Source organism: Pyrus communis, chromosome 6, assembly GCF_963583255.1.
Source record: "Pyrus communis chromosome 6, drPyrComm1.1, whole genome shotgun sequence".
Classification (NCBI taxonomy): domain Eukaryota; kingdom Viridiplantae; phylum Streptophyta; class Magnoliopsida; order Rosales; family Rosaceae; genus Pyrus; species Pyrus communis.
This window is the reverse complement of record NC_084808.1, coordinates 14,211,454-14,355,632: the sequence shown is the minus strand read 5'-3', so window position 1 is coordinate 14,355,632 and position 144,179 is coordinate 14,211,454. Positions and strand designations below refer to the sequence as shown.

General features: G+C 35.5%; 8 protein-coding genes, 1 non-coding gene and 2 pseudogenes across 11 annotated transcripts; 7 read left to right on the top strand and 4 right to left on the bottom strand.

The window, feature by feature from the left end:
• Window positions 1-14,597: 14,597 nt before the first annotated feature.
• Window positions 14,598-15,515, top strand: LOC137737484 (uncharacterized; annotated as a pseudogene).
• A 20,622-nt stretch (window positions 15,516-36,137) lies between these two features.
• On the top strand, window positions 36,138-48,185 carry LOC137737483 (DNA mismatch repair protein MSH1, mitochondrial). Its single transcript, XM_068476977.1, has 22 exons — window positions 36,138-36,289; window positions 37,040-37,175; window positions 37,302-37,399; window positions 38,459-38,534; window positions 38,717-38,836; window positions 39,369-39,416; window positions 39,785-39,849; window positions 40,354-40,439; window positions 40,682-40,846; window positions 41,269-41,378; window positions 41,469-41,574; window positions 41,827-41,902; window positions 42,195-42,253; window positions 42,830-42,897; window positions 43,416-43,589; window positions 44,230-44,436; window positions 44,598-44,854; window positions 44,993-45,136; window positions 45,807-45,864; window positions 45,975-46,274; window positions 46,801-47,520; window positions 47,724-48,185. The coding sequence occupies exons 1-22, from the start codon at window positions 36,171-36,173 to the stop codon at window positions 47,952-47,954; spliced, it is 3,423 nt and encodes a 1,140-aa protein (XP_068333078.1). The 5' UTR covers window positions 36,138-36,170; the 3' UTR covers window positions 47,955-48,185.
• Window positions 48,186-48,719: 534 nt separating this feature from the next.
• Window positions 48,720-49,665, bottom strand: LOC137736089 (uncharacterized). Its single transcript, XM_068475424.1, has 2 exons — window positions 49,247-49,665; window positions 48,720-48,885 (listed from the first exon to the last, which is right to left on the bottom strand). Exons 1-2 carry the CDS (start codon window positions 49,663-49,665, stop codon window positions 48,720-48,722), a joined length of 585 nt encoding a protein of 194 aa, XP_068331525.1.
• A 13,421-nt stretch (window positions 49,666-63,086) lies between these two features.
• Window positions 63,087-67,890, bottom strand: LOC137738449 (glutamyl-tRNA(Gln) amidotransferase subunit B, chloroplastic/mitochondrial-like; annotated as a pseudogene).
• Window positions 67,891-68,787: 897 nt separating this feature from the next.
• TRNAS-AGA (transfer RNA serine (anticodon AGA)) lies at window positions 68,788-68,869 on the top strand. The gene has a single exon. It is a non-coding gene; the product is annotated as a tRNA-Ser (tRNA).
• Window positions 68,870-71,714: 2,845 nt separating this feature from the next.
• Window positions 71,715-74,150, top strand: LOC137738067 (uncharacterized). The gene is made up of 4 exons (XM_068477670.1): window positions 71,715-72,014; window positions 73,057-73,127; window positions 73,399-73,534; window positions 73,927-74,150. Exons 1-4 carry the CDS (start codon window positions 71,858-71,860, stop codon window positions 74,010-74,012), a joined length of 450 nt encoding a protein of 149 aa, XP_068333771.1. The 5' UTR covers window positions 71,715-71,857; the 3' UTR covers window positions 74,013-74,150.
• Window positions 74,151-75,653: 1,503 nt separating this feature from the next.
• On the bottom strand, window positions 75,654-82,430 carry LOC137737505 (histone-lysine N-methyltransferase family member SUVH9-like). 3 transcript variants are annotated; one of them, XM_068477009.1, is made up of 2 exons: window positions 80,038-82,429; window positions 75,654-76,105 (listed from the first exon to the last, which is right to left on the bottom strand). In XM_068477009.1, the coding sequence occupies exon 1, from the start codon at window positions 82,137-82,139 to the stop codon at window positions 80,097-80,099; it is 2,043 nt and encodes a 680-aa protein (XP_068333110.1). In that variant the 5' UTR covers window positions 82,140-82,429; the 3' UTR covers window positions 75,654-76,105; window positions 80,038-80,096. The 3 variants fall into 3 exon arrangements, with proteins under 3 accessions (XP_068333110.1, XP_068333111.1, XP_068333112.1); XM_068477010.1 differs by lacking the exon at window positions 75,654-76,105 and adding an exon at window positions 76,124-76,721 and having other exon boundaries at window positions 80,038-82,430; XM_068477011.1 differs by lacking the exon at window positions 75,654-76,105 and adding an exon at window positions 76,730-79,937 and having other exon boundaries at window positions 80,038-82,430.
• Window positions 82,431-97,881: 15,451 nt separating this feature from the next.
• Window positions 97,882-99,140, top strand: LOC137738432 (membrane protein PM19L-like). The gene is made up of 3 exons (XM_068478067.1): window positions 97,882-98,106; window positions 98,344-98,521; window positions 98,635-99,140. The coding sequence occupies exons 1-3, from the start codon at window positions 97,977-97,979 to the stop codon at window positions 98,867-98,869; spliced, it is 543 nt and encodes a 180-aa protein (XP_068334168.1). The 5' UTR covers window positions 97,882-97,976; the 3' UTR covers window positions 98,870-99,140.
• Window positions 99,141-100,447: 1,307 nt separating this feature from the next.
• LOC137737560 (ribosomal RNA-processing protein 14-C-like) lies at window positions 100,448-102,536 on the bottom strand. The gene is made up of 2 exons (XM_068477081.1): window positions 102,492-102,536; window positions 100,448-101,745 (listed from the first exon to the last, which is right to left on the bottom strand). Exon 2 carries the CDS (start codon window positions 101,743-101,745, stop codon window positions 100,669-100,671), a length of 1,077 nt encoding a protein of 358 aa, XP_068333182.1. The 5' UTR covers window positions 102,492-102,536; the 3' UTR covers window positions 100,448-100,668.
• A 25,753-nt stretch (window positions 102,537-128,289) lies between these two features.
• LOC137736088 (MYB-like transcription factor EOBII) lies at window positions 128,290-129,537 on the top strand. The gene is made up of 3 exons (XM_068475423.1): window positions 128,290-128,449; window positions 128,793-128,922; window positions 129,015-129,537. The coding sequence occupies exons 1-3, from the start codon at window positions 128,290-128,292 to the stop codon at window positions 129,535-129,537; spliced, it is 813 nt and encodes a 270-aa protein (XP_068331524.1).
• A 2,055-nt stretch (window positions 129,538-131,592) lies between these two features.
• On the top strand, window positions 131,593-136,285 carry LOC137737708 (uncharacterized). The gene is made up of 4 exons (XM_068477251.1): window positions 131,593-131,878; window positions 133,584-134,326; window positions 134,801-134,964; window positions 135,128-136,285. The coding sequence occupies exons 2-4, from the start codon at window positions 133,720-133,722 to the stop codon at window positions 136,181-136,183; spliced, it is 1,827 nt and encodes a 608-aa protein (XP_068333352.1). The 5' UTR covers window positions 131,593-131,878; window positions 133,584-133,719; the 3' UTR covers window positions 136,184-136,285.
• The last annotated feature ends 7,894 nt before the right edge of the window (window positions 136,286-144,179 follow it).

Below are 144,179 nucleotides of genomic sequence, written 5' to 3'. Positions count from 1 at the left end.
GGAAAATGTCTTTAACATCATTCTACTGTTTGCGTGTGGGCGCATTGCTGTATCTAACCAAAAGATTAACAACGAAGGAGATGTCGGGTCTAGTGCATTAAGCTAAGTACAATAAAGCCCCAATTGCACTTAGGTATAGAACTTCAGGCTGCAAAATCTCTTTCTCATCCTCCCAAAAGGGATCTCGTTTAGCATTTAGAGTCTGAACGACCATATAAGTACTCAAAGGCTTCGCTTTATCCTCATTAAAACTTTGCAACACTTTTTATGTGTAGTTCGATTGATGTACTAGGATTCCATCCGAACAATGCTCGATTTCCAGGCTGAGATAATATCGAGTTTTCTCAAGATCTTTCTTCTTAAATTCTGATTTCAAGGGATCGACAATTTTCTTAAGCTCTGCAGGAGTTCCGATAAGGTTCATGTCATCGACATAAACTGCAGCAATCGGAAATCCGAAATGTGACTTCTTTTTTAACACACACGGGCAAAATTCGTTGTTCACATAACCCTGACTTGTCAAATATTCACTCAGAAGGTTATACCACATCCACCCAGATTATTTCAATCTGTAAAGTGATCTCCTTAATCTAATAGAGAAAGTGTTTTGTGGTCTAGAACTATTTGAATCAGTCAATAGACGTCCTTCTGGAACTTTCATGTATATTTTCGTATCTAGATCCCTATAGAGATACGTAGTTACCATGTCCATAAGTTGAATACTCAGTTTTTTGGAAACTACCAAACTGATAAAGTAGCGGAACATTATAACGTCCATTACGGGGGAATATGTCTCCTCGTAATCAATCCCAGGGCGCTAAGAGAAGCCTTGCGCTATGAGGCGTGCTGTGTATCGCACTATTTCATTCTTCTCATTACGCTTCCTTACAAAAACCTAGCCATCGGCTTCACATGTGGTGGAGTAGAAGCTATACGTCCAAACACCTTACGTTTTACAAGCGAATCGAGTTCGACCTGGATTGCTTGTTTCTAGCTTGACAATCCATTCTACATCGGCATTCATCAACGAAACGTGGTTCAATGTCATTACGAAGCATGATGTCAGTAGTTACTGTGTACGCAAATGTATCTTCGACGATCATCTCATTTTGATTCCAAATCTCATCCAGTACTACATAGTGGACTATAATCTTACGATTCTCGAGAGGTCGGGTTGTCTTATCTAAGACATCACCATAGTCTAATTACCTCATGTATTAGAACAGATGAGTGAGCACTGGTCAGATTCAATCTAGGGTTACTAGTTTGTGCCGTTTTCCTCTTCTGGGGTTATGAATCCTTTGAACTAAGGGGTTTACCACGCTTCAGGGTAGGAGCAGATGATTGGCTAGCTGCCACTATACTGAGCCATGTGGAAGGTGCGACCTCCCCACCTTTGGGAACGATTCCGCCTTCCCAGGCAGTGTTACGGTATATGATGGGTACGTCTATCCTTGCAGGTGCGTTTGCAGTAGGTATATGTGATCTTGTTTCCTTAGCTAGATCAGTAAAAGCATCCGGTATGCTTTGAGCAATGTTATGAAGATCTATAATTCGTCACACCTCAATTTCAGATTAGGCAGTGCGGGGATCTAAATGAGACATAGTGGAAGCATACCACAATAATTCGCGGCGTTCTCCAAGAATGTTATCATGCTTATCTCTCTCTAACGACGAGAAGACTATCTCATCAAAGTGACAATCTGCAAAACGTGCAGTAAAAAGATCTTATGTCAAGGGCTCTAAATAGCGAATAATTGATGACAAAGTATAACCGACATAGATTCCCATTTTTCTCTGAGGATCCATTTTGGTATGTAGTGGTGGCGCTATTGGCACATAGACTGTGTACCCAAACACATGTAAATACGAGATGTCAGGCTCGTATCCAGTAACCAACTATAATGGTAAATGAGGTTGGGTAGCGATGGGCCTCAGGTGAACCAGCATAGCTGGGTGCAATATTGCATAACCCTAGGCAGATACACGTAGTTTGGTTATCATAACCAAAGTCCGAGCTATCAATTGAAAGAGCTTTATGAAAGCTTCTGCCAGTCCATTTTGGGTGTGAACATGGGGTACATGATGTTTGACTTCAATCCCAACTGACATGCAATAATCGTCAAAAGTCTGTGACATAAACTCTCCAGTGTTATTTAGCTGAATCAACTTGATCGGATAATTAGGGTGGTGAGCCCTTAGCTTAATAATTTGTGCTAGGAGTTTTGCAAATGTAGCGTTGCGTGTAGACAATAAGAAAACATGTGACCATCGTGTCAGTGCATCAACCAACACCATAAAGTATCTAAATGGTTTGCATGTTGGTTGGATAGGTTCACAAATATCCCCTGAATCCCCTGAATAAACTTATAAGGGTTGTGAATAATCTTTGTAATTCTGGGTTGAGTATTCAACTACCCTAAAGAACATGCTTTGCATGGCCGGAATCTAACGTAGGGTTGGATAGGTGCATTATGTCATGTCTGGGATATCTCATACGGTCATGCCAAAACAGCAAAGTGCTATGGAACTCAAGCATAGGGCCAGCCACATGGTGGGCTTTTATGCTGCGAATGGTTGTGATGTACAACTCACTTGGGAGACAATCCAACTTCTCGCGAATATGCTTCTGGTCATACTCGTAAGAAGTGATACACAGAAATTCATAACCATTCGCTTTAGTGGTTTCAATATGATATTGATCGTCTCGAATATCTCTAAAACTCGGCAATATTCTTTTGGAACGTGGAGAATAGAGGGCCTCTTTAATGGTTAAGATAGTACTATTAGACAACATGATACGGGCATTTCCGTATCCTTCAATCAGGTTGGATGAGCCTGAGAAAGTTGTCAGAGGTGCTTTCTTAGGTACGAAGTTAGTAAAATAGTGTCACTCACGCAATATGGTGTGCGTGGTACCACTATCAGCCAGACAACTAACTTCCCCACTAGACATACCTAGAAATAAATTGATTGAATTGGTCACATGCATAAATATAATTCCATTCATTCAATTTATCAATTCGAGAAATAATATCCATAATTCAAAATAAACCAAAACTAAACAAATTATTCCAAATACTTTGAAAAATTGTCCAAAAATTAAACCATAAACCTAAAAATTAGGGGAGGGGGTCCAACCATTCCTAGTGGGTTCGGCCACTAGGGTTAAAAACACCCTAAAAAGACATGTCTCGAAGAATAAAACCTATTCATCCATAAGAGCTGATGCCTCTTAAAAATCTGATATCTCCATGGATGTAGTAGCATATTCAGGATGTTTCATATGTGTAAAGTTAGACTCATGACGGGAATGATACTTGGCAATGGCCTTAGGGGTAGCTCTGCATATGCATGACCAATGATCCTTTAATCCATAGTGGTAGCATATGTCCATTTCAGTGGAAGCCGATTGAACAATAGTTTTTCCCTGGTTCTTGAAGTTTAAGGCCTTAGGGGCAAAAGGTTGGCGCTTCTAGGTCAAATTTCCTCCCTTGGGTAGGCTTTGGCTCTGTTGACCTTGGGCCCATGGTTGGGCTTGCCACCCATTACCATGGCCACGACAATTTTTTCGTCTTTTGTGGCTACTAGAATTGGTCGCATGGGCTTCAGGCGTGGCGTTCGAGCTAGTGGGTTGAGCTCGATGATTTTTCATCAAAAGCTGGTTCTGCTTTTCAACAAGAAGTAAAACAAAAATCAAATCCAAAAATTTGGTGAACTTCTGTGTCTTATATTGTTGCTGCAGGATAATATATGTGGCATGGAAGGTCTAATAGGTATTCTCTAAGAGATCTAATTCGATTAAGTCCACTTTATAGAACTTAAGCAGTGATTAGATTTTACAAACTTCAGAGTTGTATTCATTCACGGACTTAAAGTCTTGAAAGCGTAGATGTTGCTAGTCATGTCTTGCTTCAGGCAAGTAAATGTCTTTCTAGTGATCAAAACGGTCGGCTAGAGCAAGCTAGAGGGTGCGTGGGTCCTCTTCAGCGAGGTACTCGATCTGTAGTACATCATGGATGTGTCTTCGAATGAAGATCATTGCAGTAGCTTTCTAAGTTTCATAGACGGGTTTGTTGTCGGTAGGTGCCTTGATGATGGCTTTAATACCCTTTGCAGTAAGATGGAGCTTCATGTCTTGAACCCACTTCAGGTAGTTTCTTCCAGATACTTTCAGAGCGTTAAAATCGAGCTTGTTCAAGTTTGACATGTCCCTAAAACGGAGGGTACAACAAAGCATGATTAGTCATATGGTGATCTATAAACATGTATTGGTTTAATTTAAGCATGTAAGCTATAAGTTTCATGTGGTAAGTTTTGAATGAAAACTTCGGATTTCAAATGCACTAAATATGAAACTACAGGTTCAATTTACTTGTATAAACGATTAGTTCATAAAGGAGAGGTTCATGCAAGAACACTAAATGCAATATGCTGATTCAAGTGCAGTGGATTTGAGTTACATCAGGAACTCAAGTATGAGAGCTTCGGAACTACGAAAGGATGTCAACGGTTCAAGGTATAAAAATAAATTATTGAATTGTTAATGTCCAAAAGTGATCTTCAAGTCAATAATTTTGGATTAATTATCAGATTAATGGACTGCATGTCACTTTTAATTAATTCAATAGATCGGGACCAAATGGGGTCGATCATGGAAGCAAAATAATGACATACTGGTCATATTAGCTTTAGTTGGTGATAAACCAAGTGACAATTAAATTAGAAATATTTAGCGTAAACCAAGTACCCCAAAAATTATTTGGGTATGATTTATAACGCAGGGATGCCAAAATTGGCATTGGGTCAAAAAAAATAAAATAACGTGGCCCAGCCAAAAGTGGGCTGGCTGCAATGTGGGGACGGTCCTTGAAGCACGACTACAGGCCATAGGGACACGAGGAGGACTATAAGCCTCGGGCTGAGTGATCTGGGTGAGCCCAGCAGCAAAAGCTGCTGGTTTTGGGCCTAAAAACCATGCACAGGTGCAGGCCCATCATGTGCTGGCCTACGGGTTGGTGTGGGGAACCCCAGTCGAAGCTGGGTTTCAAGTCTTTAGGTCAGGGCAAGTCAAGCCCAGCAGCAGAAGGTTGCTGTTGAGTGGGTCGAAGGCTGGAACAAAGCCCAGCAAACAATAGGCTGATGCGGGCAGGCTTGTCATGGGTTAAGGGAAGCCCAGCAACTGGAGTTGGGCTAGAGACGCGCGAGACAAGGCCAAGAAAGTTGTAGGCTTCACAGTTTAGGTTGAGGGACTTCAAGCTTATGTAAACTTACCAGGCCAAAGGCCTGGCGCCTTTGTACGGAGCAGTAAGTCCCAAAGGGCTGCCACATTGTGGTTAAAGGTGTCAAAACGACATCGTTCCATGATTTGCTCCATGCGACTGAGCTGCAAGCCAGCGGTGTGATTCGGCAGTGGTGGTGCTGCCGTGCTGCAGAATCCCAGATTTTCCTTTTTGTCTTTCGACATCTCTAGGGTTTAAAAAAACCCTAAATTGCTTCTAATTTATTGATATGCTTTGACTCACAAATTCCACATAGCAAAATGCAAAATAATTGCGTAATGCATGAAACATATATATATTGACAAATATATGAAACATATACAATATATATATATATATATATATATATATATATATATATATATATATCAGAAGGAAAATATAAATATAGGAGGTTCATGCATCATGGAGAATGTTTTCATGCTTCATGGTCGTTTCAAATATCTTACTTTATTTTAAGCGTATCTGATTGGCAGAAAACAAATAAAAGCCTTTGAATTTTGTAAAAGAGAAACTCCTCCTACGATCCTTCAATTCCTTAGCTTTTGGAAAGAACATGTTAATAACATGTTGTAGGCTTATTTAACTGAACTATTCTAGGGGAATATAGAGAGGGAGGCCGGCGGCAATAAGAGAGAGAAGAGAGAAATTTAATTGTGAGGTGTGTGTTGTATCACCCCATTGTGCCTTTATTTATAGTAGTAGGATAGGTTAAATCCTTACCCTTTTAGGATTACAACTCTAATAGGATATTAACTACTAAAGGAAATATTCAAAGATATCCCTAAATACACTAGGATTTACACAATCACATTCCTATTCTAAATATGACTGCAACAAAATTTTATATTTCAATTTTAATTTTTCTATGCGAAGTGGCAAAGGTTTTCGATGAAAGTTGACTGTTCTATTTATAAAATGTGGGTGGAAGACTTAGGCGTTAGAGAAGGAATCTTGTCAAAGTCAAATGTAACTCTTAAGGATAGAAATTAATATTGTAATTTGCTTATGATTTGTACTTGTAGTGTAGGATGAGATTCTTACTTGTATATCAAGCATATACGTTGTATAAATATAAACCTTTGTGTTATGAATAAAATCATTCAAAATATATTTTCTTTATTAGGGGTTAGAGGAGTGTCAATTGGAAGAGAAATTCTAAGCCGGGTTGTTTTTTTTTTTGGTGAAGAAATTCAATGGAAGCTAACAATGCATTACAAGATAGTTGCGGTGTCATGCCTAAAGATATATAATTAAGGGCTAATCACACTGATTTTTTACATGCGTAATATACCATGGTTGATCTTCATGACCTCAGACATATGGTGACCTAAAATTTTTTACATAAGTACTATACCGCGTATATCTGATATGAAACTTCGCCAGTAGCAATTGGAACTTGTTTGTTTTGATAAGTTATAAGAACATTAATATAGTTTATTATGTAAAAAGATTTGATTGTCTACAAATTTTTAACCTTTTACGCTTTTAATTTTTAAATGTTGCACCCCCTTCCCCAACAATAATTTCTGGCTTTGCCACTAATGAAATTCATACTTATTAAAGACAATAACTGACACACCCCGACCGAAATCAAGGCGTGATGGCCGTCACGTGATGGTGACGTAGCTATGTACACAGTGCGGAAACAAAAGATAATAATAAAAGTACGAATAAATAAAAAACAAACTACTAAAAATCTAGTTAAGGTAACACACTAATGCGAGACTAAGTGTGATAAACATAATTAGAGCACAGAAAACCTAAGTGCAGTCCAGAAGAAGAATACTAATTACACAACATCCAAAGATGATCCTACATTTGTGATGTTCTGTCAGAACCACCGTTAAGTCATCGTGAACCACTAAAGCTTCTTCTAACTAGAACCTGGAAGGGCGCAAAACAGAAAGTGTGAGTGGGCACAAACAAAGTTTTTCAAAATCAGTTCATTAACAAAAGTTCTAACTCCTCGCCGTAAAACCTGTATAGTTTCCCAGAAAATAGAATATACACATATATCGAAAACATGTTCAAAAGTATGCCATGTCGAATGCCTCCACATAAACTGTAAGTAACCTAGGTAATGTCAATCAACGCAAGTAACATGTCAGCCGGAGTCACCTAACATGACCTGTACGGCTGAATCTAAAGCTCAAATCCCCAACACACTAACTATACCTACACACGAGTCAGAACCACATAAAGTGGTCTGTACCACAGGATTGGGTGTAAATAAATATGCTCAAGTGCTACGATCACGTGAAGACTGGGCGAATAATCGCGGGTCACCTATGAGTCGGAACCACCTAAAGTGGTCTGTACGACAGGACTGTGCACCTAACTTGGATCCAAGATGAGCGTGTGGTGCGGGAGGTGAAAATCACTTGAAGGACTGTGCCCTACTTTGGGCGGGACCACTAACACCATGGGTGCAGGTTATGAGCTCTCTATGCATCTGACATAACCACTAATTCACAATCATAAACATAAACTTACCTGGCACTTACTTGTGCGTCCGCAACACTAAACATACATATATGCAACTACTAATGAATAAATAAATAGGCAAACTACTAATGCACTAAACATACATACTGGAGCTCCAGGGTGAAGTACAAGGCTGAATAAAACCTTTATCCACTAATTCCTGCAATTGCATTTTCAATTCCCTCAACTCAGCAAGAGCCATTCGATAAGGAGTCAAGAATATAGGATTAGTACCTAGAAGCAAATCAATGGTAAACTCCACATCTCGGTCTGGCTGCAATCCACGCAAATCATCAGGGAAAACATCAGGAAAATGCCTGACTACCCTTACGTCATCCACGCTACTAGGAGCAACATCGTTCAACACTACATGAGCTAAGTATCCTTGGCAACCTTTTGATAACAATCTTTTTGCTCGCACAGCAGAAATAACGCCATGTCTCACCCCACTCTGCTCACCCACAAAAGTAACTACAGGTAATCCAGGACGATGGAAGATAACTGTTTTCCCGTAACAATCAATATTGGCACGATTAAAATGCAACCAATATGTGCCCAAAATCAACAATATCTAACGGGATAAGGTTAGCTGGCGTAACAACATCCTCCACCATCACTGGACATCCTGGATACACACAATCAACGTAGCATCTCTCCCCTCTAGGCATAGCAAACTCTAAATCATACCCTAGAGGTGTAGGGTGAGGTTGCGTTACTTGAGCAAATGTATGAGAAATAACAGAATGTGTCGCACCATAATCAATCAATACTTTAGCAAAATAACCAAGGATATTTAACGCACCCATGATCAAATCTGGATTATTCTGAGCATCCTGCAGAGAAATATTGTGGATGTGCTCATGGGTCTGCTGTCATCCACCACTACCTCTACTAGTCTGACCACCTCGACCCTGCACATTATGCCCCTTACTAGGCTGACCAGACTGCCTTAAAGATCCCGCACTACTAGTAGCAATCTCTCCCTGCTGAGGTTGTCCTCCCTAGTACCACTGAGATCCACCCGCTGGAATAGGAGGATACGGCATACAACCTCCGGAGTACTGAAGATACCCACTCTGAAAATAAGGATCTTGGGGATACAGATACTGTCCTGGAGCATAAGGAACGGCATCACCCTGATAATAGTAGGTACCACCGTGACCCATCTAACCATAACTACCAGGCCCTAAAACCTGCTAGATCAGCGCATGTGGTGGCAAGAAAGACTGTTGGGGCCTCTGTTGACTCTGGGGACAATTTGCAGCTCTATATCCCATCTGCCCACAAGTGAAACATCCATTGCTGCCTCTCCTGCACTCTCCAAAATGCCGATTGTTACATCTGCAGCACAACAGAGCTCTCTTCCTCTACCAGTATCGCCCTGTCTCTGGCCTCTAAGACCTCTAGAAAATCTACCACCTCTTCCCTGACCAGTGGCACTAAAACCTTCGCTGGAAGAACTGGAACTAGTCTCACCTCGCTTAAAACTCTCGGCCTTGCGAGGTCGTAGAGATGCCTGACCTTTGCCTTTATCGTCTCTCCTTTGATTATCATCTTTTTCTTCTTCCTCACTCTCGCTAGGCATATTCTCATAATCCTCAATCTTCAACAAAATCTCATTGAACTCCTGATAAGAGTCGCAAGGAGTAGTGGTAGCCATAGAATGCCACTTCTTCTTAGTACCCATTTGAAAACGATGAAGCATTTCACCCGGATTGGTAATAACCTCTAGATAATAACGAGATAAATCAGTGAACCTCCTATAATATTCATTCGCCGTCAACTTCCCTTGCCTCAACTTGGTAAATTCTTGCTTCTTACAATTAATGTACTCAAGAGGCACAAACCTTTTCCGAAACAAATGCTTAAACATTTCCCAGTCAGCCTTTTCCTCTGGGGCCAGATGACGGGCCTTCTGTTCCCACCAGGATGATGATTCCTTACCCAAGAACCATGAAGTCGTCTCTACCCACTTTTCAACAGGAAGATTCCCCTGATTATGCAACACTCGAAAAGTCTTTTCAATATGCTCAAGCCACCGCTCAGCTCCCTCAAAACCCTTGTGGCCCTCAAGCGTATCCAGCTTTAAATTATACATGGTCTCCAGAGGAGTCCTCTGGGGAGGGCGGAGCGCCGACTGAATAGCGGTAGCAATAGCTTCCCCCAATGGAGCTACATCGGGGAAACTAGGCTCAACAGAGCAACGTGGTTCCCTACGAGGTAGCATAGTTCTGACAGAAGACACCAAAACAATTAGAACACTCACAAAATATGCAGGACTGCCAAACCTATGCTTTGATACCAAATTGACACACTCCGATCGAAATCAAGGGGTGCTAGCCGTCACGTGAGGATGACATAGCCCTATGCACAGTGCAGAAGCAAAAGATAATAATAAAAGTACGAATAAATAAAAACCAAACTACTAAAAATCTAGTTAAGGTAACACGCTAATGCGAGACTAAGTGTGATAAACATAATCAGAGCATAGAAAACCTAAGTGCGGCCTAGAAGAAGAATACTAATTACACAACATCAAAAGGTGATCCTACATTTATGATATTCTGTCAGAACCTCCGTAAAGTCCTAGTGAACCAACAAAGCTGCTTTTAACTAGAACTTGGAGGGGTGCAAAATAGAAAGTGTGAGTCGGCAAAAACAAAGCTTTTCAAAATCATTTCATTAACAAAAGTTCTAACCCCTCGTTGTAAAACCTGTATAGTTTCCCAGAAAATAGAATATACACATATATTGAAAACATGTTCAAAAGTATGCCATGTCGAATGCCTCCACATAAACTGTAAGTAACCCAGGTAATGTCAATCAATGCAAGTAACATGTCAACCGAAGTCACCTAACGTGACCTGTACGGCTGAATCTAAAGCTCAAATCCCCAACTCACTAACTATACCTGCATACGAGTCAGAACCACCTAAAGTGGTCTGTACGATAAGACTGTGCACCTAACTTGGATCCAAGATGAGCGTGTGGTGCAGGAGGTGAACATCACGTGAAGGACTGTGCCCTACTCTGGGCGGAAGCACTAACACCTGGGGTGCAGGTTATGAGCTCTCTATGCATCTCACATAACCACTAATTCACAATCATAAATCATAAACTTACTTGGCATTTACCTGTGCGTCCGCAACACTAAACATACATATATGCAACTGCTAATGCATAAATAAATAGGCAAACGCTATGCATGGCATTTAAAACATATAAACATTCCATATCATTTTCTAGGAAAAACCACAAGTATATAGGTATATACAGAAAACCAAAAGCCCACTCACAGATATGTGGAAGGGTCGTAACCCCCTTGCCTCAAGTGACTGTGCTCGTCCTCAGGATGGGTCTCACCTATATGCGAAATAACTATAAAAACGTCAATTTAAAGCACATAACCAAAACTAGGTAATAACTTCTCATATAATGCTCAAATGGGGTGTGTGAATACACCAACGTGATCTACTCAACCTCACGAACATCTCAATATTTTTAAAATAATTTTTCCGATGCTCCACGTACTGGCAAGGGCACGGCCCTACGCACCCCCACACACGGCCACGTGCCAGGCACACTGACGGCGTCAGTTAACGCCGTCAAGAATATTCCATTAAACCCTAACGGATTTCGTTAAATCTGACTGACTACGTCAGAATATTTCGTCCAAACTAACGGAATATTCCGTCATCTTCTCCAGCAAGTCGCCGGTCGCCGGAAACCTGGAAAAACTTTAAACTTTTCGTTCTCACTCGTTTCTTCACCAAATTCTATGAAATTTGCACCAATGAAAAGCTGGAGATGAGTAGAACAATGTTATACCTGTTTGAAACCTCAAAAATCACAAGATCTCGCCGGAAAAATTCAAGAAAAATCGAGCAGACTTGCAACTCACGATCCCAACATCCAATTCCTTCCAACGAACCACCCCGAGCTTCCTAAAGACCTCACTAAGCTTCCTATAAGCCTCAAATTCCCTGAAAAACAATATTTCACATGTGCATGAACAGTGACCAATTCGGAGATTCCTGGTTCGACGTGAATCGAAGGATTCCTTACCTGAATTTGGTATGGTTGAACTCATATGATCCTCACGAACACAAAGGTACCATTTTCCACTTTGATATGCGATGTTTGCAAGGGATTTGGGTCTCGTCCGTACACGTGAGAAGGGGAGAGAGAGAGAGAGAGAGATAGAGAGTGTATGTTCGAGACAGAAGGTGGTGCACGGGAGAGGATGATGGGGATGAGGGTGTGTGTGTGGTCTAGATTCAATCAGCCAAACAAAACAAAACCACCCCAAAATAACAAATAACCACCAAGGGCAAAATCATCATTTCACACCTATGGTACGAATAATCTGGGACGAGTTGTCACAGTAATGACAATGTGTTAAATTTTGTGCATCTATATAGCATTACTAAAAAAATATTAATTAGGCTCGTATTTTAGATATCAAACAACTTGAAATTGTGATAGTTGAAAAATCTAAGAGCATCTCGAAGAGAAGATGTAAAATAGTAGGCAAACAAGATTTGCTTGAACCACATAGGCAAAAAACTATGCCAATGTCGAGAAGATTGGTTAAATAATTTCAACTCCCGTAAGGTCATGTGTATTTACAATGAATGAATTTGCAAGGAAGGAGTTTCATTCATTTTTATGTTTGGTTTTTTTTTTTTCCTGATGTAAATAACCAAAAGAATGAAAAAGTATGTGGATCTCGGGTTTAACTTTCAAAGCGACATGGCATTAAATGTTATGAGAATTAGATGGTATGGATTCACGGGACAAAAACAAAAGTAATAATTCAAACTAATTTAGGTCATCCAATACTTGTAACATTTAATGCTACATAGCATGGAAGAATTTTTCGTAAATCTCAAAGATTTTCAATGACAGACTTGAAAACTGAAGGGATGAGATAAACATAGGGGGTTTTTAATCCCCTTAGTGGGTATGGCATTTTAGTCTTGTTTGCCTCTCATTTTCCTAGTGCATTGGAAACACTATCACAGGGTATTATTATCCACCTAATATAGCATGTGTATTTACTTATTTATACGAATTTTTTTTTTTTGTATTAATATAGGAAAGTGTTATTGACATTTTAAAAATCTCATTTTACGATCCTTACAATTGTATTTTTCTTTCTAAATATAAAAAGTTTGGAGTATAGAATGTGAATTTTAGAATGCCAATAACAATTCCCTTAATATATTTTAAAAATCGGACATATCAATTATGTCCTCCATTTATATTGTAATACATTAAAGTATTCTCAGTACACACAAAAAAATTCTCATTTGATTAAATTACGGATTTAACCTATATAAACAATTTTACTTATTTAGTTTGCCTACACCGTAAGAGCAGCATATGCTTGATTAATCATACGTGAGAAACACAAGGAGTTGATTGGTAGAGCGTCTTTTACATTTTGGGGGTCTTGTGCTAATTTATTAAAAAGGTTCTTATTTAAAAAGGGTCTTGTGCTAATATGGAAGGATAAAAAATTTTGACACCTAGAAATTTAGAGCGTGTCTCATTGCCACACCCCAAACGCTACCACTGTTGACTGGATCTAGTTGACTAGATGCAATTCATGCACGTCGCCAACTTGCCATGAAACAGCTTAATTATTTAGTAGTGAATTTTGTTGTGCTTCCTTGCACTTTCGTTGTCCCTGACTCCCTACCAAAACGTTCCTCTGTATCGCGATTCGCGAACCGACGTACCTGCAGGACCAGGCCAGCTTATAAGTCTAGGTCTTTCTCCCGTAGACTTTGTCTTGGAGACGACCAAGAAGAATGACTCTGATTTGGTATATAATATACTAGTCTTTTTCGGTACATAATATAGACAATTTTAACGAAAAGTTTCATGTACTGTTCATTTTAACGAAAAATAATACTTTTACACTAAAAAATCAATTTTGATACTATTCACTTTACTCTTTATTTTGTCTTTATCGTTAAAACTCAAAGTTTTCAAACAATTTTTATTAATTTTTCTTATAATATACGTATCTTAAAGATGATCAACATACGTGTGTGACAATCGACACTTTTATTTTATTATTTATTTTTCTATTTGAAAAGAAACCAGAAAACAAAAAGGCAAAGCAATAAATAATTAACTTACTAACCGTAACCACTCAGTCTTTGGGTGTTTTCTTTTATTTTTGTAAATTTGTTTTTCTTTTGAAACCCTAATGGGAGAAGGGCTATTTTGGGTTTATGAAAGCTTCATCATTTTTGTCTTCTCGCTTTATATCTATAGATATAGAGTAGAGTTTAATTTACAATCTATTTGTATCATCTTTCTAATAAAGATAAGGTCTACCAACACATATGGATCTCATTTCTATTAGAAAATTAGTAAAAATGATGATAAAAATAAATGATAAGAACAACATTTTTGATATATATAGGATATTAATGCAACAGGTTGTTTATCTCCTTCTGCATCTCTCTGTCACATCGCATAACCCCCTTAAAACTTGTAGGTTCATCCTATATGCTCGAGTTTGAGCTTAAAGTGATATTTTTATTCGTACTCCAAATTTTCATCATGCACTTTGTACTTTATATATTTTGAAAGAATAATACACTTACGAGAACAAAATGAAAATTTTGAAGTACCAATAAAATAAAAAATAATAAAGCTGAGTAATTCTATTTGGACTTCACTTATCAATGTGATCAATAATTCTATGGAGGACTTGTTTGTATTAGATAGTTATCAATAATGTGATAAGTAAATGTGGCACAAACAGCAACACTCGTATATTAACAGTTACTTAGAATTAACGTCTACCAACAATCTGGCTTAATTTAAACATAAGACTCAGTCGGTACCACTAGTTTGAGTACTTATTGTATAACCAAAAAAGAAAAATATATACAAAGGAACCGAGAGCAATTAAGCAGCCCAGGTGTCCTGTTCTACATGGAAATTGAAGAACTACATGCAGCTGCTTTATCATACTATTGCCATGGCACTCCAAAACTTCAACAGCTCGCATGGTCCTTCTTCCAATCCGTGGACACAAACAACGGCCGAATCGGCTCGTCCGAATTTTACGAATTCTTCAGCAAAGCGGCTACAATTGGATTGTCAACGACCATAGCTTCTTCGAAAAACTGGATCGCAACCGCGAAGGCGGCCTGGATTTTCCGAAGTACTCGCCTTCTACTACATCATCAAGACAAGGAACATCTTGTGCCGAGGGTGTAGAGTTTACCTCTGCGGCTTGTATTTTACTTGTGTTGCCTGCCTTGATTTTGGACTTGATCATCTATGTGCCGCCTGTTATCCCAATAGTAATTTCTATCACCATACATACTTCTTGGATAACCATGTATTGCTACGCTCCAAACGAGGCCTTCCTCGTGCTCCACCAGATCTCAACCTGGTAAGTGTAGACTATTAATCTTATTATTTGTACCATATTCACTGACAAATCTTTGCTGATGGATTACATCTTTATTAAGGGTGAGACATAGCGTCATTTTTAGAGTCAGTAAATGTGATCCAAATAGTAATTTAGTTGCATTTTATTGTGATCCTGTTCTACCCTAGAGAAGAGGATGGTTTAAACCCCAGACCAGCAACGATGTTTAGACAAATTTAATTTATGGACCACCTTGTAGATCCTAGATAGATTAGGGTCATAAGAATGTTTTATAGATCTCATGTGTAGTAAAAACTAGTAATAGTGCCCGCACGGTGCTGCGGCGTTGTGTCTTGGTACTGTATAATTTTATTTACATTAAGTATAATGAGTGGTGTCAAGAACAAGTGAGATTTCATTAACGGCAACAATAAAAAAGGGTACCTGGTTTTAAAGATTAGAATTATAAAGTGATTCTCAGAGGATGATGTGGCCACGACTGTACAATTTTGTTAATTTGTAATTCAAACCTGCAACCAAAATGAAAAACAACAAGGACTGTTGTGGAATAGTACATGAGAGTCAAATATACAAAATTTTGATGCTCGTCTGCTTGTGTTGGCATTGGTTTGACTTTCAATCAGAGCAAATCGTAAGACAAATAGAGACATGGTCATTTTGATTTACGAAATTACCCAAATGGTTGATAAGACGTTCTCTGTAAGCTTAACCATACAATGAAGAAGGCGAATAGAGATTAGCTTTTTAAGCTGGTTGTTTTGTTTATAATTCTTATCTATATACATGAGCAAGAAAAGGGTAATGTATTCTAATATTAGCAGGTTAGAGAGCATAATAAGAAAAAGAAGCAGAACCTCTGTGGAGAGCGACGTAATCTGCGGTATACCTGCAGCTAGGTTGTGTAATCAATTTTAGCTGTGAATATTGGTAAATAGAACGTGGCACAGTTATCATAAAATTGGGTTAAGTGTTATGATATTTATCTAAACCTGTGGCGTAGAATTATGCATGAGAGGGTAAAATGATTGTGAAATTTCAAGTAAATCATTATTAAATGAGTACAACACGGTAAAAATGATTGGATTCAGATGGTTTAATTGAATCAAAGAACATGATAGGAACAGCAGAATTGTTTAATTTATCTAACTAATAATGAAATGCTACAAAGATTGATGTAACAATTGTTCGATTGTTTAAATGTTGTTTGGCTTAATTAAGGCATCTGGAATGGGTACATCTTCGGAGACAGTGTGTTCACCGGTGCTTTTAGATGCCCAGGTTAATTTATTAGTGGGGAAATTGGTAATTGGACATGCGTTTAGAGTAGATGAAATGAAGATAGTGCATGCATAAATTGGTAAAAGTCAATTCCCCTAAAGAAAAACATCAATGAAGATAGAATTTAAGCATAAAACATTAATGAAAATAAAGTAAAAATTTCTGAGTACTTTGACATACCATTGGTAGTTATATTGATGTATCCACAGAAGAAGCAGAGCAGATGATTGATTCAACCATTCTATATCACTGCGTATCATTTCTTTGTCAGTTCTTTTTTTTTTTTATTTTTTTTTTATCAATCAAATCTAAACCAATCTCAATGGAAAAAATACCAAACAACACTTATTATCTCTGTACATAATTTAATCAGTACGGTGCAATGACAAATCAAATGATCAAACAAAGCAAAAAAACTAAACTGATCACAGAATTTAATCAGCAGAGCAAAGTCAGTGACAGGAATTTTTAAATCACATGTGCTCACAGATAACCAATGATCTTGGTATTTGCAAATTGCGGATAAACTGATCTGGAAACCGAAGTTGTAGTATTAGTTTTGTAACCTGCAAGTGAACACCAATCTGTCAGGCCAATACTACTATGTTTTTGCATTAATCCACATAAACAAGACAGACTGAAATGCATAGGTTTAACAAATCAAACATACATCTAACCCACCTGAGATAAAACTCAAACATGTAAAATAAAATTTGTGTCTTTCAAGGTAGCCAATATATGGATTTATCCATTGACATTGAGTTTAAGACTGGAAGAGATTTTTGAACTCTGAAAAAGGATTAACACCAATCGATATGACAACCAACATAATCAGTGAACACAATAGTCGCACAAAATTCGCACAGCACTAAGTAACACACAAAAAAAAAAAAAAAAAAAAGACAACATAATGTACATAAGCAAGGGCCTCTTTAGCCGACTCACTTTGCAGCACACACATCCTAAGTTTAAGCATCTAAAACTGAAATTGCAATTTAACCGTTCTACATCACCGCCCATCGTTTTTTTTTTCTGAGTTTCTTTCAAATTACTTTAGTCTAAAGTAGGAGGGGAAATCGCACTATTCATATGAACAGTGTTTTGTAAGACATTTCAGTATATTTACAAGACTACCACTGGCTCTCTCTGCCGCTAATCTTGATGCATACGTGTTGATGATCGTGGGAAGGAAGAACGATGGTAAAGGCGGTCTTTTCCGTTTCCTTCTCAAAGCCTCCTTGCCTCTTCCGTCTCACAGACCCCACGAGAACGACACAGACGGTCTCGCATCCATCCTATCCTCCTCTCACAGCCGTCTGCCTTCCCTCACCTATGTCGTCTTACTCCATCGTTTGCATCATGGAGGCCCATGCGTGGCTTTTTGGGTGGGGATTTCAGATTTCAAGGGGGAGAGAGGCTGTGCTTCGTTTCGATCGGATCGAGCCTCTATGATTCGATTGAATCGAGGTGATGGGGACAACGCGAGAGGTTGAGGGAAGCCGACTCTAAGACTCTGCATCTCTCACTTTCTCATCTCTCAAACCATTTCTCTCTCTCCCATCTCTCCCACTGTCTCCGTCTCTCGGCTTTCTCGCTCACTCTATGTCCACTGAAATTTCAAGGTGATTTTCCAACCCTAAATTGATATATTCCATACCTTGATTTGATCTTAATTTATCTGGAATTGATCTGCATATGTGTAGTATAGATAATTTTATCTAATGTTATAGAATCCATGTCCTATTCGGAAATTCTGAAATTGCGATTCTACTATCTCAGCTATATGTAAAGACTTGATTTTTAATGTTAATGCATCTGAAAATGGTGTGATGTGTGTCGTTAAGCGAGTTAAGCTGCATGATTTTCAGTTATTGATGTCTGTTTGTATGTTGTTTGATTGGTTTTGAATTTTTTGTATCGTTGTTTATTGTTTTCTTTGCCCTGTTTGTTCTCGAACAGAAAGATTCAGGTGGAAAACGGGTGAAATTAGCAGGATCCAGTAATGAAAATGGCAGTTTGAAGGCTGAAGTCAAAGAAACTTCAGCTGCTGGTGACAACAAGCCAGCTGAAGAAAGCTCTAAACCTTCCGAGCCACCCAAGCAAGACTATATCCATGTGAGGGCAAGAAGGGTACAAGCTACATATAGCCACAGTCTAGCCGAGAGAGCAATGCACTTTTGGTCCTTTTAAATTTTCAATATAAGAGTCTAGAACATCAATTACGGTTGCATGTTCTTAGTCAAGCTCTGTAGTTCTTGATAGGGAATAGGTTTCTGTTTTATTCTTGGATTGCCAATTGAGGATATGGCTGCAATTCAAATTCAAACTGCTTTCCTTGCACATGTTGGTATGTATGTGTGCACTAAAATCTCCAAAATATAAATTTCCAGTTTCATTCTCTCCCTCAAGAACATTATTAGAAGAAATTAAAGATTATTTTTTGTTCTGAGTATGAGTGCTATTTGTGTTTCTTTCATTGCTAAAAAGTATGAGACATAATTCTGCAAAACTTATTGATGACCATATGAAAGCTATGAAAGAACTCTCCGAATAATTCTTTGAATCTGGTTCAGTTTTATCTTAGATATGTATACAATCATTATTTGTGAGATAATTGGTTGCAGGGCTGGCTTTTAGCTGTTTGTTTGTTGATAAATTACATATGGTTCTTAAGGAATTATATATGATTTGTGAGGTTTGAGGTCAACATCAATATCCATGGCCTGTCACGATCCCCCATTGTACCATATGGCCATACAATTTGGCAAAATTATGGTTCATTCAACTACTTCTTTTTGTCTTTGTTTGATCTTTGTTTCACTGTGTTTTGCAGCCCATGGAATACTCTTCCCAAACTTAAGACACTTAATCAGTAAGCAAGTGAACGACATAAGTTTCTAAATTACAGGTTAGTTATCCATTTTTGAAAATCCTGTGCAGAGGAGTTGATAGATGTTATGTTATTTGAAAGTTCATATTGTTGTCATTGTGTTGTGCTTGCTGTGATTTGCTTAGCTTAATTATAAATTATGGGTGGTTGTTTCAGTTTTATTCATCTTAGAGCCATTCACTGTAGTTAAACGGTTTCATTCTTTAGATAGACTAACCATTTTTGCCATTTTGCTGTTTGTGCAGAGAGGAGATATCTCATTGCAAGGAACTCTCTCCAACCGAACTCAGTCCAAAAGAACATTTGCTACTCTTAAAAGCATTATGTGGACTCCAAGCTCAAGTCAGTCCTTAATTTTCATGTATTTTTTATTTCTTTATGTCTAGGTGGTTTACATGGGTTTTAACCATGAAATCACCTAACTTTATGTTTGCAATTGTGTTGTTTCTGATTGTTGACATCAATTGAAACACTATCATTTAGGTTATTAGATTTTATGCTAACATATTCATTTTAGTAACTACCACTTGCTTTGATACATTGTAAATGCTATTTTTGTGACAAGAAAATAACCTTATTTCCCGTTTAATAAAACTGTTTGGTAATTGAAAAAACTGTTTGTTTAATGTGTTCAACATGTTGTAATATTTTAATGTTGGAAACCATTGGCTGTGAATCTTTTGGAAAAAATTAGCCCCATGAAGTAATAAAACAAGGTCATTTATGGAGGAATGAGATTGAATTGTTTGCTTTGCTCAAGCAATTATGTTTAGATTAGTGGATGTTAGAGTGCATTTTGAAACCTAAGTAAGTTATGGATTCATTTTCGTAGCGAATCCAAATAATCAGTGTGCGGAAAAATGATCTCTTAGTTTCAATTTAAATACTTATGGAAAGTTAGAGATCTGTTAAGCATGTTGGAAATTCAGAGTAGTAGCACTTTTGCATGCTACACACTACGACCTATAGTTCCTTTAATATTTTTGAACCAATGATATTACATTTGTTATATCTGTTTGGTTCCCTATTTCTATAGTTACAGATGTGATTAGTGTGCCTTTGGTTTTGCTTGGTTGGGGTATAGGTTTAGTTGAAATAGTATTGGGTTTTATTAGTGTTCTTTTCCCTTCCAGCAGTGCCCATTTCCACCCAAATTGAATCTCAAGTTCTTCTGCTTTCGAAGACGGCATGTTCGGCCAACCGTGTATTTTTCATCACGTTTTTATTCAGAAATAATGTAAGCTGTTTGATTAATTGAGTTTGTATTTTTGTTTTTGTAGATTTGACAAGATCATCAACTAGGAAATACCGAATAAGGTGGTTTTGAAGATGATAAGGTGCTCCCTACTGTGTTTCTTCTCAGTTTCAATTTCCTATTCATTTTTTAATTGAGCTTTACCAGTATTTACTGTTTTTTCCTTATGAATTTTGGATTTTTGAGTAATGGGTTTTGTTAATTAATTTTAGGAGTTAATTCTTAATCAATAATAAGTGAATTGAGAGTGGAGAGCTGGCATGGTTGGGATTAATTCTTAATCAATAATAGGTGAATTAATTCTTAATCAAACTAATCTCTAACCCATTCTTCATCTGTCGTACAAGAAGCAGCTGATGCTGATCTATCCCAGAGACAAAGGCAGATCTCTACTAAACAGCCCATATTGGCCGACGACAGAGATTTAGTATGTAAAGTCAGCGAAGCTGGTGAGGTTTCCAAGGACGTTACCAATTTCGTGAAGTTGCTGGAGAACAAATTGGAAAAGTTCAATGCTTTCTTTGTGGAGAAGGAGGAGTAGTACGTTAGTTGATGGAAGGTATAATTTATGCAGAAGAGCTCTCTATTAACCGGTAACAAATGAAATCGTTTGTTGTCGAGGTTCCCGTGCAGAAGAGCGAAAATGTTGCAAGTGGAGGATAGATAACAGCTTAAGACACATGGTATGAGGGTGCAGGTAAACTGTACATAAGCATATGGAAAAAGTAAAAAGTTAAGGCGGGTTAGCTGTAGCTTCTCCTTCTCGCCACAACAGAAAATACTTTTGAACTGCATTAAGCTGTTAATAAATTAAGCTTAAGCTATATTTTACTTATCAAGAATGGGTAAACTGTTTTAAATAGGAAAATTAAATGCTTATATCAGGTAAACTGTTAATTTTACAAAGTTTTCTGGTAAATTAGATATATAGTTTAATTCAAAAAGCTCTGTTGACCTTTACTTTTGTTAAATTATATAGTTTAATTGCGTCCCCTTTTTCCAATCCCTATATATCTGCTCAACTCTTGGGTCAATTATTTGTCAGTAGAAATGTTTAATTGCTTGATCAATGATGTCGATTCAATTTGAAGAAGAAATAGGACTTTTGTTCACTAGGGATTTGAAATAGGGATTGAGACTCACTTGAGTAAGATGTCCCAATTGTTCATTGATTCTTAGGTGCTGTGTCTTTTTAGTTGCTTTACGTGGAAACTATTCATGCCTGTTGCGACAAATACATTCAAGTCCCACAACAACGCGCAGGCATATTTTCTCGTCAATCCTAAAGCAGCCGAAACCAAAAAAAAAGTTTGAAACAGAGTTTACTATCTCTCTATGCAATTTAATCCATGCGAAGCAATGGCAAATCAAATAAGCAAACGAAATGAAAACACCAAACTAATTATAGAAATTTAATTAGCAGAAAAAACTCAGTGAGAATGTCAATTTATAAATCACATGTACCCACAGATAAATAACGATCTTGGTATTTGTGAATTAAGGATAAGCTGATTTGGAATCACAATTTGTAGCATTAGTCTTCAAACCTGTAAGTGACCAACAATCTGTCAGAGCAATACCATTTTGTTTTTCTACTAATCCACATGAATAAGACAGATGCAGATACACAGGTTTAGCAAACCAAACAGACATCTAACCCATATGAGATAAAACCCAAACATGTCAAAAAAATTTGTGCCCTTCAACGCAGTCAACACATGGATTTGTTCATGTTAAATCACAATCTAAACTAATGTTTCCTCTCCTCCTCTCTGTGTTTGTAACCCCTTGCAGCATAAAACCGAGAAAACACAAACCTTCACACAATCTCAACAACTCCTCCCATCTTTTTCCCAAACACTACGAATCCATTTAAATCCAATAATTATCAATCCATGTCCGAACCCAAAAAAAATAGAAGCACAAAAAATATACCCAAAAAATTACAGCAGCGTTGCAAATGCCAACAAATCCGAGATTTGCCAACCAAAGAACGAAAATGCAAAATTCTCTTTTAACAGGGAAAACCCAAGAGAGCACCACAACTGGCAATAAAAGGAAACGATTAAGGTTTCATTGAAACAAAGGAAAAACCAAAAATAAAAACCGAAAGAAAATGATTATAGGGGCTTTTAGATTCAGGTTAAAAAACATAGATGGTTTTTAGAAGTGAGTTCAATTACCTAATTATATGTATTTATTTTTTTAATGCTCATTTTATATTTTCTAAAAATATTAAAAATCAATTAAAATCTTCTAATATTATGAATTTTCAACCCCAAAAAATATAATTAATATCTTATAACAAAAAAATAATATATTGACATAAATCTATATGCAAATCATTCTATCCTAACTCAAGTAACAAATATATGAATGTAAATCATACCTATAAATAAGATATGAAACTTAACTAAAAGGTGGAAAAAACATAATGTATCTACAAGCAAGACATATGAATCTTACTTGATTATAAAAAAGAATCTGTCATATAGGTAGATAAATATAATTAACCTATGATATAGGTTGATTATAAAAATAAAAACTAAAATGTATAAATGGGGTTTAAAATGGGATAAAGAACAAGAAAGAACAAAATAAATAAATAATCAAAGAGATAATTAGGAAGAAATTTGATTTTTATAATAAATCTTATCATTTAAGAGATAATTATTGATAAATAAAATAATAAGATTTAAGGAATTGGACTTATTTTAATAAATTGGACTATTCCTACTATTGGCTCAAAAAATTGGACCTATATCAAGTTTTCCCATGATTATAATATATACATTGGCTAAATCACACTTGTTCCACAGCAGGGTGGAAAGACGCCAAAATCCTAGCCACAACCCAGAAATCCAAAACGGAAAAAAGGGGGCAAACAACAGGAATTCATTACCTTCGATCAGAGATGTCGAAACCCTCCGAACACAAAAAAACCCCAAGTCTAAATAGACGCATAACGGTCGGGCAACCACAAAAATCATCAACCCTTTCTGTGAAACAAAGAACGAAGACCACAGAGAAGCAGAGGATTGGAAGAAAGAACGAGCAAAACGAAAAGACCAAAGTCGAAATCAGGAAAGGCAACAAAAGAACAGAACCCTAACTCGTTAAGAAGACTCTCCAAGTCGAGAGAATAAGGATGACCGACGCGTGGAAAACAAGGGCAAAAATGTCTCTCCGGCGTAAGAACCAAGGGAGACAAATGGAAAGAAAACAGAGAAGCGAGGGCATTTCCATCCGAACACTGGTGATCTCAGTGCTGGAGGAAACTCACATTTAGTATATATGATGATATGGTCTTTAATGTATCTATTAGTATTACTAATTACTAATATTTATATTTGGAAGTTTTAAAGAAAAATTTCCCTTACGGTTCACTTTTAATGAAAATGACATTTTTACTGTAAAAAGTTACTCTTCGTACTATTCACTTCCAACACATTTTTATTCATTTGATTAGAACTGAAACTTTTCAAGTATTTTTTTATTAGTTTTCCTTTTATAGGAAGTTTTAACGAAACATTCCTGATACTGTTCACTTTTAACGAAAATAACATTTTTACTTTAAAAAGTCACTCCTAGTATAAACTAATTTTAGTTTTTGGGTGTTTTGTAGTAAAAATTCTTTAAAAATTAGTGTTGCCCATCTAAAGACCACTTTTAGTTTTTGAGGACTTGTTAGAAACTAATTTATTGTAACTGTCAAATTTATCAAACGGTTGGAACTCTTAATTCTAACTCATCTTACCGCCTTGCGAATGAAGAACAACTAGCCTTTTTGCACACGCTAAAGCGCGTGCATAAGACATTTTTTGAATCACGGAGTACAACGCGCGACTTACACATTTTAAATGTGTTTATATGCATAAATTGACAAAATGAAAGCCAAATATTTGAAGTAAATTAATAATCTTAGATTACGCTAGAACAAACCTCTCATAAACCAATTAAAACAGCTGAATCCACATAATAAAATCTGTCTCTATAGAATTTATGTTAAGAATAGAGAAAATAATATTTAATAACAACTGATTGAATCACATGATTGCTAGCCCATTGTAAGGCTAAGCCCATCATTTCCCTTTAGTGTAGATAATATCGTTTGTTAAAAAAAAAAAAAACAATCATTTAACAACTAATTTAATCATATTATTATTCGTGTGCGAAATACTTTTTTTATAACCGGCAGTACATGCCTCTTAAGATGTTTTGAACGTGTTTAAAAATAGAGAAAATAATATTTAATAAATAACTTATTGAATCATATTATTGCTAGCTCATTGTAAGGTTAAGCCCACTTCCTCCCCCTTAGTGTAGATAATATTGTTTGTTAAAAAAAAACAATCATTTGACAACTAATTTAATCACATTATTATCCGTGTGCAAAAGACCTTTTTTATAACCGGCATTACACGCCTCTTAAGATATTTTGAACGTGTTTTAAAATAGAGAAATTGAATCACATTATTGCTAACCTATTGTGAGGTACTGATTATAAAAAATAAAAATAAAAAGCACAAAAAAACTAATTAAAAATGACGAAGACATTTTTTGAATCACGGCGTGCTACGTGTGACTTCACGTTTTAAATGTATATGCGTAAATTGACAAAAGGAAAGTCAAATATTTGAAGTAAATGAATAATCTTAGATCATGCTAGAAGAAACTCCTCATAAATCAATTAAAATAGTCGAATTCACATAATAAAATCGGTTTCTATATAATTTACATTAAGAATAGAGAAAATAATATTTAATAAACAATTGATTGAATCACATTATTACTAGCCTATTGTGAAGCTAAACTGTAACATCCCACATCGCCCAGGAGAGTGATCCTTATATGTATATTCTCATCCCTACCTAGCACGAGGCATTTTGGGAGCTCACTGGCTTCAGGTTCCTTTGGAACTCCGAAGTTAAGCGAGTAGTGCGTGAGAGCACTCCCAAGATGAGTGACCCATCGAGAAGTTCTTGTGTGAGTTCCCAAAAACAAAACCGTGAGGGCATGGTTGGAGCCCAAAGCGGACAATATCGTGCTACTGTGGAGTCGGGCCCGGGAAGTGGTCCCGCCCGGGTCGGGATGTGACATAAACTCACCCCACTCCCTCTTAGTGTAGATAATATCGTTTGTTAAAAAAAATAATCATTTGACAACTAATTTAATCATATTATTATCCACGTGCGAAAAATCTTTTTTTTATAACTGGCATTACACACCTTTTAAGATGTTTTGAACGTGTTTAAAAATAGAGAAAATAATATTTGATAAACAACTGATTGAATCACATTATTGTTAGTCTATTGTGAGGCTACCCACCCCCTCCACCGTAGTGTAGGTAATATCGTTTGTAAAAAAAAAATATTTAACAAATAATTTAATGTAATTTAATCACATTTATTATCCGCAAGCGAAAAACCTTTTTTTATAACCGGCATTACACGCCTCTTAAGATGCTTTGAACATGTTTAAAAATTAAGAAAATAATATTTAATAAACAATTGATTGAATCACATTATTGCTAGCTCATTGTGAGGCTAAGCCCACCCACTCCTCCTTAGTGTAGATAACATTGTTTGTTAAAAAAAAAAAAAAAAAAAAGTCATCTGACAACTAATTTAATCACATTATTATCTGCGTGTGAAAGACTTTTTTTTTATAACCGGCATTACACACCTTTTAAGATGTTTTGAACGTGTTTAAAATAGAGAAAATAATACTTAATAAATAACTGATTGAATCACATTATTGTTAGCCTATTGTGAGACTAAACCCACTCCTCCCCCTTAGTGTAGATAATATAGTTTGTTAAAAAAAAAAAAAAAAAACCAATCATTTGACAACTAATTTAATCACATTATTATCCGCGTGCAAATGACATTTTTTATAATCGGCATTACACGCCTCTTAAGATGTTTTAAACGTGTTTAAAAATAGAGAAATTAAATCACATTATTGCTAGCCTATTGTGATGTGCTAATTTTTTTTTTTTTTAAATAAAGAAAATTAATAAAAAAAGACTTGAAAACTTTGAGTTTTAACGATAAAGACAAAATAAAGGGTAAAGTTAATAGTACCAGTATTGACTTTTTAGTGTAAAAATGTAGTTTTTTGTTAAAGTAAATAGTACCGAGAGCTTTTCGTTAAGGTTCCCTAAAAAAACCACAAAAAAATTAATTATTAAAAAAATACTATTAAAATGACGAAAATACCCTTACCTTATTTGATGCATTATTTTAGGATGCCTTTGAAATTTTTTGTCTTGGGGGCATTTTTGTTCAAACAAATTTTGTTGAAGCTTGGTGATACCAAAATTACTATTCACCTTTTCCATTGGCTTTATATATAGATAAACCCTTGAGTTCTTTTTAACGGCACATCTATCCCTTTGTCCCTCCCCACCTCTTTTCCCACTCTATAAGTTTCTAACACAGTAGTTAGATCGTCTTTAACAGAAGAAATTTTCAAGCGGATCGGGGAACCCTTTTTTCATTCGTGGAGTTTTTACAAAACACCGAGAGATTAAAGCACGAAGACCTAAAATTCAAAGCATGAAAGTTCGATTAGATCACTCCACGAGCACGATATTCCATGATTGCATTACTCCAAAATGGCACCTTAGGTCCTGCTACGAATCCAATTTAATGTTGGGCAAATATTAATCAACCGAAGATTTATGCTCTCTTGAACCAAAAAAAAAAAGTCCCAACAGTCAACCCCCATTGTTTATCTAACCATTTAATTTCTTAATGAAGCTTCCATTAAATTTATTTTAAGCATGATTTCAGTTCCCACACATAATATTTTAGAGAAAAACCCAGTAGACATTTAAATTGAAGAATGACCCCAAAGAAAATTTCATAATGAATCAATTAGAACATGACAAGTGGAAATATGAGGATTTTTTTCTCTCAGTGTTTATGTATAAACATATAGTTGTTGGAATGTTTTTTTTTTTTTTTAATTTATTGTACATTTTTTAACATATAATCGTAGAAGAGGTAGAGATTTTGGATAGTTAGAAAATGGAGCGATTTAATTACCATGTTATCATTGAATTTTAAATTGATTTTCTGGTAAGACAATTTGTTAATTTGTGTTGTTATATCACGGATGCAGGCAATGACTCCAGTTCCACCAAGTCCACTAGTGATTTGTAACAGTTACTACTTTCAAGCACCTGAAAGGGTGAGTAAATTTTTACATTTGTATTTATAATTCTATTTTTGGTTAATTCATACTTAATTTTCTTTGGATATAAAAAGTAAATTTTGTTTTGTTAATTTGTTCATTTTATTTCAGAGTAAATGGTACGAAGCATATCGCCTGTTTGAGATGGCCGTTGCTGCTGCAAGTTTGGCTGCTAATTGCACAATCATGTGATGTGTATGTACATGGATGTATTGGTTTCCCCACAAAATAAAATTCAAGTTATAATCACGATGAGACAAGTCTCATGTGGAAAGAAAGGACCAAACCATATGTTTTAGATTTTTAATATTTCCATTGGTGTATGTTGTATTAAAAAACATATGAAACGGTGATTTTAGAGAGAGGAAAATTATGGTTGAGCAACAAATATGTTGCTAGAAAAAGTAGCAAAAGCGTATTGTTGGAGTTTTCGGATTGTTTGAGTAATTTTCAAGAGAAGATTATAGAAAGCAAGATTTAGATTTAATTATTTTGGTATATTCTATATCTTTATATTGTCTATGTTTTTTATTTTATGGAGTTGTATTTAGCCTCATGGTTAGTGTTACTAAGTAAGATGAGTATTTCTTCGTTCGAAAGAGAAAATTCAAGATTGGTAAGGAGGTTTAAAATGATGGATTTAATTTTCTAAAATATTGTGGAGTACTGTGGCTATGGTGATGATGGGTGGCAGTGGCAATGTTGTCAACTTAGTCTTGCACAAAAATTAGTTCCTTTTACCTTCAAAGAAAATTTTCACATGTCACTTAGTACTACGCTCACGGCCGGTCTTCAGTTTTTTGGTGCTCGAGACGAACATTCAAAATGTGCCTTTTTCAATACACAAATATATATTAAAAAAAAAAGTATTTGAAATGGACAGGCTAGCCCCCTCACATGCATATTTTATTACTCAAGTGTAAGGGTAAACGTTTTTAATCATTACAAAATAGGCAAATCGAACGAACCGAGATATCGAGTTGATGCCCCAAGTCAATGCAGATTCATTTGAGTTTCGACTGCCGACTCATTTCGCCATGACTGCACGCTTAAGTTAGGCTTAAGAGTCGGGATTTGGTACCATCGAAGTTGGGTCAGCGATCAGCCGATGGATGATGGTGGTCATGTAGTGGTGTGACTGGTATCACGAAGAAGGAAGGGCCTGTTTACCCAAAAACAAAAGAGAAGAAAAAGGAAGGGCCCTGGTCTGGAACGAGATGTAGGCGAAGGTAGGTTTGTCTAGACTGTTGGGTGTGGGTGTGGGTGTGGGTGTAGAACTTATGGAGACATAGAGAAAGGCTTGGAACTTGGAAGAGGAGAAAGTCTTGGAATTTGGAAGGGTAAATTACATTTTACCCCCTCAAGTTTATGATCGATTTCAATTCCTTTAAAACATTTTAATTTCATACATTTACTTATCATTTTATTTCAATTTCATACATTCGTTGGAAAATTTGCTTAGTAAACCGTTAAGTGATAACATGGCAAATATGGGATCCATATTTGTGCTGCCTGGCTGCCAGATTTGTGCCACGTGGCAAAAATAATAATTTTTTATGCATTTAAAAATAATTAATTAAAGAAAATTTATTTTTTTTAAAAAAAAACTATCATTTTCTCAGCCACTAAACACAACCTAGAATCATTTGAACTTTGACACGACGACGACTTCAAACCCAACGCCTTCTTGACTCGGCTCACCACCGACAACGTCGACCTCTGAAGCGACGAAGGGAGCGAAATCAGAGCATTCTGGTTGGTATTCTCGGACTGTGGGATGTAGGTGAGCGGTTTGGGCCCAGAGATCCAACAGGATCTGACTAAGATCTCGTAGACGGTTTCCTAAAGCTTCAAGTATGAGAGAGAAAGGGGCTCGAAATTAAGGATTTGAAGAGTGCAATTTACCTTTAGTTGAGTGAGATTAGGTTTTTGTATAGAAGCACCGCAACTTCAATTAAAGTCCTGAGACGGTTTGGATTCCAAGTGTGAGATGAGAAAAGGGAGGTGTGGGAGAAGGGAGGGGAGGTGAAGAGAGTGGAAGAGTGGAAGAGACGGAGGTGGGTCAGGGGGGTTTCTAGGTGTGTTTGTTTGTTTTTTTTTTTTTTTTTTTTTTAATAATTATTTTAACTTTTCTTTAATTAATTATTTTTAAATGAATAAAATTTTATTTTTTTTGCCACGTGGCATAAATTTGACAACCACGTCAGCATAAATGTCGATCTCATATATGCCACATCATCACTTAACGGTTTACTTAAAAAATTCTCTAACGGATGCATGAAATTGAAATAAAATGATAAGTAAATGTATGAAATTGAAATGTTTTAAAGATGTTGTAAGGAATTGAAATCGATCCCAAACCTGAGAGGGTAAAATGTAATTTACCCAATTTGGAAGATGAAGAGAAGACCGAAGCGCCGAAGGCGAAGAGTTGAAGACGCAGTGGCAGGGGCATGGTAGCAATTTATTTTTTATTTTTTTAATATACCTGTATGTCTAAAACGGATTTGGATCCCATCCGGATTCAAATTGTGGGAATCCTAGGAATTCACACATCTTAGCCATTCATTGTGAATCGTGCGGTCAGAAATTATTTGACTTTTTTTATTTAAAATTAAACACAAATAGTACCTGACGAAAATTGACTGCGAGATGTACGATTAACGACTAGGACAAAGTGGATCTGAAGAGGATCCTCTTCCGTCTAAAACAATTTGGTGCCCTCAACAAATTTGGGCCCTGTTAGCATAAGGCTAGGGCTGGACCTGATTACGCTCTAGTGGTATTCCTCTTCACTTGTAAATGAGAGGTCTTAGGTTTGATTTTCGCAAAAAACTTATTTGAATCACATTATTGCTAGCCTATTATTAGACTTAGCACAGCCCCTCCTTTTAATGTAGATAATATCGTTTGTTCCAAAAAAAAAAAAAAATTAACGTCAATTTCTCTGACTGCAAATTTTAACAAAGAAATTGGCTATATCAAATTGGGAATTTATAATTTTGAGTAAATTACATTTTACCTCATCAGGTTTGTATTCAATTACAACCTCATTCAATATTTTAAAAATATTTCAATCCCATAAATTTACTTATGATTTCCTTCTTTCAATGTAATTTACCCTATAACCTTATTCAAATTTAAAATTTATTATGCTCATCCAAACGGCTGGTGAATTATTGAAGTTTTTTTTTTTTTTTTAAATTTTTTTTTTAAATAAAGCAATGCTATCATGGAAAAGTCTTTATGGGAAATTTCGGTCGGATCGGAACCAAATCATTCCGATGCTAACTCAAAAAAGTACTGGAATCAAATATTAGTTCCTATTTCAGAACTTTGGATCATCAAGAATTTCATAATATAATTCAGATCTTTTATGTTACGCAAGAGTTTGAAATTTTTCAAATTTTTATATATCTACCATTCAATATTTTTTCTGAATTTTTGTGATATTTTGTAGGCCGTTATTTGTGTATATGACATAAAAAACATATTTGACAATATAAAATAGGAAAATATCTTAAAATTGGACAATTTCTTAATCTTGGGACAAAAATAGGATAAATCGGCCATGCACACCATGCACAAAACCGAAATCACTAAAATACCTACATATAAATGAGTTATTTCCACCCATTTTCTGATTTCTCCATCTACTCTCTCTTTCTCTCCCTTCCTCTCTCTCTTCTTTCACTTTCTCATTCACGCACTTTCTCTCCCCTTCTCACTGAGCACACATGGTGCACTGTCATCCAACCAACACCATCCAAATCAAAGCCACCACCAATTTCATCTCGTCCTCACGAGTCCAAAACACCTAGCCTTGTCATGAATCCCATTCTCGATCGTTGGGATTGAAACTCAAGCAGGCCACGAGTTTTCCAGCCATTTTTCGACAACACAGTAAACAACCGAGGCTCGAGACGACCACCATTGGACTCGCACCGAGGGTGGGAACAAAGCCTAGTAATTAAATGCTGGTGTGTTTGTGGATGAATTTTTCAGGATTTGCTCATCATATGTACACGACATCACATGATATGCTTATGACATGCGACATCACCACCACATATACTATATGCACACCACATGCACATCATATGTACAGTACATGCACATCATATGTACACGACATCACATGATATGCTCATGACATGTGACATCACCACCATATACACTATATGCACACCACATGCACATCATATGTACAATACATGCACATGATATACACATAATTAGACATCGAGCAATGAGCTGCTTTCACATTAATAAGAAACTTTAATGGCAACCTATTGGCATAGTGGATACAATTAAAACATAATTGTTACGTATATAAGGTTACAGTGACAGTTTGGAAGGTCTTGTTACGTACATCAATCACCGCTTCACTGTGCACATGGAAAACATGATACTCGTTATTATTTCATGGACACACATGGTCATTAATGTCCTAGAAGCTTTTCCTTAATTTTTTTTTCGCCGAAGCCAACTAGGTTGTGGTCATACTCACTAAATTCTGGGGCACACCATATGCACATTACGGAAAAATTTTCACAAATTTTTGGGTTGAGCTCAGATCTTTGAGTATAACATGTGCAAGTCGTGTACATACAGTGCATAAGTGAGCTTAATATGAAGAGAGCGAACGAGAATGCGAAACAATCTAAAGAGTTTATGTTTTGCCGTGAGTCTTCACTTTCTTCTCTCGCTCTCCCACCTCTTTCCCTCTAGTTTAATCCTTGTTTGGCCTGCCTTTATCCACATTCCAAAATCTTGTGTGAGCATCGGTTTCCTACTCTCATCCCTTTTTTTATTGATTTCATGTAAATTTTTTATTCAAGTTTCACTAATTATGTCGAATTTGAATCTAACTGCAATTTTTTCCCGTGAGTTTTCACTTTTATAATGGAAAGCAACCAATAAAATATTCAAGCTCTTTAAAAGTAACTACATGAGTTGTCTGGCATTAAGGTTAAGAGAAGATAGTAAGGAAGGAGTTACTATCTATAAGCAACTGAAGAAGGTCATAAAATAGGGAACACAATTGAGTTTGTCTCTCATAATTCGATCCATATGGTTTCTTACTCTTGTAAAATGTTTGAAGCTAAGTACATACTGTGTCATCATGCTTTGAGGGTATTTGATTCGAGTCTGCATGTTTGTATTTAGAGAGAGGAGAAACAATGGGGGAAGAAGATGACAGGGAAATTTTGGGAAGAAAAAAGACAGAGGGGAGAAGAAGAAAAAAAATGAACAATTAGATTGATCTCAGGTTATATTAATTAGTAGAAAAAATAATTATGAGAATTATTATAAAAGAATGATAAATGATTATATTTAATAATTACCAAGTGGCAAGTTTTAAGTGAACTGTAGTGCCACTCAGCAAAGTATAGTGGCAAGCCAAGCCCCACACAAGTTTTTTTTTCCATCCAAATGGTTCGTAAATTATTGAGGCTTATTTATTTTATTTTATTTTTAAATAAAGCAATGTTATCATAGAAAAGTCTTAAATCGGAAATTTCCGTCGGATGGGAACCAAATCATTCCAATGCTAATTCATGGATCATTGAGAATTTCATAATATAATTCAAATCTCTTATGTTACGCTAGAGTTTGAAAATATATCTACCATTCAAATTCAGATCTCTTATATATCTACCATTCAATATTTTTTTTGAATTTTTGCGATATTTTGTAGGCCGTTATTTGTGTATATGACATAAAACATATCTGACAATATAAAATAGAAAAATACTTCAAACTGGGACAATTTCTTAATTTTGGGACAAAAATAGGACAAACCGCCTATACACAAGCCATACACACCATGCACAAAATCAAAATTACTAAAATACCCACATTTAAATGGGTTATTTCCTCCAATTTTTTGATTTCTCTCTCTCTACTCTCTCTCTCCCTCTCTCTCTCTCTTATCTCACTTTCTCCCTCATGCACTATTTCCCTTTCTCACTATGCACATATGGTGCACTGTCATCCGACCAACACCATCCAAATCAAAGCCACCACCAATTTCATCACGTCCTTATGAGTCCAAAACACCTAGCCTTGTCACAAATCCCATCCCTGATCATTGGAATTAAAACTCAAGCAGGCTGCAAGTTTTCCGGCCATTTTCCGGCAACACGTCAAACAATCGAGGCTCGAGACCACCACCACTGGACTCACATCGAGGGTGGGAACAAAGCCAGCCATTAAATGCTAGTGTTTTGTTGGATGAATTTTTTAGGATTTGCTCACTATATGTACACAACATCACATGATATGTTCACAGATCTGAGCCAATCCAAAAATCCAGAGCTCACAGCTCATTTTTTGAAATAAAAAAAAAATGACGTCATCACTTGTGACGTCACCACATGCATATGATATGTACAATACATGCACATGATATGCACAGAACTAAAGATCGAGCAACGAGCTGCTTTTCGCATTAATAAGAAACTTCAACGGCAATATATTGGTATAGTTAATACAATTAAAACGTAATTGTTACGTATACAAGGTTACAGTAGTAGTTTGAAAAGTCTTGTTACGTACATCAATCACCACTTAACCGTGCACGTGAAAAACATGATACTCGTTGTCGTTATTTCATAGACATGCATAATCCTTAACGTCCTCTAAGCTTTTTCTTAATTTTTTTTTTCGCCGAGGCCAACTAGGTTGTGGTCTTACTCGCTAAATTCCGAGGCACAACATACGTGCATCATAACTAGTGAATATTCCCGCTTCTCATATTAAGATGTAGCCGTGCACACCACATGCACATTAAGGAATTTTTTTTTCACAAATTGTTGGGTTGAGCTCAGATCTGTGAGCATAACATGTGCATGTCATGTATATAAAGTGTAGAACCAAGCTTAATACGAAGAGAGCGAACGAGAATGGGAAATAATTTCATACATATCCTTCTTTCTTCATTCTTTCCACTCTGATTTCACTTTTTTCCCTCAAATTTATCCCTTCTCCAAAAGGCAACTGACCTTTAATACGTTTTTTTTTATTTAATTGCAACAAAAGCCAAACCCTATTTTAGTGCTTATAAATTTGGATCGAGAGAGGGAGCAGAGGGAGGGAGAAGACATAAGGAATGAAAACCCACATATAAATCAAAGAAATGATAAAAAATAAAAAATAAATAAAAATTGAAGGATTTGGGGTCTCCTCCAAGAAACACCAAACCAATCACTTCAACTCCAAAAATCCATCAATCAAAAAGCAAAATTAAGCAAACTCAATTCACAAAACCTACAAATGAAAAGGTAAAAATTGAAGAAGATGGGTGGGTTAGAAAGAGAGCTCTTGTGCAGATTCGAAATGTAGAGAGAGGGGAAGAGAGAGAGAAAGAGAAAAAGCTTGGGTGAAGAAGATGGGTGGGTTAGAAAGAGAGCTCTTGGATGAAGAAGATGGGTGAGTTAGGGTTCTTCGAATTGGAATTGGGTGAGAGAGATTTTCTCTTTCTTGTCTAAGTTTCTCTGTCTCTACAAAATGAGAAATGAATGTTGGAATTTCTGGATAACCCATTTCTATGGGAGGACAATTTGGTCATTTCAAGGTGTAGGAAAAATCCTATTTCTGTCTGATTGTTGTGCATACTGTGTGCATATTTGAAATCTCCTATTTATATCCCAAGATTAAGAAATTGTCTCATTTTAAAGTATTTTCCTATAAAATATTAGGTAAGATTATACCCTTCATTTTTCACATATAAAAGTACGATTAAATATACAAAATACGAAATAAAAATATCTAAATATAATAACAAACATGATAAAATAAGAATATAAATGATTTTTTATAAATGTGATATTCACATACTTATTTTTATTTCTCAAACATCTTTATTAATTTTTTGTTGTTGATATTCTTCAATTTAATCGATCCGATGACCAAAAATTAAGAAAAATACGTGAAAAGTAAAAATAAATGTAATAGTGCTAAGTTTGAGACATTCCGAATTAAAGAGATACATTCTAATTGCCATCCAACTCTTTTGGGAAAATTTCAGAATCGAAAATGTTGATTCGGAAAAGAAATTACGGTTGGGAATGGAATCTCCAATCCAAAATACACCCGTACCTCTGTCCTTAGCCTCGGACAAGTGATCCACACGTTCCAACTCCATAGTCCACACCGCATCCAAACCCCATCACTTAAGACTGTCCTGCCCTTCCACATCCCAAAACAGACAAAAACATCCTCCAGTCTCTCCACTCCAGTGCTCCCAAAAGTAGCCCTTTTTAGCCTGTTGCTGTCTGGCGGGAAGTTCAGAAGAGGCAAAACGGGAAAACGAAAACCCTAACTTGGATACAGTTTCAGTGTTTCACCGCCATGTACTGGCTCGCTACTCGGAACGGCGTCGTCTCTTTCCCTCGCTGCTGCCATCTCGCTCTTCTTCTTCGCTCCCCTCCTCGTAAATGCAGCTCTTTCATTCCCTCTCCTCCGCTCATGTACTCTCTCTCTCTCCCTCTCTCTCTATGAAATAATTTTCTGTTTTATTAATTTATGCATGCTGATGTCTTTGTGTGTAACATTGTTGAATTATGAATTTATATTGTTGTATATGTTCTTGGGTCATTGAAATTTCAATGAAAGGAGAATCCTTTTGAAGCTTTAGAGACCTTGCCTTATCCACGAGATTTGAATTTCCATCGAATAAGATTTCGGAAATGCCAAGCTTGGTTCATCGATGAAGAGTAAGAAATGGTTTAATGGGTCTTTGTCAAAATTTCAATTTTGGAAAATACTCTTTCCGATATGTTTATGTAGAAATTATCGTAACTTAATTAAAATCAAGATACTTCAGTAGCAAAGAAACAAAATCGAAACTCCCCATAAGTGCATTGGTGTTTTTGGTAATGTGCAATGAACCAAAGCTATTACTCAACAACTTAATTCGTTTTATTGTAAACATACTTATGAAAATGTTTGAGGATGCCTTACAAAATGATAGTATCAATCAGCCTTGGTATAAAATTCAAATGTGGTCTGATGAGAATTCCCTTCATTTAATTAAAAGAAATAAAATAAATACTTGGAAACAGAACAACTATTCAAGAACTAGCCATACCCACTGGCGAAGTAGGTAATACTTTTTTGCCTTCTTTGTGTGTGTCTGTGTACCTTTAATATTCATCTTTAATTTTATTCTTTTACTTCAACTAGTACAATGAGATTATTTTTTTGTTCTGCATTAATAGTGGACAGTTTCGAAGGATTCGTTGTTTCAAAGATCAAAAAGTTTCAGGAGGAAGCAGAAAAGGGACCAAAAAACTTAATGCTTTGAATAATTTCCTGGATGAAAGAGCTCTTTCTAACATACTTTGGTGGAAGGAGGTTTGTTACTGCACACATTTTGCTGTTGTGAATAGACAAGTTCTCTTTTTTTGGCTTTCATTGGGAATATGATTTCTTGATATCTTCACTGAAGATCTTTCATCATCACACGTGTTTCATTTGCAGAGGATGGAGATGTGCAGGAAGCCTTCAACTGTCCAGCTGGTTAAAAGGCTTGACTATTCCAATTTGCTAGGCTTGGACGTTAACTTAAAAAATGGGAGGTGAGATCTTTTTATGATACTTTATCGATCTTATTGTTATTTCAATTGTGTGTTTATGGAAGAGAGAATGAGAAGAAAAAACTCATGTGTTATGTACCGTTCTTTTCTGCTCTTAGCGGTTGAGCTTGTTTTCCTTTTCTTGTAAAGTTTTATGTAAATATTCATATGACCTCTTTTTTGCATCCTTAGATGACATGAAGGACTAAACTGTAGGTTCCTCAAATTTAGCTCCCTGCTGTGGGTCATGGATAGGTTAAAGAAATGCCAATGATAGCCATCAAACCTACAAAGTGTCAGGTTACAGGTTTTGAAATGAGAAGACTTGGGTTGATTACTGTGCTCAACCATACGTTTCATCTCTATTTCATGCCAAAGTGAACCTAGAAAGAAGCTCGGTGTGTACTTAGAAGTTTGGTCCTTCGTGCCAAAGTTTAAATGTTTAGATGTAAAGACAACTGAGTTTGAAGAATCTTACATAGATTTATAGACCCTTTGAGTGCTGTATGAAACATGTAGGTCTGTTTGCACTACTCGCATTCATGATCAACAGGATTTTGTACTTTAACTTTCTTGAAAGATTAGAGGCAGAGAATGGATCAAATTTCTATGTGGACTAGAAGACAGTAAATTGTTAATAGTTAAGAGTTTTAGTATGGATTATTTATCTCTAGTATTTTGAATTTAAATATAAAAGGGTTGGAATTATAGCATCTTTGTAGTACACGTGAGTTGTAGCAGCTTGATGTTCTTTGTAATAGCACTACTCATCTATTATCCAAAGAAAGGTTGTTGCATCTCTGCGTTGGCATAAAGTCCCTTTACATGTTTTGTGCACATAAATTTCCCAAACATAAGGAATTGAATCCTGACAGAAATAATTAATTTACTCTTTTCTGAAAGATCTCCAAGAGTTTTTTTTTTCATAGTAAAAGAGTATTCTTTCAAACATGTACATGTTCATAGGTTTTGATAGAAAACTATTTGGTCATCTTTCTTGGAAGCTTCAAAAGATTGTTTCTTTCTTTGTAAAGCTCATTAAGTATACCTTGTTTGTTTTAGTCTAAAAGAAGGAACGCTCAACTCGGATATCTTGCAGTTCAAGTCAAAATTTCCACGTGAAGTTTTGCTCTGCAGAGTATGTAACTACTTGTATATCAGCCCTTTTGGTATTAGGAAGCTTTTAATGCTAAATTTTTTCATGCGATCTTTTCTACTTCATAATTGGTCTGCCTTGTTGAAATCTCTTAAAATTCGTAATATGTTTATATATAGTTTATTAATAGGTGCAACAATTGTTTTATTTTATTTATTTTTCAGGTTGGTGACTTTTATGAAGCCCTTGGAATAGATGCTTGTATTTTGGTTGAATATGCAGGTTTAAATCCTTTTGGGGGTCTGCGCTCAGATAGTATTCCAAGAGCTGGTTGCCCGGTTGTGGTATAGATCATACTTTGTTTTCGTATGCATGTTATATTTGGATTCCTTGAACTTCAAATATTTCTAGACATGGAAGTTTTATTCTCTCACAATTCTTACTTTGTCATTTCTTTCCTAATTTTGGAGAAACTGTATATACTTAATAGTAAAAACCCTACTATGCATTTGTACAAGATTATCAAAAAATGGGGCCTTGTTAAAGTGTGAACTTTGTTCCTCTTGGTTTTCCCTGGGAACTATACCATGTTTAGCAAATTGAATATGCTTAAGAGGTCTTTCACATTTGTTATTAACTTATTATTTTGCATAGCTATAGGATGGTATGTTGGGAATCGTGCTAAATAATTAGTATGGCATAATTTCTACCCCATTTTTTTTGCTTCCTTCTTCCAAAGTTTATATAATTATGTTTTTCCAATTCAGCCCAATATAAAGAAATGTTTCTTGTCAATTTTTTTTCAATCAATTCCTTACACATATTATCATGTGTTTATTCTGTCGAGGACTCAGTGCAATTATATATGATTTGCAGAATCTTCGTCAAACTTTGGATGATCTGACACGGAATGGGTTTTCGGTGGTGAGTATAGCATTTATGATAACTATACTAATCATTTTATTGTATTCATAAATTATACTGGTGCATTGAAGTTTTAACTACTTTTTTATGTATTCACTTTACTGTTGTCCGTAATATGCAATTACGCCTTCAGGTCCTTATTGTTTTCTGCTCCATTAATGGATGATAGGTTTACTGCATAATTTGTATGTTTGCACCTATGAAACGCTGAGGCATGCTTCATACGGTGTTCATCTTGTACTTCTGTTGCCTTTAGTGGTGTATCATGCATCCATTGCCTTATATGGTCATTTTTTTGTCATCCAACTAGTTTGTTCAGTGTTCATCGTCTGATTGGTTGCTCAATGATCATGCTTTGGTCCTTGTAGTGCATTGTGGAAGAAGTTCAGGGCCCAACACAAGCTCGTTCCCGTAAAGGGCGTTTTATATCGGGGTAATTACATGTGGATAACTCATTCATTTATAGTTTGTCATTTTGTTATATAACATACCATTAAACAGATTTTTTTTGTTTCCTTTTTTGAATTGAGTGATAGAAATTGTTTTATTGTTTATTTTGAAGAAAGGGATAGATATCTAATCCTGAAACATGTTATTGTGTATTCTGAATTTCTGGTACAACACAGTTAGTACAGTTGTCATAAAAAATGTTCTCAATGAACAGTTATCTACGTCACAAATACACATGCTGCTTCTTGGAAACTTAATATACATGTGGTCTTTTATTTTGTTTTTATAAAAATTATTAGATTTTTATTGAAGATGAAACATTAAGCTTCTTATGGTTGTTCATATTTTGATGTCAGAAGTTTCATGTTATTTAGGGTGTGGAGCATGAAAATTTCCTGTATCCTTATATTGCTTCAGAAAATTTTATTTTTGAATTTGATGCCCAAAATTCTTGACATGCATATTTTTCTTCTGACTTGTATTTCAGGCATGCTCATCCTGGTAGTCCTTACGTCTTTGGACTTGTTGGGGTTGATCACGATCTTGATTTTCCAGAACCAATGCCTGTTGTTGGTAAGAATACAATATATTTTCTTACTTCAAAAAGTTAATTCACTAGATTTTCCCGTCCTTGATTGTTTAATGCTTCAAGTTAATTTTGCACTCCAATTTAGGCTAAAAATCGGTTCCTAAATTCATGTGTCTTTCTTAAGGCTGTAAGTTAGATTCTGTTGTTCACAGTCCTTAAAGGCAATACAGCTATCTTAGGTTGACTTGTGTAAGGTTCATTAATACTTGGAAAATATATGTGGCAGGAATATCTCGTTCCGCAAGAGGGTATTGCATCAATTTTGTCCTGGAGACCATGAAAACTTATTCGTCAGAGGATGGTTTGACTGAGGAGGCCTTGGTTACTAAGCTTCGTACATGTCGGTACCATCATTTATTTCTGCATACGTCTTTGAGGAGCAATTTCTCAGGTAGATATAACTTCTAAATTGATGTCAAAAATGGTTGGTGCATCCTTTATTGCCTGTGGGGTGCTTTTGTTAGGCCAAATTGTAAAATTGTGCAGAGGATATCTGATTTTGGTTGTGGCTTGCATTTTTCTCTGCAAGTGAGGCATAGACCGGTTGGAAGTTAAAGTTAATGCCTCCAGATTAAGTTTTTGTTATTAACTTATTCTACACCTTGAATTTTTTTTCCCCTAAATGTGCCTTGCAAATATTTTGAGAAACCTTCGTTTCCCATAATATAAGTTTTGGGTGATTATTTTTTCTTGCTCTTCAACCAAGAAAATAAAATTTCTTTTTCATAACTTTATATAGTTCTCTTATCGTTCTGCTATTCTTCCTTAAGTAGTTTATTTGATGCTTAATTATATCAAGAGTCTCCTTTACAGGAACTTGTCGTTGGGGAGAATTTGGTGAGGGAGGCTTACTGTGGGGAGAATGTAATGGTAGACATTTTGAATGGTTTGAAGGCAATCCTGTCACTGAGATTTTATCTAAGGTTAACATATCTAATGAATTTATTGTGTATTCCACTTTTTGTTCGCTGGCATATCGTATGAGATATCCATCTGTCTATCGAACGTCTCAGGTTAAGGATCTTTATGGTCTTGATGAAGAAGTTACATTCAGGAATGTGAGCGTGCCTTCAGAAAACAGACCCCACCCTTTAACCCTTGGAACAGCGACTCAAATTGGTTTGTCTATTTGCATCGACGATTTTACTTTAGGGTAGTGCTATTCACACACCCCTTTTTTTACCTCTTACATACCCATGTTAATTTTTGTCCATTGATCTTCTTCAATTCATTTGATCCGACGCCCGAAAGTTGAGAGGGGTGTGGGAGAGGTAAAAATGGGTGTTTGGATAGCACTACCCTTATTTGATTGTCATGATATGAAGTCATTGTCAAGTTAAAAGTGATTGATATGTTTCTGCACACTTCCAGGTGCCATACCGACTGAGGGCATACCTTGTTTGTTGAAGGTGTTGCTTCCTTCAAATTGCACAGGCCTCCCTTTATTGTGAGTATATTATGTATGCTTTTCCGTTGTAACAAACTGCATAGCCCTACGTTTTGTTGTGACCATATGCACGTTTTTTCTTTGGTGTGCCTGAACAAATACATCACCGCCATTTGATCACTGCTGAGTTTTTCTTTCATTCAAATGACAAATTCCTCCAGTTTCCCTTTTCAGTCAGTTCTGTTCGATGTACAATCTCACAATATGCTAATGTACGCGTACGGCTGTATGTCTGTGTGGGTACATGTTTTTGTACTTTGTTCCTTAGATTTGTTTGTTTCTGATTTCTCAGGTTTGTTAGGGATCTTCTTCTTAATCCTCCAGCTTATGATATATCATCCACAATTCAAGGTGAGCTGTGATGTAATTTTTGTACTGCTTCAGCATGAGATCATAGCATCTGAATTCTTTTCCCCAAACATATTGTTTCTTGTCCATTATCTTTTGGTGTGTTTTATACTAAGTCAATCCTGGTGCATTGTTCCATGACTTTGTACGGTTTCTGCTCAAACGTGTGCCACTACATTCATGTCCACTCGCACACCAACTAAGAGACAGATTAATTAATTTGTATGATATATAGAGGGTGGGTGGGGGCGAACTTAAAAAAGTAACAATTTTAATTGATAAGGGTTCACTTTTCCATATAGTAGGTGAGTTCCATGCAGAAAGGCTTCAAAGCGAGAAAACTCAAAATAATAAGAGCCACAAACCTGCGTGATTCAAAGTTTCAAATAAAATGTGTCCATAAGATTCTAGATTATCTAAATTTATCATAATGTACTAATTACAGTATTTTGTTCCTCTGAGATCCTGAACAATAGATTAGCATTTAACGTGTTATGTTTGACCTGCATGGCATGCCATCTCATTATTATGTTTTTCTAAATCCTCTGACAAGTGTTTTTTTATTTGTTATTAAATCAGCAACGTGCAGACTTATGAGCAGCATAACGTGCTCGATTCCTGAGTTTACTTGTGTTTCACCTGCAAAGGTTGTATCCGGACCATGTTATTGTGATTTAAACATAGCCGTGTTATTGTAATTTAAACATAGCTTGCTCTTGCTTTCGTTCTTTTCACTTTTATAAAATATCAAGACCTTAAAACAGTCTCTGTGTAAAACCTTTCGTCCGAGTGATATCCTTCTCCATAGTTGACATTGACCTTTCTATGACTCAAGTATGAATTTGAAGTATCTAAGTTAGCTGAGTAATTACTTCCCAGATTTCGGTCTTTTAATGTTTATGTTTTAGATTTTCGATGCAATGCTATGAAATTGAAAGGTGAGTATTTTAAGTATTTGCTTCTATTATATCTCTATTTAAAGAATTTTGCCCCGTGTCTTGACTATATTTAACTGTTGAATATAAATTTACTCAATAAATGGTTCTCACATAATACATGGATGTTTTAGTGAATATGCATACAGGGGAGTATTCATGTGTGTGCGCCTCCATATACGCATGCCTTTTTATACCCTGGTAAATAATCCTGGTTGTATGTTTCACAGCTGGTGAAGCTTCTTGAACTGAGGGAGGCCAATCATATTGAGTTCTGCAGAATTAAAAATGTTCTCGATGAAATATTGCACATGCAAAAAGCCCCTGAGCTATGTGAAATCCTGCAGTTGTTGATGGATCCTACATGGGTGGCAACTGGATTGAAAATTGACTTTGAGACATTAGTAAGTACAGCTGCTGAGTTGATTTTACTGTTTTTTCTGATCTTTTTCTTTTGGTTTTTAATGTCCTCTAGAGGAAAAGTTTTATAGTTGAATAGGTTAAGTGAAAAACCAACCTCCAAACTAGATGGCTAGATCCTTGTTCATGAAATTTGAAATATCTGGGTTCAAGACCCCTCCTGGAAATGAAACATTCACTTTACAATCTTCAATATGGAGCCCCCTATGTATATTCTTGTTGTCTTCTCTATGAAGGGCACTAGTGCTTAGCCTAACATAAATCTCATAAGTTCCCGCTCTATTTGATTCAAATACATTTAATCTTAGTTCTCAAAGACTTGCTATAAAGGATGTTACACAAATCTTTCAATATCCATGAAACATCCATTTTGAATTATAGGTATAAGTTTTTTAATAGTCGTAATAAGTTACTAGATTCTTTATAAAACATGCATCTTTTGGAAGGCATATGTATATCTTCTCTTTCTTTTGCAATTGAAAGCGCTCTGTTGGTTGGACGATTATAAATTTATTAGATTGCTGTGGATTGAGACGTATAAATCTTGCAGGTATTTGTATAGATCTTAAAGTGTCTATACTGTTTGTTTTCCATGCATATAATATTAGTCCCTTTTTTGGCCAGGTTAATGAATGCGAGTGCACTTCAGATAGTATTGGTGAAATGATCTCCCTGGATGGAGAACATGACCAAAAATTTAGTTCTTTTCTTGTTGTTCCTAATGATTTTTTTGAGGATATGGAGTCTTCATGGAAAGGTCGTATAAAGAGAATGCATATAGAGGCAGCGGTTGCAGAAGTGGAAAAGGCTGCTGAGGCGTTATCTCTAGCAGTAGGTCTCCAGCACTCAACTTTCGCTCACACGTTTACATGTCTCAAAATTAACTTTTAATTATATTGTCCTAGAAGGCACTCCATTAAGATTTCAACATTTTCTTTCCTAATTATAAGCATTTTAATGTACATATGTTCATAGCATTTAGAACTTTGCAGGTTACTGAAGATTTCCTGCCTATTATTTCTAGAATAAAGGCCACCACAGCTCCACTTGGAGGCCCAAAAGGAGAAATATTATATGCACGGGAGCACGAAGCTGTTTGGTTTAAGGGTAAACGGTTTGCACCTGCTGTTTGGGGTGGTACCCCTGGGGAAGAACAGATTAAACAGCTTAAACCTGCTCTAGATTCAAAAGGTAGAAAGGTTGGAGAAGAGTGGTTTACCACAGCGAAGGTGGAGGACGCTTTAACAAGGTGTGCTATTTTCCTTGATACGGAAGTTGCTTTCATTCTTCTTCAATTTGGCTAACCTACTCTTTATTTCTTCATTTAGTCCTCTACATTGAATAGAGTTACTTAACCTTTTATTTTCTTTTTCTTTTTCTGTTGTAGGTATCATGAGGCAGGTGCCAAGGCCAAAACAAGGGTATTGGAATTGTTGAGGGGACTTTCTTCTGATCTACAAGCGAAGATCAATATCCTTGTATTCTCCTCAATGCTTCTAGTTATTGCAAAGGCATTATTTGCTCATGTGAGGTTGGGTTTTATGACTTTAAAATGCCTTTAAACAGTACTCGTATTATCTGCAATTGTAATCAGCGATGTGATTTAATAGTTAGATGGTCAGCTAGAATAATTTGTAGGGATCGCTTTCAATGCGTAGTGTCTATCTGTACTATAATTTTATTCTGTGGACAGTATTTTCATTGGGTAGTCATAATAATTCGGTTGTTTTCTTCATGTAAGAACTTACTGAGACTATCAGAGTATCACTTGTATTAGTTTTTCACATTCTCTTTGATCATCTTAAGCATATGTTACACAGATCTTCAATCTGCTTTTATATATTACTTTTACTCCCTCGTTCAATGAGGGCAGTTTTGTTGTTTCACTAAACCTCAGGAGGTTGGTTTTCTTTGCTCATGTTAAAGGAATTAAATAAGTTGAAAGTTTTCATGGAGTTTTTATTTGATGCAATAGAATTTTAACGAAAACTCAGCCTTAGTGAAGCTTTGATCAAATCCTAAGCTGTTAGCTAACTGACTAACAATAAGAAGTAAGAACCATCATCCATGTTATTTTTTATTGTAGGTTTTATAACTATTCTTTGAAACCCACAAATTTGATCTCTTGGGAGGTTGCTTTATTATTCACATCTTTAGTGTGGTATCTATTGTATTCTGATTTTGTTGCCGGCATATTGCAGTGAAGGGAGAAGAAGGAAATGGGTATTTCCCACCCTTGGAGAGTCCTGTAGGTTGAAGGTAGTGTCAATAAATCACTCTTGTCCTTTTTGATTGCCAGCTCACATATCCATATCATGTCTCTTACATCCGTACTGTAACTGTTATATATATTTATTTGTTGGACGTAGGATGTAAAACCATTGAATGGAGGAAATGGGATGAAGATAGTTGGTTTATCGCCATACTGGTTGGATGTAGCAGAGGGTAGTGCTGTAAATAACACTGTTGATATGCAGTCATTGTTTCTTTTGACTGGACCAAACGGTGGTGGTAAATCAAGTTTGTTACGATCAATTTGTGCTGCCGCATTACTTGGAATATGTGGATTTATGGTGCCTGCAGAATCAGCCTCGATTCCTCATTTTGATTCGATTATGCTTCACATGAAATCTTATGACAGCCCTGCTGATGGGAAAAGTTCCTTTCAGGTATGATATCATTGTATGCTGTCTTAGTTGCCTATAGTCAGTAAGTAATGTAGTAATTAGTTTAGTTTCTCCTAAATTAGTTAAGCTCTTCATGCTCAGCTACATGTCCTTAATCTTTCCACTTCAAGCAGGGAGGACTTGAGCCCCTTAATTTCCTTTATGTCTTATTGCGGAATTTTATTATTAGACTGCCTATGTAAACAAGCCCTTCTGCAATTGGATTGCAGTTTTGTCATTGTTTGGGACTTAAGACCCAACTTTACTCTATCTTCGTCTCTCTTGCGCTGTAGTTTCTTCTCTCCCTCACCTTCTTCCCTATGGCTTACATGTTATATAGAACAATGTTTGGATCAAATCACAAATTAATCTAAAAGAAAAACTTGCCTTAGTGTTTTGTTTGACGTGATTTTCTGATTCCTCATACATATTTATAATCATCTGAATCCCATACAGACTGGAATCGGAACATCAACTTTTAATGGTTGCAGCCGTACACACTTCATGTTACCCAATTTCATTGTTTCAGGTGGAGATGTCAGAAATTCGGTCCATTGTTACTGGAGCCACTAAGAGAAGTCTCGTACTTGTAGATGAAATCTGCCGAGGAACAGAAACAGCAAAGGGTACATGTATTGCTGGTAGTATTGTTGAAACTCTTGATGCAGTAGGTTGTCTAGGTATCATATCTACCCACTTGCATGGGATATTTAGTTTGCCTCTTAATACAAAGAACACTGTAAACAAAGCAATGGGAACTGTATATGTGGATGGCCAAACAAAACCAACCTGGAAGTTGATGGATGGGATCTGTAGAGAAAGCTTAGCATTTGAAACGGCTAAGAGGGAAGGGATTCCTGAAACAATAATCGACAGAGCTGAAGACCTGTATCATTCAGTTTACGCAAATGAGGTACTTCTAGGAAAGAATGACACAAAAGTTGAACAGTTAAGTTCCACAGGTTTTAGCAATTCTGAGAGATCCCATCCCCCGTCAAGTAGTGCTAAAGTTGAAGCTGTGACAGGATCAACGAACAGAATGGAAGTCCTACAGAAGGAGGTTGAGAGTGCAATCACCTTGATTTGCCAAAAGATGCTGACTAAGCTCTATAAGAAGAAAAAAACATCAGAACTTACTGAGATACGCTGTGTTCTAATTGGTACAAGGGAACAGCCACCTCCATCAACCATTGGTCTGTCATGTGTATATGTGATTCTCAGGCCTGATACGCGACTGTATGTTGGGCAGGTAATTTTTTGTTAACAGAAATTCCTTTCAGTTATTTCTGGTTTTAAGAAAAAAGTAGTCATGATAGTCACTCTCAAGGTCGGTCTATGTCCTTGATAATTATTGGTCTCGGTCATTGGCTGAAAAAATGACGCTCATGTATTATAAAACTTTTTATTATGCTATGTGTTTCAATCTAATATGTCTACATATTGGTTTCATAGACGGATGATCTGGAGGGACGAGTCCGTGCACATCGTTCAAAGGAAGGACTGCAGAACGCCAATTTCCTTTATTTCACTGTCCCGGGAAAGAGCTTGGCTTGCCAATTAGAGACTCTTCTAATCAACCAGCTTCCTAATCAAGGATACCATCTGATCAATGTGGCTGATGGTAAGCATAGGAATTTTGGCACGTCCAATCTTTCCTTGGATGGTGTGGCGGTTTGTAGATAATTCCGCAGATATCTTTATGTACAAGGTTGCTTTTGTTAGGGAAAATGGAGAGATGGTTGACAATCCTTTAACCTATATATGTATGTATTTGTAGCAGTGGCTGCAACAATTTTGTTTTTGTTCCGTTGCTCCACTTAACGTGTTTGTCAGCCAAGTAGACGGATGTGAAGTTCTGCTGGTACTTGTAATATATTACAATTGTTATTTATCCGATTCTCCTTTTTCTACCCAATCCGCAGTACTTGACATATCATTGCTACATTACAGTTTTTGGTTTCATTGAGTGGAAGCATGACTCTTATGAGCTAAAATGGCAAGTTTTTGACGATGCAGATTATATAGTGGAAGTGTATGCACACCGATAAACAGTTCCTTTTTGTTTAGCCGGGTACAAACTTTGTTTTAGAATGAAATGACACTGCTATCTCGTTAATTTGGTTCTACTATCAACATTTTCATGTTGGTTTACAGGAGCCAATCATTGTTACATATGTACAAACCTATTTTTCTTCATTTGGAATTGAACAATTTCATACATATATGGCTCACTCCTTAACCAACCAAGATCAGCACAACAAATATAGTCTCATCGTCAAGCTCACTATGTCTAGACATCAACCGATTTAGCGAACTAAACTTCTTGTTTGATTTGATTCTACTGTCCCAACGATCAATGTATATCATTAATCGAATGCAGAAGACGAACAGCATAACAAAGCATCTAAGACGAAAAGGCAAGTGCTTCTCTGGGAATTCGAGTGCTTGTTAAGCCAGAAGCCAGAAGTTTTTGTGGGTCTTTGTATTGAGAAGGTAGCCTCCATTTTGTCCCTTTTTCTGCACTCCGACGCAGGTGCAGCTGCTTTTATCAATCAAATACTCTGCTGTGTCTATTGGTTTTGTCCCTCGCGTGGAACCTCCAGGCCTCCTGTATCTGTTTGAGGTACACAAAACAAAGAGATTAGCAAATATTCAAGTTGATCAATCTGTTTTCGCACACCAAATCTCAGTAATACTTTGACCCAAAACAAAAATTCCGACGGAAGTTCAAATATCAGCATTTTTGTAAGGCTTAGGAGATGAGAATTTGGATTATTTTTGTAAGAAGCACTGCTGCTCGTCAAAAAAGCGTTTTTTATGACCCAAAATGTCTTTAAGGTATTAAAAACAAATACTAAAAAAAGCTTTTGGTTGTTATAAAGCACTTTTAGATATTAAAAAACAGTACACAAAAAGTAAACTGATCAACGAGGTTCTTGTTGTAAAAGGCAATGAAAATGTATGAGCAAACTCACCCTAAGATAACTGTAGAAAGACTCCGTCGTTGACCTATAACAAGGACATCCACCCCAAGAACCTTGCTTTGATCTAGAATAATACTTGCTTTGTCCTTGCCTTCCATTATCGCCACCTTCTCTACCCGCACACGTACTTTTGGTTTTGCATGTTTGCATGCATTCTTCATTTCTTCAAGAAACTCCGTGTTCCCTAAGCCTCCTTCTACAGCTGCGGTGGCGGAGCCACCCCTAGGTCTTTTAAGGAACATCGTTATCGTGTATCGCCATGAATTAGGGTTTTCGACATGGAAGAGAATCAATTCATCGTTCTCGGAAACAGTTTTAGACAGTGCATATTGGAGTGCACCTGCTGACTCTTGGGTTGGATCTGCTACCACCATTATTCTCCGAGGCGACGCATTACGTCGAAAGTCCATGTCCCAAAGCTATCGATACACCACCATCAACCACAACCAGAAAACCCAAAGGGTTTTGCAATTAAGGGTAGGAAGTTTCTTGTTTGTGATTATTATTAGGGTGGGCTGTTACACCCATCCTCCGGACGCGGACAATTTCCAGCAAAGCTCTTGAGGAAAACTGTTTGAGATTGAACTGCTAGCTAAAAGTCTAACACAGAAATACTTATTTCTTCTTCCTTTTATTTCAGACAGAATAATATTCTTTTACTTATGTTAGTTGTTTTTCTTTTCTTGGCCTGTGCATGCATTCAGATTTAACGTAGCTTCGAACAACTAAAATTCAACTTTTTAAGGTTACAACTTGAAATATCTGTCACTTGCTAAAAATAAACTACTAACTCAACAGGATATATAAGTACTAACAAACAAAAACCACCAAACACCCGAAACAAACAAACAAAAAAAAAAAAAAAAAAAAAAAAAAAAGGGGAAAACTAAATCTTATGGCCCGTTTGATATATATTTTTTGTTTGTATTCTGGTATTACTGTATAACGAGGGGAAGTAGAAGAAAGGGAAAAATAGAATAAACTAGGTGAGAAAGAAAGAATAGGAGAATATATAAAATTAAATACTATTATAAGTTTTCTTTGCTTTTAACTACCAATCCGAACATATTTATATGCTATCCATGTAAGCGAAGTAGTTGTTGCAAAATGAAAAAAAAATGGTGGATGGAAGATTTGTGAAAAAAAAAATTACAGAAAAAATCTCATCAATTCACTTGTCATGCTCGAAATGATTTTTAGTTGTGAAATTTGTTTAATGTTACAAAATAAGTTGATTTCTCTAAAATATTAAGTTTGCAGTGTTTTCTATAAAAATATGATATTATCAACCACTTACTAGCAAAAAGTGCCTTGTTAATTTTATAACCTATTCATTTCACAATTTTCATTGCCTCCTCTCTTTTATAACCTATTCATTTCACAATTTTTATTGCCTCCTCTCTTCTTCATCTCTACGTCTTTTCTGTAATTTCCCCCACTTTTGTATTTCTTACTTTACAAATAACATGTTTGTGATCAACTCCACATGTTTCCTGCTTCCATGCTTATGTTATTTTTTTTTTTTAAATGAAATCCACAATTTTATTGTAAAGAATGAGAGCTTATAATATCAAAATGCGAAAGGGTATTACTCTTCACATTACAAACACACTAGAACTACTACTCAATAAGATTTAATCACCAAAAATACAAGGAAAAAAAAAAATCTGAAACCACTTTCTTGTGTAATTCAAGAAGTAATAGCTTTCGTTTTGACTTGCTATTTTGGTCCTGAAGTCGATTTCATAGAGAGCTAAAATGATAGATTTAGCCTGCTTAATGGATAATTAGCCAAAAAGCGAGAATTAACATAAAGATTGTGAGCGTGCCGTAGTGCTTATCGGGTATGACTAGGGTTCGAATCCTGCCGCTGCTCACCTTTTTTTTCATTTCTTCACAGCGTTACACATTTTTTCATAATTGAGAAGAATTTGTTGTTATTGGCTTTTTCTTTCCCTGTGTAAATACAAAACTTCCAAAAGAATCAATAGGCGATAAACTCTTTCTGAAGAAAACCGAGGTTATTTTGTCCATTCCTCACACGTGCCACAACCTCAACCAAAATATAAAAAATAAAAAAAAACCGTCAGCCAAATGAGACCGCTTCGGATTAATCTCCCAATAAAGTTTTTCTTACAGTCCTTAAAAATCTTCAATCCAATTATCTCCCATTACAGCCAAAGCAATAGAAGAAAACCAACATAAATAAGATCAGACTGAAATTAGATATCAAACAAAAAGCAAAGCATCATGTTACTGTTTCAAATACTCAATTGAATAACTATATAATAATTAAGTTCCACAATATAAAATCCAATAAGGAAGACAATTCATACCACTAAACTATAAAGAAAACAGGCATAGAAATGAAGGTAACTGCACCAAGTTTGATCCTTGAACCAGTACAATTCTTCAGCAACAAAACTGAGAAATGCTGCAAACTAATCCAACAAATCTGGGCTAAGTGAGAGTAAGAGATCGAGGTATGAGAGGGATGTGAATGATGGATGAGAGAGAGAGAGAGAGAGTTGTTTTTGTCTCAAAAGACGCATCTCCTTTGTGTTCTTCAAATAAAATGCGTTTTGTTGTATATAATTTTGAATCGGAAAATAAAAATTTAAAATATATAAAATGTGAGTTTAATTCATGAAGGAATACGTCTCTAGACTCTAACTCAATGAGGCACCATCGTGATCGAGTTACAGGATGCACCTCACCGTAGCCAAGGCAACGATTCCTTATACTCAGAGTCTCTCAGGGGATGCATTAATTTGTATGGCATTGCCATCGTTTCCAAATAGTTGTATCCCTACACAGTCAGACACCATGCACGTCATATATACACACCCCACTGCCACCACCATTTCTCATCATCCACCAACTGTACGTACTGGATCATTCTTAACTGTAAGAAAACAGAGTCATCATTTCAACAAGATGGATACTTGGTCGGTTTTGCTCTTTCTTGCTGTTGCGGCAGTCATCCTCTTTGCACCGCTGTTCATGGGGCCCGTGCACCCGCCAGCCCTCCCGCTGCTTCTTGCCTTTGCTATTATTCTTGGAGCCGTTTGGATTGCCCTTAAGCAGGGATCCAAATAATTAAATTATGTTATGTTCTTCTTTGTACTACTCCATGCATGAGTATACTGCATGAGAAATAATAATAATAATGAAATAATAAATATTATGTTACTGACTTAATTGGTTAATTGGTCCCTTAACTTCAGTTTCTGTAGTCTCTCGAGTTTGTGATCAAACTTGTCATGTTTTCCGTCTATTTTATTTCATGTTCCTCCAGTAGGCAAAAGTTTCCCAGGTTATGAATTGCGCTAACTCCGAGTGCAATCAAAACCCGTAGAAAATTTAAAATCAAAAGTCTCACTTCATATACAAATCTTCGTTGCATACTCTCTTCTATCCTTAATTTATATAGCGACGACTGTGACATATTTGCATCATCCATATTTTAACTTTCTTCTTCAATTTGCATACTGTGACTTTTGTCTATCTAGTTTAATTTAATGTCTCTCAACTCTAGATTAAGCTCAATAAAATCCTTAATTTGACTATTATGAAACTAGAGCAAAAAAGTTTCAAGAAATGTCACGTCAATCATTCAATTATTTTTCTTGTAAATTTGACGGAGTCGGATAACATGCGACATTATATAAGACGCAAAAATAGTTACAAATCTAATTAAGGAAAAGTCATATTTTAATCAAAACGCATCATATAAACAAAAGTTAACACGTTATTGAGCTCCTTAATATTGTTTGGAAATTAATTTCACGGTTGTAGACGAAACCCCCACCACGGGGCTAACTTTTGGTCTCCAATTAATGATGGATCCAATCCTCCCGGTGAGGAGAAATTTCTTATATGAGTAAATAAACCTATGACATGTCTGGAATTTCATAGCCAGCATCTGAAGAGAAAGACTTGAAAAAGGTAAAGATCTTGTTGTCGGTTTCTTTCGAATGACGGTGAGGGGAGAGATTTTTTAGTGTGACTGGCAGACGAGATGGTACACCACGTGTTACTATACAAATGATGGGATATGTGTGTTAAAAAGTTAATAACTTAAAAAAAGGGAGCGGCAACGCCAATAGTGCCGCCATATGATGGGAAAATTGGTAACCGGATCCCCTCTGGGCGCAATAAAACTGAGCCTACTGAGCAAGGGATCCGGCCCGTTGAAATTTGATCAAACGGCTACAAACAGGGGACCCTTCTAAAGTTATAATAATGGTAGCCGTTGGATCAAATTTCAAAGGCCCGGATCCCTTGCTTAACAGGCTCAGCTTTAATGGGTCCGAAGGGGATCCGGTTTTAGAAAATTGTAGTACATAGCAACAAATTGATGTGGCATCCTCCAAAACCTTGCATAGATAAATTATGAAGGGTAAAAATCTCGTTGTAAAAACTGTGGATTTAAATTAATATCTTAGTATTATTCCTCTTGAAGAAAGTTGGGGCTCTAACATAAAACTAATTGGCAATACGAGGGGTGACCTAGCCTCTTATAAACCCTTGCAAGGTTTCTCCTTTTACCAACATGGGACTCTTTTACCTTTACATCTCACACACTGCCTCACTTGTAGTGAATTTTCAAGCCAAACACGTGGACAACATGAATTGAGCGTCGTGGAACACGTGTGACCATTGTGCTTCACACGTAGGGTCAACCTAGCTTTGATACATGAAGAAAGTTAAGGTTCCACCATATAACCAATTGGCAATATAGGGAGTAGCCCGACCTGTTATAAGCAGGTTTTTTCTTTCACCAATGTGAAACTCTTTTACCTTCACCCAACGTTAAAGTTGAAGGAAAGGGATCCTTTCCGGATCCCTTTCTCCTAATCCACCAAGTCCGGGGATTCAGACCATTGAAATTTGATCCAACATCTACAAACATGGGCCCACTTTAGAAGTTATAATAACTTTAGCCGTTGGATCAAATTTCAATGGTTCGGATCCTCGAACTTGGTGGATTAGGAGTAAAGGATCCCCTGAGAGGATCCCTTTCCAAAGTTCAAAAACAATTATATGCAAAAGCTCATGAAGTTCCTTGAGAATCTGCAAAGACGACATTAATTATCATGTTCAGATTTTGATTTCGCGAAAACATTCGCATTTTATTTTTTTTCCCTTCTATTTCTATCCCCAGTCCCCCTTTTTCCACCAAACAATTGTTTAATTAAAGTACTGTTTATCTAAAAACTTAAGAGTAATGATAAGTAAAACAACTTTTTAGATCAAATTTGCAATTCATGTGTGTCAACAATTAAAAATACTGAAAATATGACTTTAACCTATCAAATTCAATTTCTTTTATATAAAACCCGACATAACCTCTTTATTCGAATAAAACTCAATGACCAGACTCCACATAACCACATTCATTAATTACGTTTGACTTTTCACATTTTAAATTTGCCCAATGTCTAAAATATCCTTTTTTGCATGTTTTAATGTGCACAATTAAACATATGCAAATTTTAAGGAGGATTAATGATTTTACAAAAATAAAAAAAGCACTAATATTCTAAATGCATTGCATGTTATATGAGAATTTAGGATTTCCACATTTTGTAATTATTTTGGTTGATTCATGTTTCTCTCATTCCATAAAATTTGCTTCTAATTTGATATAGGAATTAATTTGGAAAGATATCTTAATCTTAACAAAAAATTTCAATTTGAACATATTTTTGGGTAAATTACATTAAACCATCTCAACTTTAGGTCACATTACAATCTCATACCTCATATCTCATATTTTAAACATTGCAATGTCATACATCAACTCACGAATTCATTGCAATGTCAAACCTCCATTAAAAAATCTGTTAAGTAAGCAGTTCAATGATGATGTGGCAACAGTGAATCCCACATTTGTGCTGACATGTCACCCAACTAATGCCACATGGCCAAACAAGTAATAAAAAAATATTTTAATTATTAAAAATTATTCAATTCATTTAATAATTTTTTAAATAATTTAAATAAATAAATAAATAAAATTAAAAAAAACAACCCAGATCAACTTCCCTTTCACCTCTCTACCTGAGTTCCTACGGCACACCACCCACCTCATTCCTTCCCTTCACTTATCTCTCTCCCTTTCTCCTTCTTAGTCGTACCCATTTATCTCTCCTTAGCGACCTGCTTATCATGGAGCCTGGTGAGAGGTGGGAATTTAGTTAGGATGAAATTTGAATGGCTAGTGGGTGGCGTGGTGGTCCTCGATGGAATCGAATTCTCTGTAATTCATTAATTTGCAAAGGTTAGGGTTTTTGGAGGATGGGATTTGAATGGCATTTTGAGTTTCTGTGGTGGCAAAGATTAAAGTTGATTGAGAGGGTGGCGTCGACGAACTCGTGGTCGGGTCGGTCGCTAAGGGTTTTGAGGACGGAACAAGTTTGGAAGACATTGGAGATGTCGTGTTGAATGGAGGCGAAGACTTTGGGGTTGGAGAGGTAGGACATCTGGTTAAAGATGGGGGTGCTAATCAAAGGGATGGGCGCCGTTGCGGATTTTGCAGAGGTCAGGAGGGAAAGGAAAAACAAGGAGAAAGAAAAACTAAGGGAAAATGAAGGGATGAAAAAAAAGAGAAAAAATTATTTGAACGTCAGTCCACGTGTCAATCAGTAGGTCCTGCACTTGCCACGTCATCAGTTAATAGAGAAAATTGACAGAGAAATTGACGAGGTATGACATTGCAACGAATTCGTAAGATGAGGTATGACATTGCCATGTTCAAAAGACAAGTTATGAGATTGTGGTGCAACCCAAAGTTGAGATGATTTAGTGTAATTTACCCTATATTTTTTTAGTGAAATTGTCTATCTTTTAAAATATTTATCAATCAAATAATGTACCTATAATTTTATACCATAATCTATCGTATAAAATTTGTCGAATAATAATGTACCTATTATTTAATTTTTACAACACTAATGTATCTTCAAAAATAATTTACTTATTGTTTAGTTTTAGCAAAAATAATTTACCTGATGTACCTATTGTTTAATTTAAAAAAAAAATTAATGTATTTACAAAAATAATTTATCTATCGTAACGAATTCGTAAGATAAGGTATGACATTGCCATGTTCAAAAGACGAAGTATGAGAATGTGGTGCAACCCAAAGTTAAGATGATTTAGTGTAATTTACCCTATAATGTTTTAGTGAAATGGTCTATCTTTTGAAATATTTATCAATAGAATAATGTACCTATAATTTTATACCATAATCTATCGTATAAAATTTGTGGAATAATAATGTACCTATTATTTAATTTTTAACACTAATGTATCTTCAAAAATAATTTACTTAGTATTTAGTTTTAGCAAAAATAATTTACCTGATGTACCTATTGTTTAATTTTAAAAAAAAATTAATATATTTACAAAAATAATTTATCTATTGTTCAAATTTTAAGATAAAAATTTAAATGTTCTTATTTAACAACAATGTTTCCGCAATTTTATTTTTTGCTTTTTAATTTTATATGAAACTAATTTACCTATCGTGACAATAATGTATGTACAATTTTATATAAAAAAATTTACCATCTTTTTTTGTTTTTTTTACAACAATAATGTATCTACAATTTTATTTTTGTATGAATATAATTTAGGGAGCCTTACTTATAGAGACACAAATATATACTATATTTCACACAACTCCACACCTTTTAAAACATTACAAGGAGGGACAAAAAACCCAATAATAGAAAACCAAGCCCAACCCAAAAAGAAACGGACCGACTAAATTACAACCCATGCCACTCGATTATAATCACTAATAAACGGCCACGTTAACCACTACACGACAAAAATCATAAAAACTAACCGGTTCTTTTCTCTTTTCCATTCAATACCCGCGTTCCTCTTCCCCAAACATATCATTTCAAATTCCTATCACACAAAAGATACTTTTCCAGAAGAAAACCCTAAAATCTCCATAGTTTTCAACACTTTCAAGCCGGATTTTCAGTAAAGTGACTCACAAAGTTCAGCCGGATTTCCAAAAAGATCAGTGTTTCAAAGGTTTTCCTACTACTCAAAATTGTCCTTTTGCATGATTATATTTCAAAATCTGTAAAAAAACTAATGCATTATCAAATTTTTGGATGTATTATCAAGTATTTTTGCACTAGTTTTTGCAAAAGAAAACTGTAAAAAAACGCTTGCATTATCAAGTGCACTTGATTTTACAAAAAATTTAGTGTTCCAGTTCGTGAAAAAACAATTTTCAATGCTTTAGATGTTTCAGTTTCGCTTTTTTAGTTTATATGTATACTGATTCTTAAACATCTAAAAAAGAAAATGAATATACGTTTAAATTTTGTGAGTAAAAACATTAACCGTCTAGCTTCAATTCTGCACTTTGAACCGATGCTGGACTTTGTAAATTAATTCTGGTTCTACTTTCTGTTTGTAAATTGATTCTTAAACATCTGAAAAAGAAAATGAGTATGCGTCTAAATTTTGTGAGTAAAAACATTAACTGTCTAGCTTCGATGTTACACATTGAGCTGATGCTGCACTTTGAACTGATGTTGCACTTTGTGCGCTAAGTGATGCTGCATCTACTTGTTTGCTAAGTAATATTGCATGTAGCTTGTGCACTAAGTGATGTTGCATCTACTTGTTTGCTAAGTAATATTGCATGTAGCTTGTGCACTAAGTGATGTTGCATCTACTTGTGTGTTTAGTGATGTTGCATCTACTTGTTTGCTAAGTGATGCTGCATATAGCTTGCGTACAAGTGATGATGCATATAGCTTGTATGCTTTGTTCATGATCACCTACCAGAAGCCATATCTCAAGCATATCGATGAGCATAAGCCGTTTCCACTCAACTTCAAGATGCCCGCGTTCCCCACTTTTAGTGGAAAAAATGGCAATGTATCATCTAGAGATCACATGTTTGGGAACTCGTTGGTAGGTCTAGCATCTTATTGGTACTCTCTTCTGCCCCCTAATTCTATTTCTAACTAGGGGTAAATGGATATGGCTTTCCATTTACAGTTCTATAGGATGGAGCCCAAGATGTCTATCAATGACTTAGTAAAGGTGAAGCAATATGAACATAAGTCTACAGAGGACTTCATGATGAGGTTTATAATGACAAGAATGAGGTGCCAATTCCATATCAATCATGCCCAACTTATATCCATTGCTTAAAAGGCTTTGAGGCTGCCTTTAAGGAAAAAGTTTTATGATATATAATTCAATGAGTTGCAAGAGTTGGTGATTGCTGCCACAGAGTATGATAAGTTGTTGCTTGAAGAACAACAAGTGAAACACTCATCTAAGGTGCCCCATTTCTACAAAAGTAAAACCGCAATCCACCAAGTGGAGTTCAAAGAAGCAAAACCAGAAGAAAATGATGACCATGAGAAAAAAGGGATGTACATGTGTGCGGCAGAGATGACTACCCCCTTTAAACCTTTAATAGTGAAGGGGTTAGTTCAATTAGTCAAGGATCAGAAAGTGGTGATGAATGATGGTGGATTTGTCTCTATGAAGCCCCCTAAATACCAGAGTTACTCTTTCAATATAACCAAGGCCTCAGAGATCTATGAAGACTTGGTGCAGGTAAGAGTAATTGTGCCCGACAACACTAAAAAACTACCCAAGCCCAAAGAATTGAGAGGAAATAAATATTGCAAGCTGCACTACACCTTTAACCACTTTATAGCCAATTGTGTCCAGTTCAGGGATTGGATACAAGACCTCATAGTCAAGGGAAAGTTGTTGTTGGAGAAACCCCAGGCTAATATGATGATTGACACAAATCCCTTCCTAGAAGCCCTAATTAACATGATCAACTTGAGTTGGGCTGAAAAAGGGAAACGAAAAAGAGTTGGGCTGAAAAAGAGAAAGGGAAAGCTACCTGAGAAGTAAAGGCTGAAAGGTGACCAAATGATAGACCAACATAAGGAACTATCAAGTTGCATGAGATACCCAAAACAGCTATAGTTAAAGGGCTGGTGTTGTGTAGCAAGTGCCAATGTGAATGTGAGTTAGAGGTACCAGCATCAAGAGATATTATTGATCAAGAATTGATCAAAAAAAAAGAACGAGAAGCCCGTATAAGCATCATGCAGGCAACTGAGAAAGAGACATCCATAAATGTTTTCCAACGATTAGGATAAGATTCTCAACCAAAATGCTTGTTAGAGGTATTCAGAAATTATGAAGCCTCTGAAGAAGAGGAAGATAGAGAAGCCAAAATACCAAAATGGGTGGAGGTAAAGCCACCCCAGCCAAGCTATGTCGGTGGAGATGTCAGAATAAATGAGAGGATAGTGTATCCAATCATGAAGAAAAATCCTGACCAACTCGGGCGGAAATGGTACATGGTTGGAAAAGATGGAAAGCCCGTCAAAGAAATAAGAGCCTCTATGATCAAGAGAGTTCAGAGGCAGCACAAAGCCCACATGAACTCACTAAAAGTCTATGCAGCCTAAGAAACCTTTGAGAACGTGAAGTTTGAGAAAGTACCTCATGGGGGAAAAATCAACTTCATTGGAGAACCAAAAAAGAGGTAGAAAAGGCAAATAGCAAAACAGAGGGGGAAGGAGATCATGTGCCAAAAAACCCTCATCCTGGGAAGTATAAAATCTTGAGGAGAGCTCAGGAAGACATGGTAATGATGTTAACACCAAGATGAAGCCTAAAGCCAATCTGTTTTGGAACTATCTTGCCTGAAAGAAGAATGCTTTCACCATTGTTGGTTGATACTCTTTGTGAAGTTCCAGGACAAATGCCAAACTTTGGCATAACTCAGGAGAAAGCGCTACCCGAACTAATGTTACCCAAAAAGGCACAGGCCTGGTTAGATGAATTCATCGACCACATTGGAGGCAAGAAGAATGACTTACTTGAACCTAGCAAATTCCACGTAAACATGACAAATGTTTTATCTGCCATGTTTTGCGCCGAGCTGGATCAACCTGCCATAATGAAGGGTGATTACTTGGCAACATAACCTATGATGGCACATGTTAGTGTTGAAGAAGCGGGAAAAAAAGAGTCGGGCAGCATAGGTTTGCCCGAGCCCACAAAGAAAGAGCCCGAGAAAGTGCACACAAACAGAATAGTATTCATTCGACTGACCTTGGCTCTAGCTAACCATCTCAAGCCTATATATGTAACTGCTCATCTGGAGGGGGTACCCTTCAAGAGGGTTTTGATTGATGGAAGAGCTGCGGTCAATGTGTTACCATATAAGCAGATGAAAATGGTGTATAGAAGTGAGGAGGATCTTATCCCCACAAATCTAACAGTTTCCAGTTTATTTGGAGCCATCACCAAAACTCATAGGATATTGGCCCTGGAGGTTGACTTGGGCTCCAAGCAAATCATGCTAGCCTTCTTTGTTATGGATAGTACTTCCATCTATGGAGCTTTACTAGGCCGAGATTGGATTCATCAGAGCTTCTCTGTGCCTTCCACCCTGCACCAACAAGTAGCAATTTACCATGAAGAATGAGCCATGAGACCAGGATTTTGGGAGATGGTGGAGGCCGAGTCACGACCATTCTTTCCCACAGTCAATGTGGCAAAAGCCAACTTTTATAATCCTAGTTTTGGGATTCTCCAGTGCTTCGGAGCTAATGAGAACAATCGCCCGACTAAGGTGACAACCCAAAAGCTTATAGAACAAGGGTTATTCCTCACCAAGGAAGAATGGGATAGGCCCCACATTGTCTCGACTCCCCAACACCAGTAATGTCAGAACAAAGAATAAAGGACTAAGTAGTTGCAGTCAGGTCCTTAATCAAAAGACTGTTGGTGTATGGAAAAGAGAGAAATTCAAGAAGGGGAGAGAGTTATTGCCCGAGTATACAATAAAAAGGTGAGGTTGAAAAACTTCAAGGAATGAGAATTAGTTTGGAAAGCAATTTTGCCTTTAGAAGCTCAAGTAAAAGGCTTTGGGAAATGGAGTCCTACTTGGGAAAGTCCTTTTATTATTCACCAAGCACTAGATAAAGGCGGATATTACTTGATAGATTTGGAGGGAAACTTGCAAAAACATCCAGTTAGTGCTAAGTTTTTAAAGAAATATCATCCGGCCTTATGGGATGTGAGAGATTGTTATATTGAGGAAGCCTAAGCAAGTTGAGAAGGGTTGGAGTTAAATTAGTATTGGTGAAACTTCAATGAGAAGCAAGTTCGAGCAATGATGCTACTGATAGGGTTGGGAGCATCTCTTCAGTAATAAGAGGAGGGATAGTTCCAATTGACGGAGGAGGAAGAATCTCAAGAGCAGAAGCAGTAATGGGAGCAGCAGCAACTTTGACCTTCTTCTTAGGATGAGGAATGGGAATCCCCTCCACCCCAGATGCCAGGGGAGTCCTTGGAAGATCTGCCTTGCCCACCAAAGGTGGAGAATATCCGTCCGAGCCTTCTCCAAAACCCTGTCACAAGCCAAGAAAAACAAAGTAAGGAGGTGGCCCTCGAACCAAAGTTAAAAAGAAAACAAAAGATGAGGAAAGTAGTTTACCTGAGTAGAGCCTGAAGCCTTAAAAGAAGGAGGAGGAGTAAGGACACTTGGTTATTAAGAATGATCATCTTTGCTTATGGGAGAAGGAGGGATAATACCCGAACCCTCACCAGAACCCTATAGGCATCAAAAACGACAAGTGTCAGGAAAATAGTTTACAAAAAAGAAAAAAAAAAAGCAAAAGTTTAAATAATAATATACCTGAGGTTGAGAGATGGGCACTTCAAAAGCAACAACTACATCAGGAGAAGATGCCCAAGAAACCCGCAGGCTAGTCACCTCTGAGACCACGGGGATCTCAAGGACTATGGGCTCCCCGAAGGTTGTTGCTGTTGGTTGGCGAGACTCTTGTGTTGGGGTGGACTGGGAGAAGCAAGGGAGAATAAGTATGAAAAGAGAAGACTTTAAACATACAAGTGTCAAAATCAAAATGCTCACCGAATTACTGTTGTCTTCCACAAAGTACAGCATCTCCCCAGTTGACTGGTCAAATTGAGAAGTAGGAGTCACCACTAAGAGAGGAGAGGTTGAAAGAATAGAAGAAGAATCATGCCCAACCTGAGAAGCTGACTCTCCAACCTTAGCCTACAAAAGTGAAAGACAAGTGTTAAAACTCCAAGATTGGCAAAGATACAAGTCTGAAGAATGAAAAAGAGATATACCTTTGAAGACTTAGCCCGAGGAGGAGAATCTTGTACTATTCGGGCTGGAGGTAAAAAGGCCTTAGGCGGAGAGATCCTTTCTTCCCTTATGGCCTATTTTAGAAATCGGGCAAAGAGTCAAGAAGAGAGTAAAAAAAATGAAGGGAAAACTCAAAAGAGTAAACTTTAGAGGTAAGCCATACCTCCAGAGCTTCAAGAGTGGAATCTTGCAGATCCTTGGCCTTTTGATACATCTCGGCCCCCAGAGGATCCTCCCTTGAAACAACGGTCGGCTTTTTGGTTGCTTGAGGTCCTAGATTCAAGGAAAATAAGGTTGTTAGCTCTTAAACACAAAATGCAAGTAAGAAGGGAAGGTTGAAACAAAATCCACTTACTAGAAGCCTTTTGTTTCTTCCTACCTACGCCCGCCTCAGTTACAGAAGCGGAAGACATGGAGAATTTTGAAGCCACTATGATTATGGTGGTCACGATGTGGGAGTATACAACATAGCTAACAAAGTTGTGAAGCCAATTTATGAATTTCGGAAGTGGAGAGTTGATCCGCCACCCTTTTGAATGGTTCCTAATCCATGGTGAGCGGTAGATAGTACACAAAATGTATGTGTTATGTAATTGATCTCATTTCTTTTATGTACAAATGAATCTTTGAACACCAAAATTAAGAGCTTGAATTCTGGAAAATGAATTATGTACCGGAAGAAGCTGAGGTTATAATTCAATATCTCTCCATCCAGCTTTTTAGCTTGTAGAGCAATCAAACTGCAGCAGGAAGTATAAAATTAGAGGCAAATCGTTTCTTCAAGCTCCAGATACTCTTGATCCATACTTCAGATATGGCAGGTCAAATCTCAAACAGCTGCTGAATGCTGGTTCAGAACTCAGAAGTGACCACAAACACGTCAAAGTCAAGATATGCTTCTACTGCAGGCAAGACATAATTCAAGCAACAAATGTCGAAATGCTTTCAGTATTCAGCAATGCTGGTTTGCCATTGGTGGCCACAATATTGCATCATCTAGACCTTTATCAGCTTTTGGCGTTTAATTTCTCTAAAAGAATCTTGTTCAGGAGCCCTGGATTTGCTTTTCCTTTTGATAGTTTCATTACCTGCAAAGAGTTAAAATGTTCAAAACCATATCACTCAACTTATGAAACATTATCAATAGCTTAATCATGAATAGAAAACTGAGCATATGGATTACAGTTTGATAAAATTTTACCTGCCCGGCAAAATAATCCTGCAGTTTAGTTTTTCCACCATGATATTGTTCCAGCTGCTTTGGATTCTCTGACACCACCTTTTCTACCATTTGTTCAATCTCAGCAGGATCTACGATCTGTTACAAACCCAAGTCATTAGAGAACTTTTAATTTGTTACAAAATTCTATACGATATTATCATCATAAGATGATTTTATTTCCCTGTTATTGGCTGCAGCAGTGCATAAATTCTATATGAAATCATCTAACGTATTTACTCTAATTGGAAACTTAGACAAATTAGTAGGATCAATCGACAAACTAGTAATAACTCGCATAAAGTAGGGGGCACATAAAGAAATCAAAATAATGTCTTTGACTTCTGAAACTATATAACATCTGCGAAACATCCAAAAATAAGATACACCACCACCAATTTTACCAATTTGGTAAGCGGGAAATAATCCAGAGTCCAGACGACACTGTTAATTTTAGAATCATTGTGGTGATAGGTATTGAATTTGACACAAAAAAGGAATGAATGCTATATTAGGCCAAGGCACAAGATACTTGAGAAGGTGCTCAACCTTCGGCACATTTTTAATCTAGCATTGGATCAGAGAATCAGATAAAATTACAGCCGCGACAGACAATTATAATCAGACAGAAAAAATAGACATTTATAAGAAAGAATTACATCTCATGACCAACTTTATAGGCCAGCTTGGTCCACTACCAATATCACCAATATTGTTCCAACTTAACCACCTATTATTAATATTAGGTGTTGGGTTCTATCACAAAAGGCCTTGGTGATATTAGGGGTGGAAACTCCGATATAATAATTGTATATTATTGTGTCATATAACCGTTGTGGGATTCTATTCTCCAACATCTCACACATTTGAACATTTAAAAATTACAAGCCTGGAAATAAAGTGAACTTGCCTGAACTAAATCTTTTTCTTCAATCAGTCCCTTCACAGTACCACCCTTGGCTAGAAGCTCAAACAGTATCTGCAAATTCCATTGATTTAGAAATACATAAAATTGCAAATGTAGTGCGAAAGAAGAAAAGAAAACCGGTTACCTCTTTTCCTATTTTCCCACTAATAGTCTCATCTTTAATGGAAGCTATTAACTCAGCCAACTCTTGGGGGCTAAGCTTAATCTCATTGATGGTCAATTTTTCATTTTTCATATAGGCAGCAACATCACCCATTATCCAGTTGGTAGCTAGCTTCACATCGGCACCCTTTGTAATAGTAGTATCAAAAAACTCTGCAACCTAAGGTATACATAAAGCAATCAGCCCCAATTCACATATAACATATGATGCCATTTTTTAAGATAAAACAAAAATAATAGGCATGCATATTATGCCATTTAGATCATCAACCATTTGTACTTGAACATTGAATGGATGAAATGACTGACCAAACGTTTTTTTTGAAGTAAGTTCTTAGGGAAACATCCACTGACACTAAAAACATCTGGTTCAAACACACAGTAAGAGATTGATAAGACACTCAAGAGAAAGATGGCCAGTCCATCAAGCTCGGCATGTACAATTGCTAGCATTGCGAGTTAACATTAACTTTTCTTTTGTTCTTTCTTACTTTGTGTGAATTACATGACCTTGGGAATTTAGAGCAACTCCCAGAGAGAGCAAGCATACATAATTTCTGCTTCTTTAGTTTCGGTCATAATTTCTACTTCTGTTTGTTCCTTTAACTCTCAAATTCTAGAAATATAGAGCAACTCCCACACAGAGCAAGCATTCAGACAATAATACAGAGATCGTACGTTTATGTCGTTTGTAAGAAAAATAACATCCTGCATGCTCAGACCCATCTTTTCATATCTCCAACGCTTCATTTCTGGAAGTTCAGGCAATGTATTACGAATACCATCAACATAGTCATGGGTGAGGAAAACTCCTGGAAGGTCTGGTTCTGGGAAATATCGGTAGTCAGCAAGTCCTTCTTTCCTTCTCATTGTAACTGTTTTCTGAACAGCACAATAAAGTTAACAGAGCATGTAGCTGGACACGAAGGAACGTTTTACACAATAAGGATGATAAAGGTACTATCACCTGAGCTCCTTCTTCCCATAGACGAGTTTCCTGTACAATTTCTTTGTTCTGGCCTTGACTATGAAGAAGCACCCGCCTGGAGATTTCAGAATCTATTGCCCTGCTCACAGATGAAAACAAATTCAAATTTTTTATCTCCACCTGCCAATATGTAACAGGAAGAATTATATCAGTCGCTGAAAATAATATATAATTGTACTGCAGCAAAATTTGGTCAAATAGAAAAGTACTCATTACATTCGATTTATACTGTAACATTTTTCTATCTTCCAATCTGTCTTTCTTATGGTGAGTGGGCGTGTATGTGCTATAACTGTGGATTTCTAATCCCAAGGCTATGACTTTGACAGTTATGACATAAAAGCTGAATATAACCTATTTAATAGTGCATCTCTTTATGTAAAAGAAATCTATTTTTCATATCTCATTATGTCATTCAGGTAAGATCTTTGTCAAACACAAAATGCTTCCTTTCTGAGAAAATGTCACCAGAGAATAAAAAAGAATAACACTCTGTGGATATTCTTTAATGCAGGAAACTTTTAGCAATAACTTTTCTTTAATTTGAGAACGCATTGAGAAGTACCAATAACATTAACTTTTTCTAAAAGAATCGGCAATTCCATTAAAATTTGATAAAATCACCTGATTATTTGCAAAGAACAAATTCTATTTTATTCCAAGAACCTACCAGGTTAACAATTTCAATCATTTCCCACAGCTGAAGTTATGACATTTTGGTATCTCTTTTTTTCCGTGTTTCTCTTTATACTAGATTTATAGTTGCTAAGAAACAGAAAACGTGAAGTAACATACCGTTGTCCCAAACTGTATTTGCCCAATTGGTGACATTCACATCACAACGAAGTGAACCCTCTTGCATATTCCCATTACTCACTCCCAAGTACCGAACCAACCTCTGTAATTCTGCAGCATATTCGGCAGCTGCAATACCAGTTCTCATATCAGGTTCAGAAACAATCTCAAGCAAGGGCACCCCGGCTCCGTTTAAATCAACCTGCAAGAAATAAACAAAAAGTATCCAGAAAAGTGATAGGCTGATAGCGTTAACCTCAGCCTCTGACAATCTTCATAACTGATGACAAGTAGATTACTATACATACATAAATAGTTATTGTTATTCCAAAGTAAATTTCAAAGCACATATTTATGCAGAATTCATAACACTGTACTAATCTAATTAAGCCTTTAAAGTAGTAAAACAAATAGAAGAAAATAGGAAACAAAGAAATTTCAGAGAATAAAACCAGAATGTAGCTTTTTTTTCAAGAAGAAACAATTTTTTATTCCAAAGAAACAATAAAAATATAATCACGGACAAGAAGTCCGCAAAGGCACCAACAAAACAAGATAAATAGCACCATCACCCTGACATTTAGAAACTATAGAAACAAAACCAGAATGTGGTTCACTCTTTTATAACTTATAAGAAGTAGAACAATGCTGATGGAAAAGTATGAAAGGAAAGGCACTTTCCTGTGAGTAACGTCCACCTTCTGAATGAAGCAGCTTCCCTGCATCCTCTTCCATGTGAACTCTTGTAATGCCAAACTTTCTATGCCCACCACCAAACTCTAGCGGAAGATCCACATCAATGTAGCCACCAGTGGCAATTGGAACATCAAACTGTGATATTTGGTAACCCTTCGGAAGGTCCAGGTAAAAGTACTGTTTCCTATCAAACTTTGAGTTGAATGACATTGTGCAATTGAGTGAAAGTCCCACTTTAACTGAAGACTCAATGACCTTCATGTTCAAAACCAGTAAAGCGCCAGGCAGACCCATACATATGGAGCAGACGCTGGTGTTTGGTGGAGAACCATAATTATAAGGACAACTAAAAAAGGCCTTGGTAAGAGTGTTGAGCTGGACATGAGTTTCTATACCTATGACAGGTTCATAGTCCTTTGAGGCTTTCTCAAGTGTTTTGTTCTGAATATTCGGTGCTACTTTCACTTGTGACTTAACATTTTCTTCTGTGGTGGCCGTCTGGGTTTGTGCGCTCCTCATTGTGCAATACAAAAAGACATGTTTTCTTCTAAGCAATGCAGTTCGATGGAGCAAACAAGGGTTCGTGTGAAGGCTTCTAAAGATCGTGGAAACCATCTTCGTAATCCAGTTGGATATCAAACAATGCAGAGGCTTAATTTCAGAGAGAATATTTAATCCTAAGTTTCTAACCGTGTCATTCGCCTATTCGAACAATATATTTGAATCAAAACTCATCGTAATCCAATTTAATCCATAAACAGAAACACAAAACCCACTTCCAATATCACCCAAAAAAACAAGATTTTCCAACTGAGACAATCCGTGGTGGGCATCACAATTAACCCAGGAAAACAACAAAAAACGGAAATGGGGGTGTTCTTACATTAAGAGAGGTCAGGCCGCAACAATGGCGGATGGGGAGAAGTGACTGAGGAGGAGTGGAGTGGCTACCATAGGTTCATGTGGTGGGAGAAGAGGATCTGGGATATGAAACTGGAAGTTGAAAGTTGAAACATGGGTTATCGCATGTACAGTAAATTAACATAAATTTGGGAGTAAAGGTAGCAATGGTACTTGATTTTAACTCAATTTAAGCAATGATCTTCGATTAAAAATTCATTATCATTGATCTCTTAATTCATTAACACATGCAGCTATGATCGTTCAACTAAAAATTCATTATCATTGGTCCCTCAACTTTAATCCAACTAGAGAAATGGTTCATCAACTTTAATTCAATTATAGCAATGATCCTTCCAACATAATTAATTTTGACAAAATTCTGACGAAGTTGACTAAAAGGGTCATATCTACACGTTTTAATGAGTTAAAGGATCCCAATTATAGCAATTGTTCTTCCAACATAATTTATTTTGACAAAATTCTAACGAAGTTGACAAAAAGAACCATAATTACATATTTTGATGATTTGGGGAACCAATAGTAATAGATTTTTAGTTGAGGGATTGCTCTAATTCGATTAAAGTTGATGAACCATTGCTATATTTTACTCTAAATCTGGAGTTTCAGCATCGCCATAGTGAGCGTGCCGGAGTGGTTATCGGGCATGACTAGAAATCATGTGGGCTTTGCCCGCGCAGGTTCGAATCCTGCCGCTCACGTTTTTCGTTTTTATTATAAATATTTTTAAGTTAATTCTACAATTCAATTCGACCAAAGGGGAGTACATAATTACTCCCTCAATTCCAATAGTGCAAGGTTTTTCCTTTGTGTTATTGGTTCAATTTGCTAAAAACAACAAATGATCCATCGTGAAATTAATGTGAATTCTCACATGGAAATACATGAAGAAACAAATAGTCACATTGATTTTGGTGACACCATCAAGATTTTAGGTAGGATAGTGCTAAAAAGATGAAATAGAAAATGAGATGACGACTTTTGCTTCATACCATTTACTCCTTATGGCTGTAAACTTGTGTGTATAAAGGGACTTTGATAAATGCAAAGACTATCCCATTTCCTACCATTTCAATAAACAACTGTACTGAAAAAATCTATAATCTTGCACTCACTGCAAATTCTCAACAAAAGGTTCCTTCATCTTATATTTTGTAACACGATCCATCTTTTTGAAGAATAATTCAATGATATTCTAAATTGTTGAAAGAGTTTACTATTCAACATTTGTGACACATAGTTCACATGAAGTTAAAATATAGCAGATAAGATTGTGAATATGGGTCATCATAACATTTTTGTATTTAGTTTGGTAATTTACCACATAGTATGACTCTCTAAATTGTTACATGATGTAAGGCCCAAAAAAATAGGAAACCTATTGATGATGAATCTCATGGGAGGAATGGTCTTTCATAGGCTTATAAGATGTTGGGCTACTCCATATATTGTCAATTGATTTTTATGATGGAACCTCAACTTCTCCATTGTATGAGAGTAGGTTATCCCATTTGTGAAGCCAAACGGCCACATGTGCTCCACGTTAACCCGTTGTGTTGTCCATGTGTTAGGCTTGAAAATTCACCACACATGAGGGGCGTGCTGAGAATAAGTCCCAATGAGAAGTGAGACCTTGCATGGGCTTAAAAGAGATTGGACTACTCCCTATATTGTCAATTAATTTTATAATGAAACCTCAACTTCTTCAAAACCTTTTAAGTTAGTCATAAAAAAATTGAAAAAATCGTACATCATTCCTTTTTCTTCTTTTTTGGAATAAATCCAAATGAATACGAATGAAGCATGAAATTCAAATTTGGAAACTTATCTAACCAATATCCAAACTTAAAATTTTGTATAAAAAAACTCAAATAATCACCAACATAAAATAATACAAACAATAGAATAAAAAGGAAATTTTCCAAGGACAAAAATGCAGCTGACCTAGGTTTCTTGATTCTTAATTTTCTTTTTGGACGGTAACTCATTTTTTAAAACATAGGACGTTATCTAGATTGGGAGATAGGAAAATTAGCTCAACCTCACTAGACAAGCCATATTAATTCAGTCCGAATTTGTATTGACAATAATCAAACTTAAGATGTCTTCAAGGTTAAAATTGAAGTGCCATAACACTACTTAGATTAAGGGATCGTTTGGAAGTATACTGAAAACGCTTTTGGTGAAAATATTTATGAAACCAATTCTTAGTAAAATCGCAAGCAGCGGCGAAGCCACGTGAGGGTGAGGAGTGGCGGCCGCCACTCCCCTCGCCGGAAAAATACGCCTGGGGGGCTGGTTCAACCCCTCCCCTCATCGGAAACTCGACTGGTTTCACCCTCTCCCTGTTCCGGTGATCTGGTTCTGCTGTTGAGCTGTGTCCCCCTTTTCTTTTTCAACTTTGCCTTTGCCAATCAAAGAGCAAAGCTTGCCCCCCAAATTCCCAGCAACTTGGCATCCAATGGACAAAAAACTAGCCACTCTCCAAGCTCCAGCCGCCGCCAATCACTCAAGTCAGTCTCCAGCCACGACTTGCAGACTTCAAAGCCATTCTTTAGGTAAATTTTTTAATTCCTAAATTTATAATCCCTAACCCTAATTAATTATTTAATATGAATGAGTTTTAATTGGTATAGAATTATAGGGTAATGCACTAATATGGTTATTGTTTATTGATTATTGATATGATTCTATGATTATTGATATGAAATTATTTTTTAGGGTGAAAATTAAAATTTGAATCCATGATTCTTGATTAATTAATTGAATTATTCCATAATGTATACAATTATTCTTATTCATATGCTTAGTTCAATTGAATTTTTATTTATTGAATAATTTGTATGCTTATTGAGTTATTAGTATTGATTAATTGAATTGTTGTTTGGATTAGTTATTATGCATATTAGGGGTAATTATTTAGAGCTTATGCAAGTGGTTGGATTGGTTGAATTGTTCATTGGATTAGTTATTATGCATATTAGTATAGTGTACTTTAGGATTAAAAGTCTAAGAATTTTTTTTTCTTTCCATTTTATAGTTACGTAATGGAATGATACTATAAGAAACAATGCTTAAATCCTCCTTCAAACATTTTGGGTAGTTTTTCTCCTTCGAATATTTCGAGTAGTCCTCCTCCTTCAAATATTCCAAGAAGTCCTTGCACTCTTTTAAAAAGATTTAGTCGTTGTCATTTTTCTTTAATATTGCACTCTTTTAAGTTCGCCCCCCCCCCAAAGAAATCATAGCTTCGCCACTGATCGCAAGTGAATCCTAAAAGAATACTTGAAGTACTTCTAAAAAATGCACATAACTGGTGCTCCTTTAGGGTTTAGGATTTCTATAATTTTAAGTGCTTTCAAAATCCAAGTATATTTTCTCTAAAAGCGCTTTTTGTAATTTTAAAAACACTTATAAAGGAACCTTGACGGATAGAAACTGATTCTTAATTTTGTTTTGTTTTCTTGATTTTCCTCTCCCAAAGCAGAAGGACCCACCTCTAATTTGGTTTGACCTTGAGTAGAAATCAAGTGAAAGTGAACAAGGACAATTTTGGAGTCGCAAATTATGCCGGGGACGGCGCTCTCTCTTTGTCGATCTTCCTCTCTCTGTCGCTGCTGTTAATTTATACCAGCTCAATTAGCATCTAATAACCAAAAGATACAGCAATCAAGAAGAAGAAGAAAACGATGGAGGGACAGCAATCATGGCGGCCCAGGCTCTCGTTCAGGAGCGCCACCATAATGATGTGCTTGCTCAACCTGATCACGGCGCTTCTACTGCTTCAGGGCTTTCTCTCATCCGCTACTTCTCGCTCCAAACTCTCCGCCTCTCGCCTCAATTCAGGTCTCCCTCCCTCTCTCTCTACAGTCTGGCTCATGGGTTTTCTTTATCTTTGCAAATCATGCTGACCCATCATCTAAATTTCCTCAATTTTTTAAAAAAATTTGGGTTTTTCTTGCTAACCCATCATTTGCTTCTTGTTGTTGATTGGATTGGTGACCCATTTCGGTTGAGGATAGGGAATTAGGATTTCTAGTGCGGGGGTTAGTGGTTTAATTGTATTGTTATCTTGTTGTGCAGCTTTATGTCGATCTTCGAAGGTTCCGAATGTGCTTGAAATTTAGTATTTTAGGCTTGAGGGTTTTGTGATTGAGGTCTTTCATTTAGTGCAGTTCACAGTTGGTGTTTTTTTTGGATTTTATCCTTAAGTTGCAATGTCATGAGGTTATCTTCCTAGTTCGGATTGGGACCAGTTCAATTTTGAAAACTAAATCCCATATATAGAGGTTTTTGATAACTGAAGAGCCTTGAATTAAACTCTTAGGATTAAAATTGTGCAACTGGTGTCTTACTCTTTTCCTATGAGGCTATGAGAGAAGCAACCACTTCTTTGCAGGAATTTTTTACCATGTGTAACGTAGTTTACTCGCTTAGACGCAGTATAGTTTTATTTCTTAATCTTAATCTTCCCTTTCCATCTATATGACCCTAGTTTAGGGCTGGAGGATGGGTTTTAACCTGAGGGTAATTATGAGCAAATTTTAATAGAAAAAGTGCTCCAAGATGGTGATTGTGAAGGCATTTTGTGAACGAAGCATTATACTAGCATGAAACCTATATTTGAATGACTAAAAGATCCAGTTTTGATTAAGCAGGCATTTCATGAACGAAGCATTATAATAGCATGAAACCTATATTTGAATGACTAAAAGGTCCAGTTTTGATTTAAGCACCATGGTGATTGTTAAACTATGGTGTGTTCGTTATAGAAAGTTAAATATACTAATTCATGAATCTGTGAAGGGATATTTTGTTCATATGCTCTAATATGATAATTCTTGACTTTAACTTGGTTTTCTTTAATCTTTTTCCTGTGTATGTGCAGCTGCACTTAGGTATGTAAGAGAATCTGAAGAAATTCGTTTTGCTATGCGACCCATGGAACTGATAAAAAGAGTAAGTATGGAATCAGTGTTAGAACTATTATGCATTGATTATAATTCTACTTAAAATAAACTTCTACAGCTAGTAACAAACGAAACGGAGAGTGCCCGTGTACAAACTGAACCAATACTTACTGTTTGTTTGTCTGATGTTTATGTGCACTTTCAATTGTAATTGGAACTTCTTGTTTATAAAAAATTTCAATATCACACAAATAGTTAACCTTGTATAATTTATGGTTTTGTGTACAATTGGATGTTCATTTAATTTTTTCCTATTTCAGGTGAAGGAAATCCAACAAGAAACAAATGCAAAACCAGAAACAGTCAAAGAGAACGACTCACGGCAGACCGTTGCAGTTGGCCTTTCCAAGAGGTTGAAGGATCTACATTCTGTTAATGATGCAACCAGCTTCAAAGGTGAAAATATGTCATTTTTTGTCCATTCTGAAACACTGAAATGGGCTATTGTTCTTGTATGTTATTTGTGTGTGTCAGTTGTTTATGAAAATCAGATAGTTGCTCACATTTTAAGTTAGATGTGAACCAATCTCAGAGAACTCGTCGAACATCCTTCACTTCTTTAAACGTTAGAGCAGATGGATACATTGGTTATGGTTTCTTGTGTAAATACTAGCCTACGCTATAACTACGTGCTGCTTCATTATAATTTGGTCAAATTATTTTTCTGACTTTAGTATTAGTACGTGCAAGAAAGATTCATAGCATTTTTGGTGCATTTTTTTTGTTCAGATGTCAACTTGTGTTTATTGTTATGAGCTAATTTTCCCAATTTGCATAATGTCCTGCAGCCCTGGAAGAGTGGCGTAAACGAAAGATGGAACGAGCAAGACTACGTCAACTAGAGAAAAATGGAACACTCGCAACTCAAGCATGAGCCGTATTCTTCACAAAGTAATCTTCACTACATACTGAAATTCGGATACCAAGTCATCCTGAAATGTGCATATTACAACTCTGATTGTATAACAAACAAGGTTTATATATATGAGGATACAAAAGTTTACCAAAAGAACTTGACAGTCATGGTCATGCTTACAAAGATGTAGTCAAAAGCCCTCTCGATTGCAATATTCATATTATGTTATATATTCGCTTGTATCATCGTTTTCCTTTTAAGGAGGAAACAATCAAACCTAGTTTAAGAAGCACCGGCACCTTTGTAGTCTTGTGACCTTTTCTTCTTTCATCAATATGTCAGTGGATTTCGAGCCTCTACATTTACAAATGTTGTATTTACGCGCATTTGGTTAAATATGAACCATTATCGCAATCTTATTTTAACGTGTAAGTTCAAACATGCAGTTTAGGCAACACAGTGGCACGTAATTTCTTCAGACATGCCAGTTTGTCTCGAGTATCGATCATTTATGTTATATATTCGCTTGTATCATCGTTTTCCTTTTAAGGAGGAAACTATCAGACCTAGTTTAAGAAGCACCGGCACCTTTGTAGTATGGTGACCTTTTCTTCTTTCATCAATATGTTAGTGGATTTCGAGCCTCTACATTTACGAATGTTGTATTTACGTGCATTGCACCTTTGTAGTCTGGTGACCTTTTCTTCTTTCATCAATATGTCAGTGGATTTCGAGCCTCTACATCTACAAATGTTGTATTTACGAGCATTGGTTAAATATGAACCATTATCGCAATCTTATTTTAACGTCTAAGTTCAAACATGCAGTTTAGGTAGCACAGTGGCACGTAATTTCTTCAAACATGCCGGTTTGCCTCGAGTATCGATCATTTATGTTATATATTCGCTTGTATCATCGTTTTCCTTTTAAGGAGGAAACTATCAAACCTAGTTTAAGAAGCACCAGCACCTTTGTAGTCTGGTGACCTTTTCTTCTTTCATCAATATGTCAGTGGATTTCGAGCCTCTACATCTACAAATGTTGTATTTACGAGCATTGGTTAAATATGAACCATTATCGCAATCTTATTTTAACGTCTAAATTCAAACATGCAGTTTAGGCAGCACAGTGACACGTAATTTCTTCAGACATGCTAGTTTGCCTCGAGTATCGATCATTTATGTTATATATTCGCTTGTATCATCGTTTTCCTTTTAAGGAGGAAACTATCAAACCTAGTTTAAGAAGCACCGGCACCTTTGTAGTCTGGTGACCTTTTTTTCTTTCATCAATATGTCAGTGGATTCCGAGCCTCTACATTTACAAAAAGTTGTATTTACGCACATTGCACCTTTGTAGTCTGGTGACCTTTTCTTCTTTCATCAATATGTTAGTGGATTTCGAGCCTCTACATCTACAAATGTTGTATTTACGAGCATTGATTAAATATGAACCATTATCGCAATCTTATTTTAATGTCTAAGTTCAAACATGCAGTTTAGGCAGCACAATGGCAAGTAGTTTCTTCAAACATGCCAGTTTGCCTCAAGTATCGATCATTTATGAGTGCAGCAGTTTATTCTTACTTTCAAGTTACCTGTTACCCTAAACCCTCAATCATCACCATCATACTCCATTATAAATGAATAAATCAAGGAATTAAAGAAAACCAATCCATCCAAACATACGCGATACCTGTAGGCACGAATTATACAATTCTGTACAAAGTTTAGCCATTTTGGTTGTGATAACATATACAAAGCTACAAGTACAGAAGATCAGTAGAAGTTGTTCTTACAAACTTAACAAACCTAAAGACACCTACTATCAGTTGCGTGTATGAAGACTTGGTCCGAAAAGTCCAGGAAACCGGGAAAGCCTAAAATGTCAGAGAAAATCATCACAGCAGCATCTGGTGGCTCGGTCTGCGAGTTCTCAATTCTCTTTTTTTTCACCAGCCCGCGACTTCAATTGCCATGTACATGAGCCACGTCAATGCTTTTGGATAACCTGATTGAAAAATTTACATTTTCGGCATCTAGTTGCGAGGAAACATTCATGGACCAGAAAATTCGGAAGCCAGATACACAGCTTAGTAGTCTGAATGCCACCTGCATAATAAGAAAACAAATTAGAGAGCTCCAAGAACCATTGAGTATGCCATTTTTATAAAAGCAATCGCGACAATAACCAAACACATCCAGTATTCTGTTTTTCCATGTATACACCTGCGTAACATGATAACAGAAAATTATGTGGACCATATAACCGAATGGCTTCCGATCCAGTTGCACAGCAGCACAGGCCGGTAAGCTTTCAAGTATGCACCATTTATCATACACAGAAATCTAATGAACTAATTATGACTATAAAAAGCAGAGAAACAGTCACTAGATACAATATTTAGTGCATCATTTTTCTGCCGAGAGTAAATTTCCATTTGAAAATTTTTGGTTCAAATTTTTTACAATAAATAAATATAGAACTGCAGAAATAAACAGAAGAGAACTCCAGGAAGCCGCTCAACTTATTGTACTTTACTAAACTTCCCCTTCCAAACACATAATTCTCTTTCAAATGACAAGATTTGCACGGCTCCCTCACTTTATCCATATTCAATAAACTGCCTAACTTTGCAAAAGATATACACCAGGAACAAGTTATGCGTGTGCTCATGTGTGTCTCTCTCTATTCACGCGAACAGGCAAGGGCATGAGACGCGTGTGTCTGTAAAGCAGCCAACTGAATGTTATCGATTGTATGGATATATACAATTTGACATTGCAGAGGATTTTGTAGCTTTGACAAACCTAAACAATGAATTGGTTTTGAAGAAAATACAAGAACGAAATACACTTTTAATGAACAAGAAGAATTTCAAATTCAAATAGGTTATTGCGTATTCTAGTCTAATTGCAATGAACTTTACAGAACTCTAATTTTAATAGTAAGGACTTTGTCACAGAGAAATATGATTCTGACATAGATTCCTAATTTCCTACCACATGGCAAATATCACAAGCAAGAATTTCAGATTTGGCATTGGTTAAGCCAACTTAGATGACAAGATGTTATCTGAAACTATGGTGTTGGTGCAGAGGTGCGAGGACATTGATATGACACGTATAGGGAATACAGAGCAAACTTGTATATACTTTCATCCACATAAAAGCTATCATTAATCTCAACGAGAAAATAATTATATGTTCAACTAGTATATGACAAAAGAAAACCTACCCCAATAATAAATTTGTTAGCGATCAGAAACGTTGTGTTCATTTATTAATTTGATCAATACTTAGATAACTAAATGGTTTCCTATTCCACAGAACTTTTTAAGGGTAATCCATTGAACGAAGATGCAAGGTTGGAATTATTAAAATTTAATTGCAGGGTGATTCAAACAAGGAAGTTTTCACAAAGGGGTATGCTATCCCACACACCCTTTTTTACTTCTCACACACCCCTTGTTAATTTCTGTCCCTTGATCCTCTTCAATTCATCCGATCCGACGGCCGAAAATTACAAGGGTGTGTGAGAAGTAAAAAGGGGTGTGTGGATATCAAAACCCTTTCACAAAGTACAGGCATCCTATTTGAAAGAATTTCCTTACATATGCAGAGACACATGCGTGCTCGCACACACACACGCACATATATATTAAATTAGCGTACAGCATTGATGAAAGAAACTGAATATGCTAGTAACCGAAAAATATAAACTGAATATTAATTGGTACATTTTGAAGCAGTCAAAAATATTTTCCTCAAATTTTCAAGGTTACTATATGGGCATATCCATACATATACCCATTCCCCAAATTCCCATACACGCTTAGTAAGTTTACATTTAGCTGCAGCCTAGCAATTATTTTGTACAACTTAAGTAAAAACTTCAAAATACCCTATACAAACACCAAATCAGCTTGACAACCTGAGTCGTATTGTATGTAATGCAGGTTTCAAAGCACTTTGCATCTTTACCTTGCAACCTCTTAAAATAGCACAAGTAGAAGTTCTATAGGTACAATTTATAGCTATCTAAATGTAATCTGATGCCTCTATAATGTTTTTAAGCAAGAAATATGATTCACTATTGTTCCTGTGATGTTTAATGATTACTGAATGGGCCAGTTGAAGTGCATTCGAGATTCTTTCCTGTTAATCAATTAAAATTCCAGGACAGTTAAAGTAACTCAATTTCCTAGGGAACGAATGTAAAATTAAAGTGTCCCCAAATTAATGCCTTTTATTGAAGTCAACCATAACTCAAAGGTAAACCATGGCATTTTCCCTTCACTGGACTTTCACATATCCATTCAACATGAATTTCTTCTCCCTTTCCCTGTACCAAACTCCACTTCAAGAAATACTACACTAATTAAATAGTTTCTTTCTCCTATTTACAGGATAATAGATTCCAAGTTCATTCGACAAGGCTATATATTAGACATCACTTTGGGCTTCAGTTTCATTTGGATTTAGTGACTGCCCCTTCTTACTCCGTTCAAGGGATTGGGAAGTGCACTGTATTACTTTCATTGCAGTTTCTGTGGACCCGCTCTCTTTAGGGTTGGGGTGGGTTGGTTTGTAAGTTGTTGTTTTATAAGTTTTCGGTTATTTTACATAGGGGACTGTATACCATGTGGCCTTTGATTGCACTTCTCATCAATGGTAAAATATAAAAAGTACAAGAACAAAGTCATAGATTTTGCTAACAAAATTATCTTCTTTAAAAGTTTATCCTATAATTGCTTCAAGGTACAATTATTCCACAAATTGCCACAATACTCGGGTTGCATATGTCAAATATGCACTCCAACCCAAATGGTTTGAGGACCCGACGGTGCACTCACTACCCATAACCCATATTGTTCCATCTGCGCTCATTAGTAATAGAATGACATGAAGACTCAAATGGAAAGCAATGGGGCAATGACTACAAGCACCAATACTTATAACCCTAGCAAAATAAAATACCAGAAAAGTGTCATTACCATTGTATACTGAAAACTACATATTTTGGGGTCAGAATTTTTATTTTAATGTGTTTGAATGTACAACAGAGAGTACCATTAATCAGGACTGAAAAGCACATAATTTAACTCTTCTAGCAATCAAAAACAAGCCTGCCATCCTAAACCAAATGTCTTCCTTTTGCAAAGCATAATTTGATGTTCAGAATATGCAAAAGCACATTCGATAAAACTTGTAGCTGAAACTTATTGGCAAGAGAAATATTTAATAAAACAAACCAAAATAGTTGTCTTAATGATAAGAAATTTTTATTCTGTTGGGGTTAGGATAGCCAAGTCATGAGAAAGGGTCAGAAAATGGGTTGGGATTAGGCTAGGTCAATGGTTCAAATCCTTTTATCCTAACCCAAAAAAGGGGGTGGTGAATATTTGTTTCCTTTGGGTCATGAACAAATATGAGAAATATCTGATACTCAAGTGTCTTATTGCAGTAGTCAAAACTAAATGTTGGTGAAAAACTGTTCTAGTTCAGCATTCATGTCCTCCTATATTCCTTTTAAGTTGTAACTTATTTTTACTCACTTCAGTAAATTTATTAACCATCACAAATTACAATTTTCAAGTCTTTCCCTGAGCATTCAGAATATTATAAACCAAAATCCCTGAGTATAATTTATAGCCAGAATCATGGTCCATGAATCATGATATTACCCTAGCATACAAATTAATGAACAATCTTGCTCCAGAGCAACACAAACGGAAAATGTTAATTCCTATGTAAATAGACTAGAATGACTAGGTTTTATATGTAACAAGACAAATCACCTCCAGCACAGAGAAATATAAAGGCCCCTTCCTCCGAATAGTATGCTTCACCATATGATTACTAGAGTATATCATTGCACAAAGAATCACATACCTAGCACCAATGAATAGGTGACAAGGTGACATTGAAGTTTGAACAAGAGCTACAACAAAGCATGGGAAAACAGGGCAAGCTGATCTGGTGTATAACCAAAAAAATAAGAAAGATACAAATGCTTTTACTGAGAAATGAGTTGGTTTTACCTTAGTATATCATACTCCCGTAACTGTCTGCATGATTTAATATCATCGCCCCATCAAAATTAGTTACAGATAGCAAGTTTTCCTGTCCATTCATCAGCCTCAGACACAGTAGCCACCCCATAGTCAAGGCTCAACTCCCTCATAGGAGGGATGTTCTCCATTGCGAACAGCATGAGATGAGGAAACATCAAATTATTGTGATCATACAGTACAAACTGCACCATCACATTCGGAGTGGAACTGTGGCTCATATAACAAGCAACATTTCTCATTTTGGATACATCCATAGCAAAATCCAATGGTGGGATCGAAGGATAAGTTGGACGTACATAATCAGGATATATCTGGGATAAATCTCCCCATTCTGTCCATCTATCAGAAAACCGATGTGGATAAACCAAGGTATCACCATTCATTGCAAATATTTGAGCCATTTCCCTAGTGAGAATAACCCCTGTATACTCACATATAAAGGCACCGGCATGTATCAAGTCCAAGGACCTAACTCCCCAACCTGTTTCTCTTGATCTAAACACTTCCAGTCTATTTCTCATACCTTTTTGAGTGACACGATTCCGGCATGTTGGGGGACAATGGCAGAAGGGCCCGCACTCAAAAACCACAGGCTTCCCTCTCAAAAGACACCCATTGTCATCATAAGCAAACTCGCCTCCATTTTTCAAAGCACAAAAGCAATTACCAAAACAACCGTCAACACAATCACACCCGGTCCCCTTCCCGGACTGATGAAATACTTGTGTTGGAAACACAGTTGCCGCAAGATATTCATAATACATGGGATCCTGGTCAGAATCAATGTCATTGAACAGAAAAACTGGAACATTCTCCTTCTTATTAGAAATATCCAGACTGAGATACCCAGACTGCCTCACAGACAATGGGCTGGCCCTAAGGCTAGCCGCAAACTTAAGAATGGCGCTACCCATCTCGCCTTGCCCTTCCATTCTCAGAAGTTTAAACTTATAAACACCAAACCCCGACTTCCCCACATCAAACCAACAGTCAAATATTCTATACAAGCCATCATAAACATAAACCTTATGTGAAATACCACCTTGGCATTTGATTCCTCGGATAACTCTCACTTCAATCCCATAATGCATGCTCCTCTCCAATGCCAAATTCCCACCTTCCAGCTTCTGATGAGCACATTGTTTATTAAACTTGTCCTGTCCTCCATGACCGGTGTAGATAATCACATCGCCAGCATCCTCGTCGTCCTCATAGCCACCCGAAACAATAATGCTGGTTGCAATTGGCTCGTGATTCGAGCTCTGGCTCGCTGGAAGATAGTCGATGCCAGCTTGGACTTGGCCATGTAAACCCACCACACACAACTCCATGCGGAAAAAGAAGAGATCGCCAACGTACACCCCAGGAATCGAACCCACGATCCTTTTATCGCGATTGAGCCACAACCCACGATCCCTGAGCGCCGAGGCGGCCTGCAAGTCGCCGCGGACTCGCTTCCCGTTTCCTGGGTTCCGCTTCTCCTCCGCCGCCACTGACAGTATCCGAATCGAGTCGTAAAGCATTCGGGTTTTCCGCACCACGTCACGGAAGTACCTCTGGTCCTCGATGTTGAGATCGGTCACCCGGACGAGCTCGGAGGACCGCTTGGGGTATTTCCTTCGCGCGACGACAGCCTCTGTTATCTGGGTTTCCTGAGGAACCGGCACAATTGCTCGCGCATCCGGGTCCAATACTTCGACCTCGCCGTCGCCGATACTCTGGAGCCCTTTAGCAAAAGCAGTTCGGAAAAGCTCGGAAATTCGATGGAACTCCGAGTACACATTCTCCTGGTCGGAGGGTGCGGCGGAGGAATCAGATACGGGGGTGTGGTTCTGGTCGGAGAAAGGGTTAATTTGGGAATTGGTGAGAGAGTTGGGGGTAGGAGTGGAAATGAAGGGTTCTGGAGGCAGTTGGGGCAGGTGGGCATCGAGTGGTTCGTCGAAAGGTTCGAGCTTCGGTTCGATTTTGGGGACTTTCATGGATACGGCGGAGATGGTAGTGTTTGGGGTAGAGCCGGCGGCGGATTCTGGGAGGTTATTGAGGTCTAAAATTGGGATGAGAGAGCCCATTTCGTCAGCAGAAATGAAGTGGGTCTGAGTGGGAGGAGAGTGTAGTGGCTGTGGAGGTTGGGCATGGAAGTTTGCGGTTGCGGTGGTGGGTGTGCCTTTTCTTTGTTTAGGGTTCTGCTGAGAAATTTGGAGGAGCTACTTTCATGGCGGATTTTGAAATGAAAATTTTGACAAAAGGTGTCAATTTTTCGCGTCCATTTTTGGTTGCAAATTGTATGCAACTTGACTATTTTTGGACAGAATTGCCCCTCACACCCTAAAAATTAAAGTTGTTTGGGAAATGATCTTAAGAGCTTTGGATGCTACCAATTGCTAATGCTTAGGACAGCATGGATGGACGATTCCAACAAACAATATGGGCTGAGTTCATGTGTTACATCATTATATTCATGGGTCCTACTAAGTTAGATCTAACAATATCAAAGCATGTTATGTACGTGTAAAAAATTATCGTAAATAAAATAAATTATCGTATAATAGAGAAAAATTATGGATTTTCAAGAGAAAAAGTTCGTTGTGGATATTTAATTATACCATTATATGTTACCCTTTTTAAATTTAGGGTTGAAATTATAAAATAAAATATGGCCAAAATTTGTAATTATCATCTAAATCGAACCAAGTTGTCAATATTAAATGTTGAATTAAGTATTATACATGCCTTTTAAGTTTGTGGTCAATTTCAAAATGAATATAGATCATAACTTTGTCACATTACAAGTCGTCACTTTGACATTTATTCAATTTACACCTTTTGTTAGGTTGACAGTCGTTTTGACTGTTAGATATTGATGTATCAATATGAAAAGAAAGACTTAAATGAAATGAGTTCATCGCTACATGTTATCCCCCATTCAATAATGCATAGCAATGTTCAAGACCCCACCCCCCCCCCCCCCAAAAAAAATCCATCAAGCATACCACAAAGAATATATCAAGGTCGCTTTAGAGATGAATAATGATTTCACACACTCGTTTTCTCGTTTTGCACTCATTTTTTTATTTGACCTTTTAATTTTTTTTTCTATTTTATTCAATCTGAAGATAAATATAAAAGGAATGTGAGGTGATAAAATGAAAGTGTGAAAATCACTACCTTCTAAAGAAAATGTGTGAACTAGTCAAATATCAAACGTAGGTTGCAATGTCAAATTTGAAAATTTTGGGGCTCATTTTGAACCCAAGTCCAAAACTCAATATTGTGAAATGAACTAAACCTTTATAATCTTTTTACACTTGGACATTTTGTTATGAGTGTGTTGAACCATATATTTTCACAAAGGAAACTATATTAGCAAGTCTCATAAAAATGAGGGGTTTTAGTGAATAGAGGAGTTCACTTTTTGGACAGGAAAATGCATCAAAAGGCATGTAAGCCCAAGACAAGCCCACGTGTTAAAGTTTAAAGGCCCATTCGGTGTTTTCTCAAGTTCGAAGACAAAAGGAAAAAGAAATAAAAAATTATAGAAAAAGTGGAATCCGTTGATCTTTATCGACTTTATTCCAAGATAACTTGTTTTCTCAAGTTTGAAGACAAAAGGAAAGAAATAAAAAAATATAGAAAAAAGTGGAATCTGTTCATCTTTATTCCAAAATACTTTTCATCATTTACTATCATTTTTTGTCTCACATAATAATATCAACCGTTTAATAATTTTTTTCTTTTAACAAATAATATTATTTATGCTAAAAAGAAGGGGTGCGCTTAGCTTTGCAATGGTGTAGCAATAATATTGTTCAAATTCATCTAATTTGGTGAGATTAGAATCTAAGATGCCTCACTTACAAATGAAAAAGAATACCACAAGACTGTGGTGCAACCGTTTACTATAATTAGAACAAAAATATCGAACCCGATAGTCTCAAAATTTCTCCACTCCAATAGTTATAAATTTTTTAAGCTGTTTTTCAATTTACACTTTGAAGTTCTCTTTCATATATGTAACGATTAATGTCTTATGAAAGCAAAAAATTGAACTAAATTGTCATTTTCTTTAATTTATGAACAAACGATATTATCTACACTAAGGAAAAATGAATGCATTTAGTCTCACTAAGAGCTAGCAATAATATGGTTCAATTTGCATTTAACTAGAATCCTAAAACATCGCATTTTTAACTAATGTTCTTTTTTTTTTAATCAACAGTTTTTTTATGATTAATGTGTTTTAAGTTCTTGGAAGAAAGTAACTAGTTTGAATTTTTTTTTTATATTTTATGTATCACAACATCACAAATTTGGGTGCCACTTGCTTTAAAGTAGATTTAGAATTAGACATTAATTGATGCCCCCTCGAAAGAACTGTTTAGTCTCATTTTATCTCTTGAAGTTAGTCTTGTCTCATTTTGCTTTATGAAATTGTCATCTTCATTTTATTTAGTCAAATAAACATTACATTAGCAAACAAGTTGTATGTTGAAATGTATGTCAAAAATGAAATGTCTACACTACCTTTGAATTTAATATCTATTTAACGGAATGGAAAAAAATATTGTGATATAAAAATAAATAAGACGAAAATGGTTGTTTCAGGAGTAGAATGAGAAAAAATCAAGTTTAAAGGATAAAATAAGACTAAACAACAATTTCAAAGGAAAAACACTTAATAAGCTTTAGAATTATGTCTGCATGCTATGCATGCGTAGGAATTTATCGCAAAGCGTTTTTTTTTTTTTTTTTTTTTTTTTTTTTTGGAGAAAATGGTTGGTTGTGAAAAGTATTGTTTGATTACCATATTACCTTGGGAAATTTTATTTGGATCCTAAAAACTTATTTCTACACTCAACTTACATATTTTTATTATTGAACTCTCCACTTTAATCCTAAATTAATGTGAGATAAGAAAAATATATTGAAAGGAGATGAACCCGTATCAGCCTCACCAACTCCCACCTCTTTCCAGCAACTTCTTCACTAACACGGGTAAATTTTTCGTGTCAACGCCTTCTATTTTCAAACTCCTTTTCCTTTCTCTTTGTTCTCATCCTCTATTCTCTCTCTCTCTCCTTCTACCCACCTTTCTCTTTATTGCTTACTTCCTTCAACCAACAAATGCCGACGCAGATGGGGGCCTATAGAGTTTTCAAGTGTTACAGAGTTGGCGACGTGGAGAATCACGACCAAGGGTGGCTTTATGTTGTATGGAAGGCGTTGGATGTCAAAGCTTGTACGGAAGGTAAATGGGTTGCCATGGAAGGTTGTTTGATTTGAAGTTGCCTTGAAAAATCATCTGCAAATCTCTGGTGGGGTTTGAGGTAGAAGAACGGTGGGTGTGGAAATACATTTTGATTTTGTTTTTTATTTTTCAGTTTTATACAAGGGTGAATTAGGAGTTGAATAAAATATTTTTAGAGTTGAGTATATAAAAAAGAATGTGTTTTAATAAAATTTCCCTATTACCTTTGACTTTGAAGCTTTATTACCAAACTTATAAAATAATTTGACAGTAAACTTGAAATTTCATATTTTTTTGGTCCATTTGGTGGCTGGATGAGATTGGGTGAAGTTTATCTAAAAGGTATTCTGTTGTAATATTAAGTCACAGGTCCTTTACCAAAAGGGATATTTATTTTTTTTTAGTGGGAATTAGTTGTGAGACTCATTTCACATTGAGATTCGAACCATCTATTTTGTAAGTCTTAATTCATAGATCATTCTTACAAAAATTCAACTCAATTTGAAATCATCTGGTTTTTTAATTATTATGATGAAATTTCAATGTTTTCTTAAAGAACAAAGTGCTCGTCAATTTTTTTTTGAACTCAAGAATAATATATGAGGTGCAACTTAAAAACTAAACGGTTCGATTTGTTAAAGTTTGATGTGATGTAGGGCCCCCAACTAATCTCATTTTCATTATAAAAAAAAATGAAAGAAAAGAAAAACAGGGATCTCTGCTCTTAAAAGCTTCCTATTAAGTCATATCACTTTCAAAATTTCTTCACTTCAATGGTATCATTTGTTCAACTTTTGGTTCAAATTTCAATATATGTAAGAGAGTATATAGGATATATTTTAAATTGGAGCTATACATTGGGCACAAAACGAACTATTTTTTCGCCTTTTACTGAAGAATATGTTCTTCATTGCTTATGAAAGGAAATAATCGAACCAGTCATTAACCATATTCGTTTCCCTTGGTTATCCTACTAATTTGATGCATAACCAAATTAATCCTAATAGTAGTGTTGCATTTGTTCGATATGCGGCTTAATGCACCGACACTAAAACATAGATTGGTTGAAAATAAAAAATAAAAAAAAATTTGAAATCAATAAAGTGAGATTCTATACAATTAACGTACTACCTATAACATTCAAGAAAATTCTACGGTTCCCTTGATTAAGTTTAGTGAACTATCTTGACCGTTAAATACTTTTGACTGAACATGGAGTTGTTCAATTTTGGACCAACAATCTTTACGCGTAGACTGTTACAACATGGCATTAAGTTTCAATGTGATTCAATGTTATAATTACAAGAAACGTAATATTACACTATAATTGTCAATTTATTTTTTGACAAAAAAAAATTGTCAAAATTTTGTCCACTGATACATAATAGTGTTGAGTTTACAAAATACTATTGTTATTACATTAACAACGTTAGTTTTTACAATGTGGATGTCATGCTACAGTGTGAACATAAGATATTATGTGTGGACGTCATCGTATTAGAGAATCATTACTATTCCATTTTGGGCCCCACGCCAACTTTCATGTTAAGGCTATTACAACATGACATTAAGTTTCAATATGATTTAACATCTAAATTACCATAATGTAGAATAATATTATAACTGTAAATTTTGTTGTCCAATATTACATAATATTTTAAAATTACAAAAGGGTTATTATACAAAATGATCCCTGAGATTTGCATGATCAATAAAATGGTCCCTAAGATTAAAAATCAATAGAAATGGTCCCTGAGATTGTCCACCATCCATGATTTTGGTCATTTTGTTAAAAACGATTTGGGGCAATTTTCAAAGTTTTGTAACTCAATCGTTTCTTAATCAAATTCGACCCATAATATGTCAAAATGAAGATAGGAAAGTGTAGAATATGATTATACCTATTTGGAAGCCCAAGGGTTGCCAAAGATGGGCGGGAAATAGCCTGAAAGGTGATTGGTCCGTGGGAAAATTGGAAAACTCGCCGGAAACTAGGTAAACTTTAAATATTCACAACTTCTTCAATACTCAACCAAATCGAGTGATTCAAAAAAGAAAATATTACTTCTTGATGAGACAAAGAGAATGATACCTTTTTCGAAGGCTAAATCGTCGTGGTTTGGTCGGACAACGGCTCGAAAGTGGCTAACCATTTTCAAGTTAGCCACTTTCGAGCAGTTTTTCAGCCAAACCACATCGATTTAGCAGGAAAAAAAGATACCATTATCTTTGTCTCGTTGAGAAGTATAATTTTTGTTTTTGAATCACTAAATTTCGTTGAGTATTGAAGAAGTTATGAACGTTTAAAATTTACCCAATTTCCAGCGAGTTTTCCAGTTTTCCTGCTGACCAGTCACCTTTCAGCTTATTTTCCGGCCATCTTCAGCAATCATTGGACTTCAAAATTGTATAATCTTGTTCTACACTTTCTTATCTTCATTTTGATATATTATGGGTTGAATTTGGTTAAGAATCGATTGAGTTACGAAGCTTTGAAAATTGCCCAAAGAGTTTTTAACGGAAGGATCAAAATCATGGATGATGGACAATCTCAGGGACCATTTCTATTGATCATGCAAATCTTAGGGACCATTTTGTATACTAACCCATTACAAAATGACATTGTTATTAATGCAACAACATTGATTGCTACATCACAGATGTCTTGTTACACTATTAAAGTAGGTTTATAGATAAAACGACACATTCAACTATTAGTTAACATGCTCAATAGGTCATATTAAAAAGTTGCAACATAACTTGTTAGACTATATACACGGTAGACAAATACAACATTATTTCACCTAAGTACTGATATTAAGTTAATTGCTCATTCTCAGGCTGTAGATGTGGACTAATACATTTATGGCATGTTTATGTGTCTAGAATTAGAGTAAAAATGATGATGATTTCATACAAACAGTTTACTAAATATCCCTGAACCGGATTTAAAATCAGTATGATTATTATATTGGCCGTGTGTTTTTTTGTTCTCTTCCTCCGCCTCCTTATCATCCCATTTACTTTTATGTTTTTTCCCATCTTTTCCTCCCCTCTCCCACGCCGCTATCTTCATCATCGACCCAATAATTCCTGACACTATCCAATAATTCAATACGACGCAACACGAAATTAACAAGTGTTCGGGTTGATACGATAACAAATTGAGTCGTTATCGGGTAATCCAATAAACACCTGTGAAGATAACGGGTTGGTTCGTATATACACGTGGGTAACACGATACACGATAAACAAAATATTAATTTTATAATTTTATAACCCTAAAAAAATACTATAATAATTATATATATATATATTAATTTAACAATTTTATACCCCTAAAAACTATAATAATTATATATATATATATTAAATTAAATTTTAAAAATTGGTGACCATTGGATTGGCTTAAATATACATATCATTCAATTTCCTAAGTGTTATACGTACAAAATAAATAAATTTAAATCTACTTAATAAATATATATATACACACACCATTGAACTTGATGGGATACGAATTATACGAAACTAATTTCAACGATCTAACCGTCAAACTTGTTTGTATATGCTTCGAGATTGCATCAACAAAAAATCGCAAAAAAACAAACATTTAGAAATCAAGTAACAGGACAAAACTTTTCAATGGTTATAAAACGAAAACTCACGATATAACGGTTATTTTAACTCCGATTTTGATTATTTTTAATAGCTACACTCCTTGATCCTATATGAATACAATGAATGAATTCAATCTTCAATTTAAAATATTTACACTAGTGGATATCACAAAATCTTATGTTATACTTATTAAAAGTATAAATAAACTCTAAGTGTTAGTGAATCTATGGTTTGATGGGATACATATTCTATGAAACTAATTTCAACGATCCAACTGTCAAACTTTTTTGTATATGCTTCGAGATCGCATATGCCAAAAATTGCGAAAAACAAACATTCAGAGATCAAGTAATGGGACAAACTTTTCAACGGTTATAAACGAAAAATCACGATTTAACGGTTATTTTAACTCCAATTTTGATGATTTTTTTTATAGCTACACTCCTTGACCCTATATGAATTCGATCTTCAATTTAAAATATTTACACTAGTGAATAACACAAAATCTTATGTTATACTTAATGAAAATATAAATAAACTCTAAGTGTTAATGAATCTATCGTTTTGATGGGATACGCATTCTACGAAACTAATTTCAACGATCCAACCGTCAAACTTGTTCGTATATGCTTCGATATCGTATACGCCAAAAATTGCAAAAAACAAACATTCAGAGATCCAGTAACGGGGCAAAACTTTTCGACGGTTATCAACGAAAAATCACGATTTAACGGTTATTTTAACTTTGATTTTGGTGATTTCTTGCAGCTACACTCCTTGACCCTATATGAATACAGTGAATGAACTCGATCTTTAATTTAAAATATTTACACTAGTAGATACCACAAAATCTTATGTTATACTTAATGAAAGTATGAATAAACTCTTAAGTGTTAGTGAATATATTATTTTGATGGAATACGCATTCTACGAAACTAGTTTCAACGATCCAACTACTAAACATGTTTGTATACACTTCGAGATCGCATACACCAAAAAGTGCAAAAAACAAACATTTAGAGATCAAGTAATGGGACAAAACTTTCCGACGGTTAAAAAACGAAAAATCATGATTTAACAGTTATTTTAACTCCGATTTTGATTATTTTTATAGCAACACTCCTTGATCCTATATGAATACAATGAATGAATTTGATCTTCAATTTAAAATATTTACACTAGTGGATACCACAAAATCTTATGTTATACATAATGAAAGTATAAATAAACTTTAAGTGTTAGTGAACCTATCGTTTTTATGGAATACGCATCCTACGAAACTAATTTCAAATATCCAACTGTCAAACTTGTTTGTATATGTTTCGAGATCGCTTACGCCAAAAATCGCAAAAAACAAACATTCAAAGATCAAGTAACATGACAAAACTTTTCGACGGTTATAAACAAAAAATCATGATTTAACGGTTATTTTAACTTCGGTTTTGATGATTTTTTGCAGCTACACTCCTTAACCCTATATGAATACAATGAATGAACTCGATCTTAAATTTAAAAAATTTACACTAATGGATATCACAAAATCTTATGTTATATTTAATGAAAGTATGAATAAACTTTTGAGTATTAGTGAATCTATTATTTTGATGGGATATGCATTCTACGAAACTAGTTTCAACGATCCAACCGTCAAACATGCTTGTATATACTTTGAGATCACATATGCCAAAAATCGCAAAAAACAAAAGATCAAGTAACGAGATAAAACTTTTCAACGGTTATAAACGAAAAATCATGATTTAACGGTTATTTTAACTCCGATTTTGATGATTTTTTTACAGCTACACTCCTTGACGCTATATAAATACAATGAATGAATTTGATCTTCAAATTAAAATATTTACACTAGTGGATACCACAAAATCTTATGTTATATTTAATGAAAATATAAATAAACTCTAAGTGTTAGTGAATCTATCGTTTTGATGGGATACGCATTCTACAAAACTAGTTTAAACAATCCAACCATCAAACTTGTTTGTATATGCTTCAAGATCGCATACGTCAAAAATCGCAAAAAAACAAACATTCAGAGATTAAGTAACGGGACAAAAAATTTCAACGGTTATCAACGAAAAATCACTATTTAACTGTTATTTTAACTCTGATTTTGATGATTTTTTACAGCTACACTCCTTGACCCTATATGAATACAATGAATGAACTCGATCTTCAATTTAAAATATTTACACTAGTGGATACCACAAAATCTTATGTTATACTTGATGAAAGTATGAATAAACTCTTAAGTGTTAGTGAATCTATTGTTTTGATGGGATACGCATTCTACGAAACTAGTTTCAACGATCCAACTATCAAATATGTTTGTATATACTTCGAGATCGCATACACCAAAAATTGCAAAAAACAAACATTCAGAGATCAAGTAATGGGACAAAACTTTTCGACGATTATAAATGAAAAATCACGATGTAACGGTTATTTTAACTCCGATTTTGATGATTTTTTACAGCTACACTCCTTGATCCTATATGAATACAATGAACTAATTTGATCGTCAATTTAAAATATTTACGCAAGTGGATACCACAAAATCTTATGTCATGATGATCGATGTAAATTGAGGATTTTGTAAAAGGAATAACATACAAGCTTTGAGTTCCATTGGCAAGGTTTAAACTTTTGAGATAGGCTTCACAGCCTTGAAAACAAGAACTCTTTCATTTTACATATCCTTGCACATTTAATATTTTGTAATAGACTATTAGTGTATATATGTTTGTTTATTAGACTCTTATTTTCGAGTGTAGATGTAGTACTTAAACGACAAATGTGTTTTAATGTTTTGAAGTAATATTTATGTGGTAATGTGTGGTATGTGCAAATTTAAGAAAAAAAATATATTTTTCTTAATGGGTCATAACGAGTCGGGTCACTTTACCCATTGGGTAAAGTGACCTGACCTGTTAAGGACCCGTTAAGATAACGGGTGTGACACAACACGATCCGTTAAGATAATAGGTGTTACACGAACACGACATACACAATAGGGGTGGGTTCGGTTCCGTTCGGTTCGGTTTTTTGCCAAAACCGGAAACCGAACCGAAATTACTGTTCGGTTCGGTTCGGTTCGGTTTTCTCTCGGTTTGTGTTCGGTTCGGTTTGTGTTCGGTTCGGTTTTTCTCGGTTCGGTTTCGGCCCGGTTCGGTTTTTTTTATTTTTTTTCTTCTCTTCCAAGTAGCTAAAAAAAATTGTATGAAACCAACTTGCAGCCATTTTGTAATAAGTCCCATTTCAACATAATCGTCAAAATAAGCATTCCAAAATTTCTAATATAATCATTCAAAGACAATGAAATAATCATTCAAATTTCTAATATAATCATTCAAACATAATCGTTAAAGACAATGAAAATAAACATTCAATTCAAAGTTCAATTATAATCAAATGTTCCAAAGTTCAAAGTTAAATAAACATCAAAGTTCAAAGCTTCCAAAAGTTCAACCATATCAAAGCCTCCACCATTTTTGGACTTAAAGAACTACGATATGGATCAATTATCCGTCCACTTGTACTAAAGGAGGATTCTGAGGCAATGGTTGATACGGGAATAGCTAAGATCTCTCTTGCAACACGTGCCAAAATAGGGTACTTAGAAACCCCATTCACTCTCCACCAATTCAATACATCAAAGTTCTCCTCTTCTTCTCCTTCATTAGGATCGGAAAGATACTTGTCAACATCATTATGCACAACCCGGGCTCTCTTTGCTTTTCTCATTTCACTTTTTTCTTTCAACTTTCTTTCTATTTCGGTCATGCTTGATGAAGAGTCTCCACTTGTCGTTTGAGAACTACCACCACCACTTATACTTTGTTGTGTACTCAAAGACATATTTTCATGAATCTTGTAAAGATCAATCAATAAGTCCTTCACCCCATTTGTGGCACTTTCAACCTTTTCTTCATCCTCACCAAATTGTATCTCAAAATAATCAACAACTTTATCTAATTTGTGGCGAGGATCAAGCACAAGTGCTATAAAAAGATATTGATTCATGTCCTTAAATGAACCCCAATACTTGTCATATTTTTCTTGCATCAACTTGGAGATCATAGACAAAAGTTCATCATCTTTGTTTTCATGCAAGAGATTTTTGATCTTAAACAAATCACCAAAAGTAGTATGAACGGTTGGAGTATTAGAACAACATACTTTTAAAGTGACTTCATAAAAAGGTCTCAAAAAGATTGCAAATATCCCCGCCTCACTCCAATCATCCATCGAAGGTGGCCCCTCCCTCATATTATCATGATTGTCTTTAACAAAGTACGGAAGGTAATGACCATCATCTACCTTTAATCTATCAAAAGCCATCTTGAACTTTAAAGCCGATTCCAACATTAAAAATGTGGAATTCCACCTAGTAGGGACATCCAAAATCACAAGCCCTTTGCTCTCTATTCTCACTTTCTCAACACACCTTTTAAAGCTTTCCAACCTTTGAGGGGAAGATCTTACGTACCTAACCGCATTACGAATGCTTTGTATAGCCGTATTCAACAATTTTATCCTATCATTCACAACCAAATTGAGGATATGAGCAACACACCTCATATGCAAATATTTTCCATCATGCAAGAGTGCATTAGGAATCCCCCACCCACTTATTCGGTGCACCAAGTCCCTTAAACCGGAATCATTTGCGGAAGCATTGTCAACCGTAATGGTTAACACCTTCTCTATACCCCACTCCACTAAACACTCCTCCAAAAGTTGAGCGATGGATTCTCCTTTATGATTTGGAATAACACAAAAATTCAAAATCTTTTTATGTAACATCCAATCATCATCAATAAAATGGGCGGTGAGAACCATATAATTGGTTTGTTGAATAGAAGTCCATGTGTCCGTTGTTAGACACACCCTAAATGTCTTCAATTGACTCTTCAATTTATCCTTTTCGGAATAAAACAAGCTAAGTACATCCTTAGCAACTGTCTTACGACTAGGCACTCTCCACATAGGACATGCTTGCATGCAAAAACGGCGAAAACCTTCTCCTTCAACAAAAGTAAAAGGCAACTCATCTATAATTATCATCTCAACACAAGCCTTAGTTACTTCTTGTTGAGAAAAACCTATAGCTTCCAACTTATCTTTCGTGCCGGCAAAGGTTAAGATCTTTTGCCTATTTGCGGCAAATATTTCCTTATTAGGACCGTAGCTTCTACATCTTGCTATATGATTTCTTAAATTAGTTGTACCATTTTTATCTGGGTCGGCCATATATGATTGAGCGCAATACTTGCACAACCCCTTAACTCTACCACCCTCAATTTTTCTTTCAAAATGCTCCCAAACTTTAGACCTTTCATGACTTTTTAATGATTCCAAAATAGCTTCTTCTTTACTTACTTGGTCACTTTGGTCACCTTCTTTTGGAGTTGCATCGGTGGGATTTCCGGATCCACCAAGAGAACTAGGAGTTTGTCGAGGTGCCACCATGGTGTTTTGAGACGGAGTTGATTCACCAATGTACATCTAAAATAAGAGAATCATACAATTAATTTTTCAAATAAGAGATTCATTACAATTAATGAATTAATTATTAAACACAAGGGCAAAAGTAATAGAAAGATATGACTACTTACTTCCGATGGTATACTCGAAGATGAGTTTGTTTGATCATGAGGGCTATTTGATTTTGATCTCATTGAGTTTGAACTTGAGCTTGAGGCCCTTGAGACCTTTGACGCCTTTGCGTTCATCTAATTCACACAAAACAATAAGAGGATAGTAGTTAGTACTACAAACTTATACAAAAGTAAATGTTAATCAAAACTGGCAAGCACATTAGTAGAAAACTAGCAAGCACATTATTATATCTTGAGAAGATGCAATTTCTGGTGTGACAAGGTTAGATCTGTCTAAAAGCAACTCTGTCAAATATATGCTGCATGGATAGCTTCGATTCCAAGTCACAACCTCACTAGTTGACGGATGACGGAATGAAATGTTTGTTGTTGTTTGGTAACACTTTTGTCTATTCATTTTTATGCGATTCATTGTTTATGTATACAGGTTCTGATTAATCTCAAGCTATTGGGATCAATTGGCCTTTTTTTTCCTGTTATTCTAGCGGTAGTCCACGTTAAAATAAGGCTTATTTTTAGCTAAGCCTACTAATTAGGCAATGTTAAATCCTAGCTCATGCATAATTGGACAATAAAAGCGATAGTATTATGAAATTGAATCCTCCTAAATTCGAACTCAAACAAACAATCCAAGGCCCAAGGGTGTTCAATTGAAAATCAAATCAAAGTGCTTTTCATTCAATTAGCCAGGTGTATCTCATTACTTGATCTTTTTCTTGCTTTTTGATACATAGACATGCTAATATGCCAATACATGAACTTAACCAGGAATGATGTAAATCCTTCCTATTTTCCACGGGATATGCATATTAGAGAGGTACATTTTATAACCGACTTGATGCAATTGATAGTTTGATACCATAAAATAATAACAAACTCTATTCTCTTTAAATGAAAAAAATAGTTGGTTATATTCTTTGATGACTCGTGCATTTTTCATAGATATTTTCCAAATCATAAGACAATGGCTTTAAAGAGAATAAATAAAAATAGAACCTGCCTTGTTCAGTCGTCAGCCTTTTTGCCACCAACTACACTATTAGATGAGCTATCCTGTACACTACGAGAAGAAGAACATCTACTTGACGAACTGCCTTCTCTGTGTTCCAGCCTCGCTGACTTTTTAGATTTTCTTCGTACTGATGACAAATCCTACAAAACAATGAAGTTAGGTAAATGAGGACTGCCATTCCCAAAAATGTAAAATGAAACCAACAAGGTCCATCCTAATTGCGTTAAAATGATTGGATCTTTTCAAGCAAAATTAGGGTCTGTTTTCATAATTTCAAGCAATTGGATCTTTTCCCTCTTTGTTCTTTGGATTAAAATTTCACCAAAATTCAATACAATCATGTATTTTAAAAAAATGGAAGAAAAACCCTAATTTTAAACAAATTGAATGAAGACATGAATTGGGGGAAACAGATGGGTTTCAATCGAAGTTTTCAAACAAGAAACAATAGAGAATTTTTGAAGCACCTGAGTCACTAACCTTTTGCTATGAGTGAGAATGGTCACCACCGCTGGTCCGCTGGCGCTAGCTGGGAATGAGAATGGTCACAGTGACTCAGCGAGAGCTTGAGAGAGGATGAATTGGGAATGAGAATGGTCACAGTGAGCTTGAGCCTTGAGAGAGAATGAGATTGACAGAGTCTGATAGAGAGATGAGGCTGAGAGAGGATGAAGAAGGCCGAGAGCGGAGAGACTGAGAGTGAGAGCCTTGGGAAAACAGGCGAGGCGGGCGAGACCGAGAGCGGAGAGACTGAGAGCGGATGAAGAAGACCCTAGGTTTTAGGTTACACTCGAGCTAAACGGTGGCGTTTTAGAATTAGGATTGTTAATTAATAAAATAGCATAAAACGACGTCGTTTTGAATACTTCGGTTCGGTTCGGTTTCCGAACCCCAGAAACCGAAACCGAACCAGACATTATTCGGTTCGGTTCAGTTCAACCAATTCGGTTCGGTTTTTTTTTTTTTCGGTTTTTTTCGGCCTCGGTTCGGTTTTCGGTCCGATTTTTTTCGGTTTTCGGTCCGATTTTTTTCGGTTTTCGGTTTTTCCAACCCACCCCTAATACACAACCCATTTACCAGGCCTATCAATAGGTATCCCCTCCCCACCTCACCAGCCACCACCACTGCTATTTCCCTCATTTTCTAATCCAAATCCACTAATTCGAACACACTAGAGTACTCAATGCACCAGAAGGTCCAACATCTTAGAATTTTGCTTCAACATATTTGATGGGATAACACTTGGAACACTCATTAGTGAGCATGGACCTTTTAATTTTGTTCAATGTATTTTAATCCATGGTTTATTATTTAAAAAAGAACGAACTTGCTATTTAATTTTTTAGACTTTAAAAGAAAGAAATACATAACATTTTTATTGGATCAAATTAAAAAGCGAGTACAGTACATACTAATAAGTACCTAAATATTATCGTATTTTATTTTTGGAATTGAATGATTATAAATTTCTCATAAAATCAAGTCTTTTAATTGCTCAGGAATTTGAGTAAGGATAATGCTAGCCTTTTAATTCTTTAGAAATTTGAGTAAGAATAATATTAGAGAGATCAAATTCTTTAAACTAAATTTGCAAACTGAATAATATGTCATCAATAATAAACGAACACGTTAATCGATATTTAATTAATAAATCAACCGTCTACAATTATATCATTTAATTTGTAAATTTAATTTATTCAACGTTACAGTTTGAGTAATGATAGCAACTTAATAAAGATCTTCTAGTCCCTAGAACGAAACAAGAATCATTCTAGAAAATGAAAGATCTACCCGATCTGTTAAAACTTTTTGCCACTATTAATGGCCAGATATTTACATACTAGAAGTTCTAAGCTATATACATCAAGTTTTTATGATGATCAGAGAAGTCTGAGGATCTTAAAAGTACCCGAGACCCAAACGGCTTTATTTTGAAATCCTCAGCATCACAACCGTCGATTCATGGTTATCATGATCTCCACCGCTGATGCGTGGGCCCACAGGGGTGTTGGACATGGCTATGCAGTGTAGCTGAGATGTGTGTTAGACATTTCTGGTGTTGTGGATAACGCACCGTTTGTTTAAAGTTTGAAACTCAGCCAAAGGGAAAGCGTTTCTTCGGCAGTAGAATGAGCAAATCAAGACACGTGTCGCACCACCTGTTAACCAATAATTCACATGCAAATCTGACTGCTTTACACGTATCGCATGCCTGTCAAAACACCATTGACGTCGGCTGCCTCGTCTATAAAGAGCCAAGCCAACCTCTTAGCTGTTACCAAAACGACTTCGTTAACTTAGTGTGTGCACTCAGTGATATTTTGTAAGAATTACCGAGAGAGCTGTTTGATTTGTTGCTGGTTTTTCTGTGTGTGTGGAATTTGAAGGAGAGATGGCTCAGACTGTGGGAAGGAACGTGGCAGCTCCGTTGCTGTTTCTCAACTTGATCATGTATTTGATCGTTGTCGGTTTTGCTAGTTGGTGTCTCAACAGGTTCATCAATGGCCAGACCAACCACCCTAGTAAGTTTTTTCATCAACTGCCTCTTTGTTTTGTGGTATTTCTTGCTTAATGGTGACTTTAACTCCTAGTTACCGCAGACCGGGGTTCGGCCAGTTGTCTCTGAACTAATCCCCTCCTTGTAGATTAGATTTGTTTTCAGAGTAGCCTCGAAAATCATCTCGTCAAAAACAAAAACTCCCAAACTAAATTCGTTTTTCGAGTTTTTGGAATTAAACTCGGTGTGAATATTTGGGCAGGTTTTGGAGGAAATGGTGCGACAATGTTCTTTTTGATATTCTCCATGTTGGCTGGAGTGATGGGCATAGCGTCAAAGCTGGCCGGAGCAAACCACATCAGGTCTTGGAGGAGTGATAGCTTAGCTGCAGCAGGATCATCCGCCATCGTCGCGTGGGCTCTCACTGCACTGGCCTTTGGGTAAATCTCAAACCCTGACTCGATCACATAGAACTTAAGCACGCTTAATGTCGTTTAATAGACTTATCGTGTGGTTAATTAGTCGGATGATTAATTGAGTTGCTTGTTAACAGGTTGGCATGCAAGGAAATAAACATGGGAGGATACAGAGGATGGAGACTGAGGGTCTTGGAGGCTTTCGTAATAATCCTGATGTTCACTCAGCTCTTGTACCTCTTGATGCTTCATGCGGGCGTCTTCAGCAGCAAGTACGGCCCGGGCTACCGTGACACCGACTACCCAGTTACTGGCGGGGATCCGATACACAAGGGCACCACTGGAGGAGTCCCTGCTTCTAGGGTTGTTTAAGGCATAGGGATAGCATAGCGCATTCGGAGGGAGTGAACTGTCTCTTGTTGTTTCCTTTCCGTTTCTGGGAAGGTTTTGTACTTCATAATTTAATGTGGAATTTTAAGTGTTTTATTTTGTGGTTTTTGTGGGTTGTATAGGTAGGGAGTAATCGGTGACCAAGTGTGGGGTCGTGTGCATGTTTGCACGGACATGTAATGTGGGAATTAGTTCAATATTCAGCATTATGCCTGTGTACATCATATGTAAATGTATGCATGGTTTTAGTTAATGCATGCTTAGCATCCTCTTTGATATAAATCGGTGTGTGTTGGTGTTTTTGAATGCGAATTCCCATTCGGTTCCTAGCTAGGTAATGAGGAAGTAAAATTAAATAGGAAATGCTAGGAGGTTAAAATTTTAAACTAACTTTGGAAGCTAAAATTTTAAACTAACTTTGGAAACTAAATAATGTTTAGTTTCTAGGAGGCTAAAATTTTAAACTAACTTTGGAAACTAAATAATGTTTCTATCACCAGAAAATAAGGATTTTTATCAATACTTAATTAATAATTACATTATTTAGTTTTGCAAATTCGATTTAAAAATTTTGATCTCAGCATTATTTAAATTAAATTAATTATGATTTCGTTTTTTATTTTGGACTTGTGTTTATCTCATCTCTCGTCACTTGTTTTGGCCTTATGTTTATCTCATCTCTCGTCACTCGTCACTCGTCACATGACCAAAAGAGAGAGCGTGAGGTAAAGAGAGAGGGTGAGGTCAAAAATGGAGTAGGAGTGTTTTATTGGCAACATAAATTCAACAAAAAAATCAAAGGAAAAATTTCAAGTGGTAAGAGGAGAAAGACTAAGAAGTCAACATTATAATCAGGTGTTTTATAAGCGATGATTTTATTAATTGAGTTAACAAATTAACCTCCGAAGTCTTGTTGCCTACAAATTTGAGTGAGTAAAATGGCATACTAAACTTAATTGGGATGGGTGTGGGTGAGCCGAGCTACTAAACTTTTACAACACTCTCTAGGTTTTTTTCAGAAGAAAGCTATCATGGTTGCCTTGCTGTAAACTTCCAAAAACCAGGTACCTTAAACATTCCGATGTTGAATTCATTATCTTAGCAGACATCAATTGGAATACCTCTAAATTTGTTGTTAGTGGTAATCGAGTATTAGCAAGCATTCAAAAACTTGATTAAGCCCAGAAACAGAACAATTATATCCCTTTCCTTCAACCAAAATGTGGTAATATAGAATCAAAGAGAGAGTACCAGAAGCTCAAGCAACAATATATCAAATTCCTCTACACTTGTAAGTAAGGTCAAATTTCGTGGATGACGAATTCCAAACCAATTTATTCACCCACACTTGCTGTAAATACGAATTAAAAAAGGTAAAGGAAAACTACTGAAAATGGCCTGAAAACTTTGAGTTTTAACAATAAAGACAAAATAAATGGTAAAGTGAATAATACTATATTTGACTTTTTAGTGTAAAAATATGATTTTTTATTAAAATGAACAGTACCACGAATTTTTCGTTAAAACTCCCAATAAATAAAGATTTGTTTGCAAGAAAAATTAGCTAAAACTCAGCAACACTGCCATGCTTGAATCACATTCATCTATTAAGAATCAGCTCTTAAGCAGCAACTATTTCAAAGTACAAATGACAAATACAAGGAAATCAGAACTTAAGGAGAAGGATAAGGGAAACCCATCAAATCAACTTCCCCTGGACTTTTGCATGATGTTTAGACTAATTCTTTCGAAAATAAGCTGACAACGACGCAATTCCAAGCTTAACCTTCGGTGATAAAACCTTCCTTGCGACCTTCAAACCCTGGCCGCATGAGTTTTTTCTCTCTTTTCGCTATTTTCCGGTTTATCTTCTCTTGCTTCTTCTGCGATATGTTATCTGATCTCTTCTTCTGTTTATCTGCTTTCATCTTCTCTGTGGTTTCAACCCTTCCCTTCCATTTCTCGGCATTCTTCTCATGCCGCTTCTTCTCCTTCTGAATGCTTTGTTTCAACAACTTTGGATCATCGTGAACCTTGATCCCAGCAGCTCTACTTGTTGCTGCTTTCCAAGAATGCTTCTGCGAGATTATCTCACCTTTTTCTGGATCTTTCTTGGCTTCTTGCAACTGTTTTGCCCTCTCAAGCTCCTGCAACTTTGACAATTTTTTCTTCTTATTTGTCTTACCAAGTTCATCTTCATCCCCAAGTTTGACATAACCGAATGTCAGCTCCTTTGCAGCCTCTGCAACATCTTTCTCCACTTTAGCCGCTGAATCATCACTAGTAGATTTCTTACTATCAGATAAGGCTTCTCTCTTCCGTTTCTTCTGGTCAGTTCCTTTCTTCTCATATCTTTCCTTTCGCTCAATCCTCTTCCTTGCTCTCTCTGAACCTTCACAATGCCGACCAGACCGAAACTCATCAAGTTTACAACGAAGCCGTTGCTGGAGTTCTTCATATGTCACTGAACATTCGTCATCTTCCACTGAACATTCATCATCTTCCAGGCCAGGCACCACAGGCTTGATCTCTATTTCGTCACTATCACTCTCATCGTTTGACTTCTTTTCCAAACTTTGCTTTAGCAAATCAAGGGTTGTCTTAGAAGACTTCTCTGGATCCAACCGTTCTCTTCGAGCTTTCTTAATGTTTTCCTTTGATTCCTTCTTTGCTGAAGCTTTTGCAGTCTTGCTGAGACCTTGAAACCATGGCTTATCATCATTGTCAACGGGTAGATAGAACCTAGCAGGGATGAGCTCAACTAACATGTCGAAGAAATGGGAATGCTGATGGATAATAGACTTCAAATTGAGAATTGGATTGGAATCACTGATATGACTTCCTCTTTTTTTCTTCATCTGCAAAGTGATCAAAATTGAGGTAAATAGTGAGCACCAGATACCGCTGTGAACGGATGTCCAACAGAAGGAATCAACCAGCACAAAGAATACCATGGGTCTCCCTCTCCCTCCCACCACACACACACTATACAACCAAACCACTACTTAAGAACTTTTCATTTGCCATGATGAACAAAGCAAAATAGAAAACAGCTTATAAAATTTGATGAAAACCCATCAACAGTAAGATTTCAAACAAATCAAACAGAAGAAATAAAAAAACCAAAAAAAAAAAAAAAAAAGTTAAATGCAATCCAACGAAAACCCCGCTACGGTAAACTTATAAAACAACTCAAGCAGAAAATTAAAATTAAAAATTGATAAAATAATCAGATGAAAATCCAGTTAGAATAATCAGCATTCAGCAGAAGAAATATAGATAACAGATCATGCAATTTAAGGAAAACCCAGCTAAAGTAATCAGCAAAAGAAATAAATTACAAACATAATGGAACTTTGCAATCTGATAAGGCCAGTTTACATTATGAGCATACAAACAAAATCACTAAAAAGTTAAAATACCTGTGTTCTTATGACAAGTAAATACCAATGCCCTAAACCATCCACGAAACCAAATTAAACCCATAAACTTAAACCAAAAAAACGAGATTACTCAAGTTCTTTTAAGCTAAATAAAAATCAAGAGAACTAGGTTGCACAATAATCTGTGAGTGTACGAGAGAAGAAGATGAAGAAAAAGATACCGTGGTGAATGCCGCGGCGTCAATACAGAAATCAGCCTCTCCTTTTGTTTTTGTTGTTTTTGGTCGTAATGGTTAATTCATAGAAACAAAAATACGAAGAACCCTAGAGGGATGGGATGGGCTTCTAGTAGGCTCAAATCATGTTTTTATTTATTATGGAAATGGACTGGGCTGTTTTTTGCTCACATTTCGACGGCCTGATAAGCAGAGGGTTTTTTTTTTTTTTTTTTTATTTTTAAGCAAAGACATTTTCGGTATGTTACAAGAAAACCTGTACATCGTTATAATGTTGGGACTAAATTAATTTAAGCCTAGTTAGATAAATGGTTCTCGTGATGATAAAGTATTCGAAAAATAGCTCATATGGTAGAAAATTTCGGATTTAAACTCATATGATGACATCTGTTAGAAATTAAGTCCAACATCTAAATATTCATTTGTTTCTCAATTCAGCTTTCCTTCTTTATTTCTTTTTTTAAGTAGAGGGGTTAGATAGTGCAACGTTTTCAACAAGTTTATCATCAACGTTGTTCCAGAAACATGCTTAGCACAATATAACCAAGAACAAGCTTCGAACACTGATTTAATAAATTTGTCATTTTTTTCTATATTAAACAAATGACTTGATTTGATAAATGGATGAATTGAATCCAGATCTTTTCTTTATTAGTAGAACCTAAAAAATCTCCGACTCAAAAATTCCCAACTGCAACTAAAAATAATATATTAAAATAATCTACAATAAATCTGGTTGTTTAGTAAAATCGAGAGAGCTCGGCTCCATTTTTGCTCATCCATGTGACTTTTTGTGTGTTTTTTTTTTTCCATCAGTAAAACTTACAATTTCAAAGCAATGATATATGGTAGGGATGTACAAAGATTTGAATTATTTTTTCTTGTGTTTCTCTCCAACCGTTAGCATCCCAAGTGGAAAACATGGAGGCAACAAGTTGATTCTAAGCTATGGTCGGCCCCTTCGAAATTGACAGTGGCGGCGGAGGAAGCTTGGTGGTTGAGTGTGGAGCCATGGCTAAAAGGGTTAACAAAGAGTTAACGGAAATTTTATTTTTGTGATTAAATTCTAACAGATTTCACCATAAGGTTTAAGACCCAATGCTTTTATCAAGAGGGCTACCGTCCAACTACCCTATTGTTACGAGAACTATTTATTTAATTAGGCCTTAGTTTTATTATTACTGGCAATTGTACACATGTTATTGATGTGCTTGTTAACATTTTTAAAATAAAATTTACAATGAGAGAAAATGTAAAATGGTTGCTAAAACTTTTGGGTGACGACCTTCAAATGATTCTTCATTGCTGAAGAGCCAGTTCATATCTTTGGCGACTGTTTTTGGATAACTATTTCGAGTAAAAGTTTATTTTATTTGGAAGAGAAACATGGAAGAGGTAATGAGGGCAACTGATATGGTTAACAGCAGTTGGGGGACTTTTAGGTCAAGGTGGACTTAGGCTTTGAGAACATCCTCTTGTCTCCATTGGTTCAGTTTCGTACCAAACCACGGAATATCTCGAAAGAATTAGCACGTCTTAAGAAATATCCCAGTTAGATTAATGACTCGGAGATAGCATAATTAGGCAAATAATGACTTGATCAAGAAAAGCGTGGTGTGGAAGCTATTAGCATGAAAGGGAGAGAGTTTGCATGGTTGTATGGTGTTCTAGGTTGGATAATTTGGGTTTCCTAGGGTGGTAATAAGGTTTTTGATGGCTGGAATACTCAGAGGGAGGTTATGGAAAATACTAAAATTGCAGAGTGATGCCTCTTGGGATTTTTTAGGCTATCTGTTATGATGGATACTTTCTCCAGCTCATGACCTATATTTGTAGTTGAATGATTAATTCCAAAGAATCTCTAATTGTGGCTTGGTTTCTTTCTCCTCTTTCTCCCTAGGCATTCACGTGATTACAAGGTTGGGGGATTTGGTTTTTCTCTAACTAAGTTGGTTAACTCCTTAGGGAAAAGGGAAAACTAAGTTTTGGTTCTCTCCCAAGCTTATCTACGTGGATCTCAAAAGTTATGGGCTTGGATCTTTGGGCCCCAAGCTGCCCAAAGTCTTCCATAATCTTCGCTCCACATAAACTCGGTAAACTTCTGTAACCATAAACACCATAATTCAAGTAAACAGGCTCGAGCATGTGACTTGGGCTTATTTTAGCATGAATAGCGATTAGCATGACAAAGCTTAGCATGACGAATATGCATGGGCATGGCGTGATTTATATAAATATCTGACTTAATTACCATAGCGTGGCATGGTTGTGAATATATTCATTTCTTGATCCCGCACCTTTGCATATATTTAGGCTTGACTTAAAGCTTACATGACAATTGGGCCTTAAGACTTGGTTGGGCTTGCCCGTGACATTTTTGGACCTTAGCACCTGGCTGTGAGGCTTTGAAGGAAAACAGTAAAATTATTTTGTGTTTAATTTACTATATTGCCAGTAACTTTTATTTTGGTTGTTTTTTAGTTTTGTTGACATGGTTAATTTGGTCATGTCACCTTTTTTCTATTAACAAATAGAATTTTGTTAATAGTTAGTTTTGATAAGGAGAGTTTTAGAATGGTTATTCGCACTCAGTGTCTTATCTCCCTACCAACTTTTTAATGAAAATTTTCATTACAATTTGTCCATTTGTAGAATGGTTAATAAAGACCTTAAAAGATATATAATAATAATAGTAGTAGTTAGGCGCGAAAAGATAACATGAGCCCTAGACTTACAATGGGTTGTGAAAGGAATGAACAATATGTGAGCCGAATTCGCCAAAAAGACATAAAGATGAAGATAGAAGGAATTCTAGAACCATAAAGTGTGGATGCCCTTTCCAGTTAAAGGGTGAGAAGCTAGCAACTGATGATGATTGAATATTAATTATAGTTATTGGAGTGTTTAATCATACATTAGCAGAATATTTGGAGGACCATTGCATCACAGATAAATTACCGTCGGATGATACTTCATTATTGGGGAATAGCATTTTATTTTTATTCTTAAATAATAATGATGAAAAAATAGCATATTAAAATTATTTTAAAAATAATAGTGGATGAAAAAATAACATTTCAATCACCCCAAAAACCCATATGAACCCAGCCCTTAGAAGAAGAAAATCAATCCAAAAAAAAAGAAAAGAAAATTTGAAATGAAAACTTGACCACTTAAAACTATTGGAAGGCAAATTTACTGAAATAAATTAAACTTGACAGCACAATTCATCATATTATGTGCAGTGGAAACCATGAAATCTGAAACTAGAATGAGTGCAACATAAACCGATCAGAGAGCCACCACCAAGGAAAAAATTTTGAAACATGAAAACCAAACAGCAGAAAATTGATAGCAAACACAATATAACAACTGAAAGCTCCAACCAATTCAAGTGTTCCCTTTCCATCTTCCCCTAGCAAATCAGCCATGCCACTCAACGTCAATATGTGAAGTCAACTGTTTGTAAGTTATTTTTAAACTTATTAACAATAATTACTACGTGGGGACAATAATTTCCATATATGCTTAACAGTGATGAAAAAGAAATATGACAACCATTAAATTTTTGGACCTTTGCAGTTGATGATGAAGCGCCATATTAAGCTAAGACAATGTGTTAATGAGATTCTGCCAAATTTATTGGAACACTGAGGCACCGTAAACGACAATAACTTATATCTAGAATTTAACATCGGATGATCCTAATCAAGGTACGATTGACGTTGGTCAGGTGGCAGGCCTAACACTATATGAAATACTTTTCAGAAGTCGTATGAATTGATAGTGAATTTTAAAAGAAATAATGGTGTCAAACATGTGGTATAAAAAGTTTTATTAATTAAAATGCTAGGTGACACAACCTGACTAGACAACAATTAAAAAGGAAAAGAAAAAGAAAAATGGGGAGTTGGTCACATAGGAAATGGAGAGAGAAAGTCTTTATTTATCATGGGAACCAAGATCCAAAAACAGTAGAGCCATGATGGTCTTCTGTGTTCCTTTTTGTCTAAAATTAGATATTTCCAAACCTTTTGTTGCATGACATCTACACAGCCATGGTGATCTTCTCTCTTTCACCACTTGCCTAGACGTTGGGTGGTCCTCAAAGATCCTCACAGACGCTTCTTCGGCCTTCCGGGTGGTCCCGGGTCCTTGAGCGAATCTGCCTCTGTATACTGGTATACTTTCACCGAGCTTACGTGTTAATGAACCAAAATACTTGAAATAACATTAAAGTCGATATTAAAACTCCATCCCTGAGTTTCACTAAACCATAAGACAAAACAAACAAAACTGTTAGAAAAATATAAGACATGACATCGTTTGACTCAAATTCTTCATTAGGACAATTCATCTTCTTTCTGATGTCTCACAATTCTACAATTGTAGGCTTGAAGCTTCTAAAAATTTCTTATACAATGGTCATGATAGACCCGAAACGAATTTAATCCCTTAATGGCTCTGCCCATTCGTTCTAAGTAAGTCCTTCTCAGCAGACACTACCTTCAAATTAATTCTTTGCGAGCTCATTTGATTCTCAGCTTATCTCACAATAGAGGATGAGTTAATGGGTCAAAGTCTTGTCATACCATCAGTCAATGATCAGGTTCATAGACGTATGAAAGTGGTAGAAATCAATGTGTGGTTACAAAAGTGCGACCCAAAAAAAAAAAAAAAAAAAACTATAAGTACGAAAACTAAAATTTAGGTAACTTACTATAATGTAAATTACCATATATTAACACTAAAACATGCCGTCTCAAATTTCTATAATTCCATCTAATTTTCTTTAAGGTTAAGTACAGATAACTACCTAAACTTTCAAGGGTAGTTTCAAATTATAGTCGTAATCTTTTAAAACATTTCAAATAACTATTTAACGTTTTAAAAATTAGATATATGTTAAATCACAAGCATTGAGTGATGATCTGGGCAAATATTGAAGCGAGATTTCACTCTCGCGTAATCTAAAGAGCTCTAATCTCCAAACCGATCCCATTTAATTAGACAAAATTAGTGCTTGACATTAACAACATCATCAATTAATAATATATGAGTAATATGTAATATAATTTGAATGAAATAATAACTATCGTTGATAGCACTTGATGTTGAAGGGCACTTGATCAATTACAATCAACAAAATTAAAAAAATGAGTTCAACAAGTCCTCCAGATGAAATACAATGTTGATGACAGCTTGAATACAATTACATATATATAAGACTTATCCTCTATGGGGAAACAATAATAGAAAAAAGTACAGAAAAATTAAGAGATATAGATGACGCTTGATGCTGCATTAACAAGTAAATACTTGGTGACGTCTGACGACCGTGATGGCAATGCATGCCTACCCAAGCGTGCGCGGTATAAAATGTATAAGCTATAGGCAAACCAAAGGGCTGACCGATTGACCAGAATTAGAGCATAATTGGTGTTTTGGTTCATAGATACTAGATAGTCAAAAAGTTTAGGTTAGAAAGGCAAATGGGGGCAAAGTAGTTCCTAGCTTGAACTTGAACACAGATGCACTCAAATTGTTTTAATGCTTATTGAAAGATTTGGATTAAGAGATTAATTATTTAATTAATCTTTTAGGGTTGGTGTTGCTGCTTTTGTTGACATCATTTAGGGTTTGAAATTACAGCCCGACATATGCTGGATTAGGCGGCAATGAAGTTGACAGTGTTGTGATTGATCTAGGACAAGAAGTTTGGTTAATCAGCCTTTTCTTCCAAAAGTTTTTGATGTCGATGCATTAAGATAAGGGTTGGCTCCAAAGACGAGAGAGGGGGCAAAATATAAAAGAACAGAATTTGAAATCAATGCTGTTTTGGGATTTTGGAGCTTTGTGCGAATTTATAAAAGTATTCATTCTTAAGATGATTTTTTTTCTTCTAAAGTATGACAATATGCAAGTGGTCATTGCATGACGATGATGGTTCATATTTCGTCAGTAACTAATCTAATATCTAATCTAATTTAATAAAATTTGTTATTTGACAAAAATAAAAGTATGACAATATATTAATATTAGAAAACAATAACTTCAATCAACACAAACTTTATAGGAGAAATTAGGTTCACATCCTTCCTTTTGTTACTCCTTTGAATAAAACCTTATTCATTTTCATTTTTTGATCAAGGTCCTTGATATTAATAGCATCATTAATTATTTCAACAATTAAATATTTTTTATTTCAAAATATATTCATTTAATGTTAAAAATGTTACAATTAGTATATCATATATTTTTAGTTTTAGTTTGTACCCATTTTTAATTTGCAACCCTTTTTTAATTTGTATCAATTTTCTTTTCAATTTTAATTTGTATCCATATATTAATTTCTTTTTATGCCCATATTTTATAAAGTTTTATTTGTATTTGTACCCATATTTTTTTATTTATTTGTACCCATTTTTAATTTTGCTAAATGTACCCATGCTAATTATATGTACCATTCATGTAATTTTTTTCAAAATGTTAATCTTAAAATGTACTCATTCTTAAATATACCAATTTGTTATATGTAAAATGTACCCTTATATATAAAAAATCTATTCAACTTTTTTTCGAATCCATTTTTAAACTTATATGGGTACATTCTTTTTTCTTTGATTTGAGAATATATCCATGTTAAGTTTAATCGAAGAAATTTACTAATTTTATCAAGCCTAATATCTTTCTTTCTGTTTTTTTTTTTTGGTAATTTTGAAGAATGTACCCATATTTTGATACAATAATTTTGCTATTAATTTTGATGAATGTACCGATGTTTATATATATATATATATAGAGAGAGAGAGAGAGAGAGAGAGAGAGAGAGAGAGAGAGAGAGAGACACAATAGTATATTTATATTTTAATATTTTTAATCCCACAAATTATGATTTTTTTATTTAAAATCTCATTAATATAAACAACTATAAATTTCAATTTTTAATTTAAAAAATATAGTAACGTACATATAAATAAATTATCACATTAATTTCAGGGACTTGGATCAAAAATTGAAAATCAACAAGGTTTCAGGCAAAGAATATAGTTAGGGACCGCATCCAAAGTCTCCCAACTTTATAACTCACTGATTCTAAGTTTACAAATGTCATTGAATAATAAATAAAAAGAGATACAAACATAACCTTCACTAGATAGTAAAAAACTGTTCAATCTTAAACAACCAAACAAAAAAAAAAACTTCAAAAACTACAACTTTAAAGTTTTACTTCAATATATAGCATTATTATATAGTAAAATTGAAAAAAAAAAATAGTTCTCAAGGTGATATTATTGGCACTCCAAATATCTCATTACGCAATCTAAATTTTTATTTATTTAGGAAGTATAAATTTTCCATTTATAATGAGTGCACAATAAGATTTTAAAGTGCGAGTGCTAATAAAAACAATTCTTTTTAAGATATAGCATTATTACACATAAGTTTAGATGGAAAAAGTTTTTGGGGCCCTTCAAATTTGAGGTCCTGTGTGATTGCACCTTTCACTTCCCCCAAAGCTGCCTCTGTTTGGGATTCAGTTTCAACAACGATATAGTTTGAATGCCAAGCTTTTCATATGTTGTGTTTTTCAGACAGAAATTGTGTGCTTGCATCCAATGGCGGATCCAATATTCGAACATTCGGATCATAACCTTAAAGACCTTAGTTTCTTAATAGAATCAGAGCGCGAAGCGCACAAAAAAAAAATTCAGTTTAGTCGCTGGGGCATTTCGTCAAACACTTGGTGGGTTTGTTATCGTCAGCTGAAACATGCTATGCACATGTCAACATATATCAATATATGCCAAAACGATTTGATGAGCACTATAAAGAGAATTTGTTGAGTGCTACGAGCAAACAAACAAGCCGCTGGAAATGGCAAGATAAATTTTATATTTATGGAGGAAATAATGATATGGAAACCAGGACATAGATTCTCTACAATGACCAATGTAGACCAATTGAAAAAGGATGTAATGCTCCTTCATAACGCCTTTTTTTTTTTTGGTACAAAATGTCACGAGTCCCAATCTTGTCATTTCCACCTATGACTTCTCCTTTGGGCAGTAACAAGGGACACATTGGATTCAATTCAAAACTCAACATAACTTACAGAGTGCTACCGAGATATGCTTAGCAGGTATTACATCAAACACTTGGTGGACACAAAAGGGACCCATACCAAACATTTGAAAGGTCATTGGAAGACTTTCACATGTATATTTTCTCAGATTTCAAGTAGTCCTAAGACCAGTTTAGTCTCGATGTACATCCGCCATTGCTTGCGCCTGATTCAAAATTAAAACCACTAGGATTAGCCTATTGATACAGGTGGGTAGAGAGTGATAAGAAGAAGTAAATTAAGTTTAGAATTCAAACTTGTTTCAAAGTTAAGCTAGAATAAGACAGAATTGGAATTAAGTAAAGTGCTCAACAACATGGGAGATTCAATTTAAGGCATCTTTTACTATTGCTACCATTACACCGAGTTAGTTCGTCAACTGCGTAATTAGTTGGTATATGTATTGTTCGCTTATGTTCCATGGATTGATTCCACTAGAGCACATCGCTTTCAAGCTACACTTTAAGTTGAAATAGCAAAATAAAAGTCCCAAAACCTTGCATTGGCTATTATTGACCTATATATTGCCCACTACGCTATATATATGATGCCCACTTTCCCAATATTAATGGTAAGTTGTTGATTCAAGTTAAATCTTGGATGTTTCACAAGTGGTCTTGTGAGTTTGTTGCCTACCTTGTGTAAATATCAAAGGATTACCCTTTGAGTTTTGACGAAGCGGAGAGCAAAAATGAAAAATCACAAAGTATAAGTTTGATTCCAAAGTTTTTGGTTGGTAGTTGAACTTTGTTTCCAATCTGATTGGTCGGAAATTTACCTCTACTTCAAACCATTTGCACAAGTGAGAGGGTAATTTTCCATTGCTAGTTCGTGGGGCTCTCTTTATGTGGTAGGGTTGGGGATAGATTTCCCCACCCCACATCCGGTTTAAATTTAGAAAATAAAAATAGAAGTTGTATTGGCAATTCAAAATGATTATTTGCACTCATATGTATGCATTTTTATTCATTATGTTTTTTTTATAAAAGAAGAGTGATGACATTTGTGTGATGCCGATACATCTCTAGTAGACCTTGATTTTGAATGGAGAAAAAACTCAGAAATCCTACTTTTCCAACCTTTTTTTACAATCTTCATTAACAACTAGCATGTGCCCAAACACACACAGCGTGTGGACATTTTTTTTTTTTTTGGTTTTGTTTTTGAAATGAGAAGGAGAGAGGGAGAGAAAGAGAGAAACAGCGAACATGAAAATGAGGATGAATTTTTGTTTTTATTTTTATTTTTTAAATTAGAGATTTGTTGGGATTATATGTAGGTGATGCTTTTCGAAAAAAAAAATTGTAAAATTTAGTTTGTGCAAAATTACTTTATTGTCCATAATTTTATTGTGTCAAAAGACAAAAATGTATTTTCACTCTTTTTTTATTGACAAAAAAAATTTCATTAATATATAGTTTAGAACTTTAGACTACAAATTGCAAAGAAAAAAAAAAAGAGATGGTGATTTTTTTTGTTGGAAAAGAAATGCAAGGTGATTGATGAATGGTTAAACTGCAGTGGGTAAATGACCTAAGCATTAATTAGAAGTTTGAGTATTTTTGCTAACCAACATAAAAGATAGCGTATGCTTAAACTGCATTGGGGAAATGACCTGAGCATTAATTAGAATTGGGAGCATTTTTGCTAACCAACATAAAAGATAATGTATGCTCATCACTCTATTTATTATTGTTAAATGAGTTTGAATTTTAATATTCGTATTGTGGATATGCACAAATCTCAAAATTCAAACTCATCTAACGGTGATAAATACGGTGATACTTAAAGTGGTGAGCAAAAATGCTCAAAAAGAAATTTCACCAAGTTAAAGTTTTTTCTTTTTCCTTAGGAGCACACACAATTAGGGTTAGGGTTAGGGTAAATTAGGTCTGCAGCAAGTAGGTCTCTATCACAGTAGTGGAGAGAAGTGTTATTATTTGATAAAAAAATTAAAAAAAATTAAAAAAAAAATCTGCTGCTATAGTAACTGAATTATTGCATGAAACACCGAAAGCCATGGTTTGGGGTCAAAAGGAACAAGCAGGATGGCGAGTTGAGAATCAGTTTGACCCATGCTGCCATCGGTGTATCATATCTAATGCTGATCATTATTTCTTTAATTCTAATTAACTATTTATTCTGCTTGCTTTTTACCGGCCAAGACAGCTACGGTCAACCCCAGCCCGTAGACTTGAAGTCAAATATGCAAATCCAGATAGGTTAATGTTTCTGTGGTACAACTAAGAACTAATTAAGTTCAGAATTATATCATCGTGCACTAACCTTAATCAAGTTTACCTACCTTCATTAATCAACATCTCAAGTCTCAGTGTCCAAGTGGCTGCTGGTCAAAGAAAAATAGAACAAGAAAAAAGGCTTTTTAAGAGTATCTCCAATATTAGGGACTCCCGTTGAACAAAAAAAAAAAAAAAAAAAAATATTAGGGACTTTCACCATTAATTTTGAGGACTCATTTAGAGATTTTAAAGGAATATTTGGGTCTTAAAAGAATATTTTCTACAAAGTATAATCCCTACATAAAGGGACTAAAATTTTAAAACATCATTGTTCATTTCGTTGGAGTATTGTGGCAGTTGGTAAATATCAAAAAGTTATCTCTAAAGTTGAAAGAAAAAAAATCAAAAAGAGAAGATGTTCATCATTCCCAGATAGAGAAAAACTCCAAAAAGAGAAGGCGTTTCCACGTGGGTGGGGTTGTTTCCCACTCAAATCAACAGTGGACCCACTTTTTGAGTCCCTGTATACAATCCTCATATTTGAGATTTTTTTTGAGGTTTCCGGCGAGTCTCTATATATAAAGATACTCTGAAGACTTCTATTCTGACTCATTGGAAGCCTTTTGTCCTTCTATTTAGGAAATATACGGTTGTAGTGTTGGAAATGTGCCCTAAAACCAATCATATGATGATACTTTATGGACATTTCACATGTTAAACTAATCTAGTTTAATATTAAGGGCAAACATTATTGTTTGAGCCGTCTCGTATAAATGTTATATGCTTAAACGATAAGTCCAAGGAATATGTGATTGGAAGAATGCGATCTAAAGAAGTTAGATTCATGAGACCATTCTTTCGTTGACACATCCTAAACGTTCCTGATCATAGGATTGTCAATTGGGCATTGACAGTCCGTTAAGATCAGTACGTGCTATGTCTTCTCTCAGGGAGAGTGACAAGTCTCGAGTCATTGGTGTGTGTGACATCAAGACAAGCATGTAGGTGCTCAATAGAGAATGAGTTCACTGAACACGATCAACGAAGAGTTCTCATATTCATGTCACATGAGAACTCATGGTTGGGATAATGCAAATTAGTCTTTTGACCTGAGGCATCACAGTTGTCTTGTGGTTAGGTCCTTAATCTTTGATTATGTCAAAGTCACTCCATCAGGAGGATGTCCACGACATCGTTGGGGTTAAGCCACTTAGCCATGGAGGTAAGTGAATGCGCAACAAGGGATCTCTAACCTTCAAACTGTTTGAGGGAGAATACTCTATGATATGATTTAGAATCTCTGGCCAGAGTACGAATGAGATGTTGGAATGCGTTCCAGATCACATTCAAGGTAATCATATAAGTACAAGATTCACATTGGATAGTAGACATGAATAAACTATCAAACCAAACAATGTGGTCAAGAGTATTGTATTAGAGAAAGACCGTATTGCATTTGTAATCCTAAAACTGAATAGGTTCTCCACCTCTTCTGATTAGCTTGGGTAACCATGACCTGCTGCTAGGCGTCAACCATGGTTTGTGGAAGCCCTAAAAGTGTATTATCACTAACGGGAGAATTGAAAGTAAGTTTCAATTCACAATCGATTTGAAAGAGTTTGAATCGCCCACTGCCTCGCTAAAAGGAACCTAATGGATCGTACACCGTGTAAGGTAGAGATTGAAGATTCAACGGAGATGAGTAAGAATAATTAAATGGTTTAATTATTTATGGCAAGGATTAATTAATATGATTATTAATCAAACGAATAAGTTCGTTAAAAGACCTCGGGATAGTTTTGGACCTTAAAGCCCAATGGGCTTCGAACGTCAAGTCCATTGACTTAAGTTGTGTGACAACTTAATGAATAATGATTCACAAAGGCCCAAATAGCCCAATAAATCCCATGTTAAAGAAGGAGTGGTTTTGGACTTATTTACAAGTTTGCCACTCAAATGAATTAAGGAATAAGTATGACTTAATAGCCAAAATTCATTAAGGGTAATTTTTGGGGAAAGGATGAGAACACAAGCTCTCCTTTCTCTCTAAAATTTCAGCCACCTTGGAGGGATCATCTAGCAATCAAACTCCTCCAAGGTCACTCATTTCTTCTACAATATGCCTTGGTGTGGAGACTTAGAGGTTTTCAATTTTGGGAACTTGGAGAAACCTTTTCATCCATCCAAATCCATGGATCTAAGATGCAAGGAATGAAGGCCCTCTCTTTGGGTGATTAGCCTTTGTTTATGCAAAGAGGAATCTACAAAGGTATTGATTTCTCAACTCACTTTGTTTTGAGTTGAGTCTTGGTTCACCTATCTACTAGGCTTTGAAGTTCATGGGTTAAGTTTTGTTTTTTAGTGCATATAAACATGATTCCGCCTTTTAATTGTTAATTGCATGTTGTTGATGTTGCTCAAATGAACTTGTTTTTACAAATTTTCCTTCATGTAGGAACTCCAATTAAGGTCTCCATTGGAGATGCTCTAATGATCAACTGCACTTGCCATGCATACACACTATTAGAAATTACCATTTGCTTGACAAATCAAGTTTCATTAGGCACATTACTTTTGCCCAACGAAAAAAATATTTAGTCGGGCAAAAGTGATCAACATTTGGGTTTTTTTTTTCTTTTTCTTCCAAAGACTTTAGACAACTGAACATTTTGAGGGACAAATTAAACGTCATCGGGCAAATTTTTTCCGCCAATGAAAAAAATTGGTGCGTACTTTTTCCCGATGGAAGAAGTTTGTTGGGCAAGGTATATTTTATAATTTAAGGTTTAGGATTTAGGGTTACAGTTCGTCGGGCAAAATGAAAGACTTCATCGGGCAAAGGTGAGGGGCATTTTGACATATTCAATTCCTTCAATGACTTTCACAGTTTACAAAATTAATTTCAATAATCCAACTGTCAATGTAGTTCATATATACTCTACGATGACATATGCCAAAAATAACCCAAATGCAAGTTTCCAGGATTAGGTAACTAGACAAAATCTTTTAGTGGTTGGAAATGTATCATCACGATCAAACAGTTATTTTAGCTCTGATTTTGGTGACTTTTTACAACTACCCTCATTGAACTTAGACGAATACAGTGAGTAGACTCGATCATCAATTAAAAATACATACACTAGTGGCTACCACAAAATATTATGTTCTACTTAATAGAAATACAAAAAAAATTCTTGTGTTTGTTGAATCTATTGTTTTGACGGGATACACAGTCTATGAAACTAATTTTCACGAACTAACTGGTAAACTTGTTTGAATATAGTATGAGATAGTATGCACCAAAAATCATCAAAAATAAATTGTCAGAGATTAGGTAAAGGAACTTTTGGTAAGTTTTTTTTTATTTTAATGAAATTAATTTTTTTTTTGTTCATAGTGGAAATTGAGGGCAAATAAGGCTAACCAGGAAGCAAAGCAGTACCCATATCACTTCGGTGCTTGCCCTTATTTATCGGGTTGACGAACAGTGCGAGAAGGCTTCGTTTTTCCCTGAAGTCGATGCCTGGGGGATACACATGCCAATTATGGAAATCAAGTGGTTGCCCACAATTATGTAAGTATTTTGTTCAAAATTTCAATTTCAAATTTCATTTCACTTGAAAATTTTATAATTCTAACCGATAATCTTAATTGGTTTCTCTTTTTTCTCTTTTGTAGGTTTCTATGTTGCAGAAGAAGGACAAATACCTGGGCAACATCTATTAGAAACAACTAAAAACCCCAATGGAATAGCTAACACCTAATCCAAATGTGTCTTTATAGTTATTGATGGACAGGGTTGGGCAACAAAGAGGCTGGGACTTCCGCAGCCTAGGAGCACGTAGGGTTTGAACCTCGGGGGATCTTCTTCATCTAGCTCTCAACCTAGAAGCAGGACGCTTTCCAGACTATAGTAGTTGGAGATGAAATTAGAGGCTATGCGTCAGCGAGAAGAAGCTCGGGAAGAAGTTGCACACCAACAACAGAATAACTTTCAACTATACATGCGAGAGATGGTTGCAAGCAATGGTAGCCTCTGGCATTCGCCTCCTCTATCCTCCCAATGACATTCTCCCACCATCTCGAATGACTTCTCCCGCCATCCCACAACCACCCTAGGAGTAGTTAGTTTAGGATATTTTACGTATATTTGTATTAGTTTTAACTTCATTAAATAATTTGTTTTTATATTGTAATTTTTTTTGAATTAATATAATTAAAATTAAGTTATTTATTTAAATTAAATATAATTCAAATTACGAATTTCTTAAACAAAAAAAGTAAAACGTTTGTTTGACGAATTATTTTATTGAGCATGTATTTTGTATTTTTTTTTCTCTATAAAATCTTTGCCCCGACGACTATTTCGTCGGTAAAATATTATATATGTTTTTATTTCAGAAAAAAATATAGTTTTGCCCAATGAAGTAATGAAAAATTCATCGGCCAAAATTATAAGATTGTCATCGTTTAGGATACTATATCAGCTCAATAATGGGTTTTCACAGTGAATACTGTCGTCGGGCAAGCTTGGTTCATAAGTTCAAGTTGGTCAACGCACTTGGTGTGACGAAATCGTCGTTGGTAATTTCATCAAGCAAATAGTATTTGCATGATACAATTTTATTACTCGTTGGGCAAACATTTGAACAATGACTTTTGTTCGACCAAATTTGCCGCTGAATATCCATCAAGCAAATAATTAGGCGATGAAACCTTATTTGGCTTGACAAAATCTTTTTGTCTGAAAAATGCTGTTTTTTTTTTGTAATGACAGTAACAGGTATAATACTAATGCAACTTTCAGTAGCACATGAACTATTGCCTTCTGTTTTATATTTTGAGAGCACCATCAAATGATATTGTACTATGGAGTCTTCTTTCTGTTCTACATGCATCTAGGAATATGATATAGGTATACCAATAATAGAAAAAAAAAATAATAAATTAAAAAACTTCCAACTTAATTTGTCATCCCTCACCCTACAGTCCTTTAGTGAGTATTTTAAATGGTGGTGTCATCCATACATTTCTCTCAACTTCCTATCGCTGGATTGAATAAATTAAACAAGATTGATGGATAAAAATTAACAAGGTGTGCGTGAATAGATATTTTAGAATGATGTATTATTCTTTTAGCAAGTATTCTAAAATGATAATTTGCGTGTGAAGGATAGTTGCTTAGAAAATAAAAATCTTAAATCCTATACTATATTAATTTTGAATTACATAATAACAAATTAGTCTTCATGCATGCGCTCACGCGCGTGCAATAGACATTTTTTAAATCACGGCGTGCTACGCACGACTTACACATTTTAAATGTATTTATATGCTTAATTTGACAAAAGGAAAATCAAATATTTGAAGTAAATGAATAATCTTAGATCATGCTAGAAGAAACCTCTCATAAACTAATCTAATCAGCTGAATTCACATAATAAAATCGGTCAATATAGAATTTACATTAAGAATAGAGAAAATAATATTTAATAAGCAATTGATTGAATCACATTATTGCCAGCTCATTGTAAGGCTAAGTTCACCCCCTCCTCCTTAGTATAGATAATATCGTTTGTTTAAAAAAAAAAAAATCATTTGACAACTAATTTAATCACATTATTATCCGCGTACGAAAGACTTTTTTTATAACCGACATTACACGCCTCTTAATATATTTTGAACGTGTTTAAAAATATAGAAAATAATATTTAATAAACAACTGATTGAATCATATTATTGTTAGCACATTGTGAGGGTAAGCCCACCCCCCCCCCCCACTCCCTTAGTGTAGATAATATCACTTGTTAAAAAAAAATCATTTGACAACTAATTTAATCAGATTATTATCCGCGTGCGAAAAACTTTTTTTATAATTGGCATTACACGCCTCTTAAGATGTTTTGAACATGTTTAAAAATAAAGAAATTGAATCACATTATTGCTAGTCTATTGTGAGGTACTAATTTAAAAAATACAAAAAAAAAAAAAAAAGGCACAAAAAATTAATTATTAAAAAAAACACTACTAAAATGACAAAAATGCCCCTACCTTATTTGATGCATTATTTTGGGATGCCTTTGAAGTTTTTTGTCTTGGGGGCATTTTTGTCCAAATTTTTTTGTTGAAACTTGGTGACACCAAAATCACCATTCACTTTTCCATTGGCTTTATATATAGACTAGCCTTCATGCACGCGCTTACGTGTGTGTAGAAGCCATTTTTTGAATCACGGCGTGCTACGTGCGACTTATATGTTTTAAATGTATCTATATGAGTAAATTCACAAAAGGAAAGTAAAATATTTGAAGTAAATGAATAATCTTATATCATGCTTGAAGAAACCCCTCATAAACTAATTAAAGTAGCTCAATTCACATAATAAAATCAGTCTCTATAGAATTTACATTAAGAATAGAGAAAATAATATTTAATAAGCAATTGAGTGAATCACATTATTGCTACCCTATTGTGAGGTTAAGCCCACCCCGCCTCCTTAGTGTAGATGCCCATTGTGAGGCTAAACCCACCCCCTCTCCCTTAGTGTAGATAATATCGTTTATTAAAAATAAAAAAAACAATCATTTGACAACTAATTTAATCACATTATTATCCGTGTGCAAAAGACCCTTTTTATAATCGGCATTACATGCCTCTTAAGATGTTTTTAACGTGTTTAAAAATAGATAAATTAAATCACATTATTGCTAGCCTATTGTGAGGTACTATTTTTTTTTTATTTTAAAAAAAGCATAAAAAATTTAATTATTAAAAAAAGCACTATTAAAATGACAAAAATGCCCCTGCCTTATTTGATGCCTTTGAAGTTTTTTGTCACATCCCGGCCCGGGGAGGATCATTTCCCGGGCCCAACTCCACCGTAGCACGATATTGTCCGCTTTGGGCTTACCATTCCCTCACGGTTTTGTTTTTGGGAACTCATGAGCAACTTCCCAGTGGGTCACCCATCATGGGATTGCTCTAGCCCCCTTCTCACTTAACTTCGGAGTTCCTACAGAACCCGAAGCCAGTGAGCTCCCAAAAGGCCTCGTGCTAGGTAGGGATTGGAATATATATTTAAGGATCACTCCCCTGGGCGATGTGGGATGTCACAATCCACCCCCCTTTGGGGTCCGATGTCCTCGTCGGCACACTCGCGACCAGGGTTAGGCTCTGATACCAAATTATCACATCCCCGCCCGGGGTGGATCACTTCCCGGGCCTGCTCCACCACCGTAGCACAATATTGTCCGCTTTGGGCTTACCATTCTCTCACGGTTTTGTTTTTGGGAACTCACGAGCAACTTCCCAGTGGGTCACCCATCATGGGATTGCTCTAGCCCCCTTCTCGCTTAACTTTGGAGTTCCTACGGAACCCGAAGCCAGTAAGCTCCCAAAAGGCCTCGTGCTAGGTAGAGATGAGAATATACATATAAGAATCACTCCCCTGGGCAATGTGGGATGTCATATTTTTTGTTTTGGGGGCATTTTTGTCCAAATAATTTTGTTGAAGCTTGGTGACACCAAAAGCACTATTCACCTTTGTATTGGCTTTATGTATAAGATTAGAAGTAGTAGCTGCCTAGAAAATAAACAATTCAAGAGGGAGAAACAAAAAAAGAAAAATAAACCAACCATGGCCGGTGTTGGCAATTTGAGTCATCAATCATGGTTGGTTGCTGATTAAGCATGAATTTTCTTTCCTTAAGTTTTGTTTGGGAAAATTAAATTAAGTCGAAATTAAACCTTTATACAACCAACCTTATTTAGTGAAATGCTTTTTTTTTTTTTTTTTTTTGTTGTGGTTGATGTTGTAAAGTTGAAGCTTCATAATTTTTGTGTGCTGGGGCCACTGATCAGATTTATTGGTGAATTATATAGAAGGCCTCTTTTATAATTTCATACATGATGCATCTAGCCACATCCATAATTACCAACTTACCAGCTAGTTATAAAAGGGTAAATTAAACTCTAGTTGCATGGTAGATTAATTCACGCACCTAAAGCGTTGTGACGGCTTCAACAGCCTATACAAATATTACAAGCGGATGGGTATCATTCATTTGTTCGAAGGGCCACCAGCAATGCATACTTTTACGTTAAGTGCGTGCTTCTTTTATTTTACTATCAAGCACAAGCTTTCCAACATTCTTAAAACTGAGTTTTACTTTTTCCTCCACCTTTTGGTGGTGACCGTGCATGAGTGAAAGGGACGGCAAAATCCTTCGATATTTATGCTTGTCAAAAGCGTATAGAAGTTACAGAAACCCTTACTTTTTACTGAGTACTGCTCTAGGAATTTTGTCCGTTATCTATGACACTTTTATTGACAAGTTTATCCAAATTAATTAGAATCCTTCATGCATAATTACTTTTTGTCATGGTGCACTAATACAATACTTTTGACAGGCCATTAGTGATTTTTATTGTAATTTTGTTAAAAATCGCAGGCTATTGATTAGTAATTAGATTTTATGGTTTTCTGAGCTTATATATATATACCGATAGGTGATAAAGTTGCATCGACGCTAAATGTAGAACTTTGAGGTCCGTACTTACCAAGTAAAAATCATCAGAGCATTGGAAAGATTTACATTTACAAGTTAAGCCGGCTGATACGTGATTGCTCTGCAAGAGCAAACGACTTCATACAACCAAACAATATTAAGGCTTCATATCCAGAAGAATTAAGCATGCTGGAGTTATTTTGTTTATTTTTTATTTATGAACAACAGAATAGTTCGTTCAATTCGCAACCATGGCATATGTTAACAAAAAAAAAAAAAACGCATATGTCCAGAGTTATATTACATGTTATCTTTTATCAATTGTTTTGTAATTTGGGCATTGTCATGTGGTAAAAACAATTCAACACAAGTGTTTCTTCATATATATACTCGTAAAGATGTTAATTTCACAAAATTCTATAAATGATTGTCAAAATTGTGCAACACTAATATAAGATCAAACAATTCCTCATTGAAATAAAATGTAGCACCACATACTACAAAGAACTAAAGAACCAATGCATATTTGTCGATTTACCCCCTAAATTTGTATGGAACTTCCAATTTCTCCTCTGAACTTTAATTTTAGCCGATTACTCCCTAGAACTTTTATAATTAGCCAATTTTCCCCCTAATTAAACCTTAATTTTGGCCGATTATCCCCTGAACTTTTATAATAGTCAATATCCCTTGGCAGTTACATACAAGTTTAGGGGCAAATCAACAAATACCTCAAGAACCAAAGTAGGTTGTCAATGTTTTCAACAAAATCAATTGTTGCCTTTTTTTTTTTTTTTTTTTTTTTTTTTTTTTTTTTTTTTTAAAGGGGGACAACTGGTGGCAAGTCACGATTATTCACTCATTTCAGATGCCAAGAAGACTCACAGATGCATTTCAGCCTTCCTTTGGCCACAAGTCTGGCTTCCACACCAACAACGGGTTTCGAACCCGAGACCTCTAGCTAGTTTTTAGTTTTAAGGTAGTATCGTAATCTGTCATTTTCCACTAAGTCACCAACTCGTAATTAAATCAATCGTTGTTCAACTCCTTTTTAGTTCTAACAAGATTCTTAATTTTTTTTTAATCTGGAATAAGTTTTCACTATATATGCATCGTTCGTATACCGATCAAGTACTGTTTCTTGAACACTTCAACATATTCTTACAATGCACTGACAAGAAGATTGAGGGAGGAAATTAAGATAAACTTATCTAATTATTATCTAATTATATCTTTCATGGATTCCATATCTATGAATTTTGCTTTACTGCTGTTGAGCAAATCTTTGCACACGCGTGTGCTTACAACAATCGTATAACCTAGGATCTTAATTAAGATTTGTGTAATCATAATACTAATTTTTGGCATCATTTCTTCTTTCACCCAAATAAAAACTTAAAAAGTAATTCTCCTGAATAACGATTGGCTTAACCTTTGCTAGTGAAATTCCAACTCAACAAAAATATCAAGGCCCAAAAATAATTTTATAATAAGCAATGGTAAATAGACTCCATCACGAACTCATTTAGTTTTCGAAATGTGATTAGGCAGTAAGTGTTTCTAGAAACCAGGGTATGCCATGCCACAACATTCCCTTCCAACAAAGAAAAAGACAAAGCACAATTAGTTAAATAATTAGGGATTGAAACCCCACATCATGCCCTAACTTTTATCCTAATCTTCTTTGAAATGACACCCGGCCTTAAATCAAATTAAAAAACAGGGCAAGGGTTAGTAGAATAATTAAGGAACCCACATGGTCAGATCTTTCTAGCTTTAAGCACGTACATTCTTAGCTGTTAAACAAGTGCAAGATATTTCACTTTCTTTGATTATCCGTACTAAACACGGATTAGTGTTGTGTAGAAATAATTAATCATAGAAAATCTGATGTGATATAGTGACTAAGAAACATATGAACATTTCATACATTTAAGGTTGGTGGCTGTGTAATCAATAGTAATAAATAAAGTAAAGGAGATTACATCTAGGAATTAAAGTTAAGCATGGACGGTTCAAAGTGGAACCGGATCTTCTTTGCAAGGTTTTTAGGAATCAGTTCATTTTAGTCATTCATCAGTTGTCCTACGGCTAGAAATTATTTTGAACTTTTTATTTAAAATTGAATACAAACAGTATTTACAAAAACTAATTATACGATATATAATAAACGACTAAGATGAATTGATTGTAAGAATCCGAAAAAGATCATCAACCGTTCACAGCCATTCCAATTTCCAAACAAAATACAATATGTGGCTAAAGGGCTTTTAGTGTTTGTACTTTGTACCGAAGCTTTTTCGTACCTCGAGAGTGAAACTTTAAACCGAAGCTCGCAAAGTTACTCTATACGGTTAAAGGAGCAACTCTGTAGGGGATGAGCAGGTTGCAATTGGCCAGTTGGCCTACAAGGCCGGTGACCGGCAGTGCTTCTGAGTAAAATATAAGTTCCTTCGAATAAGAGAACTACATTTATGTAATAAAAATAAATAAACAGATGCACCATGCATGGTAGAACTGAGGTTTGATCTAGCATATGATGGCAAAATAAAATAAGGACGATGTACTTGAGAATGATTTTATGAGAAGTAATGTTAGGGACATTAAATTTTTTAAACCAAATTGGAAAATCAAATAATGTGTCATCAATAAGAAATAAGCACGTTAATCGATACTTAATTAATAATTCAATCATCTACAACCACATCATTTAATTTGCAAATTTGATTTAAAAAAATTATTCTACCTAACATTACTCTTTTATCAGGGCTGCAAACACTTCGATAACAAAGTACTTTTGAGTGCTTAGTTAACTTCTGGAAAACCCCTATTATATATTTCTTTAGGATTAGTTTTAAGGGGTTTATTTATTTATTATTTTGTGTGTGGAGAAAGTGCATATGCAAACGTACTCAAAAGAAGATTTCGAATCTTATAAATATTTTAGTGTCCACTAAGTTTAAAAGATTTTTCTAAAGCTTCAAAGGTTTTAACACTAAGTTTAAATATATCATTGCCCATTAAGTTTCAAGGAAACTAACAAGTGACAAATCATCGTGACCCTTGCGTCTAATATATTTGTCTTAATGTGTTCATCTTGAGCCTTACTAATTCACGTTAATGGTAACCAAGCTTTACCAAGGTCTACTAGTATATATAAGGTTCTAAAAGACACTAGGCACTAGTTAGGCGGCAGGTTAGGCCTAGCACCTAGACAGATTTAAGTAAATTTGTTATATATCATATAAATATGTGCCTAATTATACTTATAAAGCACATGATTTCATTGGGATACATAAGTTGCAAAATAAAATGACATATAAATTATAAAGTATTAGAATATAATGAAAACATGAGGAACAATGATATAATGTGTGTTAACCTAAGTATTCAACAAGTCTCTTACAATATAATGGAAAAAATAAAATGCAAAATGAAAGTTTTGTATTTTCGGTCTAAATGAGAGTCCCAACCTTGGCGGGTGTCTAGGTGGGTTTGGCGGTTAGGCGGGTGCCTAAGCAGGTCTAGGCACCCTTTCTTAATTTTGAAATGCCTAGGGATTAATCAGGGCGGTGGCTAGCCACCTAGTGCCTAGACGGGGCCTAAGCCCAGAGCCAGCCCTAAGGGTAGCCGAAGTAGGTGCCCGCCTAGGGCCCCCACTTTAGAAGGGGCCCCAGTTTTTAGGCGGGGCTAGGCATGTCTGTATGGGGATTTTAGGGAGGGGGGGGGAGTTATGCAGGCTTATAGTAAACGCCGGAATCTGAAAATCTTTTGTTGTAGGATCGGCCTTGCGCGAGGAAGAAGACGACCCTATTCCCAACATCATTTAATTGCACGATTTTACTTAAGATGGTCCCACCATCTTTTTTTTATAGCTGCACGTCTTCTCCTTTTCAAATAGTCCCCACCATCTTATTTTTACTTTTTTGCTTCTCTCTTAAATATCACCTTTATGTTTATTTTTATGGGGTTTTATTTCCCTATTTTAAGATCACACCATATAAATTTTTATTATGTACCTAAAAGGCTAAAACTCTCACCTTTTTGAAAAATTTCAAATTAATTAGTTTATATGATATATAATAAATTATTCAAATCCGCATTGTTCACCTAGGCGCGTGTACGAAAATTACAATCCTCTTCACTCTAGTATGTTCCCTAGCTGTAAGATGTTGTCTCTATAATCCAACCATTCATTCATTTATTGAATGTAATAAATACTGGGTAGGGACTTCATTTATTGAATGTATTTTCCCTATCTATAAGATGTTGTAACAATAGAAAATGATTGGAATTTGGCGTATTGGATAGAGACTTTTGTTTTGGTTTGAATTGATTGAAAAATTAGATTATGTAAACTTATTAAGTGCATTTGCATTTAAAAACGCGAGACGGGTAATATTTGAGTAATGTTTGTATATCTTTTTTTATATATATATATATTAATTTTTAATGATATTTGATTAGAAATAAACTTTTCATGTATTTAGTGATTTTTTTTTTACACGTGTCAATGTACAAAAGGGTCGAGAGTCAGAGGCCCCACTTTGAAAGCTTGCCTAGGGCCCCCAAATTTTCAGGACCGACCTTGTCTAAGCGGTGCTAGGCAGGAATTTTTAAAACAATAAGTATATAATATGAGTGACTTTAAAACACCATATATTAATGTCAACACAAAACATTTTATATCTGCATGCATGTCGAGACGACTGTGTTTACCTAACAAACTTTCTCAAAATACAAGAAACTTGAATCATGCATTCACTCTTAAATCTGAGCTCCGAGTTCCAATTCTCTCCTCATCACTATGAGTTCGCATCGAAGAATAAATAAATAAACTTGCCCAAAGTTAATATTTATTTGTCTCATAATCCATCATCTTTCATGTGTACAGATCACTTATTTTCATAACATCGCCTTCACCCGCGAAGCAATTTTACAATTTTACAACATAAAAAACCCATGCTGCGTGTGGTCCATAAACCACTGTCATTCCCAAAATATAGTAGAAAATAAAAAAAAGTACCACGTGTCCCCTAGGTGACGTTCCAAGACCATCAATACCTCGAGAATTATAATCCCCCAATACCCAAAATGGCATCATCAAATTAATATTTAATTCATCCTTTAGAGTGATTACTTGGAACAATCTCCTTGAGAAGTAAGCAAATCCAACACCTGGTCGAACCACATTGGTCCTCTAGTAATTTTCAAGTTAAACAATGCCACCACCCACTTAAATTTTAATTTAAAATATATCAGGCTATGCTTAGTATGCTAATGGAGCTACTAATTCTTGTTGTCCAAATGCATAATCACTATGTACGTGGCCACAATCCATGGAATTCCTATTTCTCTTTTGTCGCACTTTAGCATCCAAGAACTTAACGTTTTGAATCCTACTAGAATGTGTCACCCAATGCAATGGCATATTTTTAGCTTCCTAAAATGCCCTAACATAGTCACTTAGTACTATGGTCTAGTAATATTTCTTTTCACTTGTAGGTGAGAGGTTTTAGATTCAGTTCTCGTCAAAGACTAATTTGAACCACATTATTGTTAGTCCATTGTGAGGCTAAGCCTATTTCCTCTCTCTTAATGTAAATAATATCGTTTGTTCAAAAAATTAAAAAAACCCTTGTATAAACCAAAAATTTTGATCTTCTTGATTGAAGCATATTAGCCACTTGATTGGTCTAATATTTGGGGTTGATCCATGATGTTAAATCATAAATCAATAATGACGACACTTAGACCATAAAGATGGATTTTCTACAATGCGAACGCATTTCTAACCATTAAATTGATAGGTTTATTTTTCTCGATGTTTTATGAAAGGGAAGTGTTATTGGCACTTCAAAAATCTCATTCTACACTCCTCATAAGTGTATTTTTCTTTTTTAATATAGAAAGTTTGGAATGTAAAATGAGATTTTTGGAGTGCTAATAACAATTCTCTTATGAAATCGGTGTATTTTTTCTCACCACTATAAACTATGGTGTATATTCATAATACACATCATCATCTGACACGTGTCTTTTCACTTAACCATAATTTTTTTTTCAAAATTAAAAAAGAAACATTTAATATAAAAGTTAAACAAAGTTAGTTAAAATGACATGTATTAAATGATGAAATGTATGATGAACATATATTATAGTTATGCTAGTGAGCGAAAATGCTAGATTAATCAAAATTCACTTGATTGTTGTTTCATTAGGTGAATGAGAACACGCACCAAGGGTGCACACCATAAGTTTCCCCCAAAAAAAAAAAAAAAAAAAAAAAAAGAGAGGTGCACACCATAGGGAGATCAAACTTAAGTCATGAAACCATCATAGACCAATTACATATGGAAAAAGCATGGCAGAGCGTTTTTCGATTGACACTACAAAATTGTAATCCAATTCCTGCTCTCTAAACAAATGTTCACTTGTATTTTATAAAGTTGAAGTGGATAACGATCATATAGCATGTAGGCGCCAACAGATTTTTTTTAGGATTATATTATTTTTAAAAATCTTATTGTACAGTATTCATAAGTGTATTTTTTTTCTACATATAAAAAATTGAAAGTGCACAATGAATTTTTTTAAATGCTCAATAACAATTTTTTTTAATTATAATTAACTAATTCTCGAATCTCTAAAAGATGAAGAAAGATAAATAAATTAAACTGATATTTGTGAGAGATCAGATCATACCTCAAATAGTGGAAAGCAAAGGGAAGATTTTGAAAACGACAGCAAATTGACTGATGGGATTTTACGAAGTGAGGGCTTATGCTGCTGATGTATAAATATGCAAACAACCACTCCCAAAAATACCACACCATTTGGAAGACAACATATTTGGGTAAGCATACCTATTACCTAAAGCAAAACACAAAAGTTGTGCTAAGCTTTCGCACATGTATTTGGGAATGATGGCAGGTCACCATATGGGTTGGGGTTTAATAGAAGAGGAGGGTTGGAGGAAGGGGCCTTGGACTGCTGAGGAAGATAGGTTGCTTATTGAGTATGTGAGGGTTCATGGTGAAGGCAGATGGAACTCTGTCGCTAGGCTTGCAGGTATGCAACTCCATTCTAGCTAGTACTCTTTGTATATACTAGACCTTCGAAAAATATTATAGCTCAACTAAACTTGCTAACCGATTACAGTTAGGTCTTGAGTGCTCCTATGTGCATACATATGCGTGTGTATTCATTGAATAAAAGAAAAACTAATGAAAAAGGTTTGAAAACTTTGAGTTTTACCGATAAGGACAAAATAAAGTGAATAGTACTATGATTGATTTTTTAGTATAAAAATATGGTTTTTCGTTAAAATGAACAGTATCAGAAGCTTTTCGTTAAACTTCCCTTGAATAAATGGGATTAACATTTTTTTTGTTGTTGTTGTATAATTATATAGGGCTGAAGAGAAATGGAAAGAGCTGCAGATTGAGGTGGGTGAATTATTTGAGGCCAGACCTTAAGAGGGGGCAAATTACTCCACATGAAGAGAGAATCATTGTAGACCTTCATGCAACATGGGGAAATAGGTAAATATTTGTTTTACTTATTATTTATATTTTTAGCTACTTTTTTCTATTGTTATATGAAGGCTTAATTTGGTCATTTGAAACAAACTCAGATGGTCAACAATTGCAAGGAGTTTGCCTGGAAGGACTGACAACGAAATCAAGAACTACTGGAGGACCCATTTCAAGAAAAAGGCAGTGAAAGCGCCTTCTGATGCCTCCGAGAAGGCGAAAAATCGCCTTTTAAGGAGGCAACAGTTTCACCAGCAGCAGCAACAGCAGCAGCAGCAACAGTTGCGACAGATTAATCAAGCAGATGTCAAGAAAATCATGGCCTTACTGGATGAAAATGACAACAATAAAATACCATCCTGCTGGTCTCAAGTGAAGCCGGATTCGGAGACCTCTACTACTACCACTGTATACCCCAACACAGCTGATCAGGAGCAAGGATTCTTCTGCTCCATGTTGCATGGCAATGTCTATATGCCTGAACCTGCCTCCACTAATGAGGACAATTATCTGTGGGATGGTTTGTGGAACTTGGATGATATCCATGGTAATTTCAACACAGCTTCAGCTTGTTCAACAGGCAAACCTAGTCTGCTCACCAACTTGGTCGTTCCCTTTTATTGAATTTCAGAGCAGATTTTGATTATTCTAGTGTAACAAACAAGTGGTGAATTTGGGTAATGCGATCCAAGGGTACCTACTTATTTACCATGCTTTTTATTTTTCTTTTCAAATAACAGCCTACAATTTTAATTTGGTGGAGACTTGTAATTATTTTAATGTTGCTTTACTTGTATTGGTACTTGCCGGACAAGCTCTTGGAAATCAAAAAGCCATTAGCTTCAAGTATGGAGTTGCATAATTTTTATAGAGGCTTCCCTTTCTCTTCTTCTTCTTCTCCTCTTATGTTTCATCACATAAAAGCTTCGTCTTGTTTTGATCTTATATTCACAATAACAGTTCGACTACTTCCATCACATTTCCGACATCCTTTCCTAAGTTAAAGGATGAAAACTAATATTTGTACTTTTTAAATATATGTGTCAGCTATCTAATAGGATTTAAATTTAAGATCTCTTTCAACGAAATAAACAGAAATATCTTTAGAATAAAGAGAAATACCGTTAGACTAACAATCGGTTGGTATGACTCGTAAGTACACTGAGAAACATGAAAGTGCACACATGATTGCTTGAAATGCTTCTTTACATCAGTATTTTCTTTTGTGAAACCCTACAGTAGTACTTAACTTGCTCATGTCAAGCTTAGCTTTTAGTGACATCTTTGTCCTCACATCCTTTATGCTGGTTTAACTTGCTCATGTCAAGCTTAGCTTTTAGTGACATCTTTGTGCTCACATCCTTTATGCTGGTTTAAATAAAGTATTTAAGAGAAATGCAATCCGATTGTATCATAAAAAAATAGATACAACAAATCTAATGTACAAATGCAATCCTATTCACTGAAAAGGATTTTCTTTTGTTCAATCACTTTTTACTTCACTACTGTAGCACTCATTTCCAGGTTTGTTAAACGAGTACTAGCATAGAACACACTCTTTAATAAAAAATAAAAATAAAAATATAAGAGTAATGTTATTCATATCATATTTTTGTACCACATGTTCATACCATCGTAGGTGATATTTGATGTGGACAACCACATCATTTGAATTAATTAGATTTTTAAATTTAGTTCATTATTTAATAAACTAATAATAAAGAAAAATTAGTTAATTAAATGATGATTGTGGTATACGAAGAGTCTTTCTCCTTCCTTTCCTTGGGTTTTGCAAATTTTTCAAATGATGTGGTTGTCCACATCAAATGTCACCTGAGATGGTATAGAAATGTGGTATAAAACATTGTATGAATAATATTACTCAAAAAATAAAGAGAAATTGGAACTAGTAAGGGAAAAAAGTTGACAATGGCTCTTCTCTTAATAGAATAGATATAGTTGAATTAAAAACACATGGACCATAGTTGTGAGTACAAATAAAAAACACACATGCCCACATAATAGACGAATACAGCGTTATTGATAAAATTGCAAAATATTCTAAACGATATTTGATTTTGAGTATTTTTTTTTATTTTTATAAGAATGATCTATAAATGATGACCTATAAATGAATAGTTGAATTATGAAATTACTTTGTAGAGCGGATCCAAACAAGTGATTAATATTGTGTTAAGTTACTAATTTGATTACGCTTGAGCGCATATATATTGTGTTGGGGCTCATTTGAAAGTTATTTTAAAATGATTGAAAGCGTTTTTGGTGAAAATGTTTATGAAACTAATCCTAAGTAAAAATCTCAAAGGATCTTGAAAAAACACTTTTAGTTCTTTCTGCAAAAAGTACATACCTAAGGCTTCCTCCAAAAAGGACTTTAACTGCTTTTTTTTTTTTTTGTTTGAACAAATAATATCATTAACACTAAAGGAGAGGGGGTAGGCTTAGCCTCAAAATGAGCTAGCAATAATGTGGTTTAAATTCACCTTTGGCGAGAATTAAACCTAAAGCATGTGAAAATGAATATCACTAGACGGTATTAATTTCATCAAACGTATTTTCAATCATTTTAAAAATACTTTTAAATGAGCTCATTTATTTGTACTCTAGAATTGTTGGGCTGATAAAGGTACCCAGACGTGGGTTGAGAATCGAGATAGACCTGCCCAATTTTGTATTTGGCGGTAACGCTGAACTTGGATTGGGATTGTTTTCCAATCCACCGCAATTGTCACTGAAACAAAAAAGAGCCCAAACAAAAGCACCACCGATAGATACAAGGGCCGAGTTTTTCCACCTTCGGCTTCACTTGCATCTCCGACCACTTTACGCCATAGACGAGCATCTCCCGGCTCCGTCTCTGATTTTCGTTGCCCTCTGGATCTCACACCCTCCTTCTCGCAGATCTTGCAGGTTTCCCCGGATCACTCTCGCATCTCAGCAACAGGTCTTTCTTTTTATGGGTTATTTATTTATTTATTTGTTTTAAATCATTAATATTATTGTGAAAATTGATCTTTGTAGCTGATTAAATTAGTATCTGAAGATTAAAGCTTAATTTTACCAAATAGAAATGTAATTCTTTACTGGGTTGGGACCTGGGTGTTTTTCTGATGCTTAACTGTTAGGGACAACAATGGTGATTGCACTGCGTTCTGCACAACTTCCTTTAGAACAAAGAGAACCCACTTGTCCGACAATCGATTCAAGTTGTACACTTTCTTTAACTTTCTTTGAAGTGTGGAAAACAAGGTTCATTTATTGTTTGTTCTGTAGTTCTGCAATGTTTTATCTAGATGGTGTCGGTGTGTATAATGCTTAACTGGGTTTGGTGTCAATCGGATGCTTAACTGGCTGTGACGACGATGCTAATTACATTATGTACAAGTTCTTCTAGAACAAAGAGAATCCATGCCATGATTTGAGGACTACTCCCTTGTTGGCAAATTGGTTTGGTTTGTAAATTTTCCTTGGTGTGTAGAAACCAATGTGCATTTGATGCTGCATTTGGTTCTCTAGTTCTGTGCAATGTTTTGTTTAGATGGTGCTTTTCGATCCTATGTTCAGGGAAAGCATATACTAAAGAATGAAATTTAGGTGACAGAACTAAATCTATCTTTTCCTGGGATATAGTTTCCTGGTTTATATGTTTTTTTATCCCTTTATACTAAAAAAATTCTTGCTTTAATATGTTGTCTTGATCTATTATTCAAGACCTTATTGCATCTCTCTGGTCACATGTTTCTCATGCATTTTAATGCTCTCAGCCACGTTTACGTCACAGAATTTTAAACTGCTACGTTTTTAGAAGCTCGATGATGTAGCTGCCTTTCACCAACTTGTGCCAATATACTATAAAACTTTAAACCAGGAAATGGAGACTAAGGGCTGAAATGCATTTTACTAACATGTATACGGAATCTAGTGTTTGTTGCATTGAAGATATTGGTTATCACATTTACTTGGTTGAATTTGCATTAAGATTTTCGTTTCTTGATTATTTTGGTTTTAGACATGGAGATTGATAAGAGTTCTATTTTTAAGTATCATTTAGTTGTCAATATGATATGTATACCAGATCAGAGGTTAAACAACAAAACTACATCTGCATCCAATATTGGACATATGTGTAATAGAATTTCAGTTTGTGTTTCTATAGGTTTTGAGCGAACAACTCTGTATTCACATTTGTTTGTTAACTCATGAATTTTGACCATGTTATATATTTTGTATGTTTTTTTGTTTCTGGAATTTGACGTGATTCTAGGGAAAATTATACTGAGAAGAAATTGACATTTCAATTGTTATAATGGATAGCACTTTATAAACTTGGTCGATATGAAAAGATTCGTGATGAACATCACTGTTAATATTTTGATAGTTAAATATTTCAATCCAACAAAAAGAAAGACGGGAAACATTTCATGTAGAATATATGTTTTTTAATTTACTGTTTTATGCCATGATGATATAAGAATTGTATATTTTATACAATTTCTATTTTTAATGTGAAAACATTTATTAGATAGTTCAATTTTATTGTAAATCAAACCCAAACTAGTGTTATTTAACTAATCAATCTTCTTAACCCCATATTAGACCAAACCAATCTTAGTATTATTACTCGGTTAAGATGTGAACTTTATGTGCAGGTGACAACAAAGATGGGAGATAAGATATGAACACCTTAGTTAATTGAATCTATTCATCCTCAAAGCTATTTGAACATCTTCACCGTAAACACAATGACCTTCTCTACTTTCAAATCCCAAACCTAGCCCTACCGAAATGGTGGGACCAAGGAGACACTTCCTCCCACTCCTCCTCTTTTCTCTCTCCGTCCTCTTCTTCTTCTCCTACTACCACTCCTCTCTTCCCCACTCCCCCCAAAGCCCTAACCCTAAATTCACTCTCCTTCCCCAAAATTCTCACTCTAACCCCAATTTCACCTTCATCATCAAGGTCCTTGCTTTCAATCGGCTTGACTCGGTAGCTCGCTGCCTACGTTCCCTTGCTGCCGCTAACTACCTCACTGACGAGGTCCATCTCCATGTCTACGTAGACCATTTTGCCCTCGGGGATCCCCCTTCAAACATTGATCAAAAGTTGCAGGAGTCGCATCACATTTTGGAGTTTGTAGATGGGTTTGAGTGGAAATTTGGGAACAAACTCGTCCATTACCGGACTGCAAATGTTGGCCTTCAGGCCCAATGGTTGGAGGCCTGGTGGCCTAGTACTGACAACGAGTTCGCTTTTGTTGTGGAAGATGACTTGGAGGTCTCACCGCTGTATTACAAGTTCCTGAGAAGTCTGATTGTGAATTACTATTACAATGCCTCCAACTATCGTCCCTATATCTACGGGGCATCACTGCAGCGACCAAGGTTTGTCCCAGGTACCATCCTATTTTGGTTTCTTTGTTTGTTATTTTTCTTTAGAATATCAGCCTTGGAATGCCTTTTTTCTAATTTAGTTACCCGAAAAGGTAAATGTAAAGGGGCTTATGGTTAGTACCAGTACTGAATTTCTTGTACTTTGAGCATTGTCCGATACCTGATTCTGATCTGAATGATGTAGGTTTGCAAGAATGTTATAAGATACTAGTTTGCATGATTGTATTATGTAAAGGCAAATCAAATTTCAGTGCTGAATATTTGGATTTCAGTTTTGAATATTTGGATTTGAACATAAGGTTGCAATTAAATCATCTTTTAGCTTGGCATATTTCTTTTACTTTTTTATTCATGAAAACGAAAGGAAAAGAAAGGGAGAACCTACCTTTGTAATTTCTATTTATTTGATTTGTTGTTGGCACACAGTAGCAAACTACAATTGGATAACTTCTATTTGATTTGTTGTTGCCTTATAGGTAAACACGGGAACAAACTACAATTGGATGATAGAACACGACTCTTCTTGTACCAACTAGTTGGCACTTGGGGTCAGCTTCTCTTTCCTAAACCTTGGAAGGAGTTTAGGATGTGGTATGACGATCACAAGGCAAAAGGCATTAAGCCATTTCTTGATGGCATGGTACTTTATTACCTTTTAAAATTCGGTTTCTAGATATATTTTTTTTTTTTTTTTTTTTTATTAGTTTTTTTTACTATCCCCACTTAGTGGGAAAAGGCTTTGTTGTTGTTAGGTTTTTACAATCTCACTCATTCCTCAGTTGAGATGTTAAATTCATGTGCAGGTGACAACAGGGTGGTATAAAAAGATGGGAGAGAAGATATGGACACCTTGGTTCATTAAATTCATTCATACTCGTGGCTATTTTAATATCTACACCAATTTTTTGCACGAGAGAGCGCTCAGTGTCTCTCACAGGGATGCTGGTGTTAATTATGGGAAAACAGCCGGGCCTGATTCCCATATACTGGATAAAAGTTATCTTGATTCAGATTTTTGGGATATGCAACCATTGAGTGATCTTAAGTGGTATGATTTTTGTTTCAGAGAAAATTTTCCTGACAGAGTTGTTGGGAGCCTTGATGAACTCGGGTCTGTTCTTAATTCTGTGCAGAAACATGACACCGTTATTATTGTGAGCCTATTTGGGGTATCAGAGCTGGCAGTAAGGAACTTGCTCTGCCACTTTGAGAGTCTAAATATATGGAACTATGTACTTATTGGCCCTGAATCTGACTTCGTGTTTGATCTGGCAAGAAGAGGACATCCGGTGATTGGTACAAACCAGTTCCTGAAGAGTGTCGGAGCTTACAAATTGATGTCTCTCCAAGATTCATATGTGGAAATGATCAAGGTCTATGTATTAAAAAAGTGTTTAGAATCTGGGTACAATGCCTGGGTGGTGGATGGGAACATGCTTCCTCTCAGCAGTGACCTTTTTGTTGAGTCTGATCCCTCATACGATTTCTACATAGGGAAGAGCTCAGAACTTTTCTTTGCCAGAAGATCTTTCGCTCAGAATATTGGTGGTGATGATTTTATATCCAAATTTGCAACGATGGCAAACTCTTTGCTAGTAAGACAGAACATAAGTTTTGGTTATATAATGGCAAAGCTTTTGGAAGAGAAGGGTGTGAAGGTCAAGAGTCTCGACGAGACAAGCTTCGGTCTCATGATCGTTAACAGTAATGTTAATGAATCTTTGGTGGATGGAAAACAGATGGTCTTTTGGTCTAGTGATATGGCTTCAGATTTAGTTCAGAAGCGGCTTCAAGAATTCGGTATTTGGACTGTAAATGATGACTTGTCTTGCAAGGCTGTTGTTTGTCAGCAGTCATAGCATCTGATACCAGTTGTACACATTTGATCTCTTGATTTCAATTTTGATTGTAACCTATATGTAGCCATTTGCTTTTTGAATTTTGACTCTTGATTTTTTCCCAGGCATGATTTTCATTTGCCAAGTTATCGGGAAGATTGTGGTTTGACATGCATGCGTGAGCTTGGTAGCACATAAAGTACGGGAAAAATTCAGGTGTCCCGGTGTGTAAACCTCTTTGTTCCTTTAGCATTCATCACTCGTAATTGCGTGATGAGTGCTACAAATAATGGTGCATGTAAGTTTTTCTTCTTAAACTACATTACAGGTTTTGGAGTCTTCCGTCCGGCGCACACGTGACACGTAGGCAGTTTAGTGAGAATGAAAGCAATGACTCGTATACCTACATTTTTAAGTGATCAACAGGAATTTTGCAAGATCCTATACAGCTCGTTTGACAAGTGCTTTTAAATGATCAAATGCGCTTCTAGATAATGTTTTTGAAACGAAACATTAGTAAAAATGCAAATTAAAGAATTTGAAATGTTTCCAGCAAGAAGCACATAACTAGCGCTTTTAGCAAAAAGCGCTTCAAGTATTTTTGAAACCCAAAAACATTCTCTATAAACGCTTTTAGTCATTTAAAAACCTTTGTCAAACAAACCCTTAATGGTGTTCTTAATTGTGTACACCACTTAAGATAAAACAATACTTTAGATAAGAAATGATAACACAAATTGATAACTTGGAAGTAAAGAATTTAAGTGGTTTGACAAAGACTAAGAGGAAAACAAATCTTCAAGATTCGTATGCACTTTATGGGAATTCACATTTTGGATTTTTTTTGTTTGATTCGAAGGTTGACTAAGACTAAGAGAGTGAGACGTTAAGACTCAAATTGTCACTATGAAAATCATTATCTCTCACATAACATGCAAATTGCTGAATGCAGATTTGATTACCACATTAATTACGTGGTGTGCATCACCACCATGATAAGAAATTATATCATGTGTTATAAGTCGAAGTGTGAGTAACCCTTAAAATTAATTTACCACAAGTGATCAATATAGTTGCGTTGAGTATCGAAAAGAAAGAAAATCTTATGGGGTGGTGTTCTTGTTGCGTGATAATGTTGAATGACAATATCATAAAAGAGGATGATGTGCATTTTGATTCTCATTAAATATGGACATGTGCTATCTTTTAACTAAACTGTAACTAATGTCATGTGTAGCATGAACAATCTTAAATAAGAAAGAAAAAGTTGAAAAACTATGATATAGTTGTCACTGTATAAGTACAAACATAAGTCCACTTGCATGGATTCTCCAAGCAAGACTCATAAAAAACCGATACCCAAATTTGTCTCGAATCAATATTTGAAACTGACATCATCAATACATGTTATACAAACGAGGCATTGAAGGCAGCAAGCTGGCGAATCTAATAACTTTGATTCCTCTTTCGATCAGTTGGGCTAACCTTGATTCCCCTCCTTCCTTTTCCCTGGTTCGTTAAATAGAGTAGGAGGTCTAGCTTTAGCTTCGTATCTTTGAATCTTGCTTTATTGATGTTGAGTAAATCTTGCACACCTATTAGATACAACCGTATAACTTCATATCCTAACTAAGATTTGTGTAATCATACTAATTATGGTGTCATTTCCTCTTTCACCCCAACAAAATAAAAACTCAAAGTAATTAAGTTCATTTACACTTATTAGCTTTCTTCCTAGTGAAATTCCAACTCACAAACAACAATTTCAAGGACCCACATGAGTTTATAAACAATTTTTTTTTAAACACTTGCGATATCGACCCTATCTAAAAATAAATAAATAAAGCAGAATTAAATACAAATCGCGATGAATTCATTGAGTTTTCAAAAGACAACAATATGATTACATTGTTTCTAGAAACTCTCTTAGGTAAACAATTAAGGCTTCTGTAATCCCACGTCGTGCCCTAAATTATGTCCTAATCTTCTTTGGAGTGACACACTAACAAAGAAAAGGGTAGTGGTTTAGTAGAATAATTAAGGAACCCATATCACATTTTTCTAGCTTAAGGTGTTTAGCTTTTCTAGAAATGTTAATTAATCTAAGAATCTGAGATTTTGATTCGGTGACAAACAAACGTATGAGAATCTCATCCAACTAAGGTTGGTGGGTGTGTTGATAAATAAAAATCAGAATAAGGAGATTCTACTAATTATTTGATCTAAGTGATAAAGTTAGGATTTTTTTTTTTTTTTCTTGAAGTGTTGAGACTAACAGGCGTTCTCTTACTAGAAATGCATTCAAATGGACATATCTACGCACGGATACCATTGGAATGCATGATATTTATATATGTCATCGGTAGTGCAACTGAAACAATATATATTAATTCTAATAGATATTTTAAGAGAATTTCTCTCCTCTTGGTACGTATTAATTTGTCAACACTGGTGTTTCAAGCTCAATCAAATATTTTTTCATGTGATATGTGGCTTCTAATGAGTTGTGTTGTACGATGTAAGTTGAACTTCTCATGTTTAGTTTATTCATTACTTCTTAATACAACGATATTAGGTGTTGAATTACCATTTCATACATATGAATTTAACTTAAGATCTCTCACTTATAACTAAAGAGAAACATTATCGAGTAGCAATGCTAGTGGCTTGTTTCGTTACTTGTTAGAGTAATATATGTAATTGTACAAACCGTTCATCGATTTTAGTTTTTCTTGTCCGACCAGAAAATATCATTTGCCCGACCACATTTTGCTAGACAAATCTCCTTTCGTTTGGCAAAGGGACTTTACTCGACGAAAACAAAAAGTGCTTGGGCAAATTTAGTCAACATCTAGGGTTTTATATGTCAGAGGTATTGCTTGACGAAATATTTTTGCAAGGCAATAGCACATTCGTTGGGCCATGTTTTGGTGCCAAGGGAAAAAATGGCGCTTATTGTGTAATGGTTTGCTCGACAAACCTTCTAGATTTCATCGCGCAAAGGTGTAATTTAGTGTTTAGGGTTTTTATTTTGTTGAGTAAAAGTGAGAGATTTTGTTGGCATATTTAATTCCTTCGATGATTTTCGTAGTCTACAAAATTAATTTCCCTGGTTCGTTACACAGAGTAGGAGATCTAGCTTTAGCTCCGTATCCTTGAATCTTGCTTTATTGATGTTGAGTAAATCTTGCACACCTATTAGATACAACCGTATAACTTCATATCCTAACTAAGATTTGTGTAATCATACTAATTATGGTGTCATTTCCTCTTTCACCCCAATAAAATAAAAACTCAAAGTAATTAAGTTCACTTACACTTATTAGCTTTCTTCCTAGTGAAATTCCAACTAAAAAACAACAATTTCAAGAACCCACATGAGTTTATAAACAATTTTTTTTAAACACTTGCGGTATCAACTCTATCTAAAAATAAATAAATAAATAAAACAGAATTAAACGCAAATCGCGATGAATTCACTGAGTTTTCAAAAGACAACAATATGATTACGTTGTTTCTAGAAACTCTCTTACGTAAACAATTAAGGCTTATGTAATCCCACGTCGTGCCCTAAATTATATCCTAACTAAATTATATCCTAATCTTCTTTGGAGTGACACACTAACAGAGAAAAGGGTAGTGGTTTAGTAGAATAATTAAGGAACCCATATCACATTTTTCTAGCTTAAGGTGTTTAACTTTTCTAGAAATGTTAATTAATCCAAGAATCTGAGATTTTGATTCAGTGACAAACAAACGTATGAGAATCTCATCCAACTAAGGTTGGTGGGTGTGATGATAAATAAAAATCAGAATAAGGAGATTCTACTAATTATTTGATCTAAGTGATAAAGTTAGGATTTTTTATTATTTTTTATTATTTTTTTAAGTGTTGAGATTAACAGGCGTTCTCTCACTAGAAATGCATTCAAATGGACATATCTACGCACGGATAGTGTACCATTGGAATGCATGATATTTGTATATGTCATCGGTAGTGCAACTGAAATAATATATATTAATTCTAATAGATATTTTAAGAGAATTTCTCTTCTCTTGATACGTATTAATTTGTTAACACTGGTGTTTCAAGCTCAATCAAATATTTTTTCATGTGATATGTGGCTTCTAATGAGTTGTGTTGTATGATGTAAGTTTAACTTCTCATGTTTAGTTGATTCATTACTTCTTAATACAACGATATTAGATGTCGAATTACCATTTCATACATATGAATTTAACTTAAGGTCTCTCACGTATAATCAAAGAGAAACATTATCGAGTAGCAATGCTAGTGGCTTGTTTCGTTACTTGTTACAGTAATATATGTAATTGTACAGACCGTCCATCGATTTTAGTTTTTCAGTTCCAGATCTTATATTTGCTCTAACATTATCAAATGAAAATTAAAGTCAATGCATAAAACAAAATCATTCAAAAAGTAAAGTAAAAAGCACCAGGTTTCCCCATTTTGATGAAGAAACCATCAATACCCTAGAATTCTAATGGCATCACCAGATTATATTTAATTCAGAATTTTCAGTGACTAATTGGAACAAATCTCCTCAAGAAGTTAGCAAATCCAACAGCTGATGAAAACCCATTAGACCTTTAAGTAATTTTCAAGTTCACAACATTCCACCACCCACTTATTCCTACTGTAAAATTTGTTATACTATGCTTAGGTTCTAGTTCTTCTTGTCCTAACATGCATGCAGAAGTTCTATATATACATGGCTTAAATCCATGGGATTCTTTATGTATCTTTTGTCTCACTTCACATTAAACCAAAAGATTTAGATCGACCCAAAACAATATCATAGTTTTGGTTTCCAAAAATGCCTATCTTGAGCCAAGTATAGTTTAAGGGAAATGATTTCCGCCATCATATTAGTCTTACGTATACATGTATTTATTTATGTTTGTTGATTCTCCTTTGATTTATTGTTATTCATTAAAGATCATACATGAGCAATAGTACCAAGGGAGAAAAACAATGTTTTCAAATCGCTTTCCTACCCTAACTACATAACATTTGTAGTTGATAATGCGAAAGACAGTCGCGCTTGTCAGCCGTTAGTGCATCAACAATAATACTACCAGAAAATACCATTTGCCCAACCACATTTTGCTAGACAAATCTCCTCTCGTTTGGAGAAGGGACTTTACTCGACGAAAACAAAAAGTGCTTGGGCAAATCTGGTCAACATCTAGGGTTTTATATGTAAGAGGTTTTGCTTGACGAAATATTTTTGCAGGGCAATAGCACATTCGTTGGGCCATGTTTTGGCGCCAAGGGAAAAAATGGCGCTTATTGTGTAAAGGTTTGCTTGACAAACCTTCCAAATTTCATTGCACAAAGGTGTAATTTAGTGTTTAGGGTTTTTATTTCGTTGAGTAAAAGTGAGAGACATGGTTGGCATATTTAATTCATTCAATGATTTTCGCAGTCTGCAAAATTAATTTCAATAATCCAACCGTCAAACGTGTTTGTATATACTCCAAGATTGCATACCAAAAATCACCAAAAATAAACTTTCATGGATTAAGTAATGGGACGATATCCTCCGACGGTTCGAAACCAAAATTCACGATTTAAAGGTCACTTTAGCTCCAATTTTGATGTTTTTTACTATACAATCGTCGACCCTAGCATAATACAATGAACGAACCTGATCGTCAATGTAAAATATTTATATTAGTGGATATCACAAAATTTTACTTTCTACTTAACGGAAGTATGCAATAAACTTTGTTTTTTAAATCAATTGTTTTGACGGGACAAGCATTCTACGAAACTAGTTTCAACGATCTAACTATCAAACTTGTTTATGTATATTTCTAGATCACATATGCCAAAAATCACAAAACCAATAATCTTGTACACCTATGAGATACAACAATCCTATAACTTCGATCATATCCTAATTAAGATTTGTGTAATCATACTAACTACGGTTTCATTTCCTCTTTCACCCAAATAAAAATAAAAACTCAAAATAATTAGGCTCATTAACACTTATTAGCTTTCTTCCTAGTGAATTTCCTACCCAACAAACAACAATATCAAGGACCCACATGAGTTTATAAGCATTTTTTATAGAACACTTGCAACAGTCGACTCCATCTGAAAGAAAGAAATAAAAAAATAAATAGGAAAAAATTAGATAGAGATCACGATGAACTCACTGAATTTCAAAAGACGACAACATGATTACATTGTTAATTTGTTACTAGATATTTTCTTAGGTAAAAAATTAGGGCTTTTGTAACCCCACGCCATGCCCTAAATTCTATCCTTATCTGCTTTGGAATGACACACTAACAAAGAAAGGGGTAGTGGTTTAGTAGAGTAATGAAGGAACCCACGTCACAGTTTTCTAGCTTAAGGTGTTTCACTTTTCTAGAAATGTTATTTAGTCCAAGAATGTGATATTTTGATTCGGTGACAAACAAACGTATGAGAATCTTATCCAACTAAGGTTGGTGGGTGTGATAATAATAGAAAAATTAGAATAAGGAGATTCTACTTCTTTGAATAAAGTGATGATGTTAGGATTTTCTTCAAGTGTTGAGACTTGAGACTTGAGACTAACAAGGCGTTCTCTTATAGAAATGCATTCAAATGTACGTATCTAACGGACAAAGGTGTATCATTTAAATGCATGATAATAATTTATGTATGTCATCGTTAGTGTCGTTGAAATAATATACATTAGTTTCAAGAGATATTTCAGGCGAGTTTCTCTCCTCTTGTTATGTATTAGTTCGTCAACACTAGTGCTTCAAGTTCAATTAGATAATTTTTCATCCATGATATGTGGCTTCGAATGAGTTGTGTTGTACAATGTAATTTCAACTTCTCATGTTTAGTTGTTTCATTACTTCTTAATACAACGATATTAGTTGTCAAACTCGCCATTATATATATATATATATGAGTTTAACTTAAATTCTCTCGTTTATAACTAAAGAGAAACATTACCAATGCTTAGTGGCCTGTTTCATTACTTGTTAGATCTGTTTAATTGTACCGGTCGTTCATGTATTCTAGTTTTTCCAGATCTTATATTTGCTTTGCCATTATCATTGAAAATTGAAGTTAATGCATAAAACAAAAGCATTCCAAAAGTAAAGGGAGCGTTTTTGCTCACCACCCTAAACTTTTGTGTATGCTCACTATACATCTAATCATTTGTTACGTGTCTTTTTACTTAACCTTAGTTAACTTTTTTTTTCAAAATTTGAAAATGTAACAGTTAATGTGAAAATTAACTAGAATTAAGTAAAATGATACATGGCAATTGATTAAGCGTATGATGAGCATATATCATAGTTATGATAGTGAGTAAAACGCAATGTAAAAATAAAGTGGGCCGAATTTTAGATATGGGATCGACAATTTGCCAAAACAAGATATCCGATCAACAAAAAAAAGTGGATAAAGGTTAAATTGCACACCCCATAGCCCAGTCCAACTCAACCCCTGGCGATCGTTGCTAGCCCAGTCCACCTCCACTCCAGTCAAGGATAATAGGCAGCATTTAGCCATATAACTGAGAAGTTTTCGACTAATGGGCTAAAGAAAATCGAGTTAAAAGAATCATACTAGGTTAAAGGTATGGCTTCAGGGTATGCACCAAGTAGTCCTACGGTGGGCTAGGTTTGGCCTTAAAGGTCCTGTTTGGCAGATCGGATAAAGGATCGGATAGGATTAGTTATACGGACTCGGGTATTTGGCGTTCACTAGTACTAAATAAGCGCCAGATTAATTTAACCGGTCGGATAGGATAACACGGTATACACCCGCTTAATAAAACCAACCAAAACGCCCGGATTATTTAGTCGGGGAAGAAGAATATGGGAGAGAAAGGGAGGGAGTTTGGGGGGGTGTGGCGGAGAGAGCTGGGGAACAATTATGTGGGATTCTTCTGCTGTCGGGGAAGAAGAAGGGAGAGAGAGGGAGGGTGTTTCGGGGGTGCGGAGAGATCTGGGAACAAAAAAATGATTTCACTTT

Excerpts from the sequence above, each read along its gene's own strand:
- LOC137737483 (XM_068476977.1), top strand. The coding sequence starts at position 36,171 with ATGTACTGGCTCGCTACTCGGAACGGCGTCGTCTCTTTCCCTCGCTGC. Across the intron at positions 38,837-39,368 it reads GAGCTGGTTGCCCGGTTGTG|AATCTTCGTCAAACTTTGGA; the intron begins GTATAGATCATA and ends TATGATTTGCAG. Across the intron at positions 39,417-39,784 it reads CACGGAATGGGTTTTCGGTG|TGCATTGTGGAAGAAGTTCA; the intron begins GTGAGTATAGCA and ends TGGTCCTTGTAG.
- LOC137736089 (XM_068475424.1), bottom strand. The coding sequence starts at position 49,665 with ATGGACTTTCGACGTAATGCGTCGCCTCGGAGAATAATGGTGGTAGCA. Across the intron at positions 48,886-49,246 it reads CTTTCTACAGTTATCTTAGG|ATACAGGAGGCCTGGAGGTT; the intron begins GTGAGTTTGCTC and ends TACCTCAAACAG.
- LOC137738067 (XM_068477670.1), top strand. The coding sequence starts at position 71,858 with ATGGAGGGACAGCAATCATGGCGGCCCAGGCTCTCGTTCAGGAGCGCC. Across the intron at positions 72,015-73,056 it reads CGCCTCTCGCCTCAATTCAG|CTGCACTTAGGTATGTAAGA; the intron begins GTCTCCCTCCCT and ends GTGTATGTGCAG. Across the intron at positions 73,535-73,926 it reads TGATGCAACCAGCTTCAAAG|CCCTGGAAGAGTGGCGTAAA; the intron begins GTGAAAATATGT and ends AATGTCCTGCAG.
- LOC137737505 (XM_068477010.1), bottom strand. The coding sequence starts at position 82,139 with ATGGGCTCTCTCATCCCAATTTTAGACCTCAATAACCTCCCAGAATCC.
- LOC137738432 (XM_068478067.1), top strand. The coding sequence starts at position 97,977 with ATGGCTCAGACTGTGGGAAGGAACGTGGCAGCTCCGTTGCTGTTTCTC. Across the intron at positions 98,107-98,343 it reads TGGCCAGACCAACCACCCTA|GTTTTGGAGGAAATGGTGCG; the intron begins GTAAGTTTTTTC and ends ATATTTGGGCAG. Across the intron at positions 98,522-98,634 it reads CTCACTGCACTGGCCTTTGG|GTTGGCATGCAAGGAAATAA; the intron begins GTAAATCTCAAA and ends GCTTGTTAACAG.
- LOC137737560 (XM_068477081.1), bottom strand. The coding sequence starts at position 101,745 with ATGAAGAAAAAAAGAGGAAGTCATATCAGTGATTCCAATCCAATTCTC.
- LOC137736088 (XM_068475423.1), top strand. The coding sequence starts at position 128,290 with ATGTATTTGGGAATGATGGCAGGTCACCATATGGGTTGGGGTTTAATA. Across the intron at positions 128,450-128,792 it reads CTCTGTCGCTAGGCTTGCAG|GGCTGAAGAGAAATGGAAAG; the intron begins GTATGCAACTCC and ends ATAATTATATAG. Across the intron at positions 128,923-129,014 it reads CATGCAACATGGGGAAATAG|ATGGTCAACAATTGCAAGGA; the intron begins GTAAATATTTGT and ends AAACAAACTCAG.
- LOC137737708 (XM_068477251.1), top strand. The coding sequence starts at position 133,720 with ATGGTGGGACCAAGGAGACACTTCCTCCCACTCCTCCTCTTTTCTCTC. Across the intron at positions 134,327-134,800 it reads GCGACCAAGGTTTGTCCCAG|GTAAACACGGGAACAAACTA; the intron begins GTACCATCCTAT and ends GTTGCCTTATAG. Across the intron at positions 134,965-135,127 it reads AGCCATTTCTTGATGGCATG|GTGACAACAGGGTGGTATAA; the intron begins GTACTTTATTAC and ends ATTCATGTGCAG.